The 138238-nt window shown below is 40.8% G+C and overlaps 5 protein-coding genes across 10 annotated transcripts; 2 read left to right on the forward strand and 3 right to left on the reverse strand.

Moving 5' to 3' along the window:
* The first annotated feature begins 2095 nt into the window (after positions 1-2095).
* On the forward strand, positions 2096-16167 carry hmgcll1 (3-hydroxymethyl-3-methylglutaryl-CoA lyase-like 1). Its single transcript, XM_040001909.1, has 9 exons — positions 2096-2509; positions 4843-4920; positions 5400-5507; positions 5881-5976; positions 6176-6324; positions 6927-6990; positions 7745-7933; positions 14212-14337; positions 14717-16167. Exons 1-9 carry the CDS (start codon positions 2414-2416, stop codon positions 14834-14836), a joined length of 1026 nt encoding a protein of 341 aa, XP_039857843.1. The 5' UTR covers positions 2096-2413; the 3' UTR covers positions 14837-16167.
* A 3090-nt stretch (positions 16168-19257) lies between these two features.
* Positions 19258-30331, reverse strand: gfral (GDNF family receptor alpha like). 3 transcript variants are annotated; one of them, XM_040001899.1, is made up of 10 exons: positions 30279-30331; positions 23680-23862; positions 23258-23371; positions 22664-22819; positions 22444-22500; positions 22028-22343; positions 20582-20841; positions 20409-20489; positions 20217-20295; positions 19258-20134 (listed from the first exon to the last, which is right to left on the reverse strand). In XM_040001899.1, exons 2-10 carry the CDS (start codon positions 23714-23716, stop codon positions 20065-20067), a joined length of 1170 nt encoding a protein of 389 aa, XP_039857833.1. In that variant the 5' UTR covers positions 23717-23862; positions 30279-30331; the 3' UTR covers positions 19258-20064. The 3 variants fall into 3 exon arrangements, with proteins under 3 accessions (XP_039857833.1, XP_039857830.1, XP_039857832.1); XM_040001896.1 differs by having other exon boundaries at positions 22444-22503; XM_040001898.1 differs by lacking the exon at positions 30279-30331 and having other exon boundaries at positions 22444-22503; positions 23680-24006.
* Positions 30332-32280: 1949 nt separating this feature from the next.
* On the reverse strand, positions 32281-62293 carry hcrtr2 (hypocretin (orexin) receptor 2). The gene is made up of 7 exons (XM_040001895.1): positions 61484-62293; positions 37887-38065; positions 35961-36204; positions 34347-34462; positions 34030-34250; positions 33750-33871; positions 32281-33461 (listed from the first exon to the last, which is right to left on the reverse strand). Exons 1-7 carry the CDS (start codon positions 61698-61700, stop codon positions 33292-33294), a joined length of 1269 nt encoding a protein of 422 aa, XP_039857829.1. The 5' UTR covers positions 61701-62293; the 3' UTR covers positions 32281-33291.
* Positions 62294-96069: 33776 nt separating this feature from the next.
* On the forward strand, positions 96070-98607 carry LOC120715109. Its single transcript, XM_040001931.1, has 3 exons — positions 96070-96284; positions 96429-96711; positions 96839-98607. Exons 1-3 carry the CDS (start codon positions 96193-96195, stop codon positions 97232-97234), a joined length of 771 nt encoding a protein of 256 aa, XP_039857865.1. The 5' UTR covers positions 96070-96192; the 3' UTR covers positions 97235-98607.
* Positions 98608-103078: 4471 nt separating this feature from the next.
* fam83b (family with sequence similarity 83 member B) lies at positions 103079-111809 on the reverse strand. 4 transcript variants are annotated; one of them, XM_040001834.1, is made up of 6 exons: positions 111680-111807; positions 108908-109009; positions 107859-108332; positions 106534-106698; positions 105925-106049; positions 103079-105518 (listed from the first exon to the last, which is right to left on the reverse strand). In XM_040001834.1, exons 3-6 carry the CDS (start codon positions 108306-108308, stop codon positions 103622-103624), a joined length of 2637 nt encoding a protein of 878 aa, XP_039857768.1. In that variant the 5' UTR covers positions 108309-108332; positions 108908-109009; positions 111680-111807; the 3' UTR covers positions 103079-103621. The 4 variants fall into 4 exon arrangements, with proteins under 4 accessions (XP_039857768.1, XP_039857767.1, XP_039857769.1 ...); XM_040001833.1 differs by lacking the exon at positions 111680-111807 and adding an exon at positions 109840-110021; XM_040001835.1 differs by lacking the exon at positions 108908-109009 and having other exon boundaries at positions 111680-111809.
* Positions 111810-138238: the final 26429 nt, after the last annotated feature.

Genomic DNA, 138238 nt, shown 5'->3' on the forward strand with positions numbered 1-138238 from the left:
TATATATATATATATATATATATATATATAAATGTACATTCTTCTTTGCTTTTCTGTGCAGCATATGTAATGCATGATTCAGTTTCAGTTATATGCATCAAGTGATCTGGGGGTGTATATCCAACAAACCTTTTCATCTTCTCTGTATATGAAAGACCATGTCATTATTATTACTTCCACGGTGATGATGATGTGCTATTCGCTCAGCACCAGAACTCTCTTGTTGTTACAGTTCAGTTACATTCATGATGTAGAAATTGAAGACGGATGGAGGATGAAAATTGATTTGTTCTGGTTCCTGTTTTTTTTCCCCTTCCACTTTGTTTTGAGTGTGTATCTAAGAGTTTAAAACTTCTTTCATGCCATGCCGAAACCTGTACTCCATGAAGTACAGTTTTTCACATCTGTTTCTACCTCTGTAAAGAGAGAGAGAGATACAGAGAGAGGGAGGAAGAGAGAGAGCAACAGAGTCTAGTCTTGTTCTTTTTTTAATGGAATTTGTTTCCAAGTTCATAAACATGGTGTGACAATGTTTGAATTTTATTTAATATGTTGAGGCATTCATCTTCTGCCTGGTCTCCAGAATCCTCATGTGCAAAATATATTGTTCTCAGGAGGAGCTAACAAACTAGCACAGAGACATCCCCTTTCCTGTCAGGGCATATCTGTTTGCCTAATCTACACAAACTTGGAGACTATGTTTCTTTACAGAGTTTAATCTTCTTAGAAGACATCTTAAGGCTGTGCAGTTGTTTCACTGTGTTGGTGACCTGCTAATTCGAATGCACTATCAATTTCTTTCGCTTCTTTATTCTACTTTAGTTTGAATTGCTGAACAAAGCAGATATCAATCATTTTTTAATTTTGCAGTCACACAGATTTATTGATGCCATTATACAACAATCCACTATTTGATTATAGTGGACTCTAATTCACATTTTGAGAAATTCGGTAGCTCATATCTAAAAAACTGAAATTATATGTGAACATTGAGACTAAATTTTGATCATTTGTTCTAGTTTTATACCATTTAAATGTCAAATGTGTAAGCCTGGACATACAGTTTTCCTTGTTGGATGAACTGTGTTCTGGTGATAGTGTTTAAACTCACCTGCATTATATTGATTCCTTAGATGGGGAAAACCCCTCAAGGCCAGTTCTTTAAAGTGACCTTCCCCAGCTGGTTTTTGTCAAGAAGATAAACCATAGATGCTGAGTTTCCTTGAAAGCTGAAATGTCAAATGGCTGGTTCGGTTTAAGCGGTTGATGCAGTTATCAAAATTATACACTAAAAAGGCCTTTTTTCCCCTCAGGAGTCTAATCATTGCCCTGAAAACAGACGTCAAGTACAGATTTAGATGAGCTGCAGTTTCGGATTCACAATCATCTGAAAAGAATTTCAAGCCCAACAAACCACGAGCACCATTAATATGAATTAAAGTTTATCTGGTGGCAAATATAATTTAACAAATACTAATTTGTAGAAATGCACTGCAATCAAAACCAGATTTAGATTTAGTTTTAGTTTAAACCTTTAGAATAATGCTGCTCTGCTTTTATTTCATTTTTGTACCCAAGAGGAGCCTTTAAAAGTCATTAGAGGCAATACACTCTTTAGATTAAAACATTTAGGGTGACAACTGACAGTCATCAAATTTTAGGTCTGCTACAAAAAAACGTCTTTCCCAAGGCTGATCGCACGAGTCGCCCTCCTCCCCTAGGAGATTGAGGTACAGGTCTCTCATCACAGGGCAGTTCAGCTTGGTGAGATGGTTGAATGCGAGGACTTCATTAAGCCCCTCTATTGTTAACATCTGGGTTCAGAATGCCTGTTTTCTCTGGTAAATGTTGCCTTGGCTTAATGGGGGATTTTATTACAATATGCAGTTGACATTGGCAGCAGTGGCACGCCTGGCAATGGAAACTGTTCCGCCGGTTCAGGTCACAGGAGATCAATCAAAGCAGGCTGTTACACTGAAACCTTCAATTCTCAGCAGTACAGGGAGGTGAATGTGTATGTGAACTTGTTGAATCAATTAAGAAGAAAAAAAAATCACCAGCTTTCAAGCTGAAGGAAGCACCTTTTCCTGGCTTTTATTATTTTTATAATTCATTCATTTATTTTCCTTAAAAATAAAGGAAAATACTCCTCTGTGCTTAATTTCCTCTCTCGCTCTCTGGCCTCCTTCCCCCACTTTAGGAGATGTGGTTGTCATGACAACCGCTGAGTCATCCTCTACTGTAAGTAGCCATCCTCATATTTAATCTCTGCATGCAGCGAGGCCCTCCGCCATCCAGGCCTGCACTAGCACACGGATGCGACACATTAATTTGCTCTGGGTAGTTCCCGCGATCTGCGAAGGTTATTCCCGGAGAACACGGAGCTGCAGCGGGCTGAGCAGCAGCCACACGGATGGGTAACGTGCCCACCACAGTGAAGCACTGCCTGAGCTATGAGCAACTCATCGAGGACTACCCGTGGCTGAGACGCTGGCTGCAGGAGGACAAGGTGGGCGTCGGTTTTCCTTGTTTTTAATCAGCTGCACATGTTCGGCCACATGACTTCCTCATGACAGAGCAGGAGCACAACACAAGGCCACCTATGACAGCGCAGATGCTGCTGTAACTAAGGTGGTTAAAAGAAGAAGAAGAAGAACATGCGAGTACCTTTTTCTCAATAAGAGTATTACGTTAGTATTATGTATGTTTGGGGTAATAAAATACACTCAATAGAATATGAATAGAATAAAATACAACAGAATACGAGCTGCCCCAGGCTTCATTTTCAGTTGTAATGTAGCCTATCAGAGGTAAAAGTAGTGTAAGTGAAAGAGTCCGCTCGATTTTATTCCTGCATTTTCGAATTTATTTTCACTTTTACTTTATAACGTTTTTGTAATCCAAAGTATGAGTATATTTTACAAATAGTTCATGCCTATCTGTAAAAAACGTACATTTCACTCATAACAGTTAAAGATATTGCAAGCTAAACCACATGCAGTACTGTGCAAAAGTCTTCAGTCAACTTTTGTTTCTGTATATGTGGTTTCCAAGTCTTTTATGTAATTTTTTAACTTCTGGGTTGCTTTTTCACTCATTTTCAGTTCAGTCCTTATACATGACCATTTTCAGAGGAATGTGTTTTGTTTGTTTGTTACACCACTTAACACTGAGCCATGCATTAAAAGACAGACAACTTAGTAAAGATCGAATTTTAGCTTAAAACTCTGCATGGTGTGTAGTGTAGCCTTAAAAAAATTGAGGAAACTAGTCAAGTGGATAAAAGAGGAAATGTCACGCCTAGAAAAACTATCTATGGTAGTTAAACAGTATCTGTTCCTCTTATCTAATTAGTCAGGATAAAATGTGGAAAAGAACTGACACAGGAACTGAGAGATACATCTGCCTCTATACTTAATCTATCTACTGTTCACTGAAGTCTCAGTGGAAGAGTGGCTGTACAACAGTCTGTTGTACCTGTCTCCTGTCTCCTGTCTCCTGTCCAGCTATCTGTAAAACACGATGGATCCTCTGTCATAGTTTGGGACTGGATTTCGGCCAATGGTGTTTGGGATCTTGTCAAAATTGAATTATGAACCCAGAAAAGTACCATCAGATTTTAATCCACCTTGCATTACCACCTAGAAAGGGTCTGATTCGGGAATATGTTCATTTTTCAAAATGACAATCATCCCAAATACACTGCCAGTGCAGTGAAAGCATACCTGCATAGAAAAACACACAGTGGAACACTATCAACCATGGATTGGCCTCCCCAGAGCCGAGACCTCAACATTATTGAAGCAGTTAAAGCAGTGTGGGATAATCTTGATAGAGAATCAAACAAAAGGCAGCCAACATCCAAAGAAGGGTCTTGAATGTCCTTCAAGAAGCTTGGAGAACTATTCCTGAAGACTAAAATAAATTACAAGAAAGCTTGTCTAAAAGAGTTAAAGCTGTGTTGAAGAATAAAGGTGTTCAAATCAAACATTCACATTCAAGCTTGTTAGAATTGCACAAACACTGTTGTCATGTAATACACTGTTTCCATGTATGTTTGCACGCGTTTCAGCAAACAACTGCATCTATTTTCCATTTTTCTAGTAAAATATAAAGAAACAAGGGGTAGCTAGACACTTTTGCACAGTACTGTGTATTTCTGAGCACAGTACTGTGTGCTCAGTTTGTTCTGAATAAATATTTGATATCTATCTTCCATATATAACACATTAGCTCTTTACCCCTTGAAAATTTACAAAGAATAGACTAAAAATTTAAACTGAGTGGATTCTTTCACATTTCAGGCCTGCTTGTAGAAGAGTTAAGCTGGGATATTGGTTAGCTTTCTTTGTTTTACTGCTCCCCACTGGAAAAAACTTAAATAGATATTTTTGACGGCTATAGTCAGATATGTGGTCTTCACATTCTGCTTAAATATCACTGTTGCTAGGTTCATATTGTAATCTTTAAGGTCTGTTGAGGTTTTGCATTTAGTTCAACAAGGGTCTTTTTCTTTTAAAATTATAAGGTTGAGATCAGGAAAAAAAATACCTTGATCCTCAGAATATTCCTTGCGGTTTTAGTGGAGTTACTCTAACCCTTCTTCCCAGCCTTTCCTCTGTGTCACATCTCATGAGTTTGCATCTTAATAACATAGCAAGCTTATATTTGGGTTCTAAAGTTTCAGCTGGGTTGAGGTTGAAAGTTATTCATGTTAGAAATAACATGACCTGGAGCATCCCACGGTAAAAGGATGGCTGACTTCTCCGTGTTCTGTGTCTTGTTGAGCGGTGTTTCTCTTTTTATTTATTTATCCCCCCCCCCCATTTGATATTTTCCCAGACAATTACAGGACATGCCTATCCAGAGTTTGTTAAAATTGTTGAAGTTGGGCCAAGAGATGGACTTCAAAATGAAAAGGTATACTCTGCAATTACAATCACAAACCTTATTTATATTTATGGGTACCTTTGTTTTCTAATACTATACACAATCCTCCCTGGAAACTCCCATTTTTTCTATACATATAACAATTCATAACATATGGGTTTTGTGCCATAATTGCTAAAAGCATATGTTTCACATTTTCTTTGAAATTGAATAGGAAAGATGACACAGCTTCTGGCTGAGTTCACTCTCTTTACCTACCATTTAGAGATTATACTGGATGGGGGGAAGTAATTTTATTTCTACAACATATTATCTGAAATTTGGCATATAGCGAAGCTATCTCAGAGTTTTCAGCAAGTGCAAGATCGATCATGTCAAATATGGCTATCTGTATAAATAACACGCAGCACAGCAAAATAATAAGCCATATATCTGCTTGTTACATCTTCAACTGTATCATGAGAGGACTCAAATACAGAATAAGCTATTTCAATTTCATTGTTCCCCAGGAGATTGTTCCAACTGGGGTGAAAATCCAATTGATAGATATGCTCTCAGGAACAGGCCTGTCTGTGATCGAGGCCACCAGCTTTGTCTCTTCAAAGTGGGTCCCACAGGTAAGAATTCTTCTTTTTGAACTGCAGTTGAATGTTGAGTGATTTATTAGGCCCTCTTTCTTGCTCCTCTAGCATCCTTGTTGGAGCTGCAGATGGTTCTGGAGAAAGTATTTTATTCGTTGTCTCCTTCTCAATCAAATTGTACCCCTATTTACTACTTGGATACAAAGTCAGACGTTAACACGTGTCTCCTTTTGTACTGAGAAAAATGATAATTAATTTGATCTTTAATGCTGCCTTCAAACGTGTGAAAGCATTTGTGAATTCCCAGGAACATGTTAATATGTTATTATGTTATTACCTTACCCATGTTATTGCCTGTTATGTTATTACCTTTAACATCTAATTAATATATCTTCCTCCCTTTATTTAGATGGCAGACCACACTGATGTACTCAGAGGAATCCAGAAAGCATCTAATGTTCAGTATCCTGTTTTGACACCTAACTTGCAAGGCTTTCAGGATGCTGTAAGCATGAATTTTCACTTCAGCGTAATGACCTGTGCTACATACCTTTACTCATATAATTCATCATGTTTACTCAAGCTTGTCAGTTTGAGTTAACTGTTGGCACTACATTGTTTTTATTAAAATAGTTCCTGCACTTACGTTAGCGTGACTCACAGTGAACACGGTTTTACAAGTTTGTTTTCTCTGGCGATTTAAGGTTGCAGCTGGTGCTACTGAAGTGGCTGTGTTTGGGTCAGCATCTGAAACCTTCAGTAAAAAAAATATTAACTGTTCTGTTGATGAAAGTATGCTGAGGTTTGAGGAAGTCATTAACGCTGCCAAAAAGCGACAAATTCCAGTTCGAGGGTTAGTATTCTGGCTATTAATTCTCTGCTACAAAAATGAAAACACATTTCAGATTTCCCTTGATTTCTGAGCTTCACACAGATTTTCACTTTTCCCCATAGGAAAACAGGGCATTTGAACATACTGCAGTTTTTATATAGAAGAAAACACACAGTTCAGTAATGATACTGTTATAGCAAAGTTCCAGATGTTCACCAGGACTATATCTATGCATTAGTAAACCACGAGGCCAGATGAAGTAAACCAAACAGGCTAACTTTTACTAATGTGGGCCTTTTATCATATCATGGAAATGTATATATATATATACACATTTCCATGAGAATATGTATAATATATATATATATATATATATATATATATATATATATGTATATAGTGAGAGAGAGATATTTTATTTTATTTTTTAAATTATACGAACTGCTTTGCCCATAAAGGACACCAAAACACTAATAGGCTTCTGGACACATTGGACCCTATTCTTTTTTATTTGAAGAGCACACTATAGTATAGAAAATGTTCAACAGCTTTTGACGTATTTTTTTTTTTGTCAGTTGCTGAAACTGACAAAATAATGATACTTGTTAACTTTATCTTCTCAGGTATGTTTCTTGTGCCCTTGGGTGTCCCCATGAGGGACACATTGAACCTTCCAAAGTGGCAGAGGTAGGATTATTCTTTACACTTACAGGTCTTTTAAAACCTGTCTGTTCATTTATTTAAATTATCTAAACTAAACTGAATCGTTTCTTGAGATGTTGTTCTGGTTTTGTTTTTCGGGCGATTGTGGCTCAAGAGTTGGGAGTTCGCCTTGTAATCGGAAGGTTGCTGGTTCGAGCCCCGGCTTGGACAGTCTCGGTCGTTGTGTCCTTGGGCAAGACACTTCACCTGTTGCCTACTGGTGGTGGTCAGAGGGCCCGGTGGCGCCAGTGTCCGGCAGTCTCGCCTCTGTCAGTGCGCCCCAGGGTGGCTGTGGCTACAATGTAGCTTGCCATCACCAGTGTGTGAATGTATGGGTGGATGACTGGATATGTAAAGCGCTTTGGGGTCCTTAGGGACTAGTAAAAGCGCTATATAAATACAGGCCATTTACCATTCTGTTTTTTTTTTGGTTTTTTTTAACTTGTTTTTCCTGGAATTAATTAATTTTGTGGATGTCAGTGCTTTTCGATATATATGTCAAAACTCAAAGCTAATTATTGTCAGTTCATTGCTATATGTAAAATCACAATAAATGTTCATATTCTTTCCGTAAGCACAGATTGAATTAACTGAAGAAATGTAAAATATAGCATTTATATTCTCTTCCATTTCACTGCCTAACCAAACATAACATGGTACTTATATTAAAAAAAAAAAGTTCTTTTACTATGTAATCCTCTTATAAAGAGAGCATTTTCTATATTTTTATTATTTTTAGGTGGCAAAGAGATTATATGAAATGGGCTGCTATGAGATTTCCTTGGGAGACACCATTGGTATTGGTACTCCAGGATCTATGCTTAAGATGCTGCAGAGGGTGATGAAGGACGTGCCCATCAATGCGCTTGCAGTTCACTGCCATGACACCTATGGGCAAGCACTGCCCAACATCCTTACTGCACTCCAGGTAAGAACACGGGTATTGTGCGGCCAATAGTCTCAAAAGTACTTATGCTTCTACCTATGATGATTTGGTTTCTTACGTTATTGTTTATATTATTATTATTGTTACTATAATTAAGATCTCCAAGAAAACAAGAAGTTTTGACGGTTCATTGCCATGACACCTATGGGCAAGCACTGCCAACATTCTTAGTGCACTCCAGATAAGAACCCCTAAGATGTGGTACTGCCAGTAATCTCAGAACCATCCGAGAAATTGCTAATGATCTAATGATGATTAGATTTATTATTCATTGTTATTTATAGTTATTGCTATTACTGCAGTTGTTAATATTATGAGTACTGTAGCGACAGAAAGAGCTCTTAAGTCGAAAGTACAGCAAAGTCTTTGTCAAAGCAGTTAGCTTGACAAACAAAGAGAGCAGATGGAAATCTGAAAAGAAATCAAATAGACAGTCTAGTGTGTTTAACTAGAGAACTATTAGATGATAAAAGCAACAGATGACACCTGTTGAGGATCAGCTTGTGACACCAGAACGTTTCCAAGCTTCATTACAGTCCTTAATTCTCCATCTGTCATGAAGTACATGACAGGATTATCTTATTTAATGCCCTACATCTGTCTTGTAAACCAGCTTTTGTGCAGCTATTTCATAAGTCTAAGATTAGACATAAAATACATTAATAATGACAGCAAACAGTCAAAAACTTAAAAACAAACATAGTAAATGAAGTTAGTTTGTTAACGGAAGTCAATAAAAGAAGGAGACTAGCTCCAGGACTATTGAAAGGTGGATAGGGTGGGAACTGTGAATTTTGGAAAAATTCTCTGAACCTAACAGGCAGCCGAGAGGGATCTTTAAAAACAGAGGCAATCAGACACAGTTCAGCTAATTTGTTGGTGTGATTGGAGGGTATGGAGGTCTCTGAATAAGCAGAAAGGTAAAACAGTTCAAAGATCCAAATGAATAAAGGGATAATATAAAGCCTGACAACTCTGGGAGGACAGATGTGCCCATACCTCTGTTGTGAGACAAAAACCTTCTGATTCTTGTGGGAGAGACATAAAAGGTGCTAACACTTTTAAGTGGAGAGGTCTAGTTAAGCGTACAAATGCTGGTAAAGTTAGAAGAGGAAGCCCTCTTGCCGTAGTTTGTAGTGTAGATTCTCCTTTTGGACAAGCACAAGACAGCAATGCATCATCCTCTTGATCCCCATATCCTCTCATGTTAAATTGTCTGACAGCTTTACTTTCTGCTTTCCCAGTGGATTTGGGGTACCTTTGCCTTCACATGCACATTCCTCCACCTGTGATGAATATGAATGTTCTCGTGGAGAACCACAGACCGATTATGGATAAATGCCCAGCCTTTGCATAAATCAATGTAGTTACTCATGATGACATGAAGAGGAGCAACCAGATGTGGAGGCAAAATAGAGGTGGTGATTCTTGTTCCAGGATATCATTCAACTTTCTGCCAGCATCATAGAGATCACAGGTTTTTGTTTTTTTTAGGTTGATTTAAATCATTATCCCTGCTGGGAAGCATCATTTGTTAAACTTCTCCCAATCCATCTTTTTAGACACTTTTCAGCTCACATGCTACAGTCCATTGAAATACAGTGTCCTTTCTTTGCAACGAGAAAAAGAAAAATTGTTTTTATTTTCCGCTGGAGTCAGGAAAAAGGAAGCCAAATAATGTAATATATCAATAAGACTGATGTATAGTTATTTTGGCCATATATGCCACTTTAAAATGATGTAAAACTTTTTATTGCAAACTTTTATATTAGAGTATTTCAGAGCTTAAAGTTTTTTTTGTTTTTTTTTACTTTTTAAAAAGCGCACATATGTGCCTGAGCTTTAATGACAGTCTGTCAGTCTATGGCATGATGAATGTGTTCTCTGTTATGTATGTGTGGGCTACAATGGGACACACAGAGAACCAGAAACCATCAGTCAACGAGGAAAATCGGCATTAAGAAACATGATCTAAGCTTCCCCACAAAGCAAGATGATTCACAAACTGCCTTCAAAAAGAAAAAAAAATCCCAGAATCTTAATGAACTTAACAATATGTATTGTACAGTTAAAGGTATACACTCTATAAGTGCATTTGTGTTGTGAATCTTTGTGAAGGAGCTGTCGTGGGGGCATTTGTCACCACTTTGCCTGTTGCGAGCCAGTAAACCTGACATATATCCAAACATAAAACAGAGGCAATGCAGGCAGGGCTGTATCAGTTTTACTGGAGCGCATTGTCACCACAGAGGAGGAAGCACACTGGGGGCTGGGTGGGTCAACAGATGTGAGGGGGTCAGCACAAAGGCTCACCTATTCAGTGTCTATTGGACAAAGCGACTGAGAGCTAGGTGGATCGAAGGGCCCTGGGGGGGTGGGGGGGCTTCTAGCTCGTCTGCCGCTTGGCTGTTGAACTTTCTGACAATGGTGTGCTTAAAGGCCAGTGGAAAATGATCCTTTCATTTGCTCTACGGTGAGCATGTGATGAATGGTGCTGCAGCTGCAGACGCAGCTCTAGAAACGTCTACTCAAGTACTTTATTTTACTCGACTGTAAACGTTAGTATAGTATTTATGCTTCAGTTTGCACAAATCACTGTATGACTGCAAATGTAATGTGTAAATGAAATCATTCATTCATTCACTAATGTTACACATCCACTTAATCTAATATTGTACTTCTCTGGTACAATTTATGGTCAAACATTGTTCGGAAAGGCAGCTGATCCATGTCATGTAAAGAAGCAAATATTTTTAAGGTTAAATCTGATTCTGAATGGTTTGAAAAAGAAAACGTACAGAGAGATGGTGAAATTCCTGCGTGGATCATATTTACAATGATTCATCGCAGCTGCCCCATGGCCACAAGAAATAATAGCAGCCAGGGATATTTAGCTCACCATTTGCTCACCCATAAACAAGTAGGAAATTAAAGATTTTATCATAGTTTTTCATTACTGTGTGCCAGAACTCCACACCACCAACTGGGAGAGAAATGAATTCCCCCAGTGCTGTCAGCCCTGAGTCACCTCTTTTGTTCCCGATAAAGACATTCCTTAGTCTTTGTACCTTTTTTCAGGAGGTCTAGGGGGGCTTTGTTACAAACCTACCCTGGCAGGTCACACAATGACAATGTATGTACTTAGATTTCACAGGCTTGGCAAGGAAAATTATTTAATCTTACCTGCAATTTTGGTGTATTGTGTACTACTGCAGCTGGGGAATACAGTATAACCTGTCTGGGCTCACACTAGAGATCTCTACTGACAATAACATCCATCTGCAGTATTTTCTTTTGTCTCCATACATGAGACTCTGTTCAGCCTTAGTTTACTAACATATTTTACTAACATCCAGTTACCTAGCAGCTGTGTTGAGCAGTGTGTTGATAACTTTAGTGCAACTTTATGTTGGCTTCTTTGACTGAATGGTAGAAGTTATAATGGATAGTTATAAAGGATCATTTTATCTTGTGACTGGTGATTTGCTATTTCAAAGAGTGAAATCCGCTCTGAATCAAAGCCACCGATGATACTTTCTGTTGAGTAAACAAGTAAAATCAATTTCAGCTAAACTAGAAAATATTTATTATAGATTATTAACTTTTTTTAAAATGAGCGCTTGTGACATACTGGAATATATATTTAAAAGACAACCGTAAAACCCACATAAAAACCACAAAAGGACAAAATAACAGTAAAAGAACATTTCTTTTTCTTTTTTCTGTATTCTTAGGCTTTATTTTACTTTTTTTTTTAAAAAAAAACTATTTTTTTTAAAAAAAAAAAAAATGCTTTTAACATGTATGTAAAGGAAGCAACACTGATGTAATAAATGTGTCAAAAAGCTCATTTTCATCTGCAGCCCCTGGGACGATTGCTGTTATACAAAATAAATAAAAACAGATGAAGAGCTGAAATATAAATGTTTATTATTCAAAATCAATAAATAATTTAATTAGCAAGTAAATAAATTCCTAGAAAAATGGATTATCTGTGAATTTATTTTCTTATATTTTTCTTCAATTCCAACCAAATTCATGTTTTAAGGTGATAAATATGTTATAGTATTATTATTATTATTAGTAGTAGTATTTTTAGTATCCATTTACATTATATTAAAAATAGGATTGCATATTAAAGTTGAATAACTTTATATTTGTCACATCACATTAGTCAAACTTTATTTTCTTTTGGAAATGATAAAGTAAAATGTGATTTATTTATTCTTTAAGTGCTTGTTTGCCTTTTGCTATCCGGGGTTCGCTCCCTTATTTAACGGGCTCCTCGAAAGAAGTGATATAAGTGTCAGCACGGGATCCGTGACAGTTTCTGTCAGCCTTTCGGTTTATGTAGTCGTGGGTGAAGCATCACTGCTTCGTGTCCTTCGCTGAATGCACACTCTTTCTTTCGCTTGCTCTGTGACGCAGTTATAAAACCAAAATGGGAGCTTGTCCATCTTCAGCCTCGTCCACTCAGAGCGCAGAATGTAAACAAGCTTATCCCAAATCATGCAAGTTTGAAAATGTTCTGTGTCTTTACCCAGGAATGCATTGTTTTTATATAGCCGCAGCTCACTCAGTATGGCTTTTTAACACTGAGCACACATCTGGTTTCTGGGTAGTGTGAACCTAACTGAGCATTGGCAAGCCCGAGCTGCTGACCACCAGTTCCTGCGTGATTAGTGTCCAGGGGTACGGGGCACGCTGCTGAAAGGGTTTGTTCTGTTCCTCTCGGAAACAGTATGCTGAAGACCTGTGACCTTATAGCTAGAAGCGAGAGGATTGGCATGGCAGATTACAACTCTGTGTTTATACTACAAAAAATTCTGCCTAGTACAATATCCTGCTCTGGCTTTAACCAAGGTCTGGAAATCTCGTGCACTGCACACACCGGAGTAGATCTCCTCCTCCTTCTACCCACCTCCTCCTCTTCCCTTGCCAACATAAACAGCAATTACAGCTGGCTCAGACAGCCCCCTGAAAGAAGTAGGTTCTTGTCTGGAGGAAAAGCAACCAATTAGCATCATTGTTCCAAAAAAGCAATAGAGATTCTTTTAATTTAACTTGCTTGGTCCTGCTCTGTGGGGTACCAGTCCTTCATGACCCAGTGCCACTGAAAGGATCAGTGTGTTAATTTTGTCTCACTGTAGGATCCTCTGACATCTGGTTCTACCGCGGAAGCTGGAAAACATCTTTAATATTCTCATGATAATCCCAGGGACATGTGGAAAACATCCCAAGACCTTAGTCCATAATGACTCTGAAAACTGAAGGCCTGTCTTGGTGTGAAAACAAAGGTTTTATTCATGACTGGGTCGCGCACGTCCATGGCAAGAACTGTGACTGTGTGTCTTTGAGTAATATGTGCATTCAGAGAAAGAGTAAAATGTGCTTCTGTAAATTTCAATGTCAACATCGAGCTGCAACAAAAGCACCGGGGTACTGTTTCCTGGGCAGCCTTTTATAATGTTGGGTAAGCTGTCCAACAAAAGCAACGGATTGAGAAGAACAACTGAAAACGCATCATTAATTTTCATATGGAGGCCAGGCGCTCGCTATCGTCGGCAGTAAAAAAAGGAAAAACTTTCCCACAAATTTCAGCAGTAATGTTTGTCGTGAGCGCTGGTGAGCCAAAAAAAAAAAAAACGCAGTAGAGTACACAACTTGAATTTTATCTCTTGTATATTCTTACATTCGTGTAAACAAAGAGGCCCTTAGAAAGCAGAAACATTTGTAATCAAGGAGATCAGCGAAATAGTTTGCCATTAATGATTTTTTTTGTAGCACATGTCCATTTGTGTACAAATGCATTAAGTTTATTGGCACAGTTTGATTGGACACTAAGCGGCCAAGGGAAAAAAATGTCTTCTCGATGTGGCAAGAAAGTGAATCCCTATGGTGAAGAGCAGAGTCGTGCTGTAAAAACATGAGTAACCAGGACAATCAGAAACATATGAAATGTTCTGCTCAGCCTTTATAATATTCCTGTCATATGAACAAGGCCATAATTATGTGGTGCTGGTGGTTTGAGCTGACAAAGAGGATGACTAAGCCATACTGCGGGACATTCTGTGCCCACTCATCTTCAAGCCTTAAGCCCACGGTTCTCAGAAACAGCTGTAAAACACAACCACAGGCCTGGCAAGGTGCGCGGCACCAGGCAGAACAACCCAATAGAACAAAGATCTTTGTTCCTGGATTTTACCTGACATGAAGTCTTTCATGGATTTGCCGAATGCCTCTGTTGTTTGTCCTTGCAGATGGGGGTCTCTGTGGTGGATTCTGCAGTAGCTGGCCTGGGAGGATGCCCTTACGCTCAGGGTTCATCTGGCAATGTTTCCACTGAGGATGTTCTCTACATGCTTCATGGCATGGGCATTGAAACAGTAAGTATGACTTCACTGTCTGGTGTGTATGTACACTTGTGTCTAATCTCAACAAAACCAAAGTTATATAATCTTTCAGAGCTCATTCACATAAACACATCGTTCTGCAAACATACTGCCCTGTAACAGTTTATTTGATCATATTAGTGGTTCTACATAACTTGTGCAAGACTGTGGTGTTGCACACACTTCTTAGGAACAATTTATTTAACAATTCCTACCCCTGCTGGTAGAAAAGATTCACTGCGGGTTAATTTTCTGTCACCTGTTACACGTCTTCTTTTAATTTCAGTGAGAAAACCTTAAACTTGCCATTTCTTGTTTATCTTGCGCTTATTATATTAATTGCACTTTTACTGATGCTGGGATGTTTTTGCAGGGTGTGAACATTGCCAAAGTCATAGAGGCTGGTTCCTTCATCTGCAGTGCTTTATCCCGCAAGACAAACTCCAAGGTTGCCCAAGCAAGAAGCACGGCCTGCTGTGATGCGTCTCTGTAATGGAACGTCTTTAAATATTTTAGTCTGTTCCCTTTAAAGTGCTTCCCCATTGTTGCTGCCTTCAGATTTGTTGCCTATCTGTCTGTATTTGAACTACATTGTTCCATGTATCTCTTGCATGTCATCTAAATAATATTGAAAACGATCTCATTTTTATTATTTTTTTACTTTATTGTTCATTTCCGGTCTATATTTGCCGTCTGAGTACCTTTATAATCTGCTGAACACGTGCATCTTTCTTGGCTTAGTTTTTGCTCTACACAATTTTTGATGTAACAAAAGCAAGCGTCGACCACACTGAATGGAAAGTGACAGGAAGCTGGTAATTATCAAGGGGAGTATTCATTTGTGATTGAGGTTTGTGTTGACGGCTCGATAATTTATGATCTTATGATTTTATTCGTTTGCATTGATCAGTGGCCTTATAAAATTATGTAACAGCGTATTATAATCCTACGTGTATGAGTGCCTCCATATGCACCTTGCTTCTCTGAAGACCTTTTGTGATTTCCTGTGAACTTGTATAAATAATTCAAAATAAGACAACTCTCAAATTACCACAAAGATAGCATTTTAAAGGAGGCACAGAGGAGTTTTTGCCATCAGGTTTGCCAAAGATCCCTTAAAAAGTTCCTCTGTATAGTCTTTTTTTTTGTATTTCAGAATTTTACCATGACATAAACTACTTTCGGAGACAATTGTCTCTGTAAAGTCAAATGTCCTTTCATTTTTTGTCATGTTTACACCCTGCTGTGCAATCTGTAAATCAGAAAGTAAAGAATAAAAAAAATCTGTTGTTAGCTCTTCTGTCCTGTTCCTCTGGCTTTCTTTCCTACGGCTTAATTGCATTCACCTTACATCCCTATTTTCAAAAATCAGACTAATTAGGATGCCAGCTTGATGCCAACTGGGAAAGAAAAGCACTCCACACTAATGAATAGATGTTAGATTTGCATAAGCGTATTAAATTGTGATAATTGTCTGCCCATGGCGGTCCATCTTAATCACGTAACAAAAAAGAAAATTATGCATTCATGTGCAGTTGCACACAGACTCAGTCCTGACCTGTCTCCACCCCCAAGCAAAATTTCCACCTGTGAACCACATTTAGTCACACCTGATACCCAGTGCTCCCACTACAGCCTCGTTAAAACAGTTTCCATCTCTAAGAAATGACCGATGTTCATACAAACAATATTTATTGACAATAGATATTTTTTTCCAATATTAATATTAAACCTGGCTTACATGGATAGTTGACTGTGCATTCATATTCCCCAGTATACCCAGGAAACAGTAGCCAGTGTCCATAGAGATTTGGTATCTACAGTTTTTATTTGTGTAAATGCATTTTAACAGAGCTGTGCCTTATAAACACAGTAAACACTTATTAAAGGCACTTATTAAATGTATTTGACTCTCACTTTTATGAGCCAAAAACTCACAGAACATAGTCGTGGTAGTAGCTACAAGCGAGCCAAGAAGTTATGCTACTAACACAGTAGTACCTAAAAATAGCACCACAAGTTTACCCTCTATGCTGTTCTCGCCCTTGTGAGTGTTTTTTGTTTGTTTGTTTACTTTATGTTATCTTTTAATGGCAAACAACAACTTTAGTGAGACATTTTACACCCTTTTGGGGCCCTCTACTGGCCACATGGCTCCAAAGAGGCTCTTAGTTCTGACCTTTGTTTTCCTAGATCTATCAGTCATGTGCAGTGATGTGTCTTGGGGAAAATACATAGAAAGAGGGGAATCAGATAGCTTCAATCCCATAATTATCAACTGTGTAAGTGAAATTTTGTAAGATCATATAAAATCTTTTGAAAGATGAAAGGCTTAAACAGCCAATAATTTGGGTCAGTTTTTGTCATGCAAAGCAAAAGGTGGAAGATGAGAAATAAAAAATAAATTACTGTCATGGTCCCAGAGTTTTTGTAGATATAAATTGTGAATTCTTAGATTTGATTGTTGTAGTGTTTGATGTTTTGGATTCCTGATTTGATCTCTTTATTATTCTAATAGTGGCTTTGATGTTTTGTGATATTGTTGAGTCTTTGATTTCTACGACTACTTCATGTTTTTTCTAGTCTTGCAAGCCTGTGTTTTGGTTCATGTTTCCATTATTCTAGTTGGCTGAGCTTTAGTTTTACTATGATGGGGTTCTTTTCTAGTTTTCATTGAATTGTGGACACCTGTTTAGACGAGGCTCTGATTCTTGCTATTTATTTTCCACTCATTGTTTGAGTTTATCAATTGTTTTTAGCTCCCTTATGCTTTGAACCTCATGTCATTATTGATATCATAATAAAATAACACCAATATAAAGGAATACAATCTTTAAATTAAATTCCAATTCTAATTTTAATCCAATTCCTCTCTGCTGTTATGTAGCACAAACATGAAGAAAACTTTGGCTCCACACCTAAACAGAAAAAATGGGTAAGTCCGGGGGGGGGGGGGGGGGACGACGACGACTCTAAGACCAGCTGAAGTGAATAGAAGTAGCTAGCTGAAGTAGTTTCTGGTATCAGCACAAATAGATTTTAATCACATGGTATGTGCTGCTTCCTCTCTTTGTGGATTTACACAGCCTAATTCAAGAAGATGTAAGCAGATGTTACATGAACTATCACAGCTAATGCCCACCACTAGTCTGTATAAAGCTAATATAAATGTGAAAGTCAGTACAGAGTAAAGTCATAGTACAGCATACTCTGGTGAACTAACCCTGCATTAAACTGCCAGATATTTTCATGTGATCAATATCTGTTTGATAAACTATAAAATGAACCAAACCTTTAAAATGTAAGCTTTACATTTCCAGTATATCAAATGTCACCGAGAAGTCCTCAGCTTTAAAAATAACCTCTTTTTCTTCCTATCCTTCCTTATCCTTTCTCCATCTCTGAGTGAAGTTATCTCCCACGTTTTCTCTCCCTGGGAAATAGAGCAGCTGTGCCTTTAGCTAGCAACACACTGTGTGACAAACTGTGCAGAAACAGTTTGTCTGTTTGCTAATATTTGTTGAGGTGTTGGAAACGTAGCATTTAAAACCACCTGCCACATCAAAACTCAGTCTAAAACCTGAGCATAGTCCTAGAAATGATGGCTAGATGATGTGTTTTTCTGTCTTCCATCCCAGATAAGATACAGATAAGCACATGCGATAGACACACACCAACAGAATTGTCTTTTATGTTATTTTCCCCTCGATTTAGGTTCAAATTGTTTTGATGTTTGAAAGCAAGCAGTGACAGAAATAATCCCTGTCCCCATTTTGAAAATGTAAGAATTAAAAAGTAAAGATTTGTACAAAAACATCAAAATTTAAAGTAAAATACAGACGCCTGAAAGTTCTATGTAAGTACGGTAGTGAAGGTTTTGTACTTTATTATCTCCTACATCTGAAATTAGGCCTAAGTATATAAATAGTCCCACCAATCCAGTGTTTGCCTGTCAATGAACATGTTTAGCTCACTGTTTAGTGTTTAGTTCCCTTTTGTCCTGTTTTCCTGAAAAAAGCCTTCTTTACCTCCCAATCAACTCTTCCTGTCCAACAAAAATCCCTGCCTTCAAACCAGCTGGGAACTTTTTAGCATGTGTTTGGATTTATCTCTGTATCTACTTACTGTTGCATCCTTTCAAATATATAGATTTCCAGACATGGTTGTTCATTTTCCTCACAGACACAGAGCCCTCCACACAAAAGATCAGACTGTATGTTGTGTGTGCTTAACATGATAGAAAAAAAAATTAAATCATGGGTTAAAACATCAATCATATTTATCCACACTGACCTTTAATTTGACTTTAAATAGACTATTGGACAGAACTTCAAATCTTTCCCGAGTCCAGAAATACTCACCTATAGCTCAATCGTATAAAACAGAGCAGATCAGTGAATCAGGGTTAGATCAGCTCCAGTGACAAAAACAATTTGGTGTCTTTGGCCCAATTAAAGTGAAGCAAATCCACTCATCTTGATTGCTGCAATTGCTTCTCTTTTGCCACCACTCAGACCTCGTTACCCTGTCTTCAAATAGCTCAAAATCCTAAACTAAGTGTGTTTACAGGTCAATACAGATAACTCCCATCAGTGCCTCTCCCCTGCTGTTTGTGCACAAAGGGGTGAATAGGGTTGTCCTCCCTTTCTACTTCTCCTGTTTTTATATCAGACATCACCTGACCAAAGGCTCCACTCTGTCCCTGATTCCAGGACTAAGTGGACTATGCTGACAGGGCTTTCTCGATAGCTGTCTATGAACTAATAAAAGAAAAACAAATCTTTTTGTGTTCACTGCTTCAGGTTGAAGATCTTTCTTGGGGGGCTTTTACGCACACTGACCGGAACTATAAAAAAAAATGACAAATGATCTAAATTCTGATTTTGAAGTTTTTCTTTAAAAGCTCCTTTTAAAGGAATCGTCACGTAAAATGTAGCATTTTGAACAAACTGTGGGGCTTTAAGGCTTTCAGTGGGAAGTTTATTATCAGATACAGAGGAACACAGCACAAGAGTGAGCAGAGCACAAATAAATCACCACACTTGAAGTTATAACTTAAAGCAATCTTAAACTTGTCAGATCTGTTGTTTTTTTCTATAATAAGTCTCGGTGTGAAAGATTAACAACAAAATCTTGTCAATTAACTTTAAACATAAAGGTTGTATCTACAAATATACAATATGTTCTTTAATAAAGCCGCACAAGATCACTGTTTGCAACAACACAAAGATTAAGGATGCACTACAGAAGAACTAAACAATGCTACTTCACAAGATTGTGCAAAAGCTTCTTATAGTCTTATCAATCAAGTAACACCACTGTGTGACAAGTGCTTCAAACATACAGCAACTCTAGACCTAGAGCTACTGAACTACAGCAAGAAGAACAATCAGTCCTTGTACAGATTGTATGACTCCCACAGAGCCCTCATGTCAAACTCATCAATCACCTACCAAGTACTTTGAAAAACAAAGTGTGCTTTGGAGACCTTTGCAAAGGACGATTACAACAATATTCATTTAGCTATTGATGACAGTGTTTTAAAGCATTCTCAATTTAGTTATTTTCTTAATAAACTCTATCACCTATTACAGCAAAGAAATATGAGATGACTGCATGTGCAGCAAACTCAAAGGAACCCCACGAATCTATTCAGCTGTGATCTTGAGTTAAAAGAGAAAAAATGATGATTATTTTATTCAGTGGGAAGAGGAATAAACATCAGAGAATAACGACACAGTTGCTTTTCTGTGGATGGTGAAATTTTGTTTTATCTCTCTTTCTCGAGATCCTACAAGGAAACAGAAATAAAAGTAAATTATACATAATATTTTGATAAAGCGACTTAACATTGATTCAACATCAATGCTTACCATTTTTTACTGACAATAACCAGAGGCATTAATATGACACCAGCAAGCAGGATGGCTGCAACAACGTACAGAAGATAATCTGGAAAGACAAAATATTCCATCTCGAAAACCCACTCAAAAATTGTTTTGATAATTTAAATTCATGTGAATCATACTGCGATTAGCATAAAGAGTTTACAAATTTCAATTTACCTTGCAACCAAGCATAAGCATGATCTGATTCAATGGTCTGAGGAGGTTTAGAGGGGCGAATGATTGTTTCTGAAGATGCCACTGAAATACAAATAAAAAGAATTTACAATCTTTCCAGGAAAAATGATTGTTACATTTAAAAATGCCTGGTTAGAAAAAAAAAAGATACTCACTGAAGCGTGATCTATTGCGAAGCACGTCGTGAATCATGCTGCATGTAAGAAGATCGTCATTGTAGAGTCTTTTACATGTACAAGGATGGTGAAGCACTGTGCCTAAAGTAGCCACGAAGGCCCTTTTGCATTCAGCGTCTGCACCAAGGATGAGCTCTGGATCCATCTGGGTGAAGCATTCATCTCTTGGGAGGTCACTGTCAATGCACTGGGCTTCTTCAGGACTCCAACAATTGGCTTGAAAATTTTCTAATAAGCCCCTGTTAATACAGAGAAAATGTGTGTTATGTGGAATGAGTGGGTGCTGCGATTTATAGATGTTTATGTGTTACGGTAGATTGTACATATTACTTCATGATCATTTCACATATATTTCTGGAATTACATTAAAAATGGCAGCGGGAAAAGTGCACCAATCACACAGGTGGAATTTGGATTATAAAAGGCTGCAGTCTACGTGTAAAGTGGTTTCTGAAAAATTTTATTAGATAGTAATTGGAGATGTGGTCTTAAAAAATGGCCATTTAAAAAAAAAAAAGAAACAGCATTGGATTTGATGGAACTATAACCTGAAAATCTAGGTTTCCATAATGAAATCAGCTTGAGAATGGACAAGTGAGGAGGTCATCCACTTGAAGAAGACACTGAACCACAAATTTCGCCTTGAGGCGACTTTTGTTGTTATTTGGCGCTATATAAATAAAATTGAATTGAATTGAAATTGCTCGTAATGGCTGGACCAGCACTTGGCACTCTCTATGAAAGCTTGCTGCCATGTATGTGTTAAAAGGACAAACAGGACAATGTAAAAAGGATTTCGGTTAGGAGTGCTACTGTACACTAATGCGGCCCTATACTGGACTACCTCAGCTTGAGTTCTTCCTCATTGTTCACTTAAAGGTTGAGAATTCACATTTTGTTATTTCTGTGTCTGGCTCAGTGTTGGTAGTTACGTATTCAACTATCTGCAGACTTCTTCTTTTCTGTTACTAGCAGTGAGCTGGCATTATTTTAAAAAATGTTATTTTATACACTCATTTCCAGTATGACTCACTCGTTCACTTTTTAAGGCTGGAAAGGACTCTCGAATGATGAACGCTCTTTTTCCTGCTCCAATTTAGTGATTGTTAGTTTGTTGACTGAATCCCTTCCTTGCATTTTAAAGTGCTTTCCTTCCTGCTGCACAGCCTATACACAAGACACCTTTTTTCTCCTCCCCGCATGCCTCGCACAACCAATGTTCCTGCCAGCTTTTGTTGTTTCCCTCCAGCAATCTCATCCGCCAGATGCTGCTCATACATTTCATCATTGTGCAAACAATGAATTTGCATCTGATTTGGTGGTTTCATCCCCGAGCGTGCATTTAATAATAATAGTATTTGTACAACAATCCTGAAAAAAACAACAACAAAAAAAACAAAAACATCTGAGGACAGAACAGCATACCTGCAGTTACTGTCCTCAGTGCACTGGTTAAGTACACGCTGACAGACCCAGATCTCATCTCCACAGGTGCCACTGTGCAATTCGGTTTTCATGCTCAGACAGCTCTGATCTGAAGCTTCACACTCGCACATGACCAGCATCTCTGCAACATTTTGGGGTACGTTCCTGTAGAACCGCAGAGTTTCCTGCTGACACCCTTCATCATTGCACTGGCCTGACTTACAGGCTTGGAGCATAGGTGCCAGGTACCTGTTGCAAACTGAATCGCTGAGACAAGCCCTAAATTGATCCAAGCATGATCCGGCACCATCATATACTAAAAAACAAAGAGAGAGAAAGGTAGTGAATGGGTTTCACCAATTTTGACTCATCTTCACTAGATTTTATCTGAGATTAGCGTAATAAAACATAATTACCGTAGTTTAATAAAGTGCTTGACTGCCAATCCATTACTGCACTCCTCATGAGCTGAACTGCTGTTCAAATAATCAACATGATTATCTCTCCCACCAACAAAGGCACATTAAAGATCCTCTTAACAGTCATTTTGTAGTGCAATAATTGTCCACCTTTGGCAAACAAAAACGTAATTTCACATATAAATGCTTATCGTAGAGACTTCTGAGAATACCGCACCTGGCTTTTGGTGACATTGTGTGGCCAGCACTTGTATAGAATCACAAAGCTCCTCCTCCCAGGCACACACGCACCCTGGCAGAGAAGGAAATTGGTGCAGTATTGTCTGGATGGTCATGTTACAGACCTCTGAGCCTTTTATTTGGCACCCTCCATCTTGAATGACAGAAACATAAGAGGAAGGTGGAAAAACAGGATTTCCCATAAGCGAGAAAGGTCTTGTTTGAGCAACAGGTGTTTTCTATGTGCCTGCTGCTCTGACAGTTTTCCTTGTAATGTCTGGTTATGTATCCCGATATAGGCTGGTATATCAAATTCAGTGTAATAATGGAGGATTTCGATGTCAAAACAGACATACTGTGTGCATTAAAGGCATTAGAAAAGTGATTTATTGTCACTTTATTTTGTTATGTACATTTTGCTTCGGGCTGTTTCCTCACTTATTACATTTTAGCCATTTTCCATGAAAAGCAATTCAGTCGAACAGTCTCATTTGCTGACCTTCCTGAGGAAATGCAATCGCTTTACGTAATACTTATGTGTCTCAACCCTTGGTAATATTAACAATATAATGGAAATGTTTGTTCTTTTTACCTTCACAGATGCCGTCATAAAATGCCTGTTCACGCTTGCATAAATCTGACATGCAGATTTTCACAGCAGCCAAACACTCAGAAGCCAGCGATGAAATCTGAGGAGCAATAATCACTGAAATACAAGCAGACTTTAAGAATTTATTTACTTTATCATTGGTTTTTATATGGATTTATTTCACGGAGATCATTTTTGTCTTGAGGTTTTATATGAAAAGGGACATTCAAAAATTAAATGTTAATGTCTCACATGACTAACTGTAGCTACGCTTTGACTATACATGTGGTACAAACTACAAGACATGAAACACTTCTAGTAATGCTAATTTTATAGCACAAAAACATACAATAACACTAATCAACTTGTTTGTTTTTTCTATCAGAAATCTGTAATTTTATGGTAATGGTTCGGCTTAAACTCACCAAATATGACTGCAGCTTCCAGTCGTCTCAGTTGCATGATAGCTGTTGCAAAGCTTTGAGCAGACAAATGAAGCTCTCACCAGCAGCTGATGTGTCCCTCTTGTTGGTGTCAGCATTTAAGCTGGGATACACCACCCGCTGTCAGGAGGATGTAACACATTTACTGGAGGCTGTACCCTGCACCTTAGAATAAAGATGACAAATGCAATGAAACAGAGCTGCAACAAAAAAGGTAAAAAAATTAGTGCATATAGTATTTTAATATTGTCATTATTATATTTTGTGGGCTTAAGTAATAATATTATCTCTTAGGAGTAGTGCGATATTACTTCAGAGATAGGAAATAAAAAACAGTTGATCCCTGGTCTGATCTGCTGATTTAAATTTGTGTCAGATTGTTTTCACTTGATTTCTTTTTCCAACAATAACTAAGAGGAAAGTAAACATATTTAAGCAGCACATTTCAGACAAAATGCATTTGGACGTGCTCTAAATAATCAAAAAACAAACAAACAAGCAAACCAAAGACTTTTTTATTATTTAATATTTTAATGGCTTGAGGCTTCAACGTTGCTCAAGTTCTTGGGAGACCAATCCATGACTGAAGTGTTGCATTGTGTCTTTTCCTGCCAGGTATGATTTTACTGCTGTTGCCAGTCGACATGCCCTTACATACTGAAAATGATTTGAACCAAAGACCAAAACAAAGACATACTACACTGTCAAAATTAATCCCTTACCCATCCAAATAGCTGAATTTGGGTATTCCAATCACTTTAATAAAGACAGGTGTATAAACTCAAACATCTGTGTCCCTTCTCCAAACATTTGTGAAAGAATGGGTCGCTCTGCAACAAGTGCAGCCCTGGAATTTCCTCACTAAATATTCCACAGTCAGTGGAACCTTGTGGAAAGCCTTCCCAGAAGAGTTGAAGGTGTTTTATTACATTTTATTATATTTTATATGGATTTAGAATGGGCTGTAATTCAAGTTCACATGTGTGTGAAGGAAGGAGTGTGAATACTTTTAGGAATATGGCATAATTTCTTAGAGCTACCACTTCTTCTTTTATCCTCTGCTTTTGTTCTGCCTTCATCCTCAAATTTTTTAAGGACAAATTGCACACCATGCCAAATTTTAAGCTAATAGCATTTTGATCATTTCTTTGTTGGAGAAAAAAAAACAAACTATTTTATGGTTGTCAAACTGTGTCATTTTGCCATTTTTCATATATTCAACTAAAGGCAATGGGACAAACTATATAGTTTTTCAATAGACCAGTGACAAAGTACAATAATACAAGAAAAATGTAAAATATTTAAAAGAGTTTATTCAATAAGTTGTTCTGTTACGAATCAACACAACACTGCCTTAGGTACCAAAAAGCATATGTATATGTATACATGTGTTTACTGATAAACAAACAGTATTCACCCTCAGCTGTAAGTAATGTTACAGCACAGTCATTTACAAGATGGATGGCTTTGCTAACAACTCCACCCAATTTGAAGTCAGCAACCTTCTCTTTTTAGCTCATTTCTGCTGCTCCCTAGTGGCTAGAAGTCAACAGTGATTAACTCTCATAAAGCCTCCAATCAAGATGATTTATTTATCAAGCAAAAAAAAAAAAAGTCAACAAATACTGATCAAAGTGTTGCACAATGAAGTATGAAACATTGGAAGGCAAAAAGGCTTAAAGTGCACTGGAAAAAGTTACAACATACATTATATATTTTTTTAAAAAGTGATGCAAAAAGAAGAGACTTTAATTCGACAGCTTCATGTCTATTCAGAAGTTGTTAAAGGCAATTGTATGCACTGTTTTACTCTGAACAGCATTCAAGACCTGGGCCCTGTTTCAGGAAGCCGGTTTAGAAAACTCAGAGTGAAAAACGATACTCAGGGTTGAGTAACCCCGAACTGTCCAACTCGGAATATTCGGTTTCAGAAAGGCTGATAACAATTAGTTCAGTCAACGCGGAGTTGCTTTAACCCCAAGTTAAGCTCGCGCACGAGGATACATAAAGCCCTGATCAGTGGAGCACAGATTAAGCGAGTCACCATGGAGACGGAGGGAAAGAAGGCGCGGTCAATGTATTTTACAGCGCTTGACGCCGAAATTCTGATGGCAGCATATGCCGATAACATGCAAATTTTGCAGAAAAAAAAGTAACACAGCCCCAGCTGCAAAAGAAAGGGAGCATGCATGGCAAAACATAGCCGACAGAGTCAATGCATGAGTGTTAATTTAAACATTGATCTAGGGATTTCCACCCATTTAACACGTTATTTATTATATTTTATTTTTTATTTTATACATTTTATTTTGTGACGTGATGTGAGCGCAGGTGCAACCCAACAGGCCCCAAACGTGCCTGGCAGCAAGTAAAAATGAAATATAAAAATATAGTCCAAACAGGTGAGGTGTAATTGTATTATGGGCCATAGTGCTTGGTCTGTTTGTCCCATGTAAATCAACTGCAGTTAGAGGCTACATTAATTTTCTTTCTGTAAGCACTTATTGAAATTATCTGAGCACATTACAAGTACATATTTGCTTACTCTGTATGCTCAAATGTGACCCGTTATAGCCAACAGAAAAAAAGCGGAGGCCCGAAAAACAGGTGAGGGTCCTCCACCACCACCACTCACAGAGGCTGAGCAGTTGGCCCTCAGCCAAAACAGTGGGCGCCCTGTGGCTGAAGGCATCTCTGCGGGGACATCCTCTGAGTCAATAACCCTGCAAGACACAAGTGCCTACATAGGGGGTACATTCAAAATAAGACATGATGTGCATACATCCTTTCTTCACAGTCACCTTTGCAGTGCTACTCATTCATTTGATAAACTCTTTACCATAATGGATTATTTTGTAGTGAAGTTATTTTCCTACTGATTTTGCCTTCCCTCAGTCTTGGTTGTCTTTGAGAGCAATATGACAATGAAGTGTAAGGTGATTGGTATGTTTGTTAATTGCCATTTGGTCCCTTGTAAGTTATAAGTGACCTGTATAAACCTCATATACTATCAGTTGATGGTGGTGGTGTACTGCATCTGGTGCAGCCTCCTGTTGAGCCAGACCAACATGCAGTTGTGAGTAATACTCCACAGATTACATGAGTTTACAGTAGAACAGCAATGTTGTTTATTTCTTTACTACAGGAAAATAATGAAGAAACATTGACAGCTGTTACAGAGGAGGAAGCAACAGAGACACCTTATGAGGTTTACATCTTTTAATACTTTGTGTACAGGAAACACAGGCGACCAATAAAGCCAGTTGAACACAAAATCTGTTTATTCTTCTTTCAACATGTTGAGGTGATGGGTCAAAAGAAATGATTGTGACATATGGTGTCTCTGACTGCGCTTCCATCTTGTATGTCCGTGGGAGGGTCAGGATGTTCATGCTGATCACTGCTGATGTTTGGTTCAGAAGGACAGTGTTCTCCTCTAATTGTGGCAATGTTGTGAAGAATCACACATGCCACAATAATGTCACATGCCCTTTCTGGGGTGACCCTGAGTCTTTGCAGGCACTGGAACCGGGCCTTAAGCATTCCGATAGTCATTTCAATTCTGGCTCTTGTCCTGCAATTAGCCAGATTATATCGCTGCTGTGGGCCCGGTTCAGGGTCAGGTTAAGGGGTAAGCAAATAGGGTAAACATGGATACCCCCTATCACCAAGCAAGTAGCCAGTGAACTCTCCTAAGACAGAAGGATACACTTCAGTTCAAATGTCCCTGAAGCAATTGGTCTTTATATATTTTAAAGTATTCTCAACTCACCATGTCCAAATTTTGTGCTCAGTGTACATTCACGGAATATTTGTGAGTCATGGACAGAGCCTGGCCACTTGGCTTCCACATTTGTGATAATGTTGGCAGCATCATATATGATCTTCACAGTGCAGAGAACACAAATTAGCATCCATTACTATAATGAAATAATATGTTAGTTTGAAATGCTACAGGGAACTATGTACCTGTACATTGATGCTGTGGAAAGACTTCCTGTTCACATAGTCTCCTTCATTTACTGAAGGAGCAATGATTGGAATGTGAGTGCCATCTGTACAGCCAATCACGCCTGGGAACCCTGAAAATAAATGTAAAATTTAAGTAGTAGTCCAAGTATCACCACATCATAAATTAAGTTTTGGTCATCCTGATACCTGCAATTTTGTGGAATCCCTCTTTGATAAATCTTGTGGGTCTGTGACCGGGGAACACCACAAACGAGTACAGGAGACGTTTCAGTGCAACTGTAACATTCCTGACTGCCCGACAGACGGTAGCCTTGGAAACGTGCTCAGCGTCACCAATATTATACAGAAAGCTCCCGTTTGCAAAAAACCGAAGTGCAATACAAATAATATGTAATGAACTGAGAGCATGTCCGCGATGTGTCACATGCGTAATATATGGCCTGAGGATGTTATCCAAATAACTTATAGATTGTGCTGAGAAACGGTAACGTTCGCACAGAAAATCATCAGGAAATGATAAAATGTCCAAACGCGCTCTAATCACTCTCTCCCGGCGGAGAGCTCTGCAGAGAATTCGGGCTTCACGATCTACTGGCTCTTCAAGGCAGGGGCACGCCATGTCCGACACTTCCTACTGTCAGGTTTCCGACAAAGGGGCGGAGACAGTCAGGGTTAGTTGTAGTAAACCTGCTAGGGGGCAGGTTAGCTTCACGGAGTGTGTCGTCATGGTGACTCACTGAGGCTTCATCTGAACTCGCTTTGTGAAACCGAAAACCCAGAGTTTTCGTTAACTCAGGGTATACTTACTCAGTTTTTCCACTAAACCGGCTTCCTGAAACAGGGCCCAGGGCTGAGAAGTGTTTTCTAAATACTTTATGTGGGGATGCAAACATTTCACATTTAGTTCAAAATGAAGAAATTCTTGTGAAAAACGTCCCACATGTGTCATTGTTGTGCCATAGTCGTGGTTTAAAGTCTATAAAATTTTAACATAATTAGTAAATCAAATCTATGCTCACAAACAATTTCCCCACATTAAACACATCAAGCTGAACTGAACAATCAAACCTAGATTAATTACAATCATGCTGCCCTGGCAGGGATTGTTTTCCTCTCTGTTTCCTGTTATTGGTTTTATTTCTGTCATTCTTTCATATTATGCCTTTTTCCAGATTGCCTTTTTTTAGTTTCCACGTCCTCCTTGTTTATTCATTTTTGTCCTTTGCATCCAAACTATAGCACTTTGACTCAAGGATTTTCTCTACTGCTGATTACACTGAAGATTAATATTTGCTTTGTGTTTCTGAATGCAAACTTTGTTGTGCTGTATGTTTGAGGATGTGGATTCTCTGAGTTTCCAGTGTGCTGCAGTGTACAGTTATAAATATCTTTGCAAATACTCTTTAAAGAAATTTTCTGCTTTTATCTTCTTCCAGTAATGTGCAAGTAGCTAAAATGAATGGCTTCAGCCGCTTACTCATGTTCACTGGGTGAGGGGTTCTCAAGAAAGATGGAAGCTACTCTTGAAGGGACATCGGTTTAATCAGGGTGCTCTCTGCATAAAGAGTTGTGTGCATGTCTTTGTGTTCTGCACAACCATTACTCTGATCCACTTCACCCTAGGCAAATGCTGCGGTTTTAAGGAAGTCATATCTGATGCTGTTTGGATGAGGGATCTGACAAAAAGTCAGCACTGCTTGTGAACAGGGTTAACCATATGTGTATTTGTGTGTGTAGACTTCATTCACTGACATAAAATCAAACTCGCAAGCAACTAATAAAAATAGCCCTGCACATTAGCGTTAACATTTCGGCACACATACAAACAGTTGTGCACAGTTTAGGGAACCCTTTTTAAAAATGATGTGGGCATTAACTGTGCTTCTCAGGCTGACACACGGGGCAAGCTGCAGCAATTGTCTTTAAATGCTAGCTCATGCATATAAAATCATTTAAGATATCACCAAATACTATATGCCCGACTGACTGCTGTTCTAAACCAATGCTGTTGAACCACCACAGCAAAGTGTTGACAATCCAAATCAGCTGCTACGAATGACTGCAATTACTGAGTCAGGCTGCAAGTTGCTCATCTGAATGAGGCACGTTTGAAATGGGAAATTCACTGTTGTGGTTAGAAATGGGAGGAAGACTTCATACACACGGTCTCTGCAGCAGCAAGTAATTTTTGGTGGGGAACATGAAAAAGCATGTTTGTAATTGCCTCATTTTCACCACTGAGATGCCCTTGATCAAAGCCTTTGACCTCCCAGATGCTCTATCAGAGATGCTCAAAGGCAACTTCTAAGTGTGTCATCAACAGAGATGGGCAGTAACGCGTTACTGTAATCTGATTACTTTTTTCAGGTAACGAGTAAAATAAGGGATTACTATTGCAAAAACGGTAATTAGATTACCGTTACTTTCCCGTAGTAACGCTGTGTTACTGCGTTACTAAAACCGTGATTTTTTTGCAAGAATGTCTCATGACAGTGACATAAGCGAGTGCCCCGTTAGTGACAACAGCTGTGTGCAGATCAACAATGGATCACATATTGATTGTGGGAGAGAGTATGAGCGTGCAGCGTTTAAAGCATGGAAGTACTGACCTTACTTTGACTCCATAAAAAGTGACAAAAACATTAGTGTCCATCGTGCGTGGGAAGAAAACTTCTTTTTACAGCGAAAAAAACCCCTAAACTTCCAAGCAAGCACCAAGTGCGCAACGACATAATGGGAAACTCACAGAGAAACTCCCGGATTCTTCAACTGACCACGGCACACTTGCACCAGGGTAAACCTCCGCCTACCGTAGTCCTGCTTTACAGGTGAAGATAGAGCAACAGGACCGCTGAGTCTTTGACTTTATTTATTTTCTGCTGTGTTTTACTTGCATCTATTTGAAAGAGTGAGTGTAAACACAAAAAATATTTAATTTTATGTGCTGGAATGTGCAGAAAATAGGTTTAAATGTTAAACTAATTTATTCAAGTCAGAGAATGTTGTATATAATTAAATTTTTGCTTGATGCATAAAGTTAAAAGATTAAAACTGATAAAACAAGTTTCAAAAAGAGACTTTTCCATTTGATTACATTTTGTATGATGGATTATGTAGAAAAAGTAGAATTGGACTGAAAGATCTATCGCTTTATCACCTCTTCAGGTTGTAAATCGTGTTTTTAAAAAGTAACTAAGTAACTAAGTAATTAATTACTTTTGAAAAAGTAATCAGTAATTAGTTACTGATTACTTTTTTCAAGTAACTTGACCAACACTGGTCATCAAGTACGAGTAGGCCAATCCTGCAAAAGAAACAATGATGTATACGGAAGAAGAAGAAAAACACTACGCATTGCAGCTGTCAGTACAATCATTTCTTATCAAGAAAAGGTCAAAACATTGATACCAAGAGTTCTGGAGCAGAAAAATGTCCTGATGAATCAGAGATCAAGATTTGGATTGTTTTCTGATACTGATACATAAATCTATTACAACAAATATTTACTTACACTTTAAATAAAAAATTTAAAATTATTTTACAAAATACATTTTTCAGCGTATCAAATTCAAAATCGAATTCAAATCAAATTCAAATTTTATTCGTCATACACACAACCATGCACAGTATGACATGAGGTGAAATGCTTGTAGCTGTGCAATGCAATGCCTGACCATTAAATGACAGTGGTTTTACAGTATTTACAGGTTATTACAAAATTTACAGATTTAACTTAGAAATTTACAGTAAAAATGTGCAAATAGCAGAAAGAGATTATAAATTATAGGAAGTGTGCATGAAGAAAAACCAGAGTGCGTGTGGTGATGTGATGTGTGTGGGAGAGTCCAGTCCTACACCTGGTTCAGGGCCCGAATAGCCTGGGGGAAGAAGCTCCTCCTCATTCTCTCTGTTTTGGCCTTAAGGGAGCGGAAGCGCTTCCCAGACCTCAACAGTGAGAAGAGTCCATTGTTGGGATGGGAGAGGTCCATCATAATCTTCCTAGCTTTGGTCTTGCACCGCTTGGTGTAGATGGACAGCAGGTCAGGGAGCTCTGATTGAATGATGCGTTTGGCTGAGCGCACCACTCTTTGCAGATCTCGTCTGTCCTGCTTGGTGCTGTTCCCAAACCAGGTGCAGATGTTTCCCGTCAGGATGCTCTCGATGGTGCAGGAGTAAAAGTTCTTGAGCACCTTCAGTGGCAGATGGAAGTCTCTAAGTCTTCTGAGGAAGAAGAGACGCTGACGGGCTTTCTTAACCAGGGTATTGATGTGACAAGACCATGACAGGTCCTGAGTGATGTGGACACCCAGGTATCGGAAACTGTCCACACTCTCCACTGGCGTGCCACTGATGATGAGGGGTTTGTAATTCCTCGCCTGCTTTGTAGTGAAGTCCACGATCAGCTCCTTAGTCTTGCTGATGTTTAGGAGGAGGTTATTCTCCTGGCACCAGGTCTCCAGGTTCCTAATCTCCTCCAGGTAGGCCGTCTCGATGTTGTCGGAGATCAGGCCCACAACAACAGTGTCGTCAGCAAACTTGACAATGGAGGTGGTGTCGGATGTGGCTACACAGTCATAAGTGTACAGTGAGTACAGCAGGGGGCTTAAAACACAGCCCTGAGGCGCTCCAGTGCTGAGTGAGATGGAGGGGGAGACTTGTTTTCCCACCCTCACTGATTGGGGTTTGTCTGTGAGGAAGTTGAGGATCCACTGACGCAGTGATAGTTTTTTCATCTGTGCAAACAGTTTCAAATCTTGCCATAATTCACTTTTTTCTGACCCAGTAATAACTTAAAACAGCAGATAATTAAGTAATAACAGATAATCAGCAAAATATGTGGGCAACACAGTTATTATTCATACATGCTTGCAGACTACTGCCACAAAAGAAAATGGAAAGCACATCCAGGACATGTTTCTTGTTTTTACATTTAGCATCAGTATAAAAAACAACCCACCATAGAGTCGCCTGTAAAAGTGACTGTGAGCAGCTCTTACCCACAGCCGAAAAATTCAACCACAATGATTATTTTGTAACGTATATTTTGCTGGAAAATGTCCGCTTTGCTGATGCTATCCAAACACAAACTTGGAGTGTTTCAAATGAAAGAAACAGGCTTCACATTGCGGTCACGTTCATGCAGAGGTCACATTGAATATTCTGTACTTTGATGAATTGAGCTGGCTTCATTAACATACTCAGTGCACAGGAACATACATTTCTGGGCATTTACACTGAGGACTTGAGATGAACATGTGACCGACTGCACCTTTAAAGCTTCAAATCCCTTAAACCAGTTATATCAAAGGTGATGCTACTACTTAATTAGATGTAATTAGACAAACCAAAACAAAAATACATACAAAATTTACAGAAACTACACATGAAAGAGAGATATAAAACACTGAACATTACAAACCGTGTCTTTCATAATTAATCAACATTTTCTTGCATAACAAAAGAGAGAAAGTCTGTCCTTTTCAAATCAACCAAACAGAAAACATTAAATACAATTCTTTTCCCTTTAAATGTCATCCAAAAATAATGAGATCTGCACATTATCACATGTCTAACTTAAAGATCACCGTGTCCTTCAGGTGCCCCGGCTGGAGTATAAGACGACTACACCATCTGATCTGATATGCGTGACACGTTGTCCACATTGTGAACTTGAGTGGAGAGGGATTTTCGACTGTCTGTACGCGTTCTGGTCCTTATCCTCCTTGTTTCATTTTCATGCTGGCCACAACAATGACAAGAAAAGGCTGATTTGAACTCCTCGCGGAACTTCCCTTAAGAAAAAAACGACAACAAAATCTTTATAAAGTCCACCTTCTTTAAAAACCATCTACAAGCTTGCATTAAAAATAGCTTCAATTTTTTGTAAAATCATTCTAAGAGCTTTTTTTTCATAAATGCATGAATTAAAAACTTGCTGCTTTCTCAGAATTAACTTTAGCTCGCATTTACATTTTTCTGTTTTCAGGTTATTAGCAGATAAAGCTGTGAATTGTGTTGTTGTTGCCAGTTTGTTCACTAGAGGGCAGTAATGAATCCTTAGAGGAGAGTTCAAAACTTACCACTTAGGAAATTGTAGATGATTGGATTTGCAGCACTGTTGGCATATATGAGCCAGTGTGAGAAAGTGAACCACGCATACACTGTCTCTCTGTCGTTTGTCTTCTTGAATGTCCCAAAGACTCTGGAGGTAAAAAACATGGTATCATTTTGTTCATTCTTTTTTTTTGCATGCATTTTAATCACAAACCTGTCAGGGGGGAAAAACTATACAAAATATGGCTTACAGCAAGCTCTACTGTAGATCCGGGATGCAGCAGAGCTTCCTTGAGAGATTATTACCTTTTCAGGACATTGAGCACACTGATTGGCAGGTAGCACAGGGCGAAAACAAAGAGCACCACCATCAGCATGCGAGCTGTCTTCCTCCGGGCTCTGACTTGTTTGATCTCAGCACAAACCGTGCTGGTTCTAACCCTCACCGACTCCCCCGGTCCTGGAGTTGGAGCTGAGCATTTGATAGACTTCCACTTCCTCTGCAGCACTGATGTGCTTCCAGGAATCTGTTGAATGAATACATTAAAGTGGATACACGCGCACATCAGACCCTGGAAGCCCATTGGGAAATTTAGATTTATAGCAAATGGCGGAATACGCACCTGTTGACACCACAGCTTGTGACAAATCTGAATGTATGCCAAGACCATGAGACACAGTGGTGCGAAGTATGTGACAATGAAGAAACAGGTGTGGTACACCTTTGGGTAGATCTCAGCTGTTGAAGGATTTAAAAGGAAACACTTAACAATATTGTAGAGAAAACTTGAGTAGTTACTTAGTAGTTAAAGACTAAAAAGCAGATAATGATGAGCGTCTAGAGAACAAACATGTCCACTGACCACTTTTTCATAAGCGGCTTATTATTAACTGAACCTTCTGCTGAGTGGCACAAACTAATGGCTTAACGATTGAGAGCGGGTAAAGTTTAATGCTTTTTTTATATACTACATGTTCTGCAACACTACTCATAAAATTCCAAATTCAGGAGATTCCACAAATATAGTCAGTTTCCCCTTTAAGTTTCCCCCAGTTTACCATGTGGCTGGTGTTTTTGTTTCCTGAAAGGCCTGACAACTTTCACTTTGGGGCCATTTGCCAGTGCAGACATCCAGCAAACATCCACTTTTTTGCCAAGCAGATCTGCCTCTTAGTCAGCCAAATAGATGCTTTCAAAAGAAGAATCTTCAGCGTCCAAACCCAAAGGTGGCACAATAAGTAAGGGGTTCAACTTCTTGCTCATAATTATTCTTCTGTTGACAGAGCACTGTGAATTCATGCCACAATATCAGACAACCTGAACTGTGGTGCATACCACTGTGTCATCCTGCCATCTTGCATCAGCACACGGAAGAATTCCTCAGTCATATTTATCATTTTATCTTGTTTTTTAACTACTTTGATAACTTTTTAGAATGAAAATGAAGTTGAGGGGTTGCCGTTTTGACATGCTACAGGAAATCAAGTTTTGCACAAACGTTTCAAGAAAAAACAGCATCTGTGAAAGGTTGTTGGAGTGCTGCTGAAGGCGACGAAATTAGAGGTGAGTTAGGCCAAATGCAAATTTGATAAGGCTGTTGATTGTTTTCATGGGCGGAGTCTCTGAACTTTGTGTTCCATCCTTGTATAGTTCTTCGATCAGAGTCATTCATGAGATACTGACTGACTGCCATTTAAATATCTAGTCATTACTGATTCATTTACCTCTCATCAACTTCTGACATTTTTGTGTACTTTATGTAACAAAAAACATAATTTTCCTCTTATTACTGCTCTGCCTGTCAGTCTTGCACTGCACGCTTTCAATGATGACTGCAAGCTTATTAAAGAAAGCAATCTACGTTTCAAAGGTAGTCATTAAAGGTACCCATCATTACTGTAATATAATGAATGTGAGTAGATGAAAAGCTTCCTCTCTTTGTAAGGTTTTCCTCTTTTGACTTCTTCAATCACACAGGCACCCTGAGCGACTTCATCTGAGCAAAGCAAAATCCACCCATCCCGCTTAGGTGCTCACGCTTTATGGATAAAAAGTGGTATGACACGTGATCAACCCATCTATACTGGGGGTGGAAAAGCCCAATAAATGTCACTGCAGTTGTTGTTTAAGTAATTTAGTGAGTCATTCAGTTAAAGTTGAAACTGTGCTTCTAGCAGCGAGGGAGACATATATTTTGATAATGTGTTCATTTAGTTTGTGAACTGTGAAAACTAACCTCCCCAGTGCTCATCACACACCGTGAACAGACTGGTCTTATTTGTGAGTTCAGGCAGCAGGCTGCTACACTCCATCACGATGGCCTGGGGGATCATGATGATACATGACACAACCCAGATGACAACAATACTCTTGCGCGCCCTCTTGGCTGTACTCTTGAACAACAGTGGGTGACAGATCGCATACCAACGGTCCTGGGCGATGCAGCTCAGCGTTAGGACTGATACAGAAACAGAGATGGTCTGCGAAGAATGAAAAAAAAACCTTTTAACTAGATACACAAAGATGTTCACCATTTAATATTGATACAGTTTGCAGTTGTTACAGAAAATACTAAATGCTCATGAGGAAAATAATTTCAGAACATGCATTTGTAGACTTGAATCATAGATTGGCAAACACTGATGCATGGGACACCTCCTATGCTGGAGATGCTCTTATCTCTGTGTTGCAGATGAGTCTGTTCACTTCAGAGCAGCGGCACAAATTTCACGTGCAGGTTTAAAAGCAGTGGGTGGTCAATTTTTCTTGGAAATGAAAGGCGGATGTTCATTGTTTTTGTAAAGGGTTAGCTTATGATGCCAGGCACATTAAAATAAATCTCGCTGCCTAATTTAAAAATGTTCATTTAAACGATCTTAAAAAAGAAAGGAAAGATTGCACCTTAGGCAGAGCAGGGCACATCCTCATTGCCCTTCAACTGACAGAAAGTCAATTGTTCATTGAGTTTGGATGTTTTTGAGTTTGGATGCATCCTGGATGGTTACAGGTTAAGTATGCTGAATATGAAACATATGTAAACACTGAAACCAGTGAGAGAAACCTTGAGGGAAGTGAATCATTGTTTGCAAGACAACAGGAACCGTCTGTGACATTTAAATGCTTTGAAATGTATATTTTAAAAAGACGTTCCCACGCACACAAAACAACCTGCTGCATTTAGGCCAAAACAGCATTTCCACCACACTGCTCATTGTAAATTGCAATGATCATTTTTCAATTGCTTGCACATTACACTGGGGAATCATGGATGGGTTTAATCTGGACACCAGCTGCAAGCTGAAATATGGACCCCCTTTTTAAAATATTATACAATGTGCTGCATTTGGCTTCTGTTGCACCCTGCTGTGAACCTATTCAAGGTATTATAGACCCCCAGCATACAATGTAGAACAGTAGAATAGGAATCATACCAAAATGTTACATAAAATGAATCACCAAAGGGGAATTAGAGTTGATGCTCCTGGATTTAAAAAGAAAGCAGCGGGAGATGGCCCTCAAGCAAATACTGCAGCGGCAGTTTATGATACAAAGCTCAACAGTAAACGGGGTGAATGTCACTATGAAAACCTTCAAAGAGATTGCTAATTAAATGCCATGAGGTGCAGCATGTTTGCTAAACTTGCTCCTGACACACAAGAATTCACATTATGTTAGAATTTCTTTGCTTTACAGCTGCATCCCTGCAGAACATATAGTCAAAGTCGTGCCACCATGAGGCTAGAATTGACTTTGCTGTGCATAAACAATATAATATAACACAGTCTGTTAAGAGTATGAGATATATAATCTGTGCAGAGTAGTTTGGGACTTTGGTACATGCTCTCGATACATATCATTGTGATCAACAACATTAAATAAGATTGTCTTTTTTGCATACATATTGCCAGAGTGGTGCTAAAGCAGTGTTGCCTGAGGCATTAAATCACTTTAGAGTAACATCAAAGGTCTCACTCAGTGCACATCCTGGGGGATATGAAAAAGAGGATTTTTTTTTTACCCTCATGAATACCATGAAGAAAAATGGTAGAATAACAGAAATATGGGTCTTGGCTTGCATCCACGGACCTTGTGAATTGTTTCTGAAAAGGTCAAAGATTCCAATATCCTGTTTGAAAAGCAGATGTCAGGGTTCAAGGCTTACCTGCAGGTAAGGGACAATTTTGCACAGAGTGTTTCCAAAGAACCACGTCTCTGTGATGTCCACCACAAGACTCGCAGGCAGGCAGATGATGGTGACCAGCACATCAGCCAGGGAAAGATTCACTATGAAATAGTTTGTCACGGTGCGCATGTGACGGTTCTTCCATACTGCAAAACAAACTGAAAGTGATGCACAATCAATGATTGTCCAAAGAAAGGCAAACATTTATCACATCAGTGCATGTGAAATCTATTTGAGCCACCAGTGTCTTGATACTCTGTGTATGCTATCATACACAGAGTCTGAACTAAAATTTAACTGCAGCATTGTTTCAGTTGCCTAAATCAGGAAATAATTATAAAACTTTCAGACATTAAAAGACAAAAAAAGCTCATGTACAGTATTGTGCAAAAATCTTGAGTCTCCTGTTTACTTGAGCCTTTCTTAAAATTTTGCCAGGAAAACAGCTGCAGTGATTTATTTAGTCATGTACAAAACATACATGGAATTACAGAATTCAAGGCAAAACTCCGTTTGTACAATTCTAACAAGCTTTAAAGTGAATATTTGGTCACTTTTACATGGCTGTAGACACTCATTGTTGTGCCTCTCTCCTGACCTCCTCCGTACATGTTGACAACAATTTCAGTTAAAAAAATTCAGGTTTGGATTTCTCCGTAAGACCTGTTGCCACTGACTTTCAGTTTAGTTCTTACGTAAACTGGCATAGCAAAGCCTTTTCTCCCTGTTTCTCCCTCTTAATCTCCGTGGAGATCGAGATGATGGACTCATATACGTACCTGGGTGTTCAACTGACTAATAAATGGAACCCGGAAACTAACAAGAAGAATGGCAATCTTGGAAAGGAACAGAGGCAGGCTTGTATCGACACAGACATACAGGCACACACAGACACACACATCCATTCCCACCCTCATGCTCTCATATGCACTTACTCCACACTCAACCAACGTGGAGACAGACATAAAGAGACGCTGTACACACGATCACACTCCCCAAGCGTACTCTACGAACCAGGTCTAGGTACCCTTGCCCCTGGAGGGGGGAACTGCACCCAGACCCAGGTGGTTTACCCTTTTCCCTGCGGTGGGGAGAGGCAGACCGCCCCGACTCCGCAGCAGCAGGGAGGCCCCACACTCCAGACCGCAGTCGGACGGCCAACTCCTCCTAGCCCCCCCGCTCCAGCAGGCCGCAGAGAACGGGGGTGAGAGAAGACTCCAAACCTCCCTCCACCCGCTCATTGTAGTGTTGATGCATGTGTGTTCTAAGGTGCAATTAAAACCCAGGAGGGCATGGAGCTACCTGCCAGAGAGCAGCAGGTAAGCGCATAGTCCCTCCTGCTAGCCCTCAATGTCTACGTGTATTCAGTGGTGGTTAACTGTCATCCGTATGGGTAACTTCATCCTAGAGAACACATCCAATCTCACGCAGGTCGCTCTGACAGCACTGAGCATCTCCTTCAGTGACAGGTTGCTGCACCCACGGCGTGCCAAGCTGTTTTTCCTTCCATCTGCTGTCAGAGTCAACAGCAGTAAATGTATGACAGCAGTAATTGTACACATATGAACACACACATGCACACTCTGTGGTCTGTACATATTTCAAAGTTCAACACTCAATGCCTGCTATGCCACTATGAAGTATCCTGGTTTGCTGCTAGGCATCTAATCTTCTTCCACCTTATATTGTTTACATTTTCTTTTATTGCTTCCATATAGCATTATCAGTTGTGCTGCATCTATTTATTTCTGCCACGTCCACTTTGCTTTTTTAATAATGTGAATTTTCCTACCTGTTGGACTAATAAAGGGTATTTTATCACATCTATCTTATCTTAAAAATGGCTTCTTGTCTCCCTGAGTCACAAAGTGAAGGTCTACAGTCTTTGACTACACATGTTTATTCCGTATGCAAAGCACCAATTTAAAACACTATAGAACACTTTTTCTTGCTTGTTACCCTGAAAACACTTCACTTCTTGAAAGCTCTTGTTTGAAGAACTCTGAAAGTTCAAGTTCATTATTTAGCATGTTAGCACTCCTCTTTCTGTCATACCCATTGCACAAAAAGTAAACAGTAAGTGACACGTAGAATGTGCCCAAGTGGAGTGAATAACCAAAACCAAAAACGTAGCCAAATTAGACTTCAGTAAACAGTAGAAGGGCCTGATGTATCCATTGGGTCCTGTGTCATGTCTTTACTGGATTTCTTCATATTTATTAAGGACACGACTTTCAGATACTGCTCATCTGCTGTAGATATTATTTTAGGTTTGCTATTTCTTCTTTTGTTCTATTTGGGAATCACCATGTTGGTGCAAAAACGCTTTTTTCTCTTATCTCTGGGATTTTTCATAGACTCCACTTAATAGAGTTGCAGTAGGCACGTTTTTTCATGCTTGAATGACTCAATTGTTTGGTTCTTTTGGCTTAACAACCAAAAAAAACAACCATTCCTCTAATAACGGCCATGTAGAGGCTAAACCTACATTTGAAGCCACTGAGGTGTTCGTTGGTGACGCGATGCCAATGTTATGCATGAAACTTCAGTCCAGTAACTCCAGCCGTACTTATTGTGTCTTGTCCCATCTTTAATGCACTTCCATCAGTAATTGTTGAACAGTTCTCTTTATCCAACGTCATTTATCACAACAACGCAGCGGTCACAAACTGTTTGCTTCTTTCGACCAATAACACCTGGCGCTAATTACATGTTTCTACAAAAGGTGACCCCTGGCGGCACACATAAGGTAACAACACAAAAAATGACTCCTACAGGTCAGGTTCAAGGACTGGACTGAAAATCTGTGAAAAGCGGTCCAAATGAGAAAAAAAAAGTCTAAAGAGCTGTCCTGTAAGAAACTAAAAAATAAAAAATTAGAAGAAAGTACCTTTGAAAGTAAAATATAAAGAAATGTGGGGTGGCTCAAGATATTTGCACGGTACTGTGGGTTCAAACATTGCCTTTTTTGTTTTCTTCATGCACAGCTGAAATCAGTGGTGTCACATGTCAAGGTAATAAAATTCATTCTCTCTTCTTTTCATGCCACATTAGTGCATAGTCACAGTATATTCTGTGTATCTGGGAGGCAGCTGTTGCTTCTGAAATAGCTTTTAGTATTCATTCCTGTGCAGGGAAATTATAACCTAGAAAATGAAAAGATTTGGAAGGTTGGTAGAGAAAAAAATAATATCTCTGAAGTGGAAGAAATGCATTTTTTGTCACAAAATATATTTTTCCAGAAGGAAAGAAAACAAACAAAAACAAATTAGACAGCACTCCTGAAAGTAACCGTTTGAATCAGGGAATGCAATGCACACATTTGCCAAAGGTTGTCTAACTCCTTTAATGATTCAAGGTGAGAGGTTTTCAAATGCAAATGAAGCTTTAATGTACACTTTTTTTAAACTTTAAAAGTCATTTCCCAAATGGATTCTGATTTATTCGACAACACGGTGACTGACAAATACGCAAAAAAACTCCCGCTGTAGCTTTGCCTTCCCTCATTTCATGTGCTGCCGTTCCAACATTTTGTTTCTAGCGAGGATAAGAATTATAGGTTAGATGGTATTGCCGCAGAGAATTGATTCACTCCAAGAAGAGCTCCTGGAAAAAGGCTGACAAGAAAATGCAACACTGCACAACTAAAAACAATAGAGCGGAAAATTACCTCACAGACAGAGACCAGGGTGGACGTCAGGTACAATCTATTATCTTTTAGTGACAGTATGTATCAGATTTATACCCCTGCATGTTTCATAATATACACCAATGGGCCAAGACATTATATCCACTCACGGATGAAAGGGATGATGCTAAGATTTAGGATTTATGTGGACCAACTTTTGGAAAGACCACATGATGAAGGTTTTGATGACTGGCTTGGATCATTTCCAAATCACAGAGGTTTGCAGGGGTTTTCTGGTCAGCAACGGTGACTGCTGACCAACAACAAGGTGTTGGTGGATCTGCTAGATAAAAAATATGTTCAGAGGAACCTCCGTCTCACAACTTGAAGGACTTAAATGATCTGTTGCTAACATCTTGTTGCCAGATAGCATAGGGCAACTTCAGAGGGATAGCACACTGGCCTTTTTCGCACCAGACATTTTCAGTTGTCATAGCAGGAAAAGCACAGGTGCTGGTGTTAGTGATAACACATGACAAGCAAAATGTAGCAAACCGCTGAATTTACTTAATATGCATATGCTTTTTTCCACTCTGACATGCAGATGTTACAGAAGCTTGTAATTTTGCATCAGAATGACCCTACAGGAGGTGAGCAAAGTCTTCACTAGGCTTGGATTCACTTTAGAATGAATAAGAAACAGAAATTCCTCTTAGTACACTTTTCCATTAGCTCACACAAGTAAACATACCAGAAATAACGAAAAAGAAAGAAGTTTTCCTTAGCATCATCCTTAACAGCTGGAAAATTCCAATCAAAATCTCAATGCATACCCATGTAGATCAGACTGCAGCTTTCTGGCTCTTCAGTTTGCTCCTCAATCCATTCAGTACCCTGTAGCTTCAATTATGACTGCGGTAAGATATGTGTATAAAGAGGGCTCATATATTTACTTTTGCCTCAGGCCTGTATATGTGCTGTGATGGTGCAGACCTGGGGTGGATTATATAAGGAGGATAAAAGGTCTAGACTGTAACTGAACTACACACAACATCAAAGAGAAGATACAGTCAACTTAAATTATCTTCTTGTGCATATCTGATCAGTGCTTTGAATATGAAAAGTTGCTACAATGCTGTGAATAAATCAGAGGATCTAGAATAGAGTAATACTGACGTCAACACACGCGTTTGGTTTGACTGAATTAGTGTTTGATCTTTTTGCAGTGAAACACGCTGTTCAAATATAAACTAATATTCTCCTTGCCCTTTGTTCTATTGTATGTTAACATGCAGTGTGAGCTACTGTTGGAGGATTCATATCTTTTCTGCTGAGGGAAAGTTGTCTGTACGCTGCTTTTCTTTCTAATGCCTGCATCACTGACGACCATTGCATCACTGCAAAAAGTTAGACATTCAAACCAGAGAGAGGCCTTTCTCTGCGGAGTCTGCATGTTCTCCACGTGCTAGCAGGAGATTCCTGTAGGAACTCTGGTTGGTCTCACTGTCAAAATCATGATAGGTAAACTCTCCTTCAAGCTCCTAGCCTGTTTGGCGCCCTGGGCGAACACTCCCTCTTCACACAACCCAGGATTCAAATCATGAATACATAATGGACTTGGATTTACAACATTATAAATGAAATGTGCTCTATTTGGAAGCAGCAGCCCCCCCCCCCTTTCGACAGCTTGTGTATGAGACTTTAAATCATCAAACTGTAAATTTTAAATTTTAAATTGTTATTGATCCCTTTACCCCGAGTATATATATTGTTTGTTTACTTGCACTGCTATAACTGGAGCCTTGTCGTCTCGTCTCTATATATACTGGACTGTATGTAGCGGAGATGACAATAAAGTTTACTTTGACTTCGGCAGCAAGCAGGCGCACCGAGGGCTCTCGCGCTCACATTTCGTGTATAGAATTTCGAAAAAACATCGGTGCAAATTATAAGTCTGTATCATAATGTCTGGTGTTTTCGTGTTTGTTGGTTTGTTTTTATTTTGTTTTACTTTGATGGTTATGATGGTTATCAAACGTTGCTCTGGCCGGTCAGAAAATCCCCCGCCGCCCCGCCCTCTCCTCTCTGCGCCGCAAGCAGCAGGCGCACCTGCAAACGAAGGGCGCCCTTACTCCCAGCAAATGGGCGATAGAAAACACTACAGGCACTGTGTGAAACTGAAACAATACATTAAAGCTACTTTCAGCTGGCTCTTATTCATGAGGGGTTGCCACAGCGGGTAGCTCCGCATGTTTGATATGGCAGATTTTCTAAACTGGCTGTCCTTCCTGACAAAACCCACCTCCACCTCCACCACCTGTGTCTCCTCCTGAGATCGTTCTAGCGATTTTTCGCTTGTTAGGCAAATACGCAAACTACTTTACTTGCATTAAAGCTGCAATGCTGGGGATGAATTTATCTTCAATAATATGGAAAACAGAAGTATTAACATCCAATTTATATTTTCTTTAGCTTTATACTTTATATACCATGAACAGATTCAAGAAAGAGCCACACAGATCTTTAGAAGAAATGACCTCCTGTGACAGAAAACAGCAAGATTTTGCCTACCCATATTCAATTAGTCTCTTACACATGTGCTATTCATTGATCAGTTAAATTGTAAAAAAAAAAAAAAAAAAAAAAAAAAGGATAAGCGGAAGCGAATGGATGGATGGATGGATGGAAGAAAAAAAAAAGCGAAACCCTATAAGGCCAGCGCTACAAGCATATAGTAATTTGATTAGCAACGTGCAGGGACAAAAGATGAAAGGAGAGCACATCTCTTCCACAAACAGCAGGAAATGAAGGAATCTTTGTAGTCATCTTTGTTCATCTGGTTGTTGACCTCTTTAATCAAATCCGTTTAAGTGTGGATTTCTTTCTCTGTCATTTTTCAGATACCGTCTGAAAGAAAATACAGTCTCAAAGTCATGTCATTTCGGATCAGAGGCAAGCAAATCACAACAAACTTTAGGGAAGCTGCATAAAAGTCCATATCACGTGTCAGTCTATGTCAGGCAAAGTCACTTTGAATTGGCAGCGCCTGATATAAAATCTTCAGTTAGATAAAAAAAAAAAAAACAGATTCAAACTTATCTGTATCTGGGTCTCTGTCTAATTTATATCTAATTAAAATCCATCTAGGTGCACAGCAAACAATTTCATGCTCTTAAGCAAAGAAATTTATACTTACAATATGTTCTTCTACAAATGTTCACAGTGTAAACAAACTCAAAAGAGAGTGAAAAGCAACCCTGATTACAAGCTCCATATTCTGAGAAATGATTTCTCCAATATTAAGGAAAAACATATGTCTGCTTATGTGTTGCTTTATTTTCATACATCTTTCCATTTTTATTCCCTCTTCTTCAGCCACACAAGGATTTGAATTGGGCTCATCAGGGAGACAGATATGTTGATTTAGGTAATCTATGAATAATTTTTAATCAAAATTGAGATACCTTTTGCACAACACAGCTCTGTTGGCATTTAAGCTTCAGTAGGCAATGTTATTTTTCATATTGTATCAAATGAGTTCTGAAAATGCTGTTTATCCACTTGATTTCACTGAAGAGCTTTTTGTGTATCGATCAAGAACCTTATGTGTAAAGTCAAGTGATGCACATGAATACGTGACTGGTTTTTCAGTATCAGGAGTCCTAATACATGAAAAAAAAAAAATTACATTAATGTACAATGTCAGTTAACTGTTGGCTTTAAGATGGCAGCATCCTTTTCTTTCTTTCTCTCTAAGTGACAGCAAGTTTTGAACAAGCAAAGCGAATATATGACAGCTGTTCTGAAGCACTTTGATCTTCAGAATAAACGGTTGAACGTAGGCTGTGTCAGAGTGAAATGGTATATAAGCACTCGACTGGCAGAGTCTGCACAGGCATGTGAATGCTAACCTGCAAGGAATGAAGGCATCTGAGTTCAGCACTGCTCACTTGAGCCATACTAGAAAGAAACTGTCACGCATCTCAGCACCATTTGAAATATGACTTGATTATCCTAGAATGCGATGTGGTTCAGATCTTGCAAGCATCTAAAAATCTTTGTCCATAAAGCTGTGCTATCAGAGTTTTTTTTCTCAATTTAATTAACATTTAGACTAAAAACTACGAACTTTCAGTAAGTTCTTAAAAATTACTTGCTTAGATCCAACGATTTTCACAAACAAACGAGATGCTAGATGGGAAAGGGAACTCGAGCTGCATCAAACACTGAATCACTGCAATCAACAAGTAACAAGAGACTGACATTTTGACACAGAATAGGGGTCACCACCTCTGCCATTTAACGCTCACGCTCACAGACAGAGCCAATGATGCTGACCTGTTGTGCATACAAGTGAGATCTGAACTCGGAAAAGACTTTAAGCACCCGTCAACACACTGTTGACACTTTATGTGCCCAAAATGTAAAGACAAGATGCTAAAATCAAGAAACAGATTGCAGAGACTAAGATATTAAAGTAAAAAAAAAAAAACCCAAAAAGCTATATTGAGATGAAGAGATGAAGATCATCTGATGACACCAAGGTTTTTTAAGTGTGCTGGAACGATTTGGGACAGCACCTTCCTTCGTGAAGGATAATTGAATCTGATCAGCAGGTTGATGCATATTTGATTGTGTGCTGCAGCCTGATGTTGCTTGCATTGATAGCAAGGTGACACTTGCACAGTAATGACAAAATAATGACATCCGTCAGCCCTGTTTTTCTTCTCACCTGGTTGTGCATTTATGGTGCAAAGTAAATATAGCTGCAGTCATGGCACTTGGTACAAGTGAGCATAAACCAAATTTTTAAAGGAAGATCATTTAAAATGCAGCTTTTCAAACAGTTTGACAAATATCACCAAACACACAAAGTTTTCCGTACACTTTGACACAAACTCTGTCTGCTAGCTTCATAAATACACAGTTGTTATATTTCCCAGGGAGAGAAAAAAAGATGCAAGAAAGTTTGAGAGATTTTCACAAGTACGGACTGCTCAATTATGCCCTTAGTGATGGCTTAATACATTTTTAGTTTTTAGATCCGATGGATCTATGTGCAGCGTGTTGTTGAATTATGTTTCTGTAAAACATCTTGCATAACAAATAAAGTATACTAACTGTGGCGGGATGTGGTCTGCGGTTCCGCTGCAGAGGGGTGGTGCAATGGGTAATGGTGCAATGGTGCCGGGCTGGCTGATGGGGCAGCTGAGCCCAATATACAAATCATGCTCTCCTTCAGTGATGCCGAGACCACGAGCTAGGCAGTGTGTGCGTGTGTGTGTAGGGGGGGGGGATTATTTGAGCAGCTTTGAGAGCAAATCATCAGAAGTTTCACTGGCAATACTAAATGCTCTGACTACACTAACATTGTTATTCAAATACTATATCAGGCAGTTTGACGTACTGTTGTAAGGTTTACAGTAATGGTGCAGGGCAGGCTGTGGCGTTCAATGTTAGATTACATCAAGGCTAGAAAACATCCGCTTATGTTTAAAGTGATGATGCTGAATAGATTCACTTACTGAATTCCACTTTTCATACTACCTTATGTCTAGGGGTTAGAAATCAGCCATGATAGCTTGTGAAACATCTGCTCACATTTTGTTGATTTCAGTTAAATCCAAAAACAGGAGTGAGTATCGGGGAAGCAGCTGACATGATACAAATTGTGATTGAGTAAGCTCATTGCTTACTGGTTTCTGAAGTCAGGCTTTAAAGGTAAATGACTGCATTTTTCCTGCTGTCATACTGTCTCTTACTGTTTTTGGAGCCAGAAGTGAACTACAAATAAAGAAACTGCAATTTTCAGTGCCAACTCTGATGACAAGTCCAATTTTTATTTCTTTATAAAAAGTATGATTAATAGATCATTTTTAGAACTTTGCTTACACTGAAATGTCTGTTTATGGCCACGATAGAAGACTAACATTCAATATCATAATTTTTAAGAAAATGTTGACAGATTACAGGCCTTCCTATTACTCTCTGGTCTAAACCCAAAATAAAATGCTAAAATCAGTTTAAAATTATATGCAGTATCTCCCACTTTATCTGTAATGTTTTGTAAATGAAATATTTGAACAATTACTGTTACTGCACCACAAAATAAGAGTTTAAAAATGAAGAAATGGAAGATCCTACAGTTTTAGTGTTTACATTATGAGGAAGCAAAATGAAATAAAATATTATCTTTTACTATACAGGAGAAATATCCTTGTGAAAATCAATCTATGTTTGTAGTAGTTGCAAATAATCTTCTTATGGCCTCTGACACTAAATTCAGCTTAAATTACATACCTATAGACTCCGTTTATTACTTCTAGGCTGACTTATTGTAATTTATTATTATCAGGATGTCCTAAAAACTCCCCAAAAAGCCATCAGCTGTTCCAAAATGCTGCAGTGAGAGTACAGACAGGAACTAAACAGAGAGCCAAATCAATGACGGAACCAATGAAGAGAAGCCATATTGAATTCTCTTCATTGGCTCCTTGTTAAACACAGAATTTAATTTAAAATCCTCTCCCTCACATACAATATCTTAAATAATCATTCCCCATCTTATCTTAAAGAAATTATCGTACAGTATCACCCCAAGAGACCACTTAACTCTTGAACTGCAGACTTACTTACTCCTACTCCTAAGACTCTTAAGATACTTAAAAGTAGAATGGTAGGCAGAGCCTTCTGCTTCCAGGCACCTCTCCTGTGAACCAGCTCCCAGTTTGGATTCAGGAGACAAATACGCTCCCCACTTTTAATATCAGGCTTAAAATTTTCCTTTCGGATAAAGCTTATAGTTAGGTCTGTGACTCTGAAACCTTCCTTAGTTACACTGCAATCGGGCTTGGCCTCTTGTAGCTTATGAAGTCAAAGGTCAAAAGTTAGTTCATGGTCATAGGTGAAGGTAGGAACGTAGTTCAACCGTCAGATCTACTGTATTGCCTACACGCTTAGCTTTCTCTTCAGCACAACAGATCAGCACACCATCCACCATCACTGCAGACACCGCACCACTTGATCTGTCAGTCTCCTGCTACAGTTTCTTAAAATATGTTAACTCCTCCTCAAAAAGCACTCATCAGTGAGTCAGCCCTGAAAAAGAATAGAGTCCAGTGTGCACTCTATTCTTTTTCACCCGAGAACCACGGCCTTGGACTCGGAAGTGCTAATTCTCATTCCTTGCATTTCACACTCAGCTGTGAACCACTGAGTGAGGTCAATGCCCAATAAAACCAAAGGATATCTTCTACAAAAAGCAGAGATAAGACTGATGTGGAGATGCTCCATCACCTGGATATGCACAGAATTTCTGTCCATAGAAATTAATATTATACTGATACTGATGAGGAGCTGAAGATGAGCTCATAGAGGTGAGTGATTACAAAAATGGAAAACAATCATTAAAATAATTCAAAACTATGCTACTGCCTAAATAATTGTAGTAGAAAATATGTGAGCCACTGCTTTCCTATTTCATTTTTCAGTGGTCATAAGTAGCCCTGCAAAAAAATAACCCAAAGAAAATTCACGGCTTTGGGTTTCCTCCTGATCTGATTCACCAGCTGCAACATATCACAAAGCATAATAAAATAACAGAGACAGTGAGGGTGATTTACGAAGCTCATTATGTTTATTGTCACCAATTTTCCTGTTGACTCCTGGGGGAGCATAGGTCCGCAACAACACCACGCCAACGGACTCTGTTCTGGGCTGCTCTCTTTAGCTGGGTCCACGTCACTCCGACGGCCTTCACTTCGCTCTCGACAGATCTTCTCCACGTCTGTTTGGGTCTCCCCACTTTCCTTTTCCCTTGTGGGTTCCAGTCCAGTGCTTGCCTTGCGATGTTGTCGAGTGGTTTTTGAAGTGTGTGGCCTATCCAGCCCCATTTTCTCTTTTTGATGTCTTGACCGACCGGGCTCTGGCTGGTTCTCTTCCACAGGTCTGTGTTTGAGATCTTCTCAGGCCATCTGATGTTGAGGATGTGTCACAAGCACTTGTTGATGAAAATCTGTATCTTGCTGGTAGTGGTCTTGGTCACCTGCCACGTCTCGGACCCATATAGAAGGACTGCTTTCACATTGCTGTTGAAGATGCAGATCTTGCTGTGCTGAGATAAGGCTTTGGAGTTCCAGATGGGTTGCAGGGTGTTGAATGCAAGCCTTGCTTTGTTGATCCGGCTCCTAACATCTTCATCTGCGCCGCCGTCGCTGTTGACTATGCTTCCTAGGTAGACGAAGCGGTTGGTTTCCACCAAGTCTTCTCCCTGTAGCTGCAGCGGATGTTCTTGTCGGTTGTTCAACCGCATCACCTCTGTTTTTCTGACATTGATCTTCAGGCCGATCTTTTCTGCCTCCTCAGCGAGCCGGGTAAGCTTGGACGGTGCATGTTGCTGCTTATGGGACAGAAGGCTGACGTCGTCTGCAAAATCCAGGTCCTCCAGCTGTTTGGTGAGGGTCGACTGGATACCGGTGTTGCTGCCCTCTGTGGTTCTTCTCATGATCCAGTCCATGACGATCAGGAAGATTGTCGGTGACAACATGCAGCCTTGCCTCACTCCGGTTTTCACTGCGAAGGGGTTGGTCAGTTTTCCATTGTGGATGATCTGGCAGGACGAGGATTCATAAAGCTGTTGGATGATGTTGATGAGCTTCTGCGGGATTCCGTAGTGCTGCATCAGTTTCCACATGGTCTCCCTGTCGACGCTGTCGAAGGCTTTTTTTTATTGTCACCAGTCCATGCTAAAAATAAGCCAATTCTGGTCCCAGGCCAGTCAATCAGTGCATTTCTACAAAACAAAAACCTTTTTATGGGGTTTGTGAGCGATGGCTGAGTGAGTGGTGGAGGCAAAAATAAAAGGCTCTTTCAGTGGTCCAATCTTCTTTTGTATTCCCCTTTTCTTCAGAGCAGTTGGTTGGTGTACCCTATTTACTGCATTTGGACAAAATAAAAAAAAAAACCAAAGCTAAGAAAATGAATTGAAGTTGTGGAAAAATACATGTAGAATTTATTTAGAATCTCCATCTAAAAGATGATAAAAACTAAAAACTGAGGAAACAGCTTTGCACCAGGCTTTCCCCCATTTCAGGAGCACCCCTGTCAATATACCTACTATGGCCTGCTCAATAAACAACCTAATATAAAATGACTCGAGAGGCGCTAAAACTCATGTCTGCATAGTCAGAAGCACCTCCCAATTCAGGAAATTAAATACTGAGCACAAAATTAACTTACAGCAGAGCTCAATCCATCATTCAAAAGACAATAATAAAGAAACAGTGGTAAAACAAATTTATTTTCATTAAGAGAGTGGGCCTGCTTTACATTTGCTTACAATCAAAACGTCCTTCAAACATCAGACAAAACTCCCCCTGACATCCCCCAGGACCACGACGATAAAAAGAGTCCTAAAGGACCGGGACCTGGTTTGGGATTTGCTGGATTCAAACTAGACTGGAGCCGAGGAGAGGTAAGAAATAAATAAACTACAAACAACAGATCAAAAACAAATCCTAAAACTATTATTTAGTTTAGCTGCAACACAGCAAGGTTACAAGAACTGAGTGTTGTGTTGAGAAGTCTCAGGCTTCCCTTTGATGAGGTTAAACAACAATAACCTGAACTGTGGATTATTTGGGATTCTTTTTATATTTAGAATGAGAACAAATGATCCAGTTGACAGACCAATTAAGGTTTTTTTTTAAATCAAAATTAACATAGCACTATAATGCTGTGATGCCTAGAAACTATAAAAAGGACTAATGCACATTATACCATAGATTTATAAATATCAATATAACCCAAACAGCTGATAATGTTTGTCCTGAAAACTCCCAGTAACCTACTTGCAGAAACTCACATGTAGATAATAAGTGCATGGAAGCTGAAGCAAAGACAATGAGGGGCTTTAATAAAAATATATATAGCTACATTTAGCAAGCCAGAATCACTCAGGTGGAACTGGAACCAATGTACTGCTAAAAGCTATTAAGTAATGGACAAGAGGTGATCAGAAAAACACTCGAGCTGGATAATATTTCCTTGTTTCAGCTGGATAGCTGTGCACAGTGTACGATTATTGAGTTGAATTGTTGCAGGCTCTGTGTGCTAATTAGTTAGTTAGTTCAAACAGTTTCTACTGTTGTTACAGTAAAAAAAATAGTATGGACGACTGCTTTTTTTTTTTTAAAGAGCTTGTGATCAATTATTCTTAAACAAAAAAGACATAAATGTCAAATAGTCCTGTAAAATTTAACATGCATGTTTAAATTCTTGTTTGAACTTTCGCCAAGCATTTACTGATTAGAGCATCACACAGGAGATAGTACTGTTTCACAGGACATTTGCTGCTCTACTTTTTACATAACAGTATGATTTATTATACAAGTACACAGATTTGTGTGGTTCAAGTTAATGTATAAAATATGCTGATTGATTTTCCAAAGAAGGTTATCTCTTTAGTCAGCAAGTCAGATCTGAGATGTTGGCGCGCGCGCGCACACACACACACACCCGCAGAAAAAAGAATGAACCTACTGTAGGTCCAGAGATGAACCCAGCTGAGGAAATAACTAGTAATTTCAGAAGGTATGCTAAATAGCCAATGGACTGGGTGCTTTTCTACTGTAACTGTGCACTTGTTCAGCCACTCACACACATATTTATACAGCACTTTTATTCTTTGTCTAACATTTACACACACACACACACACACACACACACACACACACACACACACACACACACACACACACACACACACACACTGCAGTGGATCAGCATCAAGGGAAACTTGGGTTTCAGCATCTTGCCCAAGGATCCTTCAACATGCATTCTACAGGATCCGGGGATTGAATCACCAACCTTCCGATTAGTAGACGACCCACTCTACCTCCCACGGCCACCCCTGCAGCTGCCTGTGGGTGTCTTCCACAGCAGCAGATGTGCATGCCTACTTCAAAGATCTCTCCTCTCAATGCAGTCATAATAAGTTTATATATAAGTTTATCATTAAAGGCAAAAAAAGGGCCCGCATCTGCTTCTGATATACGTTGCTGGCGGATGGCAAATAATATACCTGCTGCCCTTTATAGGGCACATTGCCAAAAAAATGAAAACAAGTAGAGTGCGTTTAAAAGAAAATCTAATCTCTAAAAATGTGTTTTCAGCAGACATTTAAAAACAGACTATTGATTTTGTTGACCTAATGAGTGAGGAAGTGCCATTCCAAAGTTTATGCACTAAATGTTAAAAAGCTTCATCATCTGTGGATTTAAAGAAAAAGCGTGGACCAGTTAAGACCCGGGTTGGACTGGGACAAAAATCGGCCTGGGCATTTTGACTAGAGACCCACCAGGTATTACAGGAAAAGCCATAAAGCCTTTGAATGAAAACAGACACTGTTGTGACAGTGATGTACACTGTCTTGTTGGTATATGTATGATTTCTATACATTTTACATCAGATAAAAACTTTGGTTGTCAGATTCAGATAATTATTTATTAAAAGCTAGACATTTTAAATGAGAATAAGAAAGAAAAGTATTTCTTTGTGCCCCCCTTTCCCTGTTAATGCCCTACCTGGCCCCCTGGGAAAACTTTGCTAGACCCGCCCCTGCACAGTTACCAGCTTTCAGCTACTACAGTTCATAACTCCCCTTCAACTCATTCATGTCACCTAAAAGGTAAACCTGTTTCTCCATCACCTGTTCAGCTCTGATGATCCAGTAAGGACATCTCCTGGTTTCATCTTCATGTTTCCCTCTCACCAGATAACCAAACCAATATCAAGACCAGCAGCTTTTACAGCTGTGGCTCCAGCAAACATCAGCTGATACTAGAAATTAATATTAAATAAATTCTAACAACAGCTGATCAAGCTTAAACATGCTGCCGTTGTTTAGCGCGACATCCGCTGGTTTCCTCTTTCTGGCGCAAAGTGGGAGACAAACAAACAAGAGAGCAATCCCGATCAGCTGATCATTGATCAGTTTCATGATTAAAGTAGCAACAGGCGAGAGAGGGGGAGAGAATGAGAGAAGAAGAGCCAGCTGACAGCGTAACGACACAATAACTTTCTCTGAATGAGGGACCATTCCATTTTTTTAAGGAGCAGTTGGCAACTCTACTAACTAACCTTATGAATAAAATAAAGTTCACTATCAGTAACATCATAGCACCCGCCCAGCTGTATAGAAACTCAGTCATGTTGGCTACTATGCAGTACGAGTTATTGTAACTTACTGTAAAAAATCAGCACAGCGAAAATAAACTCCACCTAAACTTGGTTTACATCCGACCCAGACAGACTGCAGGTCATAACTTCTTACCTGATGTTCAGTTCACCTGACACTCGGACCGCCGCCTCGGGTCTCTCCTCCTCCTGCCTCCCCTTTCCCTCATCCACCTGCTGGCCTCTGTGAAAGCTCCACCATAGAAACCACCACCAAACAACTGAGTTATTTTTACACATCGGTCAGCATCGGGCCCGCCCACCGATGGCCAGTCCAGCTATGGTTAAAACCAACTGAAGTTTGCAATGAAATAAAGAGACAATTAAAGTGTGATTAACTGGCTGTATCACTAGTTACCTACTCTACACTCACTTGATGCTTTGTTAGGAAGACCTTGGTAGTTTTGGAGTTTTAGAGAACGGTCTTATTTCTTCATTGAATACATTTAACAAGGTGATGGAAACATTTCTCAGAGATTTTGGTCCATATTGACATGGTTACATTACAGTTACTGCAGATTCTTTGGCCTCACATCCATGCTGTGAAGAGCTCCTTCCATCATATACCTAAGGCAGTGTTTCCCAACCACTGTGCAGTGGAACATAGGTGTGCTGTGAGAAATGATCAGGTGTGCCTCGGAAGATTATCTGGTTCCACCTGATTGGTACTCTAAGCAATTGACTATGTGCACGTTAGCATATGCTACTTCCGGTGTGGAAACTCCTGTGGGGAGCTTTGTTTCCGGTGTCCTATTCACGCCCTGTTTACGGTCCAAAACAAGTTAAGCAAATGAATGAATCAAGTGGCGATTTACATTTCTATAGATGTCTTGGGCATTTACCCAATATATCTGTAAATGATGTTCATCGACTTGTCGATAGTTTTTTCCCCCGCGCCTCAGAGCAAAAGAGAAAAGGGATTCAAATATTATATTTCTCAGCTGTCTCTCGTTTATCGCGGGTGTTATGTTCTAAAAATAACCAGCGATAGGTGAAATCAAGTAGCCAATTTAATTTTTTGACGGTGCAAAACATTTCGTGGACATCGTGGACATACAGTACTGCACTTCAGAGTCACACTGCTAGCGATCGATGCAGCGATTCTGTACTGTACATGACAGACATCACGGAGGAGATCGTCTGCAGCGATCAGGACGCAGGACACAATGTGACGTAAAAAAAACGTGCAAACTTGCACTAAAAAAATCTGTGAAACAGCGAGGTGAAAGGTGAACCGCGTTATTAGCGAGGGACCACTGTAATTTTGAAGGTAAGTCACAACATACCCTTCGTAAATACTAATGTATAGAAACCCTTACCAACAATCATTCATTTTTTGTGTGGCTTTTTTCACGGTTTGTTAACATGCTGTGTAGGTGTGTACTTGACTAGCTGATATCGACATAACGGAGGAAACATCTGGTTTGACTATTCTTCACCTGTAGTTTGAATGCTGAACATTTGCCTGTTTAAATCATAAGACCAGTCACTATACAGAGATGTGCTTCTGAATGTGGACGATGTGTCTTCTGCTGCAGTAATGCAGTTCTGCTTGTGTTGAGTGATGTAAACAACTGATCGATCTAAACTCTTTAAACGTCAGAATTGATCATTAGATTTTTTATGACACAACAGTGGTGAGTGTTCCCACCTTCTGCTCTTTGTAACTTAACGCGATCTTTCCGTTTTCGAGTTTTGGACATGATTTTGGAGTATATTTTCGCAGTAGCGATTGACCGCAAAGTAAAGCTACCGGAAATGTACAACCCCACATCCGGTCTCAAACCAGGAAGTTAGCATTTTAACGTGCACAGGGTCAATTAGCGTGAGTAACATGCAGAACAATTACATTCTCTTCCACTAGAGGGCAGTACAACTGCCTGCTCTAATTACAGTTTTTTACAGACGCTAGGACACATTTCTCAATACTTAGGTCACGTTTGCAAAACTCCTCACACAGTGAGCACAACAGAAGTCTATGTGGGCTAAACTGAGGACCAGTTATCATTGTTTTGGCACAAAATGCATTCAATGACTACATCTCTCAAATTTCATGAATTATCTTCTCACTCAGACACAACAACTGCCAAAAATCTTTGTACGGACAGGACATTTTGCATGTGCTTACATATTGTTTTCAAAACTGTTAAACTTATGGCCAAAACAATAACACAATGCAAAACTTAAAAAGACAGCAAAATGCAACAGCAATATTTTATTGAAACATATTTTAAATCTAAAAATGCAGTTTAACCAGCCACAGCTTATTCTCATTGTAGATGAACATCTACACAGGTGTTACTCCTTCAATTTTTCAACTCCTTCAATTCTGGCATGCCAGAAGATTCTTTCCTAGGTGTGTTGCCCTAGATGACATAAGATGTGATGTGGATGAGAACCTGTGGCCAAATGGAGAAGACCGAGTAGAATAGCATTACTATTGTATGTGTATCAGTGGATGGTGTGCATACAAATTCTTGTATTTTGGGATTACTTAGTGCAAAAAAATAAAAATACATAAACAAATATTAACAAATTCTGCATGATGTCTGATTCATTCCAGTAACATATATTGAAATTATAAACAGAGATGTGTCCTTGTTTTACACAAGAAAACACTGTGTAATGCTACATGTTGTTAGTGTTTTTTAGGTTATTGTTTTGTGGGTGACAAAGTGTGTTTGTCGGCTGTCAACCTTTGCTAGTGTTCTGGAAGAATGAGTTTATTTGAGACCTGAATGAAGTGTTTTGGTAGTTGTAGTGCATTTTGAATGTGAAATGAACTGCTTTGCCAAGCTGACGGTCAGTTAGGTGGATTGTGTGAAGTGTTTTGCAAAAGTGACCTAAGTATTGGGAAATGTGTCCTAGCGTCTGTAAAAAACTGTAAATGGACTGCCAACTGCCACTAAAACAGAAGAAGGCAAAGAAGAAAGCACATCGTGTAAAAGCAATAGAAAAATATTTGAAAAGAAAATTAGTCAATCTGACCTGGTTCCTGGAGAAATTCCGACCCATATTAAGACCCTAGCGTGAGTAGTGGTCAGAAGAAGAAAAAACGTGTACTGTGGACAAACTGAGCCAATTCTGCTATACCTGATGTACAGGTAAAAATGATCAATATGCTTTTTGTGATATTTTTGTTTTGTGTGCCGTGTGATTTTTCTAATGTGAAATATGGTTTTCACATTAGAGAACCATATTTCAGTGAAACACTGCCCTAAGGTGCTCTGTTGGATTGAGCTCGGGTGACTGTGGAGGCCATTTGAGTACAGTGAGCTCACTGTCATGTTTAAGAAACCAGTTTGAGTGGGATTTGAGCTTTGTGGCAATGTACTTTATCCTGCTGGAAGCAGCCATTAAAAGATGGGTATACTGAGGTCATAACAATGCTCAAGAAGGCTGTGGTGTTTAAACTACACTCATAAGGGGACCAAAGCGAGTCACGATAATATCCCTCACACAAGTACAACACCAGTAGCCTGATCCAGTGATTCAAGACAGGATCATGTTGTTTCATGTTGCTCATGCTAAATTCTCACCATACGAATGTTGCAGCAGAAATTATGACTCATCAGAGCAGGCAACATTTTTCCAGTCTTCTATTGTCTAATCTAGATGAGCCTGTGTGAATCACAGCCTCAGTTTCCCGTTCCTTGCTGACAGGAGTGGCGTCCAGTGTGGAATTTGGCTGCTGTAGCCCAGCACCAGAATTCAAGGTTTGAGATCTTATGTGTTTAGTGATCCAGATTGGTACACCTTAGTTCTAAAGAATGGTTATTCGAGTTTATGTTACCTTTCTATCATCTCAAGGCAGTCTGGTCATTTTCCTCTGACCTCTGAATGAATAACGCAACCAGAGGGATGGTTTTCTGCCCAGTAGATCAGCAGTTTCTGAAATATTCAAACCAGTCCTTCTGGCAAAAACAACCATGTGTCACATTCAAAGCCACTTAAATTACCCTTCTTCCCCATTCTGATGCTCAGTTTGAACTTCAGTAGGTCGTCTTGACCGTGTCAACATGAGGAGGAGCGCACTGAGTTGCTGCCATATGTCTGCCTCATTGTATTGTTGTGTTACAGTTTTTTACAGACGCTAGGACACATTTCCCAATACTTAGGTCACTTTTGCAAAACACTTCACACAATCCTCCTAACTGACCGTTAGCTTGGCAAAGCAGTTCATTTCACATTCAAAATGCACTACAACTACCAAAACACTTCATTCAGGTCTCAAATAAACTCATTCTTCCAGAACACTAGCAAAGGTTGACAGCCGACAAACACACTTTGTCACCCACAAAACAATGACCTAAAAAACACTAACAACGTGTAGCATTACACAGTGTTTTCTTGTGTAAAACAAGGACACATCTCTGTTTATAATTTCAATATATGTTACTGGAATGAATCAGACATCATGCAGAATTCGTTAATATTTGTTTATGTATTTTTATTTTTTTGCACTAAGTAATCCCAAAGTACAAGAATTTGTATACACACCATCCACTGATACACATACAATAGTAATGCTAATCTACTCGGTCTTCTCCATTTGGCCACAGGTTCTCATCCACATCACATCTTATGTCATCTAGGGCAACACACCTAGGAAAGAATCTTCTGGCATGCCAGAATTGAAGGAGTTGAAAAATTGAAGGAGTAACACCTGTGTATATGTTCATCTACAATGAGAATAAGCTGTGGCTGGTTAAACTGCATTTTTAGATTTAAAATATGTTTCAATAAAATATTGCTGTTGCATTTTGCTGTCTTTTTAAGTTTTGCATTGTGTTATTGTTTTGGCCATAAGTTTAACAGTTTTGAAAACAATATGTAAGCACATGCAAAATGTCCTGTCCGTACAAAGATTTTTGGCAGTTGTTGTGTCTGAGTGAGAAGATAATTCATGAAATTTGAGAGATGTAGTCATTGGATGCATTTTGTGCCAAAACAATGATAACTGGTCCTCAGTTTAGCCCACATAGACTTCTGTTGTGCTCACTGTGTGAGGAGTTTTGCAAACGTGACCTAAGTATTGAGAAATGTGTCCTAGCGTCTGTAAAAAACTGTAACAAGAAGTTGAGCAGGGTAAGTAGCCCTAATGCAGGGGTGTCAAATTCAAATACACAGTGGGCCAAAATTCAAAACTGGAACAAAGTTGCGGGCTAACGTTAATATTTATTGAAATATATTTATTCCTCCAGATATAAGAATGAATCTTTTCTTATGGACTCAAACACGTTTTGCTGAAAAACTGAATATGGAACAAGCAAAGCTTAATACTAAAATATATATATATATATATATATATATTAGCTGTATAATACCAGTAGGCCAACTCTAATAGTAATTTGGTATGGCTTCACGGGCCAAATGTAGTTAGGCTGCAGGCCAAATTTGGCCCATGGGCCAGAGTTTGACACCTATGCCCTAATGTTTCTGATGATCTAATGACAATTGCCCGCCCATTATTAGTTGGAATTTTAGCTAATGTTTCAGTGCCTATGGGGTAAAATGTTGGCATGGGAAGGGGAGAGCCTTGAACACAAAGTGTACACACTGTGTCCAAGGTTTAAAAGCATAATAATGTTGCAAACATTTTAGCAAAAAGCTTCTTGTAGTTACACATCCATCACATACAGAGCAGATTTATTAGTGGTTTCTCTTTACTTTTTACTCCAAGTTCAGTCTCTGCCAACTCTCTGAGGGAAATATCTGGTGCTTTAGTTGCTTAATGTTATGCTCGCCAGGTGGTCGCTAACATCGTCAGTGAACAGTGAAGTTAATATAGGCAGCAATTTGATGAATCAAAATTTGTACTTACAGCAGCAGGAAAGAAATGCTAAAGAGGATTACACTGAAAGACCCTCTACGAAAAGGAAGACTAAAGTTTTAAATTGAGTACCTACTGTACAATGTGTGCCTGAATCCATTACAGCAGCAAGGCCATTTACTATGAGAACAAATACTTTCAGCTCTAGCAAAAATTCCACTGGATTCCTTTTCCCTTATAGGAATAAAAAATGCAACCGTAAATGCTGATTTTATGATTTTTTTTTCTTTTTACTTCTGTCTATGGAAGAGATTCTCCAGGCAGGGGTGACACCTTTGTTGTCACTTCCTGCTGTTCATAGCAGGTAAAACTGCAGCAAGAGAAAACAGCACACAGTGCAGGAAACAAAGAAAGAGAAGCTGCGATGATTTAAAAGATTTGCGCTGTGCTTCCTCATCTAACACTGACAGTTATAATGAGAACCTGTCATCTCTGGCTTTGAAACTCATGGCCATACTGATTAAACACACATGGACCCCTCCAATGTCCTTGATTGCTCTGTTCGGCAAAGAAATGCAAATTTTGCTCATAAACAAAATGACTAATTTGTTTCCTAAATGACTTCCTGCTCTTGAAGTATTTACTAAAACATTGATTACATCAGCAACCAGATATTGTTAGTAAACCAGTACTATAAAGCACATATTTTTGTAATCTGAGCTTTAAAAAGCAAATGATAACCCTGCTTATTTTGCTTAACATGTTTAATATGAAACTGTTGAACATTAGACTGTGAATAGCTGGCCTGTCTGATCGTAACTTATCCACTCATGTATCATTTTCAGAGTGTCTGTTCATTCCATTGTGAGACTAAAAGCATAAAAGGGGAAGTAGACTGCACAAGGGTGGAAAGCTGTTTTCTGAAAGCATCTACAAAATTCTCTTGGACAGCATTTCCAGTGGCCCATTTCAAAATGTCATCCACTGTCTGGGGAGTGGGTGTTGCATTAAGGATAATGAAGATGGCAAGAGGGTGAATGCTGTCTTCCTCGCTGAAATACCATACAAATGATTAGATTGATAAATGCTGCCTAAAATGACAGGTAATGTGGCACACCTTCAGCCTTCCAAGCTGGAGTGCAATTCTGCAGTGCACAGCTGCATCTATGCGGGGGGGCCCTTTTCCTTGTTACCAAAAAAAGTCTAAAAATAGCTAGTGGGAACCCTGAGATGAGGCATAGAACACAAGCCTGCACAAAGACAGCTTTCAAAGTTGAAATAGATCAAAGTGCAAGCGGGAAAAGAGCAGGTTATTTTAGTGACTGTGACAATCAAGCTTCAGTAGAGCATAACTAAGACTCCCACACTGACACAAAGAAGGAGGTTCTCAAATGTGTGGTAGCAGCCCCATAAGAAATTTCACAATAAAAAATAACAGAGCTACAGGTCAGTCTGACTTCTCTTTGCTAAATAGTAAAACTGCCCCTGCTGCTAAACCATTGAGAAAATACACCAGCAACAAAGCAGTCCAATAATGGAATTTCGCAGACAATAGGTCTGCAAAACTTGCAAGTTACGCAAATGCACGGTGTGAAATAATTTTTTTTTACTCGATGTATCTTCAAAGAAATCAAAAGGTTACCGATTTTCCAAAATTAACCTCGCTTTCCTGGACTGATTGACGGTTTCTCCTCCTCATTGATGCTTCCACATCAGCAGAGGCGCGACTGCGATTAGTGAACATCACAGAGGGGGGGAATGCGCTTCTAGTTATTGATCGCTCTTGATTTGGATTTTTCTCATACTTCAAGTAATATTTGCGCTGATATTATGGAGAGGTGGGAAAAGTTGCTCGAAGTGTGCTTTTGCTTTATGATTTTTGCAAGTTGTTAAGATGAATGGAGAGAGAGAGAAATGAATGCATTTAAAGGTACGACTCACCAAGCGAGTTCCCAATGAGTGAAACGAAGAATACAATAATGTAAGCCACAATGAGAACCCATTCATACTGCTTGGGGTGTAAATACTCTCTCCAAATGTATCTCAGAAGTTCCTCGTCGTCATCCAAGGTGGGATGCACATGTAACTCCGTGCTGTTGGGTAGATGTCCAGAAGATAAGCACTCCTCGCAGTCCACGTTCCCAGTGATGCCAGACATGCTTCCAGGTGTTTTGTGTGCCCGATGAACTGCAGCTGTTGCTTGTGCGTCTGCAGTGACCGCAGGTTGTTTGAGCACACTGCAAACGCGATTCTAAATGGCTCCGCATGGACCACTCGTCAGAATGACGCTGGTCTCCCTTCTGTCTCCATTCAAAGCCACTGCAGGGTCAAACACCAACACAGCAGATTGCAGCGAGCAACGAGCTCTGAGCTGCAACCCGAATGCCCACTCGCGTAAAAATAGAGAGAAACGGGGTGTTCGGGCATTTCTGCGGGGAGGGGTGCATGAACAAGGTTTGGAAATGAATGGGGTGATTTGAAATGCATCAGCTTAATCTGCTTTTAATTCTGTGCGAAATTCAATTACAAGCATATAAAGGAGGGCACACTGGACGGACTGCTTGAGACCAATTCACGGACACGGTTAACCCCCTTAATCCAACAGTGCACTTGTTTTAAACTAATTGGTTTAACTGGCTCCTGTAGTGCTTGAGCAAATTGTTGTGACTGTGTGAAGGTAATGACTGAATGGTGGGACAAGCCTCAGACTGTGTACCAATTTATTGGGGACATGTTTTCGAATTTTATTTAAAAAACAAAACGAAACAATGACAACAATATAAACTGCTGTTTTTATGTCATTAAGACTCCTTATTTGTATTTATTTAGTCTTATTTCTCTTTGTCATAAGCTGTGAACAGCTCTGGTGTAAACAAATCATAAATCTGAACATCATTTCAGCATCTTGTTTTTTGGGGGCATATACTGCATACTGTCGCTGGGTTTGTTTTGTTTTGTGGCTGCACTTCTGAGCAAAATATGGTGTTATGATGACGGTATGGAAATCACGATTCCATTCAAAATGAATAGACCAGATTAAATCTGCAAGGCAGTCAAAGCACAACTACACGAACTCCTGCTGAGAAGTTAAAAATGAATTAAATGGTACATTTGAATTAAAGATGTGAATCTCATGGTGGAGAAGTGCTTAACAAGGCTGCCTTACAGGAAGCTTCAGTACCCTTGATAACATAAGACATATACATCAAGTGAGGGTCCTTTAAAAAGCCTCTGTATTTTTTATTTTATTTTTTATTTGAATCCTCTTCCTCGTGGTTTATGTTGACATCATAATACATTTGAATCCAGGATTAGGTTTTGTAAATTGTGCTTTATGTATCTATATGTGCATGCACGTATACATTGTACTGGGCTACTGTGCCTGTGAAGCAAACTGTCCCAAGGGGGCATTGCTACACCACTCTACCCACTACTGAGTTCTGGTTGGCTCCTTGTATGATCTCTCTTTCCCTATTTTGTTTCCCTGTCAGAGTGATCTGTTTTTTTTCTTGCAGTTTAAAATCTAATCTAAGATTAATTTAAACTTAGCTTTAAGTGTGCGTGAATATAACGGTTATCTGTCTGTCCATTAGCCACGTAAACTGTCAGCCTGTCCATTTTATATTCTTCTCAGCCAGTGTCAGCTGAGAGTCTCGGTGGATAAGCGGTTGTGAAAATTGTTCAGCCATCCACTGTAGTATGAAATCATTAGTGTCTAGTTATTTTACAGTTTTTTCTGATTGCTTAAGCACATTTTTTGTAACTATTGGCTAATTTTGCAAAACTCTTCACACAAATAAGAAAACCTGTCACCCAATCATCAAAACATTGTAGTTCTCTTGCAAAAGCGAACACAGCTGGATTAACTCTTCACACCTTCGTAAAAATGGTGTTTCCGTATCAAACAGTACACACAAGCCATCATCTACTAAGCACACAATGCACCAACTGCACACTGATGGTATGAATACAAAACACATCTGGCTTTTGCTTTCTCTGTGCACAAGGTAGGCTATGTCAGTTTGAGCTCATACTTCTGTCATAGATCCATAAGCATAGAGGGATCCAAACTTCAAGTACTGGTGTTTATTCAAACACATCAAAACAAACACAAGTGTTTATTTCCAAGTATAGGATTATTTGCAATCGCCATAATGACTATATGGGTTACTTGGTCTGCAGTGAACATGCTTCCTCTGCCCCCAGCATCTGGTCATCTAGCAATTCTGTAAAGTAACAATTTCAGTATTTTTACATCAATGGTATTGGTGTGTTTCTCATTGGCATATGGCAGTGCTACAAATCTTTGTGCGAAGAGACTGTACTAACCATTTCTCATTTCAAGATGTCCTTATGGTACTTGCTACAGTGTAGCGGCTCGAGTTAGGCTGGACCCGTTGGCCAGCTACCCTCAGGGTCATTCCACGGTTGATTGCATGGTCCACTATTGTAGCTCTGATGTGATCAGCAATTCTATTTCTTACTCTTCCTACCCTTCCTATCCCCCTCCTCATCCTCCTCTCCCCCCTCCTCGTCCTCCTCTCCCCCCTCCTCGTCCTCCTCTTGGTCCTCCTTGTCCTTGTCGTCCTCTTCATCCTACTTCTTCACCTCCATGTCCTCTTCCTCGGCCTCCTCTACTTCTCACTCTTTCTGCTCCCTCCATTGTACTCCACACACAGAGCTTACCTGTATTATAATGCTTAGGCTGATTGCAAAGTGAACTAATTATCTAAAAAAGTTTTCACATGTGACAGTGTGCCAGACAGTTGGCAAAGTAGTGTAAATAATGGCCATAAATGTGTATAGTTTTGCTAGGAGTGCGTTGATCATTTGGAAATTGAGTGTAAAGCAGTGAGTTGTGTTTACAGTTCTGCAAAAAGAGTGCTGTGCAGTGGATTGTAGCTACAGGTTTGCAAAGTGTGTGTTACAAAATGGCAAACTGAGTGCAAAGCAGTGTTTGTGCTTTTAGTTTTGCAAACTCAGTGAGTGGTTTTGCTATAAGTATCAATAGTTTTAGAAATTGTGCTATAAGAATCACCGTTAGGGTTTAAGCATTCAGAAAAAACTGTAAGTCCCTCAATGTACCTCAAAAGTGTCATTGATTGAGGTACTGCTAATAATTGTATTAATGTTTTCTTGACATTAATTTGAAGGTGGCTCATGAAATAATAAATTTTTAATTGTTGTTGCAGTCAATGTTATTGCTAAAACCGTTTAGGAGACATCGGTCTGTTCAGCAACATGAGTCATCGATATTTATTGTAGCAAATTGATTAATATTTGTTTTTACCCCAGTCATTGTCATTGTCCATTAGCTTTCCCACAGAGCATCCAGGTATTGACCTTTCTGACTGTGATTTTATTATTAGGGGACAGCAGGGTTTATTTTCTTTACGCTGAAATTTGCCTTGTTTACTGCATTATATAATAGTTTCTTGTATGTCAGAGAAGACTTGTGTTATATATGCCTCATTAGTCGTTTTTACTGCATTAATGTGACACAAAGTGGAGATTTATCAAAGAGTTTTTTATTTAGTGCAGCCATGAACTGAGTCATTACAACTATGCCTCCTTATCCTGAAGGTCAGACACTTATGTGTCCTTTCTCAAGACTTCACTCTTGATAACATAAAGTAATGCAAAAAGAACATGTTTAGGCAAGAGGAAGGACAAACAAGTGCTCAGCTATAATCGTTAGAAGTGGCAGACTAGTTGTCACCCCACACCATGTTTCCTGTCTTACAGTTTTTTTCAGTCGCTAACAAGCGTTTGTCCAAACAGTTGTCACATTTGCAAAACTCTAAACACAATCAGCACAGCATCGGTCTGTTGTGGCCATACCATTCACACATTTCATGTCGTGTTCACCCAATATGCAGTCAGTGAACACATTTCCACAATGCTTACATTTTCTTAACAGACAAGCTATACCTCCCAACAAAATTATGGACTGTTTTTGTAGTATCTACGAATGTTAACACACAACATCCCACAATAGCAAAAACAATATTCCAAACCTTAGATACAGTATAAAAACCTCTGCTTCTGCAATGATATCAGTACAAAAACAATATCAATATCAAAAATATATCTCAGCTGATAATAAACAAACAATTGAATAATTGACACACAGCTGATTTATGTTGGGTAAATTGGGCCAACCACAGCTTCTTCCATTCTGGCTTAGACTCAGTGGGGTTTATAAGGCAAGACCTTGAGGAGTGATGTGTTTGGAAACAAAAAAAAGACAAACACTGTAATGTCTGGTCGAGGAAGAGTAAGAGCAAGGGGCCCAGGGAGAAGAGCAGGCCCAAGGAGAGGGCAAGGTAGAGGTGTAAGAATGCGTGGTGGTGGCATTCCAAGGGCTGCAAGAACAGTAGTCAGTGATGAAATTCGTGCCACTATCATTGACCATGTAATCAACCATGGTCTTTCACTAAGAGAGGCTGGTGAAAGAGTGCAGCCCAATTTGAGGCGGTCAACGGTTGCCTCCATTATACGCATCTTTCAACAAACCAACAGGTAAGTATTGCATTTTACATGGATTGTTTCTATTCTCACTTGACATGTCAATATGGTCATACAGTAATGCATATGTTGAATTTTTGTCTTTCTAAAGAATGCAACGTCTTCCACCCTCTGGGGGAAGAGGAAAGCTCCTCAGTAATGATCAGGAGCTTGCCATTGTAGAAATGGTTACTGCAAATAATGCAATAAAACTGCGTGAAATTCAAACTAGAATTGTGGCGGACCATGAGATATTTGACAATATCGATAGAATCAGCCTCACAACCATTACGCGGACATTGTCCAAACACAGAGTGCGGATGAAGCAGCTCTACACTGTTCCCTTTGAGAGGAACAGTGAGAGGGTCAAGGAGCTATGACGACAATATGTCCAGGTATAGTGTATATTCAATCCAATGTCCAGTTCTATAAGCTTTGCACTTTGCAAGTAGGTAACCTACACAATACTAGGTTACAGTACAGTATGGTATACAGTAATAACATGACTTACATAAACTTTGTTTCAGAGAGTTATGGAATTGGAGGCCAACCAGGCCCCTCATGAATTCATATACATCGATGAGGCAGGATTCAATCTGGCCAAAAGGCGTCGACGTGGACGAAATGTAATTGGAAAAAGGGCCACAGTTGATGTGCCAGGACAGAGAGGGGCAAACATTACCATGTGTGCAGCAATTGCAAATGCAGGATTACTCCTTCACAGATGTCAGGTTGGACCCTATAATACAGAGCGCTTGCTTGCCTTTCTCAATGATCTCCACCAGCGCCTGGTTCCAGAGCAGGGTCAGGAGGGTGAAAACATGAGGACCTTTGTAATTACCTGGGACAATGTGGCTTTCCATCACTCGCAAGCAATAACAACATGGTTTGAAGTCCACCCAAGACTGGTAAGTCTCTTCCTTCCACCCTATTCACCTTTCCTCAACCCCATAGAGGAGTTCTTTTCTGCATGGAGGTGGAAGGTTTATGACCATCAGCCACATGACCAGATGTCCCTCCTTGAAGCCATGGATGCTGGCTCCAGGGACATCACAGTTGACGATTGCCAAGGGTGGATCCGACATACCAGGCGGTTTTATCCCAGGTGCATCGACTTGGATAACATCAGATGTGATGTTGATGAAAACATGTGGCCTAACCCTGAAGATCGCAGAGATTAGATGCAAATTTTGCCTTTTTTTAGCCCCCCTCCCCCCCTTTTTATCTTGGCTTTTTGCTGTTGTTTTTTTGTTCAGAATGCTCTTGTGTGTTTCATGGATATTTTGTTCACTGTAAGCAATACTGTAAAACTTTCTCTGTCCTATCATACCGTGTTTCTACTGTACCTCCTGTAGTAAACAGTAAAGAAACAAAAACTTGTTTGCTTTTTACTGGAATGCTTTTGAATGTGAACATTACTGTACATGTGGACATACAGTTACCAACCAAGACATTTCTGGTGTCAAAATGGTGAATTGCATGTTTCGCATGCAAATACCTGTAAAACTGAAACATAAAAGTCTATGCAGTTTTTGTAATGTCAATAATAGCCAGTATTTTGAAACCTGGTGTACTTTGATTGACTGCATGTACCTTGTGAAGTGAAAACAAGTGTTATTCTTTGACAGACTAATTTCATTTTGAGTCAGATTTATAGTGTTTTTGTACAGTTAGTGCGTGCAGAGAAAGATGTGTTCTATTTTGAAATGAAGAGTTAGTATATATTTAACAAAATGTATTTTTGAGAAGAAAATTATCCATTTGGCCAATTGTGTTTTGTAGGTGTGAGTCTGTGTTAAGAGTTTAGAAAAAGTATCTGAAGTATGGGTAGGCGCTTGTTAGCGATTGAAAAAAACTGTAATGCTAGACTAACTGACTGCTCACTATAGCTTACACCTATTTACCTGCCTGTTAAAACCACTATCTAATGAGCCAATTACATGGCAGAAACTCTGTGTATTTAGTACATAGACATAAGTGATGGGTCAGTCGCGAAGAAATGGCTCTTAGAGCCGGCTTGTTGAAGTGAACGATGCGAGCCGACTCCTTATTGGGAGCCGTGGGATTTTTTTTGTCTCTCACTTTTTTTCGCAGGTCAGCCTTTTGTTTGCGCTGAGCAGAGACAGGAGGAAACAAACAGACCCTTGCGTTTGCACCCCGCCTCCTCTGCTCAGCTGGTAGTTACACTCGCACACGAAAAGAGCAGGAGGTTAAAGAAAGAGAGCTGGGTTTTCTGACAAACCATCCTACTTTGGCAAAATGTCCTACCCTAAGTAGTTAATGCACATTTCTGCTGTCACAGAGTAATACCAGCACAAATTTAAGTAGGTATGATGGTTTGCCACTTAAATTCGCCCATCAGAGTAGGCTTGTAGCTCATAAAGCCAGGACGGTTTGCCACTTAATTTTACCCGTTAAAGCTCTTATTAATAAAGGTATGATGATTTTCCACTTAATTTTAGCTGTTAAAGTATGCTTCTAGCTCAGTTTCACAAAGTTAGGACTGTTCACCATTTAACTTCGTGTTGTGCGCATGCGCAGAAACAACGGGTAGGATGGATTCCCAGAACACCGGGAGCAACAACAAGTGACAACATCGTCACATTAGAAAGGTATGGTAAAGAAAATTGAGTGACACCAAGAAAAGAAGCAAAATCTGGAACCATTTCAATTTTATTGACAATACAAAGGCAGAGTGTAGAGTCTGCAAGAAAAGACTATCATATAGAGGTGGCTCCACAAATAAAATGCACAGGCACCTGAGAACTGTCCACCCATCAGCGCAATGGGAAGATAAAACACAGTGAGTTGATTTTGATATTAATATTTCTAAATGCCAACCTATATATGTATATATATAGTTTATATAATAAACATATATAAATCTTAAAAAACCACATTTTTTTACATTAGTAGTTCATTTTGTGCATAACTTTAAATTGCTGTTGATAATAAATTAATTAAAGCAACAAAACAACCTGAAGAGCCGCTTCGTAGCCGAAAGAGCCGGCTCTCTATAGCGAGGCGAGCCGAAAGAGTCGGTTCTCTAAAAAGAGCCGGAATTCCCATCACTAAGACATGTGTGGCAGGTATGTGGTCTCTGGCCTGCTGCAGTGTAGGCGTCGAGGTGACAGAGGAGACAAGTGTACGTGCAGGTGACTGATGACGCGCGCTCTCTCTCTCCCCCATATCTAGAGTGACATCGGAGACAAGTGTGAGTGGAGTAGGTGTTATGTTGGGCTCTTGAATAAAACTCCCGCTCAAGCAATAACGTGGAGCAACAACAATCTTTCTTTAATACAGCTTACTCTCGTGCTGTTTTACATGCCCCTATTTCCTGCTTAGTGGGTAAGTACTGCTGCCTAGTGGCGCATGATGTACATCAATATAGATTACACCACATCCCCCTTACTGAAGTTAGGCTGGTAGTACATTCTTTTGCTCTTCAAACAAAACACAACTGCATATAATTTTTTTTTTCAAGACAGACATACCCCAGCATTTCAGGAAACAAACTTTGGTATTTTCATAAACACCTTCTCTTACACTCTTAACACAAGTTAAACCTTCTTGTCCTTTTAAATATGCTATTCTCAAAAACAAAACTTAGCATTTCGAAATACAACTTTTCCCTTTCCAAAAAATTAGCTTCACAGATCAAGTCTTTTTGGTTTAATCACTTCCCTACCACACCGGGTTCTAACCACACCTGGTGTATGGGGTGCGCTTGGCTCAGAAACAGTCTCTATAGGGGTGGACTGGATCTGTTTTGCTTCGGTTTGAGTCTCTGTTTGTGGGATCAGCACAAGATGACTGCGGTTCCTTCTGATTGTCCCTTGGGGTCCGCTGATGATGTACGATCGTGGAGTTGGGTGGACTGATGTCACTGTGCCTTGTGCTTTTGCATCCGTGATCCAGACTGGTTGCCCTGGCAACAATTTATCCAGTTCTCTTGTTCTATATCTTTTGTTAAAACATTCGGTTTGTCTCAGCCTTTTCTCTCTCTCAGAACGACAAATCTGCTGAAAATCAGGCAGACATGGCTCTAAGGTTTCAGGAAGCATTGGTAAAGTAGTACGAAGCCTGCGCCCCATGAGAAGTTGAGCCGGGCTGTAGCCATTCGCCAGTGCTGTTGTTCTGTATGCCAGCAATGCTTTGTATGGATCGCTGGCTTTCTTGAGGAGATTTTTGATGGTCTTGACGCCCCTCTCCGCCTCGCCGTTGCTCTGCGGGTACCTGGGACTACTGGTGACATGCTCAAAACAGTAGTCCTTTGCAAAGTCTTTCATTTCTTGACATGCAAATTGTGGGCCATTATCGGTAATCAATACTTCAGGTATTCCATGGCGTGCAAATATTGACTTTAAATGCACAATCACATTGGCTGAACGAGTTGGGCTGAGTATATCTCGAGAAATAATCTACTACCAACAGATAGTTTTTGTCTTTTAGTGTGAACAAATCAGCTCCTAAATTCTGCCATGGCCTCTCAGGTAAAGGTGTGGGCATAAGAGGTTCCCTCACATTAACTCTCTCCTGTATGCACAGCCTGCACTTAAGGACAAGTTCACTGATCTGATTACTTAAGCCTGGCCACCACACTGCTTGTCGGGCACGTTCTCGGCACTTAACTACCCCTTGGTGACCCTCGTGTATTTTGTCCAAAACTGCATTTCGCATGTTTGCAGGTATGACCAACCTTGTGCCTCGCAGTAGCAGTCTGTTGTGTACACTCAAAACTGCTCTTTCTGACCAGTAGTGTTTTACTACTCCCTGCAGCTGGTTCCTGTCAGGCCAGCCATCTGCACAGAACTTCATGACTTGGGAACAGACGCTGTCAGACTGTAGCTGCTCACGGAGATCTGCAAGGTATTTGCTGCTAGTAGGAAGGCCCTCCAGCACTGCGTCAACGTAAATATCGGTGTCCTTCATAAGATCATTGTCTCTGGGCATCACGCTGTCTGCCAGCAGTAACCGTGACAGCGTGTCGGCTGTGGTGAGGCTTTTGCCTGGAATGTGCCTTATACAGGGAGTGCAGAATTATTAGGCAAGTTGTACTTTTGAGGAATCATTTTATTATTGAACAACAACCATGTTCTCAATGAACCCAAAAAACTCATTAATATCAAAGCTGAATGTTTTTGGAAGTAGTTTTTAGTTTGTTTTTAGTTTTAGCTATTTTAGGGGGATATCTGTGTGTGCAGGTGACTATTACTGTGCATAATTATTAGGCAACTTAACAAAAAACAAATATATACCCATTTCAATTATTTATTTTTACCAGTGAAACCAATATAACATCTCCACATTCACAAATATACATTTCTGACATTCAAAAACAAAACAAAAACAAATCAAATCAAATCACTTTTATTGTCACATCACATGTGCAGGTACATTGGTACAGCACATGTGAGTGAAATTCTTGTGTGCGAGCTTCACAAGCAACAGAGTTGTGCAAAATACAATAATGTAAACAAGCAAAATACAAGAATGGCTACATCTGAAACTAATAAATATATGTACAATATATAATAGTATATGCATTTCTGGATGTGTATACTAAATATTCTTCTACGTGTGTGTGTGTGTGTGTGTGTGTGTGTGTGTACACATATTTTACAAATTAAATAGAGTAAACAATAAATAAAATATATAAAATAAATAAAATAAAATATACAGAGTGAGACATGTGCAAAACAGTGGCATTACTGTACAGTATGGAGTGCATAATGTTAAGTTCCAGTAGTGAAGGTGAGGTGTCTATGACGTGTTCAGCAGTCTGATGGCCTGGTGGAAGAAGCTGTCTCTCAGTCTGCTGGTTCGGGACCGGATGCTGCAGAACCTCCTTCCTGAGGGAAGTAGTCTGAACAGTTTATGGCTGGGGTGACTGGAGTCCTTGATGATCCTCCCCGCTTTCCTCAGGCAGCGCTTCCTGTAGATGTCTTGGAGGGAGGGAAGCTCACCTCCAATTATCCGTTCAGAGCACCGCACTACTCGCTGGAGAGCTTTGCAGTTGTAGGCGGTGCTGTTGCCATACCAGGTGGTGATGCATCCAGTGAGGATGCTCTCAATGGCACAGTGATAGAAGGTCCTGAGGATGCGGGGGCTCATGCCGAATCTTTTCAGTCTCCTGAGAAAGAAGAGGCGCTGCTGCGCCTTCTTCACTGTTTTGTTTGTGTGTACTGACCACGTAAGATCCTCAGCCAGGTGTACGCCAAGGAACCGGAAGCTGCTCACTCTCTCCAGAGCAGCGCCGCTGATGGTGATGGGGGTGTGTACTTCTCTGCACCTCCGGAAGTCCACTATCAACTCCTTTGTCTTTGCGACGTTGAGGGTGAGATGGTTGTCTTGACACCAGTGGGTCAGGGCTCTGACCTCCTCCCTGTAAGCCGTCTCATCACCATTGGTGATAAGACCCACCACTGTAGTGTCGTCCGCAAACTTCACAATGATGTTGGAGTTGTTAGTGGCTGTGCAGTCGTAGGTGTAGAGTGAGTATAGGAGAGGGCTCAGTACACACCCCTGTGGAGCACCAGTGTTCAGTGTGACGGGGGATGAGGTGATGCTGCCCAGTCTGACCACTTGGCGTCTGTCAGACAGGAAGCTAAGGATCCAGCTGCAGAGGGAGCTACTCAGTCCTAGATCCTGCAGTTTCCTGTCCAGCTTCGAGGGAACGATGGTATTGAATGCTGAGCTGTAATCTACAAACAGCATTCTCACATACGTGTCTCTCTTCTCCAGGTGTGACAGGGCAGTATGTAGTGTCAGGGCTATGGCATCATCAGTGGACCTGTTGTGGCGGTATGCGAACTGTAGAGGGTCCAGTGAGTCGGGTAGTGCAGAGCAGATGAAGTCCCTGACCAGCTTCTCGAAGCATTTGCTTACGATGGGGGTCAGGGCTACAGGTCGCCAGTCGTTCAATGAGGAGATGGTGGAGGATTCGGGTACAGGGACGATGGTGGCCATTTTGAAGCAGGCTGGGACTACAGACAGAGAGAGGGAAAGGTTGAAGATGTGCGTGAACACTCCAGCCAGCTGAGCCGCGCATGACTTGAGGACGCGGCCGGGAATCCCGTCCGGACCAGTAGCTTTGCGTGCGTTCACCTTCCTGAAGCACCTCCGCACATCCTCCTCAGACACAGTGTGCGCACTGACGTCATCCGCGGTGCGCACACTGTCCGGTCTCATGGTGTTCGCTGTGTCGAATCTAGCGTAGAATACGTTTAGATCCTCACACAGAGAGGCCGTGGTCTGCGGTGTGCTGGTTTTCCCTCTAAAGTCTGTGATCGTGTTTAGTCTCTGCCACATACTCCGAGGGTTGTCAAACTGTTGCTCCACCCTGTCCCTGTACTCACGTTTGGCTGCTTTGATCGTCTTCCGGAGTTGGTAATGTGCGTGTTTGTAGTCCGATGTGTTCGCGGAGGCAAAGGCGGTGCTCCGTGCCGCCAGTGCCGCGCGAACATCTCTGTTAATCCAGGGTTTTTGATTTGGGAAGGATTTAACTGTTCTGGATGGGACAACGTCTTCCACGCATTTCCTGATAAATCCGCAGACTGAGTCTGTGTATTCATCAATGTCCCTAGCAGCCACGTGAAACATTTCCCAGTCCGCATGATCAAAACAGTCCCGCAGCGCAGACTCCGATTGGTCCGTCCAACAGTGCACCGCCCTCCGGGTTGGAGCTTCCTGTTTCAGCTTCTGCCTGTAGGCGGGCAGGAGCAGGATGGAGCGGTGATCTGATTGGCCGAATGGGGCGCGGGGGAGGGCTTTGTACGCATCCCGGAAAGAGGTGTAGCAGTGGTCGAGTAGCCGATCTCCACGTGTGTTAAAATGGATGTGTTGGTGGAGTTTGGGTGAGACTTTCTTCAGGTTTCCCTTATTAAATCAGCGACCAATATAGCCACCTTTCTTTGCAAGGACACTCAAAAGCCTGCCATCCATGGATTCTGTCAGTGTTTTGATCTGTTCACCATCAACATTGCGTGCAGCAGCAACCACAGCCTCCCAGACACTGTTCAGAGAGGTGTACTGTTTTCCCTCCTTGTAAATCTCACATTTGATGATGGACCACGGGTTCTCAATGGGGTTCAGATCAGGTGAACAAGGTAAATGGTAAATGGTAAATGGCCTGTATTTATATAGCGCTTTACTAGTCCCTAAGGACCCCAAAGCGCTTTACATATCCAGTCATCCACCCATTCACGCACACATTCACACACTGGCCATGTCATTAGTTTTTCTTCTTTTATACCCTTTCTTGCCAGCCACGCTGTGGAGTACTTGGACGCGTGTGATGGAGCATTGTCCTGCATGAAAATCATGTTTTTCTTGAAGGATGCAGACTTCTTCCTGTACCACTGCTTGAAGAAGGTGTCTTCCAGAAACTGGCAGTAGGACTGGGAGTTGAGCTTGACTCCATCCTCAACCCAAAAAGGCCCCACAAGCTCATCTTTGATGATACCAGCCCAAACCAGTACTCCACCTCCACCTTGCTGGCATCTGAGTCGGACTGGAGCTCTCTGCCCTTTACCAATCCAGCCACGGGCCCATCCATCTGGCCCATCAAGACTCACTCTCATTTCATCAGTCCATAAAACCTTAGAAAAATCAGTCTTAAGATATTTCTTGGCCCAGTCTTGACGTTTCAGCTTGTGTGTCTTGTTCAGTGGTGGTCGTCTTTCAGCCTTTCTTACCTTGGCCATGTCTCTGAGTATTGCACACCTTGTGCTTTTGGGCACTCCAGTGATGTTGCAGCTCTGAAATATGGCCAAACTGGTGGCAAGTGGCATCTTGGCAGCTGCACGCTTGACTTTTCTCAGTTCATGGGCAGTTATTTTGTGCCTTGGTTTTTCCACACGCTTCTTGCGACCCTGTTGACTATTTTGAATGAAACGCTTGATTGTTCGATGATCACGCTTCAGAAGCTTTGCAATTTTGAGACTGCTGCATCCCCCTGCAAGATATCTCACTATTTTTGACTTTTCTGAGCCTGTCAAGTCCTTCTTTTGACCCATTTTGCCAAAGGGAAGGACGTTGCCTAATAATTATGCACACCTGATATAGGGTGTTGATGTCATTAGACCACACCCCTTCTCATTACAGAGATGCACATCATCTAATATGCTTAATTGGTAGTAGGCTTTCGAGCCTATACAGCTTGGAGTAGGACAACATGCATGAAGAGGATGATGTGGACAAAATACTCATTTGCCTAATAATTCTGCACTCCCTGTAGTGTAAGAATACCTCATTAGGCGCATGCGGAATCTCTGTATCCGCGGTGGAAGCAAATCCAAGGCTTGCCCTCCAAGTAGGCTCACAAGTGGCTTATGGTCGGTCTCAAGCTCAAAGTGTAGCCCTAGAATAAAGTCACTGAATCTTTCACAGGCCCAGGTGAGCGCCAGCGCTTCTTTTTCCAGCTGGGCATAGCGTGCTCTGTGGGTGTCAATGATCGTGAGGCATACGAGACTGGTGACCCACGTCATTGTCTTTCTGTAGCAAAACTGTCCCCAACCCGTATGAAGAGGCATCTGCTGAGATCTTTTGGGGTTTGTTTGGGTCGTAAAGCTGCAGTACTGGAGCGGATGACAGTTCTTCTTTTACAGTTTTTTCTGAATGCTTAAACCCTAACTGTGATTCTTATAGCACAATTTCTAAAACTATTGATACTTATAGCAAAACCACTCACTGAGTTTGCAAAACTAAAAGCACAAACACTGCTTTGCACTCAGTTTGCCATTTTGTAACACACACTTTGCAAACCTGTAGCTACAATCCACTGCACAGCACTCTTTTTGCAGAACTGTAAACACAACTCACTGCTTTACACTCAATTTCCAAATGATCAACGCACTCCTAGCAAAACTATACACATTTATGGCCATTATTTACACTATTTTGCCAACTGTCTGGCACACTGTCACATGTGAAAACTTTTTTAGATAATTAGTTCACTTTGCAATCAGCCTAAGCACTATAATACAGGTAAGCTCTGTGTGTGGAGTACAATGGAGGGAGCAGAAAGAGTGAGAAGTAGAGGAGGCCGAGGAAGAGGACATGGAGGTGAAGAAGTAGGATGAAGAGGACGACAAGGACAAGGAGGACCAAGAGGAGGACGAGGAGGGGGGAGAGGAGGATGAGGAGGGGGAAGAGGAGGATGAGGAGGGGGGAGAGGAAGGGTAAGAAGAGTAAGAAATAGAATTACTGATGACATCAGAGCTACAATAGTGGACCATGTAATCAACCGTGGAATGACCCTGAGGGTAGCTGGCCAACAGGTCCAGCCTAACTCGAGCCGCTACACTGTAGCAAGTACCATAAGGACATCTTGAAATGAGAATCGGTTAGTACAGTCACTTCGCACAAAGATTTGTAGCACTGCCATATGCCAATGAGAAACACACCAATACCATTGATGTAAAAATACTGAAATTGTTACTTTACAGAATTGCTAGATGACCAGATGCTGGGGGCAGAGGAAGCATGTTCACTGCAGACCAAGTAACCCATATAGTCATTATGGCGATTGCAAATAATCCTATACTTGGAAATAAACACTTGTGTTTGTTTTGATGTGTTTGAATAAACACCAGTACTTGAAGTTTGGATCCCTCTATGCTTATGGATCTATGACAGAAGTATGAGCTCAAACTGACATAGCCTACCTTGTGCACAGAGAAAGCAAAAGCCAGATGTGTTTTGTATTCATACCATCAGTGTGCAGTTGGTGCATTGTGTGCTTAGTAGATGATGGCTTGTGTGTACTGTTTGATACGGAAACACCATTTTTACGAAGGTGTGAAGAGTTAATCCAGCTGTGTTCACTTTTGCAAGAGAACTACAATGTTTTGATGATAGGGTGACAGGTTTTCTTATTTGTGTGAAGAGTTTTGCAAAATTAGCCAATAGTTACAAAAAATGTGCTTAAGCAATCAGAAAAAACTGTAAACTGCTAAACGCGTTTTGTTGCTCGTGCCCCCAGTACCACGTTTTTAGTTGAAAGCAAGTCTCTCAGTGGTTTGGGATGAATTTCCCCAGCTGATTCACTATTCCTAAGAAGCTCCTAAGCTCACTCACGGTGCTTGGCTCTTTCATATTCTGCACCGCACTAGTTTTGTCAGGGTCAGGACTCATGCCTTCAGATGACACAATGAATCCTAAAAATTTCACTGCTCTTTTGCCAAACTCACATTTTGACATGTTCAGGGTGACGCCCGCCTTCTCAGCGTGGAGTCTCATGTCGTGCTCCTCTTTCGTGGATCCCCAGACCAGGATGTCGTCCATGTGGCACACGACTCCCACTCACCATCATGTTCTGGAAATGCTCTGGTGCACTGGAAATACCAAATGGCAAACGATTGAAATGGTATCTACCAAATGGCGTAATAAATGTGGTGAGGAGAGCAGATTCTTTGGACAGCAGTATTTGCCAAAAGCCCATGTTAGCATCAAGCTTGGAGAAATACTGCGCACCTGTGAGCATGCCTACCGTTTGGTCTACAGAGGGGAGGATATATCTTTCACGACACACTGACTCATTTAAAGGTGTCATGTCCACACAGATGCGGACTTTCTCTTTGTCCTTTTTGGGGGTTACGACCATGCCGCAACACCAGTCTGTGGGCTCTTCCTCACGACTGATTACTCCCAACTGTTCCATCCTCTCCAGCTCTGTTTTGACTTTGCCCAGTAGTGACAGTGGAACACGCCTTGGCACTTTCAGTGAATAAGGTTTAGTGTCGGGCTTCAGCTTAATCGTGTATGGTTTTTGAACAAGCCCGAGCCCATCACATAGTTTCGGGTACACTTTCTTCACTGTCTCAAGGTCAACATTGTCCATTCGGGCAATTAGTTTCAGTCTCACAGAAGCTGTCCTGCTTAAGAGAGCTACACGCAGATTTCTGACTACATAGATTGTCTCTGTAGTGCCCCTGTCACTGTAGGAAATGTCCTCCTTTGTAGACCCAAGTACGATCAGTGCTGCACCTCCTGGTCCATACAGTGGCTTTTCAGCTTTTTGCAAATGTTCATTTAGCTCATTAGGAAAAGCAAATGAGTGTATTTCTGAAAATCCCAAACTGTTTCAAGACTTACCTCCTGGTATCCTTTAACAGCATGTTTGCCCCTGCCTTGTATAAAGCTAGGCTAATTGCTTGTTGGACGTGACCTTGCATTTAGCATGTGCACATTAAAGTGATCTACATTTCTCAAAATGTTGAGAGGTGTGTTGGCCTACTGTGAGGTCAATTTATTATAGTTGCTAATGTGCATAATTTGTTTATTGTGACAAAATGGGAAAGTATCAGTGTCACACCAATTTGCAGACCCTTTCATGTTTATCTTCCACTTTAATGCAATTATGGAGATGTAATGGCCGATACCCAAAGAATAATATAGAGGAAAAAAACATCTGATCCATAATAAACTCTCAGAAAAAATAGCAGCTGCTTGCTACAACTGTGTGGCACTGCAGGAGTACCCTGTGATGTAAAAAAAGAAAAAGAAAAAACAAACCCCAGCTCATTCAAATTACATATTTATTTCACAATATTCATTTGTTAACTTGGAAATTTACTTTTGCAGTCTTTTTCTCCACCCACAGCTAACAATCAGCAATTAACCTACATGTCCTTGGACCTTTGAAGGAGACTACCTGGAGAAAATGTTTCAGGCACAGAGAGAACAAAGGCTGCAGACATCTTCAGACCCAGCGCCTTCTTGATGTGAGGTGGCAGTGCTCTTCACCTTTAAATACATATATATAAGACAGACGGAGAATGACAGTTGTTTTTCATTTAATATAAATAAATCATAAAACCTTAACCTTGGCCAAAAACAAGCCGTTTTTTCACATTGCATCTTAAAGTCTGGAAGCCCAAGATTAGCCCCGGGGGGTGCATTCAAAAATATTGTACCTATAAAACCAGAAATAGAAATCCCAAATTTCTGAGCGTGTATGCTATGCATTCGGAAATAACTCCTGGGGTTCATGTCACTTTGAGTGGGTGTCAAGGTCTCTAACAGGGGAAGAGTATGCACTTTTTCAAAGCTGCCTTTTTCTATTAAATTAATGCTATATGTTTCAGGTGTCATCAGTGAAAGCAGATTGTTTTCTTTGAGCCCAAATTGACACTCAGAACATAGAAGCAGAACTCATTATTTTAGGAACCAAGCCTCCAGCAAAACAATGTCAAACACGATGCAGGTAAGCTTTTCTTCAGAGGGTTCACCTAAGACTGTAGACAAAATGATCGCAATTTGTTTTGCATCCCAAATATAAGAAGATTATTTGCAATAATGAGTAGGCATCAGCTATGAAATCCTGAGTCTGATCCATTAATTTTGTGTCATGTAGGAGTGAGCTGCTGTCATAGTCGGCTTTTATTTTCATACTTGAGAATAATAGATCCATCTTTTGTTTGTATCGATCTGCTCAGCTAGGTTTTTGTCTTCATTTAGACACCTGACAACACTGAGCTGTTTACAAAATCACAACTCTTTTATTCTTCCAATATGTGCAATATGAAACAAACTATCTGTGTCATTTGTTATTCTATTTATATACTGTATATAAAAATGCTTTATATGTATACTGGAGAGAGTGTACATATATATATTGGCAGGTTATTGAAAAAACAGCTACAAGCACCTTGGTATTCCAACGTCTAATGGGAACAAAGATGAAGTTGCAAAAGGTCAGCCATAGCCAGTTACTCCCACTTAGTGAAATGGGAGCTGAGAAGCCAAATCAACAGCATGAATAAGATTTAAGCAATCAATACATAGGCCTTACTGGTCATCAGATACCCAGCTGGAATAGCAAGAGGCCAAAGGAGGAAATCAATGCCATGGATGTCAAAACATGAGTTCCTCACAATGCATAGATGTTTGCATGGATGTTTCCACCCTGTGGCTCTCTGAGCCACAAAAAGTGGAAGAGGGGGACTAGTGGGTGTCAGAGCTATGAGAATACATTAGGGAGATGGCCCCTTTGAGAGGAGGTGCTACAAGAGTGCCTCAGGCAGCTGAAGACAGATGGTGAAAAGAAACAAAAGGAGGAAGTATGGTGCAAGACCAAGACCCTGCATTTAATGTGCTATTGACAGACAGAGGGAGTGGCTGATATTGAGAAATACTCCCAAATGCTAGAAAAGGCTGACCAAAAGGACAGGAAAGATGTTTTGATCGTGACAGCACAAGATCCTAAGCACCAAATCCACACAGGCAGAAATTTACCACAGCCATCAGGACTCAGGTTGATGGCAGTGCAAAGGTGCCCTGGATACAGCCCAGCTCATAGTAGCAGGATGGAAGAAGCAAGATGGGACAGCGTACACAGAGATGCACAACTAAGCAGCTGGGATAGTATACAGAAACATCTGTGCTGCATATGGATTAGAAGGCTGGGAGACAACAGCTAAGGTGATTGAAAACAAAGAGGCTAAGGTGCTGTGGGACCTCAACTTCCAGACAGACATGCAGCTCCTGGCTAACCAACCAGACACAGTGGTAGCTTGAAGATGTGGGAATCCTGGCTGAGAGCAAATCAGCCACACATCAGAGAAATTCCTTTTGATTTTCCATCAGCTGGGATTGCCGCATTTATCACATCATAAAGAAGACGCACGAGAAAACTGAGCAGTACCAGGGGATGAAAGATGTCAAAGTTAAAATCAATAGCAGTAACAGGAACATTAGAAGTTGTAACCCCCAAACCAGAAGAACGGCTCCAGCTGAATTCAGGCACAACATCAAATTACAATGGTGAAAAATTAGTCTTTCTTTGCTTAAAAAGCTGATGTGAGCAATTGTGAAATCGCGCATCTTTCAATACAAACATGCGTGAAACATGTAAAATACTGCTCAGTGATCATGTGTTGTTTCTTTAGCCCTGATGCATTTAAGCACACATGCATAGCTTCTTGTTGCCAGCAGGAGGCTTCTCAGTTTGTAAAGACATCTAGACCCTATTGCTCACTCTCTTATGGCTTCAGCAAACACTTTCCAAATGAGATATTGGTCTCAATCTCTAGTAAAAGGCCTTGTTTAATGAAACATTTTCATTTCTGTGTGTGGGTAACGAGTACCTAATGTTAATCCTCACACACTGTAATTGAAAAATGAGTGTAAAGTATCAGTCGAGTCAGTTTAAACAAAAATATTTCTAAGGTTCTCTTCTTTATTCTCGCTATGTTTTTTGAGTTTATATGTTGGTTGTTGCTCACCAAATATGTGACTGAAGCTCACGCTCATAAAATTTGTAACACCCAGGATCTATACTCATTCAGTATTGAGCCTTCTAAAGTATCCTAACTGTAAAGAAATAAAATATTAATCAGATATTCTGCCTTTGGTGCTCCGCTAATCAGATAAAGTCCAGCATTAAATAATAATCACAACTAAGCAGCATGTTATCCAATTTTTTTGTTGAAATGCCAACCTGAGGCTCTGAATCCCAATTCAGTTTGCCAAAAATCCCCAATGAGCAATACAATAATCCACTGTAGCCTGTTCTTTAATTGAAAATACAGAATCTAAGCATTTTTTTTTATTACATGACCTTAAATGTTTCTGATTTTTGTTATTATCTCCTTGCAGAGATACTAAAAACAATCCATAATCAGGATTTCAGTAAATACTGAGAAATGACATCAATGCAGAACTCATCGTCTGTTGTTTTTTAAAGTTTTTTTCCCCCTTATCATGATTTGCAGGTTTGGTTGGTTCTGATTATATCTGCCAAATCCCTTTCGCAACACTCAACTTTCTATGCATGTATGAGCATGTCTCAACGTCTGGGTACTCTTAGGGAAGAGATGGCAGAGATTAAAATTTAGACCTGTATTGAATTTTTCTGGGTGGATGTAAACTTTAGATTTACTACAATTTCTGCTAAACTCACCTTTCTTCTTTGACTCTAGGCTCTTTTGTTCTTGAATGATTCTTGGCATTATAAATGTCAATTATATACAATATATTCTAGTGACCTTTGACTAAACTCATTTCAGCAGGACCTTTATTCCTGTTGTGTTACTCTTAGTTACTTATGACCATTTCACATTACCTGGCCTGCTTTTCTCATTAATGTCACCACCTCATATAATGGCTGTGGGTGCAATAAATCCTCACTGTTGCTGATTAATGGCAGATATATGACACAGCCTATAGTCTCATTCACACTGAAAAAAAGGCCATGTTGGATTTACTTGATTCAATAGCGGACATTGGTTGCACAACTGAGTTTAATCAACACATCTTTTTCATATTCAATAAACGTGCATTTTGTGTTCATAAAACGCGATTGAAACATGTTTAGATGTTTAGTAAGTTGAGCTCTTGGAATATCTTAATCCTTCACAATTTTGTCATTTTATTCCAACATTATGCAATAACTTTTACCCCAATAGTACTTGGTCACTTAAATATTACATGTTGTCTTCATATTGCATAATGTTCAACAAAGTCTAGAGTCTGGTTACCATAAAAAGTGAATGGATCTACAACAACTACCATCCTCCTATCTTTATCCTGGTTGCAGGGGGGCTGGGAAATAACCCTGAAGTGATAGGTTATAAGGCAGGGTACAGCCTGGTCAGCTCACAAGTCTATCACAAACAACCATTTGCACTTACATTGACAGGTAATTTAGAATTACCAATTAACCTAACTAACAACTGCATGACTTTTTAACTGTGGGAAGAAACCAGAATACCAAGAGAGAACCCAGTGCAAACTAGCCGCACATGTTTTTGTCTCGCACACTTTGGATCATGGTTTGAGGAAGGCATCCATCTCAGTCAAGTCAAACAGCCACTTTTTTTGGTATACTGATTATAGGAAATTGGGTGGTTGTTACATTTTAAAAAGTCTAACTTCTAATTTGAATAAAATAATTTCAAGTAATTAAATCATGTTGGATCTGTATGAAATTCAAGGACAAATTTTATATTACTCTAGACTTCGTTAAACATTTGTAATATGAAGACAACATGTAGTATTTATGTGACCAAGTTGTATTGGGGTAAAAGTTATTGAACAGTGTTGGAATAACATGACAAAATTGTAAAGGATTAAAATATTCCAAGAGCTCACCTTACTTCATTTAGACATGTTTCAATCACGGTTTATCATCACAAAATTCACAGGTTTATTGAACATGAATAAGTTGTGTTGATTTAACTCAGTTGTTTAAGTTTTTGCCAAAGCAAAACAATTGTGCGCAACCAATTTCTGCTATTGAATTAAGTAAAACCAACATGCTCTTTTTTTTCAGTACCTGCAAATGCAATGTTATATTGTCCATTTGTGTTTGTTTCACATGTCACAGTCAACGTATATTACCAGTACAAACATACAATGGTCACCAAAATCTGTATCTAAGATGCAGTTTTGTTTGAGTCACCGCTAAACACAGAATTTTGAATTTCCAAAAAAATACAGCAGGTCTGACCTAGCAAAAAGTTTCATGTTAAGAAAGTTTGTCTTTTAAAATGATCAGGTGAAATGCAAAATTTTAACTGAAGTTTCTGACAGCTCATTAAAGATGCAGCTATTAAAATAACCATAATGGCTAATTCAAAAACAGTGAACAAAAAGTGTAGTATATGGTCCAGAAAGCAATTATAGAACCACATGGAGCCATTAGTCACAGGTCTGTGCTCACTGCTGGATCTCACTGTCTGACACCTATCTGTCTAGCAGCAATAACCTACTTAAAACTCCACCTACTGTAATCCATAATACATATGGGATACAGTACGTGTTCTGTGTTAAATGAGACTGTTCCTAAACGTCATGTTTAGAGCCTTTCATTCACAGTTTTGTTGAGTATTTTTGAAAAACCCAAAAGTCAGTTTATGTGTAGTGTATGTGTGCGTACGTCCATTCGTGTATGTGAAAATTGAAGACTAAAGCAATAGGCCGATAAAAAAGAGGTGAAGCTGTGAAACACAACAGTCAGAGTGAGAATTTCAACTCTAACTTCTCGTACATCATAAAATAAAATAATTGTTTCTGGGGTTTTTTGTTTGTTTGCCTCCTCCTACTGTGGACATCTCTTATCCACTCCCCTCCTCCCCTTTCTCTGTCTGTTATAATACAGGAGGAGCTTCAGGGGTTCTAATTATCCAATCACCTGCTGCAGCTCCAGCCTTATATACCACTCTTTTGCACCACTGCACAGCCAGATTGTAGAATCAGCCAACTGTTGCCTGCTGCCACCGCTGAGCTGCTCCTGCACTGGCTGAGCTTTGTTACATTTTGCCCTGGCGTTTCTTCAGCCAACAGTCTTCAAGTTTCTTTGCACCCTTCAGCTCGCTACACTCCCAGTCTCAACCACTAATCTTCAACTTTATGTCAGTAACCTCCCAACTGCTCAAACTCATTCTGTTGCTGGCTTCTTTCCCCTGAACAGTAATCATACCAGGATAATTCTCTAGTCTGTGGCTCTTTCCCCATGGACAATCTGAGGAGAGAGCCCCGCCATTCAGCCTAGCAGTCGTATTCTCTCTACTACATCTAACTGTATAAATAGACTTCTTATTAGTGATGGGATTTCCGGCTCTTTTTAGAGAACCGACTCTTTCGGCTCGGCTCGCTAAAAAGAGCCGGCTCTTTCGGCTCCGAACCAGCTCTTCAGGTTGTTTTGTTGCTTTAATTAATTTATTATTAACAATAATATAAAATTATGCACAAAAGGAATTACTAATGTAAAAAAAAGTGGTTTTATTTATATATGTTTATATATAAATATATGTGGTGGCCCCTAGAGACAAAGCACGCAGAAACTCCAAAAAGCACGTACAAACTCCAAAAAATGGTAAATGGCCTGTATTTGTATAGCACTTTTCTCATCCCTAAGGACCCCAAAGCGCTTTACACAACCTGTCATCCACCCATTCACACACTGGTGATGGCAAGCTACACTGTAGCCACAGCCACCCTGGGGCGCACTGACAGAGGCGAGGCTGCCAGACAATGGCGCCACCGGGCCCTCTGACAACCACCAGTAGACAACGGGTGAAGTGTCTTGCCCAAGGACACAACGACTGAGACTGCCCAAGCCGGGGCTCGAACCGGCAACCTTCCGATTACAAGACGAACTGCCAACTCTTGAGCCACGATCACCCCACGTACAAACGCCAAAGCACGTACAAACGCCAAAGCACGTACAAACTCCAAAGCACGTACAAACTCCAAAAAGCACGTACAAACTCCAAAAAGCACGTACAAACTCCAAAACACATTTCTAGCTTTAACTGAACTTCCAAAACAGAGCTACCTGGATCACTTAAATTACACAATTGAAAGCATATGTGTATGGTTTGTGTATTTATACACAAGCACTCATATATATTCAAATAATTTAAAAAAAAAAAGTTCATTTACCTGTTACTACGACACACCAAATTATTTGACGGAGACATCAGTTCTTGCCTAAGTGTGTTTTCCAGTTTTTTGAGGAGAATCCACAGTTTTTTCAAATGCATGGCATCCTTCATTGTTTACCTAATGTGAATGAATACCTGATGAAAATGAAGGAATTCTTTTTGATTAAATTAAAGTTAAATTAATGATTAACAAAGGCATAAATGATTAGCAACTTTTTAATATGATTGTCAATGTAGGAAGCACTACAGAGGCCCACTTTGTTTTTAACTCTGGCTAATGCAAGTTTATGTTCGCAAAGGTTGATTAATCATTAAAATCTTTTCCAATTATGTAAGCGCTGCTGAAAACATTTGTGACAATTAAAGAAGCAACATTTTTAATTAATGATGTATCAGCCTTTGTCAGTTTTAGAGTCTTAATGTGGCCTGGAAAAGAGAGCTTTCTTTTAAGAAAGGTATTTCAAAATTGACAAAGAAGATACAATTTTAATAGTCCCTTCACGCAAGAACACACACTGAACAACCAAAACAAAAAGAAAAGTGAGCAAGAGGTACATCAATGTGTTAAAACTGAAGAAAAAGCTAAGAGATAAAATAAATGGTACCTGTAAAGAAGCGTCAGCAAAGGCACAACACCTTAATGCTGACTTTCAAGGGTGTCAAACAAAGAGTCTTTTTGTCCTTCTTTGTCAAGCATCTATTCTTTTGCCCACCTTCTTTTCTATTCAATGATTCGGAGATGGCTTTTTTTTTATTGCAACTCTGTGCTGCTGTTGAATCAGCTTCTTTTATATGCTGCTGTGAAACATTTTGTGGAAACCTCTAAATATGACGTGTGCAGAATTTCAAAGAGTGAATCTTTGTGAAAAATGTGAAAACGTCATATCAGAGTGAAGTTCACATCCAAACTTCTGCAATCTATGCAGAATAATAGGAGCAGTCTATAGCATGTTTGTTTGAATAGTTTAACAGATTAAAAACTACTTAATCAAGATTATTTCACTGATCTTATTCCTAAATGGATTAATGGGACACAAATATATTCTTCTCTAAAGACTTGCAAGAAGACAATGCCTCTGTTATCTGGCCATTCAAAGCTAATCTCTAATGTAGACACAGCCGTCTGTTAAATTTTCCAAAATCTATAGTGTTCTGGACGCAATCGGGCTGTCAAGGGACCATGTAAGCAAGAGCCTCTCTTTCCCTCCCACACGGGGACAACAACAATGTAATCGGGTCATATCTATTCACTCCTGTGGCAAATTTTACAGCTGGAGGTGGACTGCATTACAATCAGATGGAAAGACATACCAACAGCATCACCGGGCTCAGAATAGGGAGGTGGAGAATATGCTTTTGTTGCTTGCTGTATCCAAACAGTTCAAAGTCTCACTACTCATGACTGCCATCAAAAGTTAGAGAATCTTTAGTGAATGGAGATGAGGAGGAGGAAGGGGAGAAGGATCTATTATTACTGTATTGCATCAGATATTGAGATTATTGTTACTGAATATATTGCTTGGGCTTTTTACATTAAGATAGAGAGGAAGGGACTTGCAGAATAAGATTTAATGGGTTATTTTAGAATATGATAGGATGGCACAGAGTAACGATTCTTCGGGAGTGGCAGGTTTCTGTATCAGAAAATCGCCTATGTGTAATAACTGCCTGTTTGTTACTTGCCAGCAGCAATTCTGTCACTCAGTCAGATTTGTCAGGGGAGTGAGGGTATCTGCTCATTTGCTGCAGTACGCTGCTGGTATATAACTCAGCTTTTCCTTCATTTTTGCTATAGCAGTGCTGTTGTTTGTGATGAAGGGTTTAGCTGCAGTCAGTTTTGTCAGTTTTGTCTGTTGTCAAATTAGAAAAAACACTAACTAGTGGGTCCAAATGAATAACTAATGTGCATGAAAATTATTATTTCTGATAACCAAGTCAGATATTTGTGTGCTTTTATTGCAAGAAGCCAGTTTTGTACACAAATTTAGATTTATATATATGAAAAAGAACGACTGAATACGATGGGACATGGTAGGATTGCGTTGAATCTGGATTTTGCACTGACAGGCTACATTTCTAAATCCAATCACAAAGACTTTACACGCCATAGAAAATAGACAGTGAAGCCTCTGCGATGTGATAATAGCAGCTGGTTACTGTACTGCCCTTTGAAGCCTGAAATTTTGCAACTTGTCTATCAGCTTATTTTCAGTTTTGTTTTTTTAAGACTAATATGAGTTGTGCTCTATGAAGCAAATTTAACATACCCAGGATCTCTTTCCTGATCTGGCTTCACGTACCCAAACTGGCAAACAGACAAAGTGGTAACACGAAGGTGGTTGTGATGGCCAAACCCGTGGCCACACTCTAAAGTCGGTAACTTTTGTATTTTCATTCTTCATTTGAACATAGTAATACATTTTAGTTGCCAATAACTTTATTGATTGGTTTGGATACATTTGTTCTATTTGTAAGCGCGCACATTTAGTTTACTTATGTATTCATACTACTTCATTTCTTTGCTTCCTGACTAACTTTTGTCTTTTTATTTCTTACCTGCCACCATCCCTGGGAGTTGCTGGACAAAAGATGGTAGCCAGGGTTTGAAACCATTAAATATGAAGGAAGATAATTGGACCATACCACCACTTCCTGCTGAAGGGGGAATGTGTTTTTTCTTTACTTTAAAAACAAAGTATTTGTATTTAATTAAATATTTTTTGATTTTCTTCTTTAGTGTTTAGTTTATTAACAAACTAGATTGTACTGCATCGTTTGTGATTTATGATTGTGTTTTGTTTGTTACCCCTCATGTGTCACAATGGTCTGATCAGCCATTATATATACCCTTGTATGTCATTTTATGTTTAGGTCAATTATGTTTGTTTGTAGCAGTCATTTGGTTTGTTAAGTTTGCAGTCTTTGCCTGAGTTCAGTTTTGTTTCTTTGACCTCTTTTATGAGCTCAACATTTATTACTTTTGTAAATATAATTTTTGGGGGTTAAATAAATGGAAACTATATTTTTCTAATAATTCCTGGGACTCCTCCTGTTTTTCAACTTGGTCCATCACAGTGGTTATCAACTTAATAACTCAATCTAGCAATGAGCTCATGCACATAAAAGGGGTGGCGTTGGTTGGATCAGACCAGAGTTAATAGATAAATCTATTGGAACCAGAGCGACTGATTTTACAAAAGAAGACAAAATTATAATATGAGAAAAATATGAAGCGGTTACACACGGAGGGTTACAAAGAGAATGAAAGCAACAGTTTCCAAAGCAGCAGCGTGGGTGTGTGGCAGGAAAAGCAGTGTAGTCTAAAAGTATACCGGTAAATTCTTCTAACAAGTCATATCCAACTAGTATAGATAGGTGTTCTGTTTTAAGATCATATACTAAGACATATAGAACAACAACGTTTGTATAAAATTGTTTCCATTCAACCAGAGGGGGAAAAAAATCTTTAATATCAAACATAATTCACTCTGAACAGGTAAAGGGCTGCAGCGTAACCATGGCAATGCACTCTCCAAAAGAAGAGAGGCACCTTTGTAACGCTGAAAACTAGTGGTGTGCGATACTGCAAATTGTGGTATCGATCGATACCAAGTAAACTGTGTGCAATATTGCTAATACTACTACTGATACAGATACTTTTAACCTATAAAGGGAGCTTATGTAGGGGAGAGCAGTGTGTGGATCATTGTACATTTGGTAAATTTTGAACACATTTTAATGAACACCAACACAATAGTGTTGTGGTTTTAACTGCCACAATATTTAATTAACACAGTTCAGTGGGAGACAGTGTGTTATGGCATGCATAGGTTCTTTCTCTTCAGCACCCTCTGCTGGTCATAATAGGAATTCTCACCTGCTTTTATTTTGGTGGGGTTTTTCTGTGTTCCTGTGGGTAGAGGAAACAGGAAGCTGGTCGCTTGTTAGCCTGCAGGATATGTTGTTGCTCTTTAAAACGTTTCTGCCTTGGAGAGTTATTGCTTGTGAGTATTAATGTATAACATGTTTACAAGTTTATTTGGTGCATTTCTATTACATAGATTTGTTTAGAAACCAGTTATTTCATGTGCTATGTTTATCTTTGAGGAAGCTAAACTCGCTAAGTTGTATTGTGATCAATACTGAGTCGCTGTTGATTACACATACTATATAACAGTATAGTTCATACCCTAGAAGTGTGTGTAAAGAGGAAAAGACATCTTGTGACATTTACTTTGTGTTTGTTTTTAGTTTTACGGGAAGAAAAGAATGTCAATCATTGAACTACTGACGAAGTAAAAAGCCTTAAACTTACTTCCGCCTCCAATGTTCATTGAAACCGTTAGCTGTCTGTCAAGTTGGGCAAAGGGACGCACAATAAGGACAGAACAGTAAAAAAGCAGCTTCTCAGCGAGCAGAGATAATCAAAGACAGCAACTTCGTCTGCCAGCACGTCTCATCTCTACTACTGCTTACGCTTGCCACACAGCAGCATTGTGGGATGGAGGACACACAAGCCACATCCCCTCAAGCGCTGCAGAGGGTTTCGCAATAAACCCATTGAGGAGCGTAAGACCTTCCTCAAGGACAATGGTATCTGTTTTAGATGCTGTTCTTCCACTAGTCACATGGCCAAGAACTGTAGCACAACAATCAAGTGTACAGAATGTGAAAGCAGGAATCATATCTCTGCCCTTCATCCAGGACCACCTCCTGCAACTCTCTTTGGTCATGGCGGGGAGGGCACAGAAGAGACAACTCAGCCTGCTATAACATCGACTTGTACCGAAGTATGTGGAGAAGCTCAGAGAGGAAGATCCTGTTCTAAGATCTGCTTGGTAAAGGTTTTCCCAAAAGCGCAGCCAGAGCGAGTGACAAAGGCTTATGTCGTGCTCGATGATCAGAGTAATCGGTCACTTGCCAGGTCAGAGTTTTTTGATGTTTATGGCATAGAGGGGTCAGAGTCTCCATTCACACTTCGTACATGTGCGGGAACAACAGAAATGATGGGTAGAAGAGCTACAGGCTTTGTAGTCGAGTCACTAGATGGAGCCACATCAGTCACGCTGCCAACAATAATTGAATGTAATAACATTCCGAGTAACAGAGCTGAGATACCTACCCCCGAGGTGGCAGCAGAACATGCTCATCTAAGGCCAATAGCCCATCTCATCCCACCACTCGATCACAAAGCTGAGATCCTCCTTTTACTTGGACGTGACCTACTTAGTGTCCACAAAGCGAGGCAGCATAGAAACGGTCCTCACAATGCCCCATATGCACAGAAACTGGACCTGGGATGGGTCATCATTGGTGATGTCTGTTTAGGTGATGCTCACAAGCCTGCAGCTGTGGATGCCTATCACACTAATGTGCTTGAGAACAATCGCCCATCCTATTTCAGACCATGTCCAAATATGGTTCATATCAAAGAGAATTATGGGTCCAAGTCTGAGCGTAAAGCCTTCCCTACCACCGAAACACCTATAGTTAAGGCATGCACTCTTGGAAGCACCATCTTTGATACATCCGAGGACGATAACAAAATCGGCCTTTCTATTGAAGACAAACTGTTCCTAGAGGTCATGAAGAGAGAGATGTTCATAGATGACAGTAACAGCTGGGTGGCTCCACTTCCATTTAAGGGACCTCGCCAGTGGCTGCCCAACAATCGCGACCAGGCCGTCAAACGCTTATCCTCTCTTCAGCGCACCCTTGAAAAAAGGCCTGAAATGAAGAGGCATTTCTTTGCTTTCATGCAGAACATATTTGATCGTGACCATGCTGAACTGGCTCCTCCACTTGAGGTGGACAAGGAGTGCTGGTACTTACCTACGTTTGGGGTGTACCATCCTCAGAAGCCGGATCAGATCAGGGTTGTGTTTGACTCAAGTGCAAAGTGCCATGGCGTCTCTCTCAATGATGTTCTCCTCTCTGGACCTGACCTCAATAATAGCTTATTGGGAGTATTGTTGAGGTTCAGACATGAAACTGTTGCAGTAACCGCTGACATTGAACAGATGTTTCACAGTTTCATTGTAAGAGAGGACCATCGAAACTATTTGCGCTTCCTCTGGCATGAAGACAACAATCCTGCCAATGACATCTGTGAGTATCAAATGAAGGTTCACGTGTTTGGCAACAGCCCCTCACCATCCGTAGCTATATACGGCCTTCGATGTGCAGCAGCTCATGGTGAAGAGGAATTCGGATCAGATGCACGACGCTTCATTGAGAGGGAGTTCTACGTTGATGATGCGCTTATGTCAAGGCCCACAGCCAGTGAAGCTATTGATCTAATGAAGAGAGCACAGGAAATGCTTGCCACATCTAACCTTCGCCTGCATAAAATAGCATCAAACAGCTCTGAGGTTCTTGATGCGTTTTCTCCAGATGACCGTGCAAAGGGGCTTAAAGAGCTAAATCTGGAGACTGATGTGACACCTACACAGCGAAGTCTTGGTCTGATATGGGACCTAAAGAAAGACGCCTTTACCTTTCGAGTAGCAGAGACAGTGAAACCCTTTACAAAGAGAGGTGTCTTAGCTACAATCAATGGTCTTTTTGATCCCTTAGGATTTGCTTCACCGGTTACAATCCAGGGAAAGATGCTGCTGAGAGAACTTTCAAGTGAGGCCCTAGACTGGGACACTCCACTGCCTAGAGAAAGGGAGGCCGAGTGGGATACATGGAAAGAATCTCTTGTCGATCTCAAGAATGTACATATTCCAAGGACCTACGCTTCTGCTACGATGTCAACAGCAATCAGAAAAGAGTTACACATCTTTTCAGATGCCTCCACTAAAGCCATTGCAGCAGTTGCTTTCCTAAAGACCACTGGCGAAAATCAGAACCATCAGGTGGGCTTCGTTCTAGGGAAAGGAAAATTGGCCCCACAATCTGCTCATACAATTCCAAGACTGGAATTGGGAGCTGCTGTTTTAGCTGCAGAGCTTGCTGAAGTCATCACAAGTGAACTGGACCTAAATCTTGAGGCAGTTGAATTCTACACAGACAGTCGTGTGGTTTTAGGCTATATAAGCAACCAGACGAAGAGGTTCTATGTATATGTTGGCAACAGGGTGCAGCGAATCAGGAGGATTTCAGAACCAAAACAATGGCACTATGTCCCTACGAGCTCTAACCCTGCTGACATAGGCACACGCTCGGTGCCTGCCGCCATGCTTGGTGACAGTGCCTGGCTTAAAGGACCTGCCTTCTTGTTACAAGCTAGTGTTACAAGAGAAGCTGAAACCTATGACCTTGTGGACCCCGAGTTGGATGATGAAATACGCAGCTTTGTTACTCACACGAGTAATGATGGGTCTCTGCTTGGATCGCAAAGGTTCAGACGTTTTTCCTCTTTGAAGAAACTCCTCAAGGCCCTTAGCTTGCTCATTCATATTGCAAAGGTCTTCAAGAGCAAAGATGAAGGTCCCTCTTGCAGTTCATGGCATCATTGCAAACAGTCTCGCACAGCAGAGGAACTGACAAAGGCTGAGATTGTCGTCATCAAAAGTGTGCAGAAGGAAATGTTTGAGGAGGAACTTGCCTGTATTGCTAATGGTAAAGACATACCAAAACACAGCTCTTTACAAAAACTCAGTCCCTACTGTGATGATGAAGGACTCTTGAGGATAGGTGGAAGGCTCAAACACGCCAACATCGACTACAAGGAGAAACATCCTCTCATTATTCCAGGTGGTAGCCATGTTGCCAAGTTGATAGTAGAACACCATCACCAGCGAGTAATGCATCAGGGACGGGTGTTCACAGAAGGTGCAGTCCGTACTGCTGGATATTGGATTACAGGAGCAAGGAGGCTAATCAAACAGATTATCCACAACTGTATCACCTGCAACAGACTTAGGAAGAAAGCAACTGAGCAAAGAATGGCAGATCTGCCTTCTGATCGTATCAGCACCGAACCTCCTTTCACCTTCGTGGGTTTGGATGTATTTGGCCCTTGGTCTGTGGTCACAAGGCGCACAAGAGGAGGCCAGGCAAATAGCAGAAGGTGGGCTGTTCTTTTTACGTGTCTTAGCACACGTGCTGTGCACATTGAACTGATTGAGTCGATGGACGCATCAAGTTTCATCAATTCCCTGCGTCGATTCTTCAGTTTGAGAGGGCCTGTTAAGCAGATTCGATCCGATTGTGGGACTAATTTCGTTGGTGCTTGCCGGGAGCTAGGTTTCACACTGACAGACCCCGACGTGTCAAGCATTAAAACATACCTGGGAGAAGAGGGATGCACCTGGGTCTTTAATCCACCTCACTCTTCTCATATGGGAGGAAGCTGGGAACGTATGATAGGATTGTCCCGACGTATCCTGGATGCAATGCTTCTCCAAACCCCGCACTCTCACTTGACGCATGAGGTGCTTTCTACTCTAATGGCAGAGGTAACAGCCATCATTAATGCTAGACCTTTGTCTCCTATCACAACAGATCCTGACACACCCTTCCTGTTGACACCTTCCATGCTTCTCACTCAGAAGGTGTGCACTCCTCTTCCCCCTCCGGGAAGTTTTATTGAGAAGGATCTCCATCGACAGCAGTGGAGGCAAGTTCAACACCTTGCAAACACATTTTGGACCAGATGGAGACGGGAGTACTTAGGGACACTGCAAAGCCGGAACAAGTGGCAACGTAACCATGCAAACCTCAAGGTGGGAGATTTGGTGCTCATCAAAGATGCACAAGCGAGGCGCAATGAATGGCCAATGGGACTTGTCAACCAGATCTTCCCGGATAAGGATGGCAGGGTCAGGAAGATTGAAGTGAGGGTCTTGAGAAATGGAACTATTAATACTTACCTGAGACCTGTGTCAGAGACAGTGTTATTGATGTCCCCAAAAGACTGAGAAGTATGTGTGTCATGATGGTAAACATTGTATTCAGATATAATCTGTAAAATCTTGCAGTTTATGATGTTTCAGTTGGTTCATAATGGTATTTTACAATACCAGACGGGGAGTGTTATGGCATGCATAGGTTCTTTCTCTTCAGCACCCTCTGCTGGTCATAATGGGAATTCTCACCTGCTTTTATTTTGGTGGGGTTTTTCTGTGTTCCTGTGGGTAGAGGAAACAGGAAGCTGGTCGCTTGTTAGCCTGCAGGATATGTTGTTGCTCTTTAAAACGTTTCTGCCTTGGAGAGTTATTGCTTGTGAGTATTAATGTATAACATGTTTACAAGTTTATTTGGTGCATTTCTATTACATAGATTTGTTTAGAAACCAGTTATTTCATGTGCTATGTTTATCTTTGAGGAAGCTAAACTCGCTAAGTTGTATTGTGATCAATACTGAGTCGCTGTTGATTACACATACTATATAACAGTATAGTTCATACCCTAGAAGTGTGTGTAAAGAGGAAAAGACATCTTGTGACATTTACTTTGTGTTTGTTTTTAGTTTTACGGGAAGAAAAGAATGTCAATCATTGAACTACTGACGAAGTAAAAAGCCTTAAACTTACTTCCGCCTCCAATGTTCATTGAAACCGTTAGCTGTCTGTCAAGTTGGGCAAAGGGACGCACAATAAGGACAGAACACAGTGGGTTTAGGTTTACTGGTGGTTCTAAATTGCCCATAGGTGTGAATGTGAGTGTGAATAATTGGCTGTCTCTCTGTGTTAGCCCTACTGGTGACCAGTCTGCCTCTCGCCCTAAGACAGGTGTGATAAGCTCCAGCCCCCCCTCCTCACATACTAGACTTTGAGGACAGAAACAAAGTATCGATCCAGTTGCGTTAGTATCGATCTGACACTGATACCAGTATTGGTTTCAATACAATTGATATTTGGATTGATCTGCCCACCTCTATTGATAACCCAGGGTTAACGCTGAAGTTACTTGGATAGGTTCAAATCCTGCTTTGTAGTACATGGCTCTGGGGTGATGTCAGCTAGTGCAGCTAGCTAGGTTTAGTGGAAATCTGAGAACTGAAGAAAAGCAAATCCGGAATGTTTAGCTAGCATCTGATTCTTCCACTGACTAATTTGAGGAGGAATGGGGACAATTACATATGGAATGGTAAGTTGGAAAGGTAAACAGACTTAAGACAAAATGTACTTACCTCAGAAACTGAACAGCTCCTAAGAATGCATTTTGTAGCTTATGAGCTAAGAATAGAAAAGAACGCGTCAGTTAATTCACATGAACACTCCCGCATAATACTTACAGTTTTTCTCGATTGCTTAAACACTATAACCAGGCCTCTAAACTAAAATTTCAAAACCGTAACGCTATTGTTCAAAAAGCTCACCCATTTCCCTGAACTATAAACACTATTCCCTGCTTTGACACATGACTCAAATTTGGTGAACTGTTACTGCAAAACTCTACACACAAATCCCTACATTTTACAGTGCTTATACCATGTAGTCATTTAGAAAGCACTAGCATGCAATAATGTTAACTGAAGTCAGCATAGCTTGAGCTCAATTAGCACACAATTAACCAGGTGGAAACACTAGGAGTCAAAATTTAGCACACACCAATCAGAACCTGCGATGGATAGATAAAAGGGCCAAAGTCAGCTCATTCAGGTTTGAAACAATGGATCCAAAGAGATGCAAAGGAAGAGGACGTGGTGGAGAAAGAGGACGTGGTGAAAGAGGAGGACGTGGTGAAGGAGGTGGAGGTGGAGAACGACGGCGACAAGGAAGGGGAAGAGCAAGGGCAAGAAGACAGTCAGTCTCGGATGAAATTCGAGCCACTTTAGTTGACCATGTCCTTGTCCATGGGATGACTATGAGGGAGGCTGGGCAACGAGTACAACCAAATTTGAGTCGCTTCACTGTTGCCTCCATCATCAGAACCTTCAGGGAGGAAAACAGGTAGGTGTACTTGCAGTAAGACTGCTTTGTACAGTAACATTTAAGTTACTGAACTTATGTGTCTTGAGTTTCAGTATGTTTCCATTATTTGCCTGTAAAATGAATGTGTGACAGTTACAGTAATGAGTGCTTCTATTTTTGTAGGACACAGAGACGACCACCTGGTGGAGGCAGGTTAAGGCTTTTGTCGGAGGAGCAAGAGAGGGAACTTGTAAACATGGTAATTGCAAATAATGTAATCCGCCTGCAAGAGATTCAAAGGAGAGTGATTGAGGATGATCATCTTTTTCGAGGCATAAATGCCATCAGCCTCTCCACAATTGACCGCATCCTCCGAAAGAATCAATTCCGGATGAAACAGGCATACCGAGTCCCTTTCGAACGAAACTCTGACAGAGTGAAAAACCAACGTGTGGAATATGTTCAGGTATGAGTTTTGATACTGTATAAAGTATTGTGTACCATCACAGCATGGCAGTTTATGCTGCCATTTCAGCACTCTTGAACTGTGGTTCAGGGTACTGATTGACTCCACTGTGTTATGTGTTTTGCAGAGAATCTTTGAGATTGAAGGACGGCCTGTTCCCCATGAAATAATCTTTGTGGATGAGGCAGGTTTTAACCTGACCAAAAGAAGGAAAAGGGGGAGGAACATAATTGGCCATCGGGCTATTGTAAATGTCCCTGGTCAGCGTGGGGGGAATGTCACTATGTGCGCAGCCATCAGCCAACGAGGGGTACTCCACCGCCATGCCGTACTAGGACCCTATAACACTATGCTTCTCCTTGCTTTTCTTGATGGTTTACAGTTTTTTTCAGTCGCTAACAAGCGTTTGTCCAAACAGTTGTCACATTTGCAAAACTCTAAACACAATCAGCACAGCATCGGTCTGTTGTGGCCATACCATTCACACATTTCATGTCGTGTTCACCCAATATGCAGTCAGTGAACACATTTCCACAATGCTTACATTTTCTTAACAGACAAGCTATACCTCCCAACAAAATTATGGACTGTTTTTGTAGTATCTACGAATGTTAACACACAACATCCCACAATAGCAAAAACAATATTCCAAACCTTAGATACAGTATAAAAACCTCTGCTTCTGCAATGATATCAGTACAAAAACAATATCAATATCAAAAATATATCTCAGCTGATAATAAACAAACAATTGAATAATTGACACACAGCTGATTTATGTTGGGTAAATTGGGCCAACCACAGCTTCTTCCATTCTGGCTTAGACTCAGTGGGGTTTATAAGGCAAGACCTTGAGGAGTGATGTTTTTGGAAACAAAAAAAAGACAAACACTGTAATGTCTGGTCGAGGAAGAGTAAGAGCAAGGGGCCCAGGGAGAAGAGCAGGCCCAAGGAGAGGGCAAGGTAGAGGTGTAAGAATGCGTGGTGGTGGCATTCCAAGGGCTGCAAGAACAGTAGTCAGTGATGAAATTCGTGCCACTATCATTGACCATGTAATCAACCATGGTCTTTCACTAAGAGAGGCTGGTGAAAGAGTGCAGCCCAATTTGAGGCGGTCAACGGTTGCCTCCATTATACGCATCTTTCAACAAACCAACAGGTAAGTATTGCATTTTACATGGATTGTTTCTATTCTCACTTGACATGTCAATATGGTCATACAGTAATGCATATGTTGAATTTTTTGTCTTTCTAAAGAATGCAACGTCTTCCACCCTCTGGGGGAAGAGGAAAGCTCCTCAGTAATGATCAGGAGCTTGCCATTGTAGAAATGGTTACTGCAAATAATGCAATTAAACTGCGTGAAATTCAAACTAGAATTGTGGCGGACCATGAGATATTTGACAATATCGATAGAATCAGCCTCACAACCATTACGCGGACATTGTCCAAACACAGAGTGCGGATGAAGCAGCTCTACACTGTTCCCTTTGAGAGGAACAGTGAGAGGGTCAAGGAGCTATGACGACAATATGTCCAGGTATAGTGTATATTCAATCCAATGTCCAGTTCTATAAGCTTTGCACTTTGCAAGTAGGTAACCTACACAATACTAGGTTACAGTACAGTATGGTATACAGTAATAACATGACTTACATAAACTTTGTTTCAGAGAGTTATGGAATTGGAGGCCAACCAGGCCCCTCATGAATTCATATACATCGATGAGGCAGGATTCAATCTGGCCAAAAGGCGTCGACGTGGACGAAATGTAATTGGAAAAAGGGCCACAGTTGATGTGCCAGGACAGAGAGGGGCAAACATTACCATGTGTGCAGCAATTGCAAATGCAGGATTACTCCTTCACAGATGTCAGGTTGGACCCTATAATACAGAGCGCTTACTTGCCTTTCTCAATGATCTCCACCAGCGCCTGGTTCCAGAGCAGGGTCAGGAGGGTGAAAACATGAGGACCTTTGTAATTACCTGGGACAATGTGGCTTTCCATCACTCGCAAGCAATAACAACATGGTTTGAAGTCCACCCAAGACTGGTAAGTCTCTTCCTTCCACCCTATTCACCTTTCCTCAACCCCATAGAGGAGTTCTTTTCTGCATGGAGGTGGAAGTTTTATGACCATCAGCCACATGACCAGATGTCCCTCCTTGAAGCCATGGATGCTGGCTCCAGGGACATCACAGTTGACGATTGCCAAGGGTGGATCCGACATACCAGGCGGTTTTATCCCAGGTGCATCGACTTGGATAACATCAGATGTGATGTTGATGAAAACATGTGGCCTAACCCTGAAGATCGCAGAGATTAGATGCAAATTTTTTGCCTTTTTTTAGCCCCCCTCCCCCTCCCCCCCTTTTTATCTTGGCTTTTTGCTGTTGTTTTTTTGTTCAGAATGCTCTTGTGTGTTTCATGGATATTTTGTTCACTGTAAGCAATACTGTAAAACTTTCTCTGTCCTATCATACCGTGTTTCTACTGTACCTCCTGTAGTAAACAGTAAAGAAACAAGAACTTGTTTGCTTTTTACTGGAATGCTTTTGAATGTGAACATTACTGTACATGTGGACATACAGTTACCAACCAAGACATTTCTGGTGTCAAAATGGTGGGTTGCATGTTTCGCATGCAAATACCTGTAAAACTGAAACATAAAAGTCTATGCAGTTTTTGTAATGTCAATAATAGCCAGTATTTTGAAACCTGGTGTACTTTGATTGACTGCATGTACCCTGTGAAGTGAAAACAAGTGTTATTCTTTGACAGACTACTTTCATTTTGAGTCAGATTTATAGTGTTTTTGTACAGTTAGTGTGTGCAGAGAAAGATGTGTTCTATTTTGAAATGAAGGGTTAGTATATATTTAACAAAATGTATTTTTGAGAAGAAAATTATCCATTTGGCCAATTGTGTTTTGTAGGTGTGAGTCTGTGTTAAGAGTTTAGAAAAAGTATCTGGAGTTAGCGATTGGAAAAAACTGTAAAAAAAATAATTTCAGGAATACTGCAAATAAACAAAGCTTCACAGCTGGCAAGTTCAGCATATTGAATTATTTTTCAAATACTCCTGTGCAGTGAGCTTGTCACTGTATTCTCAGTTGTGATATTAACTGTATAGAAATAATACTTGAATAATGAAAACGAGAGATGAATTGCTGCATGTTACATGCATTTACACTGGAGGCAAAGTGTAAATGCATGTGCACTGGATGCTTTACCATTATTTCCTGGGTGCTTGTTTTGAATAACATATCTATTACAGTTTTTTCTGAATGCTTAAACCCTAACGGTGATTCTTATAGCACAATTTCTAAAACTATTGATACTTATAGCAAAACCACTCACTGAGTTTGCAAAACTAAAAGCACAAACACTGCTTTGCACTCAGTTTGCCATTTTGTAACACACACTTTGCAAACCTGTAGCTACAATCCACTGCACAGCACTCTTTTTGCAGAACTGTAAACACAACTCACTGCTTTACACTCAATTTCCAAATGATCAATGCACTCCTAGCAAAACTATACACATTTATGGCCATTATTTACACTATTTTGCCAACTGTCTGGCACACTGTCACATGTGAAAACTTTTTAGATAATTAGTTCGCTTTGCAATCAGCCTAAGCACTATAATACAGGTAAGCTGTGTGTGTGGAGTACAATGGAGGGAGCAGAAAGAGTGAGAAGTAGAGGAGGCCGAGGAAGAGGACATGGAGGTGAAGAAGTAGGATGAAGAGGATGACAAGGACAAGGAGGACCAAGAGGAGGACGAGGAGGGGTAGAGGAGGACGAGGAGGGGGGAGAGGAGGATGAGGAGGGGGGATAGGAAGGGTAAGAAGAGTAAGAAATAGAATTACTGATGACATCAGAGCTACAATAGTGGACCATGTAATCAACCGTGGAATGACCCTGAGGGTAGCTGGCCAACGGGTCCAGCCTAACTCGAGCCGCTACACTGTAGCAAGTATCATAAGGACATTTTGAAATGAGAATCGGTTAGTACAGTCACTTCGCACAAAGATTTGTAGCACTGCCATATGCCAATGAGAAACACACTAATACCATTGATGTAAAAATACTGAAATTGTTACTTTACAGAATTGCTAGATGACCAGATGCTGGGGGCAGAGGAAGCATGTTCACTGCAGACCAAGTAACCCATATAGTCATTATGGCGATTGCAAATAATCCTATACTTGGAAATAAACACTTGTGTTTGTTTTGATGTGTTTGAATAAACACCAGTACTTGAAGTTTGGATCCCTCTATGCTTATGGATCTATGACAGAAGTATGAGCTCAAACTGACATAGCCTACCTTGTGCACAGAGAAAGCAAAAGCCAGATGTGTTTTGTATTCATACCATCAGTGTGCAGTTGGCGCATTGTGTGCTTAGTAGATGATGGCTTGTGTGTACTGTTTGATACGGAAACACCATTTTTACGAAGGTGTGAAGAGTTAATCTAGCTGTGTTCACTTTTGCAAGAGAACTCCAATGTTTTGATGATTGGGTGACAGGTTTTCTTATTTGTGTGTAGAGTTTTGCAAAATTAGCCAATAGTTACAAAAAATGTGCTTAAGCAATCAGAAAAAACTGTAAGATCTCTGAATCTATGCTATGCATGAATTTAATTATTATACCTGACAGGTCACAAAAATGCTGTTGTTGTTGTTGTCATATCATTAAAAATATTTACTGCTTTTCCTAAAGAGAATAAAATAAGAGCAAATATTTTGCCACTTGGTTAAAAGATTGTGGTCTGATTGAATACACAATAACTCATGTGGTGTGCTCCCCACCAGCCCGAGGCACTCATAGCATAGAGTACAGCCAGTGTTTGTGTGTCAACACAATCAAATTAGGAAATCAATGTAGTAATATACGAACATACGAACAACGGTCTGGATGACCAGCATTACCATACCCATATGGAAGAACAAAGGGGATGTAGCTGAATACTTAAATTACTGTCCTATCCGCCTACTATGTCACATGACGAAAATATTCGAAAGAGTCATCGATGCACATCTTCGGGAAATTGTCAACGTCACCCCCAACCAATGCGGTTTCGTAAAGGGATTTGGAACAACTGACGCCATACACGCCGCCCGACTCCTGCTGGAGAAGCACAGGGGAAAAGAACAAGACGGTACATATTGCCTTCCTAGACCTTGAAAAGGCTTTCGACAGGGTACCCCATGACCTCATATGGCACTCCCTAAAATCGCATGGTGTCCCTGAGGCGTACATCAAATGGATACAGCTCCTCTACGACAACGCCACCAGTTCAGTCCGATGCGCCACTGGACTATCACCTCCCTTCCCAGTTAGAGTTGGGGTCCACCAAGGGTCAGCTCTGTCACCCCTCCTCTTCATTCTATGTATGGATACCATCACGGCCGAGCTCCAGTTACCTCGTCCATGGTCTCTCCTCTTTGCCGATGACGTATTCCTCACCAGCAAAGACAGAGAAGAGACCCAAACGACGACACAACTCTGGAAGACCCAGCTCGATGAATACGGTATGCGGCTCAATACGAAAAAGACCAAATACCTGGAAGGAGGCCCCCAAACTGATGGCACCATCATAATTGACAACGAAGAGTTGAAGAAGACCGCTACTTGGGCTCAGTCATCAGCTACGATGGAAATATAACCTCCGATGTCTGAGCATGAATAAATGCAGCCTGGTTAAAATGGCGACAGGTCACTGGTGTCCTTTGCAACAGAAGAATGCCAGATCGACTCAAGGGAAAAATCTACAAAGCGGTGGTCCGCTCAGTAGCCCTGTATGGTTCCGCATGTTGGCCCGCATTGACCACACATGAACAGGCCCTAAACACCATGGAGATGCGCATGCTCCGATGGAGCTTGGGAATTACAAGACGGGACCGTGTTACAAACAAAGACATACGGAAGCGACTAGGTGTAGCCCCAATTAAGGAAAAGATGTTTGAGTCCCGCCTGAGGTGGTATGGACACGTGATTCGAAGCGATGAGAACTCTGTAGCAAAAACGGCAATGATGGTCGACCCAGAAGGATGCCGGCCTCGAGGCAGACCGAAGAAACGGTGGATGGACAAAATTAAGGAGGACCATCAACGCATCACCTGAGGACGCCTTGGACAGAACCAAATGGAGAAACCTTTGCCGAAGAGTGGACCCTGCACCAGCGGGAACAACGCCAGGATGAAGAATATACGAACATATTGCCTAGAGACAGGCTTGCACCTTGAGTCAAGTGTGGGACATTGACTTAAGGCACAAAACCCATGAATTAAAACAAACTCTTATGATGAATCTCTTAAAAGCAATGAGTTAATAAAGAAAGTGTTCTTCATTTTCCTGAATACAATATATTAAAAGTGATGCAAATTTTTATTAAGAAAATACAGCACGTTTTACAGAAGTATTGCACCCTCCCAGCATTCGGCAAAACCTGTCTGACACAGGATGTGTTCCATCATATCTTATCTTGGACACCTGTAGCATTTGCAATGTTTATTCTGTAACTTACCCGTCAACATTCATGTGGCTTTGGCAGTAGTAACAGCACCTTGGCATGTGTATGCACTTGCAGCAATACATTTTATACTGTTGTGACATTTTGAAACAACAAAAAGGTACACATCCCCAAACACATTCTGACAGTGAATTTGTTAGGAAGTTCAAGTAGAAGAAAGACACAAAAGCAGCTTGACAATTGTATTTCCAGATTGCCAATATATGGCATCCATCAGTGCACCTATAAACCAGTAAAGACGTAAACTCTGTTTGCCAAAACATTTTCTTAACGCAGCAAAGTGCAAAGCTACATGTATAAACATTACCAATCACATGTGCATTAGTAGTTATTGACCTGTGAAGAGTGTGCGTAATGTTAAGACACGTCACTACTTGTTCTTGTGTATAAAATTTCCCACTCTTTGAAAGAATTTCTCCAGCTTGTTTTCATGATGTCCACGGGCAGCCTGAGTGCTGTTGAGTTCAATAGCTGCCTCGCCTTTTGGAAGGCTTTTGGACTTCTCCTGGGACGGTTTGATTCTGAAGCTGTGCGGAGTGCGTAGAGAGGTTTTCTTTTCCAATGAGCCGAAAGGCTCAAATCTGCTCGACAGGCGATTCTCAGCTCCTCTGTCTTTGCTCCAGCTGCTTGAGTGAAATCCAGGCCTTGTGTTTTTGTCAAAAATGCTGGGTTTCTTCTGTGTGGTGGTTTTGGAGAGAGCGCTCTGCGGAGGTTGTTGTTCTTTCTCAGTTTGGAATCGCGATTTTAAAGATTTTATGCCCTCCACGTTGTTCCTCTGGCGCTCTGAGGAGTAACTGAGAGAAATGCTTCTGCTTGGGAGATGTTTTTGTTCTATAACTGATGTTTTCTCCTCATCCTCAGCAGTCAGAGTGTCCGAGCTGTCCGCTGACTTGAGACTTGGTGTTTTTGAGTTCCTAATTGAATTCTCTTTTTTCTCTTGTATGTTCAGCAAAGATGTGATTTTCTTAGCGCCCGTGCGGTTAGATTTATCAGTCAAATCCTTGCTTTTCACATCCAGGGCTGCTGCTGACAAAGCCCGGGCCGGTGGCTCCTGCCAAATGGGGCCACTCGGACTCTTTGTGCTTGTCATGCTCTTGACATCATAATGGGAGACAGATCTCTGATCTTCATTTAGATTTGACCCATGTCCTCCATTCAGTGCAGTCATTGCTGCTTCACTTTGGCCTTCTTGCATCCTTACAAAAGCATTGTACATGTGATTTGATGATTCATGTGTGCTTGATCTCGGATCTGCCACACTGTGCCTTTTGACCCAGTTGTCACTGAAAATGTTAGGGTTTGTGATTATTTGCCTGTCTTTAGCTCGGCTCAGGTTGGCATGTGAATGATAAGGGTTTCTACCTGTATCATAGCCTGCTCCTGTTGGAGTCCATTGCATGGATGAGTAGTGTAAATGACTGTTTTTTGTGGGGCTAAGACTACTAGAAGTATGTAGATATCTGTTTGCCTCCATTTGTTCTTGTACGGTTGGCCTGAGAGCAAGAGAGGACCTCATCCCTCCCTGCATGAACGGGCTAGCTTTGTCCAGTTGTTCAAACTGGTCTAAATAGTCACAAGAGTCCCCAAATGGGACATCAGGATTATTAAGATATGACTCGATCCTCAATGTACGCATATAGGACTTGGACATATTCTCCAATGTTGGCATGTTCTGCTGCTTGGATAGAACTCGTTTGTCATTTCCGTTGTAAGACTGCAAATTGTGACTTCTGTGCATCTGTGGCACTTGTAAATAATTATTCATAGCATAGTTGTTTGCTCCATCTCTAGAGATATTCCAGTTGCTCCCTCTAGGCTTGATGTTCTGTGGGATGGATTCGTGTCCATCTTGCCTCTCTCCAGCATAGCTGTGCCTTTTGAAGAAGTTCATCTCCTCCACCGATTGAAATTCCTGAACACCAATGCCATTTTCCATCAAGGGTCTAAGTTTGTAATCTTCCTCTTCAAACAGCCTCTCTTCATAATCTCTTGGACCGAGGTTCCTCTCACGAGTCTTCCGATAGACTGTGTCCAGACTTTGCCTCAACATGTCCCTCCGCTGAAGATTTGGAGCAGAATGACAGTTTGGTAAAATCTGTTGCCCAAGTGACCCGTTTCGTTGGAGCAAACCCTCTGGAGGACACAGTTCAGGTGGCACGATCGATCGGGCATAGAGGGTTCGAAACTCCTCATCGTAGGACTTCACCAGATGTCCTGTGATGATCTGAACCATGCTCAGATTGATCTTCTCAAATGACCAGGTGAAACTGTAAACAAACAGGAAAATACTTGTATAAAAAACTGTATTTTGATTTGTTTCCCTTGGTTTACAGCTTAGATTTGTTATCCTCAAATAGTTGTTAGTCTCAAACTGAAAGGCTTTCACTTTAAATGAAAACCTTTCACTTAAAGGTTTGCACTTACAGACTCTAAGTACACTAGTAAAATAGATTTACAACACCTGGAATACTGAAACTTTTTTTTCACTATAAGTGCAGTCACATTTTCTACAAGCTTTTCACATTAATAAACAGCAAAAAGCTGAAACAAATAATAAATACTAACTGTGACAGAAATTTTGTAAAGAGCCAGAACAAATATAGTGCTGAAAGCTTTTTGTATGCACCTCAGTGGTCTCAACCACAGCTCCGGTTGTATTGCAGTTTTGTTTACCTGTATGAGCCATAAATTGCCGTGTGACAGTCAGCTAAAAGAAACTTCTGCTCCATTGCACCGTGAAATTTAGCTCCTGATCGACAGCGGTAATCCTGACCTTTCACGGTGCGCACCCTCATGTTCTGCAATCAGAGCAATGAAAGGAGAGTGTCAGAACATATGTATGACTGTCACATTTTACAAGTGGTAATAATATGTCAAAGAGGAAATTAATATGTGATACAGGCATGCATATTGTACAGAATCATTCCGATTATTTGTTGAATCATCGAGTTGTTGTTGTTGCTGTTGGCATGTAATTTCTATTTAAAAGGAACTTTGTAGGTGTGTTTGAGTCGTTGTAATCTCTCTCCAGTAATTACAACTCCACCCAAAAACAGGATTAACCAGATTTACTAATAATTTAACGCTTTAAAGTTAAGGTTTATTTTTTTTAAAAAAGGTCATTTGTTACTTTGCATATGGCAATAAACACAATTTTTTGAAAACTATCTTCTTAATTACTGTGAACTTTAAAAACATTTTAAGCCTGGGAAGATAATATTTACATGTAAGAATGCATGCACAGCCAAAACATCAAATAAATCCATTCCATCCTAAACTTACTCTCAGTTGTTGGAGTTTCACATCTTGGTTTTCAGCCATTGTCAGGAAACTTTTCAAATGGTAATCATCCAAAAGCACATAAACCGGGACTCCCCGTATTGAAGCGTCGACGGCTTCTTTGAATATATCCACATCAGTAAACACGTCCATTACAATGGCAATGACCTGCAAGGACAAATCAACGGTGAATAGTAAATCAATCTGACATCTGCAAGCTCATAAATGGTAAATTGCCATAAATGAGACTCTGAAAAATCACTTATGAAGAAAGTCTCCAACATGATTCCATGCTGAAGAAAAAGGGACACGATAAACGGCGACATGTGCTTATCTATAATCAATACATTTAAATGTTTGGAGCACTCAAAGCACTTTTTACCACAAGTCTTGTTTACCCAATCACATGCACATTCACACAGGCACTTTTTCTATACCTAAGCACTTTGTCTAACAGGCATGCACACACTCACACTCCAATGGATGCATCAGGGGCAACTTGGGATTCAGTATCTCCTGAGCCACAGCCACCCCCCTGAGCCACTGCCATCCATTGATCTCAAATCCATTTCGGTCACTCCTGGAACATTTTTGTGAGTGGGACCAAACTAGAGCCCTTTTGCTTCGTTCTTTGATTTCACTTCAGGTTCAGTAAGTGTACATAAAAGGTTCCTAATGATAATGCAGACGGTGAAAATCCTGGACGCTTTGAAAATAGCACTATCACACTGTGTTACTGCAGGATGTAATGAACCTATGTGTGACTTTACTGAGTGTTATTTTAATACATATTGTGCCTGGACTGTGTGTGATCTCCAATGCACTTTCATATATGCACTATTTAAAAATTTAAAGTTGCTGTCTGGACAGGCTTGAGACAGTGCAGCTGCTCTGTTTCATTAAAGATTTATTCCAGTTCCGTTTTCTTTACACTTCACGAGCATGAGAACTGAGGGGGTGGTTTCTTTAGCGCTTTGTGAGCTTTAGGAAACAGTCTGATGCACTTATGTTGAAACTTTCCTACCATTTTCTGGTGAACATGCTGCTTTAATTAACAGTCAGCTCAGACTTTTAAAAAAGCAATCGTTCACTACACAAAACTGACACAGGCTGTTTACTGAGGTGTAAACTGCTTCTTATAATGCAGTAATCGAAATTACTATAAAAATAGTTCACACACTCATTTCTCATGATGGTGAGTTGCAGAACCAGATTTTGGCCCAGGCAGACACTCCTTTTCCCTGAAGGAGAAAGGTGCTTCTGACATGCTTTTGTGATCAATGCGTGCCCGCATATCTCAGTCCATTGTTGCTGGTAGCTCTGATTACCTGTCTTGCATCCTGAATGTGCTTCCGGATGACTTCTTTAATTGTTGGGCTGTTTAGTCTCGGTGGATGAAAGAGCAGATCTATATTAGTCTGTAACATTTCATGCAAAACCTCCGGCCACCCTAAGTCCAGATTTGGCGTTTCCACATCTGAGTGCATGGGCCAATATGTCCCAGAGGATGATTTGGTATCCGAGGGATCTTTGATTTCCTCGGTCTGGGTTTGAGGTGGGAGCTGTTCTGCATTTCCAGTGATGAAGAGGATCTCATCTTCGGAGAGAAAGCTCCCGAGCCGTTCTCCTTTTAAGAACTCCTGGTAACTGTCTCTGCCGCCATTCACCAAGCGATCAATTGCCAGCCGATACGACTCCTTATAGTGAGGCTGAATGAAATCCTCTGATTTAAATTCACCTCGCAAGGAGGACAACAGGGAAAACTCTGGAGACTCCATGGCTCCAGAGTTTTTCAGTAGGACCTGTAATAGAAAATGAAAATCAATGACATAATGTTAGAGGATCAGAGAGCAAACAGTGCAACAGGGTGGAACATGTTGACTCATGGCAACCCTAACGAGGAAAGGTAAACTGTAATGCAGTATGCGGAAAGTTGTTAGTATTAAACTATACTACAGTTTGCATTGAAAGGTCAAAGAGTACATTAAAGGCAGTGTTCTTATATAAAGCAGTAAATTATTTAATGTTCTAGATAGTTTATGAGGTGATGAAGATATTAAAAGGCATGTTTAAAGATGTATTTTAGGCATTTTCCAGGCCTTATTACATAACATATTACAGACAGGAAAGCAGACTCTAACCCGAGCCTCTGATGGAGGCCTCAGCATATGGATCGCCTTCTCAACCAGGTGAGCTATAGTCCTGGTCAACACATGGTTTGTTTTAATGGCGTGTACAGGCCTAATCGGCGAAAGTATATCAGTTTGCCTCAACAACATATAATCAGTTTTTTACGGCGCTGTTTCGAAACCTGAAAGACTTAAAAATTCACATCAAGGAATTTCCACTGTACAGTTGAAATGTAAATAAAACCAACCTGTTTTCACTTCTGTCACTTTTATCAACGTGAAGACCCAGCATGGTTGGATGGTTAGAAAAGTGTAGTTGTTTTTCACCTGACGTTAAGGTGTGTTCACCACTATATAAGAAATCAGGGGCTGTACAAAGAGCTGTTTACTGATTAGCTAACCAGCATTTCCTCAGTAACACTCAATAATAAGATATGATAAATTACTTGAGAAGAGGGTGGTAAATATCTCATGCTTCAGCATGCCCATGTTATATAAATAACACAAAATAAAATTGCTAAACCAGGAACTACTTGATAATTTGCTGTCAGTAGATTTATATTTTAAGTGGTTTTTAATGTACTCTGGTAAATCTGGTCTGTGTTTTACACTTGTTTTGGTTTTGAAAGCTGTTTTGAAATACTGAACTGAAGTGTAGAGAGCGTAGAGTCAAATTTGCACTCGCCCTTTTCGCTTTTACTTTCCTCTATGGGAAAGTGTGAGTGGAAATTTTACTTTCACTGCCGACTTTGCTGCAGAGCATGAACCATTGCCAACATACAGATCACCTTATGTACAGCTGTTTCTTATACCTGTTTTCAGGTACCTTTTCAGCTTTCTTGTACATTCTGATTTTATACATGCGCAGTTATTTACATTTTGAGTTAGATCTCAGTTATCAAAGCTCCTTCAAGTGTGCGGCTTGGTTGTGCTGCTTTTCTGGTAAACAGAAATGTCAAAAGGCTGAGCAGCTGTTATCGCAACGCGTTTAATCATAGGACACACACCTCATAACAACGGCTTCTGTTTACATTTATTCATAAATCTCCCAGTGCTCATTCATTTGAAAGCGAGGCATTTGATATTCTTACAGCCGCTCGCTGAATGTCTCTCAGCGGCTTCAAAAGCTTAGTGAGCTAGTCACAACAATGTTATCTTATACTCAATAACAGTGACTTACATTTAGATTCCTGACTCTGTGAAAATCCTCTTGACTGCTCCCAGAATATCCCGCTTACATTTACATACTTTCAACTTATGTTCAATGTTTAGAGACTCATGTGTGCCTACTGAAAAAGACAAAGAAGCAGAGGTGTCTCAACATGATAAGCAGTCTGCAGGTTGAGGGTGTGGATTCCAGTTCTAACATGCAAATTATCAGACTCGAAACTCGCTCACAGGGAGTCATAAACCTGTTTCAGACCTAAAGCCACTCCCCTTCTGTATTTGGGTACAAAGTTCAGAATGACGAAAATCGAGCATATTGACGGACACAAAGAGGTTTTGTTAATGCATCGGGAATAGTGGCACAGCACTCCTCAAAGACAATACATTTTAATTTTAGAGTGTGACTCTATTTATTGTTATGTATGGCAAGGAATGTTGGTTTAAAATCAAATAAAACATTTGCAGTGTCTTCACACAGATGACTCCTACAAACCCATGTGAACTCAAACCAGAAAGATTACTCATTATCTCAACCCCTGTGGCTGAAATGTCAGGGTGGAGCTACCCAAACTTATTTTGCTGACACAAGTCACATCCTTTGTCCTTTTTGGTCAGCACTCAATTGGTAATGAAAAAGGGGCTATTAGGTAACAAAGCCGCAATCACTAAAGCATTTTACCTGACGCGAACGAGTCTAAAGGACAACAACTCAAACAGCCAGTTTAACTTTGTTCAAGGGCTGGGTGACTGCGAAATAATGTGTCTAACATAAACAAGACATTCATAAAAGATGTTTGTTACACAAACATTTACATTTACAGAACCCAAGTGTGTGTCAGACTGAGACAAATGTATTCTTTGTTGCACGTCTGTTTACAGTATACAGTGTGTTATCATGGATTAGGGACGACCTGAATTTCAGTTTAATTACTTTATTTGCTGACTATTAAACTGAAATGACCAAGTGTGACAAGAACAGTGTTCTAACCTCCCTGTCTCGGTGTATCCAAATGCCATTAGCCTCAAAGCACTCAAAGCATTTTTCAGGCCAGTTCAGGTTTATATATCATGCTGAGGACTTTAACAACAATTGATTAACTAACACCACAGGACACCCGCTGAAATAACCATAAAGCCTGTGCCTAGAGAAACAGACTCCCCTCCAGTCCACTCCCTGCAGCCTCAGTTTGAAAAGATGTCTGTTTAATCTCTGGGAAAGTTTAAAAAAAAAAAACAGTCTGACATTTTAGGAGGTATCCATTTAACCGACAGTCAAAAGATAGCTTGAATTATCCTTGCAACAGCACGAAGACTGGAAATGGGAGAAAATGGCTCATCCAAAGATGAGCTGCCTACCAGCACTCCTAAAACCTATCAGCATCCTAAATGGATTTTTTTTTCTCTTAGATGCAAAATAATTATTAACCACAAACACTATTACTGGTCCAGCAGAGTGAAACGATTTAAGCGACTGCTTATTCTGTTTTCAATTAACTATCAATTAACTTTCACAGTGTGCTAAAGCACCTTCAGTCGCAACTAGTTAAGACTACCATGGCTTATCAGTTTGCCTAGTTCTTTTTCTTCTGTGCATCACATTCTTTTAATCAGTACATAAATTCTGTCTTAAGTAACCTGTTCCTAATAATATGACCAAGATATGAAAATCAAGTTCTTTTACATATATGTGTCTCACTGAGCTAATGCTGAGAAATTAAAGCAATAATATGATGATTATTTAAGAGGGACTTGATCAAAAAAGCTCCTGTCTCATTACATTATTCCAAATTACTTGTCTCTGGTCAAAGATTCATGGGAATGTTTGCTCATGAAAAAATGGCATTGTTACATACAGTGTCGACACTCTGCTCCTGGGTCAGGGCTCACACACCTCGGGTAGTTCTCCAGTATTTCGCTTGAAAAGTAAAACCACAACGGACAAAATCTCTGCACCATTGTTCTGTCTTGAGTCTGGGTGTGTGTGGATTAAGTAACGTATGGAGGGAGTTTCTTTTCCTCAATCGGCCTCCCTGTGAGTCACCTTTTGTGACACCCAATCCCTGTAGTCATGGTCAGTTCCTCAGGCTGTTCTCAGCTCCTGCCGGCAAGTCTGAGCAAGTGGTGTGTTGTTATGTCGCTGTGCAGCGCCTGTAATCAGTTAACTACAGCTCTGACGTCTTGATAAACATCAGTGCTGAAGCAAGAAACTTGTCACTGAGTACGCTCAAAATAAAGAAGGAACTTATTAGTCTTAGAAGCATTTAAAACTCATGCTGCATTCCTATAGCTTTTTGCTCTTTTTGTATTTGAGAGTAAAAAAAAAATGTTTTGACTAGTTTTCCATATTGAGAAATCTCTAGAGACTAAGCAGCAGGCTTAGTAGACAACTACTTAAATCTTAAATCATTCCTCTTGCAACATTTAAATGAATGGTTTACAGTGTAATCAGTATAGAAGTATGCTCACATACAAGGTGAAATCAAAGGTTTCAGCTGTTGTAAATTACAGGTGTAATTATGCATGCTGGATTTGTATCTGTTAAACACGGGAGGAAGTGTTATATCACTGCTTCGGTACAGAAGCTTGATCACACCTTGTTTAGTGGTTTGGATTTTTAGTTAATAGCCCACACAAATCAAACATTGCTGCCAGGCTAACCACAACTTTAAGTAACAAATGGAAAAACACGAATGCCGGAAATGCATCCAGACAAACAGTAGTCAGGTTCTTTATGGTCACTCATTATCTGCTGTGGTGGGTAAATACATACTTTCCTGTCCTGACTTGATGGTTCAGCAGTCAGCCAAGGATGTGGATAGGTGGTTCACCCTCCAGCTTTTTATCAAGCCAGCTCAAGATAACATATTAAAAATTCAATTTTGAAGTTACACTGATACTCATTTCTGGTGCCCTAGCAGAAGCTAACCGATCGTCCACTTCATCCATGAACCAAGCTCTCAAACAGTAAGACAGTCTACTAAAGTGGACTGTATATGAAAAATGGGAATTCAAGATTCAGAGACTGAAAAGTGGAGCCATTGTAACCTAACATTTTTTTTCTGTTGGCCAGTAGGGGAAGACATATTTGATTTTTTTAAAAGCGCCCAGGGGTGGGATTCTATTGGTGCTGCGAGGCTGTAACTCAGGATGTGGGTCAGGTCCTCTACTAATCAGAAGATAGGTGGTTCAGTCGCTGCCAAAGTATCCCTGGGGCAAGATACTGAACCCCAAGTTCCTCTCCAATGTGTTTATCACAGTGTGAATGCTAGATAGAAAACACTTAGGTAAAGCAAAAAGTGTGTGTGTGGTTGGGTAAATGAGGCATGTTATATAATGTGCACTGAGAGATTCTCAAGGCAGCCGAGAGATGCAATCTCTCCAGGGAGTCCTGGGTGTGCCCTGGGGCCTCCTCCTAGTAGAACATACCCAAAATGCCTTATCTAAAAGGCATCCTACACAGATGCCCAAATCCTATCAACTGGCGTCTTTTGAAGTGTGAGATCATCTTGTGAGACAATGGAACAAAGTGCAGCCAGCGTCCAAAGAAGAGCTTTGAATGTCCTTTAAAAAGACTGGTGAAATATTCCTAAAATAGTTCAGTTGGTTATACAGACTTTCAAGTTCATTAGACTTGTACAAACTCTGTCTTTGCCTGTGCTGTATTTCCATTTCTGTTTGCATGTCTTAATAAATGGTTTCACTTAATTCTCATTTACCTAGTGAAATATAAAGAAATGAGGGGTTGCTCAAGACTTGCACAGTACAGCACCTTCCAGATATTGTATCTATACACTTTCTAGTCATATATGGCAAAACATAGATTTATAAAATTGTGATATTTTCTTAATTTAAAAAAAAAACCTTTGCTTTTATATCCCGCCCATCAATGAACGGGAGGGCAAAGGGGTCGATATGCTGAAGCTTTTACTGACAACAGAAATTGAGAGAAACTAATGGGGAGAGATGTGGGAAGCTAAGACTTACATATTATGTGCATTTTTCTGTAGTCTAAAAAAGAAAAACATATTCAAACAGTGTAGTTGAATTTGATGGAAATTGAAGACTATTTTTTAATTTAAAGGCACTCTACAGCACACAAATCAGTGCCAATTAGTTTCATAAAATGAGAATCCAACATGTTTTCCACTCAAGTACATTTTAAAGTTAAAGACGATGTCAGCTGATGGCACTTATTTTAAAACTTTTTTCTTGTGTTTTTTTTTGTTTATTGTTTCCGAATCACTGAATCACATACCCTTCCCCATCCCGAACCCACCTAGCCCTAACCTCCCACAGTAATGAAGGAAAAACTTCTCATTTGTGGTTTTCCCTTCTTCAAAACAATGTCTTCACACTGTGTCTAACTCAAACAGAATGCATTGATCTTCAGCTTGTTAGATAGCACTGAATCACCCGCAGTTCCTAATTTTTTCCCCCCGTTGTGTTCACATTCAGTGCATGGTCATGTCTGCACTGCAGCTTTCTCTTTTCACTTTCAGTGAGTTTATCGTTAAAAAGTAAAAGTAAAATTAAGTACATGACTCCATGTCAGTGCCCAGCCTTTAACATGGGCTGAAAAACTGCCCCTGGTGGTGTCGTTACAGTGAATCATAGAAAAGCAATATGGCTGCATTCTTACTAGAAATAGCAGTGCTTGAAAAACAAAGCATTCCCTTTTTTGAACATTAAAGTACTCATTAGCATTCGTGCATAAAGTCTAACAAAAGATTTTCCACTGTCATCTCAAAATGGTCTGACATCTGTGCCAAATACTTAAGATATAAACTGTTTCCTGGAAACAAGTACAAACACAGAGCCGCCCTCAGCGCTATTTCAGAGGAATTAAGTAAAGCTAAGGTGCTGAAAGGAACTATAGAAACTTTTGTACCTTAGAAGTGCACAGTGTGCCATTTGACCATGCTGTATATGACAGCTGTTTTGGTTTGAGGTTGAAAACGATCATCACCTTCTTTATTTTCTGCTACCCACAAAAGTATGAAGAGGACAGAATCTCAGTGAACTTAAATTTTAGTATCCATTTATTAGCTAACAACAAATAGCTAACAACACAGCTATTTTTGTTAGCTATTTCATGGATCGTGGTGTGGAGGTATGTAATAACGACAGGAGAGGTCTCTGTGTCTCACTCCAACTTTATTAACTGACTCTCAGAACTTCACATATATTGAGCGCCAAAATCTCCACCCCAACACTTCCCTTCAACTTGGGTGTGAGTGGAGCCACCTGGTGGTCCGCCACACATACCCCCCCCTGAACACACAGTTAGGTCTCTATTCAGTCCAGGACCCTGGGTCTAAGCAAACGACCCGAACGACTGAACCTGGGAGGGAGAGAACAGGCAGAGGAAGGTCCATCCTGTGAACGAGGCTGGTGAAGGCGAGCAGGAAAGGCAGGAGGAGGCTCAAACGCCAGTGGTCCGGGGGTAGTCCTGGGGGGAAAACCAGAGCCTGTCAACCCCATCGAAGGAGGGCGGCCACGGCGAGGGGCCTGGGCCGGCACTACATTACTGTCCGGAAGAACATGTGCAGGTTTAAGTCTGTCAACACACACAGTCTCCCTTCGACCCCCAAAATCCAAAACAAAATGTTTCTGGCCCGGTTCAATAACCCTGAATGGGCCGTCATACAGCGGCCGCAGCGGTGTCCTGTGGGCATCGTACCTGACAAAAACAAACTTAGCAGTCTCTAAAGTCTTTGGAACAAAGGTGTCAGGCACGCAATGGTGCACCGGACCAGGAACCCGAAGCGAGTGCAAAAGCGGGTTGAGAGATAGCATCGATGGATCGAAGCAGGGAGGAGGATTTTCGGGCAAGAATTCTCCAGGCACGCGGAGGGGCTGACCAAACACTAGCTCAGCTGGGGAAGCTCCGAGATCCTCCTTAACCGCAGAGCGCAGCCCAAGCAAAACCCACGGGAGGCGGTCAACCCAATTGCCATCCTTTAAGGAGGCGCGAAAAGCAGCCTTAAGCGACCAGTGGAACCGTTCACACATCCCATTAGCTTGCGGGTTGTATGCGGTTGTGCGGTGGACTTTAGCCCCCAGTCCATCAGCCATGGCCGACCAAAGCTCGGAAATGAACTGGGGGCCTCTGTCTGACGTAATGTCCACGGGTGGGCCGAAACGCGAGACCCAGGTTGACAAAAACGCCTTGGCCACCACTGCTGCGGTAGTGGACGCCAGGGGGACCGCCTCCGGCCACCTGGTGGTCCGGTCAACAACAGTCAAAAGGTGCGTAAAACCTTGTGACTGCGGCAGAGGACCCACCAGATCGACATGCACATGATCGAAACGTTTGCCGGGTATGAAGAACGGCTCCAGGGGCGCCTTGGTGTGTTTATGAACCTTCGCACGCTGGCAGGGAATGCACGCCGACGCCCATTCCTTAACAGATTTGCGAAGGCCTGGCCAAACAAATTTAGAGCTGACCAGTTTAACAGAGGCCCGGACCCCTGGATGAGAGAGAGCATGTACCGAGTCAAAAACTTGACGACGCCAGGAAGCGGGAACCACTGGGCGAGGGCGGCCGGTGGAAACGTCACAGACGAGGAGGGGACCACCATCCTGCACGGGTCTGTCCTCTAGTATGAGGCCCGTCTGGGTGGATTTAAGCGCGAGGATGTCCGGGTCACCGCTCTGATCGGCAGCCATGGCGGAGTAGTCTATGCCGAGAAAGACGGGAGAAAACCAGCGCACGGGACAAACAGTCAGCCACATGATTGGATTTACCAGCCACGTGCCGAATGTCCGTGGTAAACTCAGAAATGGCTGCCAACTGGCGCTGCTGGCGTGCACTCCATGGATCAGAAACCTGGCAAACGTCAAGGGTTTGTGGTCCACGTATGCGGTAAAGTGACGACCCTCGAGAAAAAAACGGAAATGACGAGTCGCCAGGTGGAGCGCCAGTAGCTCCCTGTCAAAAACGCTGTAATTGCGTTCGCTGTCACGTAGCGTACGGCTGAAAAAGGCAAGCGGTTGCCAGACACCCGAGATTCGCTGTTCCAGCACCGCACCCACCGCTATGTCCGACGCATCGGTGGTCAACGCAATCGGCGCTGAGGGGGATGGGTGGGCCAGAAGGGCAGCATTAGCTAACACTGACTTAGCATCAGAAAACGCTTGGATGCTTTCCGGAAACCAGTCAACGGAGTCATTAGCTTTCTTACCTTTTAACGCCCCATAAAGGGGCTTCAGCAGATGTGCCGCTCTGGGGAGAAAACGGTTGTAAAAATTCACCATCCCCAAAAATTCCTGCAGTGCCTTAACATTCGTGGGACGCGGAAATTCCGAAACAGCTCGGACTTTGTCAGGCAACGGAACCGCGCCCTCGGCGGAAATACGGTGCCCAAGAAAATCGAGAACGGGCAACCCAAACTGGCATTTAGATGGATTAATAATCAGTCCATGCTCCGCCAAACGCTGAAAAACCTGCCGCAGATGGAACATGTGCTGCTCCTTCGAGCTGCTGGCCACCAGTATATCATCAAGATATACAAAAACAAAGGGCAGCCCGCGCAAGACCGAGTCCATCAACCGCTGGAAGGTTTGGGCGGCACCTTTCAGGCCAAACGGCATGCGCAGAAACTCGAAAAGGCCGAAAGGTGTAATTACGGCGGTTTTGGGGACATCCTCCGCGCGCATGGGAACCTGGTGATATCCCCGTACCAAATCGATCTTCGAAAAAACCGAGGTCCCCGCAAGATGGGCGGAAAAATCTTGGATGTGGGGAATGGGATAACGATCGTTCTCTGTGACATTACTAAGACGGCGGAAATCCCCACAAGGTCGCCACCGACCATCAGATTTAGGCACCATGTGTAACGGAGAAGCCCAGGCACTGTTCGAACGCTGCACGATGCCCAGACGCTCCATGGTGGCAAATTCTTCCCGAGCGACAGCCAGTTTGGCAGGGTCGAGGCGGCGCGCGCGCGCGAACACCGGGGGCCCTACTGTAGTTATGTAATGCTCCACCCCATGCTTCGTCACAGTGCTCGAGAAAGTGGGGACAGAGAGTGAGGGAAACTCAGAAAGCAAACACTGAAAAACGTCACCCGAATCTACTGAGTTAGCATGCACCACGGGCTGAGCACCCCGAGTCAAACAGGGTAATGAGGAAAATGACACAGCATCAATTAAACGTCTGTTAGCAACATCAACCAGCAGTCCGTGAGCACAAAGAAAATCAGTGCCTATTATAGGCACAGAGCTAGCAGCAACAACAAAGTTCCACTGAAAGTCACGGTCGTGAAAGCAAACAGTCACCAACCTTTCACCGAAGGTTTTGATGGGAGAGCCATTAGCCGCTGTTAGCAATGGCCCGCAGCCCTCAGCTAGCCTGTCCGAGCCAGCCGGGGGAAGAAGGCTCTTCTGTGAGCCGGAGTCCACCAGGAAACGCCTCCCGAGCGTGAGTCCTCTAAGAAAAGCAGCCTTTCCTTGTTGCCAGCGGTCGCGGCTGCTACAGAGCGCTGACATGCCCGTTTCCCTGGGTCTGGAAACTGCAAGGCGGGAGACAGCGCCATGCCTTCGCTCCAAAACGCTGGTGATAAAAACAAAGCCCCTTTCCGCGGTGCCGCCGTGCCGCCGTGCAGCGATTCCGGCCACCGTGGACGAGTCGGAGGGCCCCTGGAGCATAGGTGAGGGGGCGGGGGAAAACGCTGGTGAGTCCTGAACAATCGCCTGGACGCCGAAAGTCCTGGTAGCCAGGAGGATGCAATCCGCCTCTTCCGCAAGGGAGCGGTAATCCTTCGTGGCCAATAGCGGGGAGTTGGCAAGGCCAGCGCGCACTGGAGCCGGCAGCTGTCGGAGAAAGAGGTGGGTGAAGAGAAATCCTCCGTCATCCGCGCCCAGCAAGGACAGCATGCTCTCCATGAGCTCGAGAGCGGTGCCGTCGCCCAGGCCCGCGAGGGAAAGGAGTTTCTCGGCTCGCTCAGCATCAGAGAGGGAGTAACGCCGCAGCAGCAGCGCCTTGAGGGCGGTGTACTTGCCTTGGGCTGGGGGATCCTGGAGGAGAGTCATCACGCGGCAGGTTGACAGCAGGTCAAGTGAGGCCACCACATGGTGGTATTTAGTATCGTCGGCTGAAACTCCACGAAGAGCAAACTGAGCTTCTACGTGCACGAACCATGAAGGAGGATCGTGAAGCCAAAAATCCGGCAATTTAAGCGCCACAGCAAACGCAGCCATCGGCGGAGGTGAAAGTCCGGCGGCAGCCGATGCTTCCAGGCCGGAGCTGGCTTCGTCGTCGAGCCTTAGCATGTTCGCTACAGGGGTCACCAATGTGGAGGTATGTAATAACGACAGGAGAGGTCTCTGTGTCTCACTCCAACTTTATTAACTGACTCTCAGAACTTCACATATATTGAGCGCCAAAATCTCCACCCCAACACTTCCCTTCAACTTGGGTGTGAGTGGAGCCACCTGGTGGTCTGCCACAGTGGGACATTTAATATTGCTGACTTTTATAAGACTGTAGCAAACCACATCTTCATTTCTGATGGTCCAATGTCAAATATGTAGAGCATTTTTGAACGGAGTTTTGTGATTACTGAAGAAACTCCAGAGAAATTGTCAGAGGTGGGACCAAGTCATTGTTTTGCAAGTCTCAAGTAAGTCTCAAGTCTTTATCCTCAAGTCTCAAGTCAAGTCTCAAGTAATGTCAGGCAAGTCAGAGTCGAGTCTCAAGTCACTGGTGTAAAAGTCCGAGTAAAGTCACAAGTCTGAAATTTTGAATTTCAAGTCCTTTTGAGTCTTTAAAAAAAAACAAAACGAAAAAAGCATGTTGCAGTTATGCTAAATGTAAATATTAGACCATGTAATTTTTAAATCTGTGTTTTTCTCAACACATGACAAAATAGTGAACTTAGAAAATATACACAAATTGTGAAATTGCACCTCTATAAAATGCAGCTCAATTAAACTTAGCTCCAAGAATAATTTTCACCGACAGTTCTGAGATAAGCTGCATGTTATTCTTGGATGCGGTTGTAGGACCGGCTTTAAAATCGCATGACAAAAATATCATACACATTAAAAAAAACTGCATCACCAACGTAGCCTGGAAAACATTTGCTAGTTAGATGAAGTCAGCTATCTCATCTTAGCATATTTATATGCATATTTATAATCATACGGTTCTTGGAGTGAGTGCATACACTCATGAAGTTTAGTAGCTTCAGGTCACTGCAACAAGCCCAGGTACAGTTTACCGACGGATGGGTACAGGACCTTGAAATGCACCGTGTAGAACGAAAGACCATCGTACCTATCATAAGTTTACCAGTCTCACAAATTGTCTTCATAAATACACATTCGTTAACCGTTTATTAATAGGACCTTTGAGCTCAACGGTAATTAATTAGCAGTGGAAATAATTTCTGGTAGCATCACAGAAATGTAGCAGTGACAATAATATTGTTTGCTGTAATCGTACTGGGCAATTAGTGATACAAAAAAAACCTGTTTTATCCTGTGAATAAAAGTATATGTTTTTGTCAGTGTACCATAAGAAACGCAATATTGTGTCAGGACAATTCACTATTTATGCACAATAAACAAAGGAGCATAGCGCGACAATTTCTGTTCAGCGCCGGACTTGCTTGTAACCTATATCACCAATTATGTTATGAAAATGACGTGTTAACTACTAAAAAACACTGACCTTCGTGTAAATGCTTGGAGCAGACTAACCTGTGAGCTGGAGTGTTCTGGGACGTTATATTTGATCTTTGAATGGCTGCAATCCAGGCCATCCGTCGCGTCTTTGTTACTTCGGAAACATGGCTAGAACAATTTCTCTTCAACGACGTAATCCGATAACAACCGATCTCTTTACCCGTCTGCTTCCCGTGGCTGTCATGCGACCGGCTATTGCAGTTAATAATACAACAGCTTCTTGACATTTTTGTGTTTCTTTTTATCGCTGTGTGACTGATTTCAATTGAAAGCCTGCGTGCGCTAGTACCGCTTGCCACGAGTTCCCAGAATCCTTTGCGGTTTTACCCCTGAATTACGTCACATTTTCAATCTCTATATAATATGCGTGTTAAATTTTATATTTGGGGTAAAATATCAAGTCTTTTCAAGTAAACCGGTTCAAGTCCAATTCAAGTCCCAAGTCATTGGTGTAAAAGTCCAAGTCAAGTCACAAGTCTTAGAACATTTTTTCAAGTCAAGTCTAAAGTCATAAAATTAATGACTCGAGTCTGACTCGAGTCCAAGTCATGTGACTCGAGTCCACACCTCTGGAAATTGTTGCTGCTGGTGCAACTGGTCGGTCGCAATGACTGGTGGGGGGTGGAGTTGAAAATGTGTAATTTTTAAAAAAACATACTTGTCCCATGTATACAGAATGAAAAGCACAGACAGTGGCTTCAGTGTGGCTCTGTTTTGATTTTGCTCTTCTTAATGTTTAAACTTCACTCTTCTTTACAAGTGACTGCCACACTAACAACAGCAGAACAAGAGTAGCCCACAGACCAGTTGCCTTTATCTGGCAACAGACAGATGCTCTCTGCAGGTAGACAGTCCCTACTGTCATCACGCTGTCAATGGAAACCCATTTTCAGCCCATCACTGTCCAGGGTCTTTGTTCTGTCTGCTGAAATTTATCTTATGCTGGTTTCTCAACACTTGTAACTCAAAAGGCTGACTAAACTCACCGAAGTGACAAAGCATTTGACAGGTTTAAAAAAGATTCAAAAAGCTAAATAGAATGTTTTCATCTTGAAAATCTGACAGCTTAAAGCATGCAAGTAAATTTCCATAAGTGAAGACTTTAATTCAAAATTCAGTGATCTTTTTTAATGAACACACAGTTTTTATTTTTAAAAACATTAAAACATCTTGAAAATGTGAAATATGTAACTGGAGGATTTATTTAAGTTCCCATAACTATCCTGGGGCTTTTATTTTGAAAATCACACTACAAAATAACTGTAGCTGTATGTGCAAACTGAGAAGTTGTACTTTGAGAAGTCCATACATTTTAAATCACACTGGTCTCCCGATCAACCAATGGCTTTTATTTTGAAAATACAACACACCTGGTTCTTCCTGTTAGCTACTAACAGGGTCTGGGACTGTTGCCTGTTGTACATCAGTATGTGTCATGAGAAAGCAGAAGACAGCTTTAAAATTGTGTGCGCGTCTGTGTTTTACTTTACTACTGCCAGCAGGGCGCTGTAGGCTGAAGTCAAACACAAGGTGATCATTTAATGCTGATAAGACCAGAGATTAACAAAGTTCAAAATCCAAAGATTAACAAAGACCAACGCTAGGTATACAAATCTATGACGCACAGGAAACTACTTCAAGAGAACAAGCAGCTTCATGGAAAATGTGACAAAGGTGAGACAAACAAATCTCTACCGAAATAAAACAGGAAATAAAAAAAAACTGAACAGGGGATAACAAGTCGACACAGGGAGGACAGACAGGCAGGGTAACACAAATGAAACTGAAGGAAAAGAATGAAAACAACTCTTATGAATAACAAGCTAAGGACTAACCAAAACTTACAGAACCCCAAACAAAGAAAATCTAAAATAAAAGACTTGAACAATAAGCTAAATATATACAGGAGCCGCTCGTAAATATAATACATGAAACATATATACATAAAAGTATAAACAACACTGGTAGTCTAATTTTTCAAAAGAAACAAAGGGCAAACCCAAACATGAATCATACACAAAAAGAACAAAGAACTCTCAAAAACATTTAAAAAAGACCCAGGACCATGACAGAACGGCAGCTTACATACTGTACTTACCTACATACATACATGCTGTTACAATTTGTCTTAAAACAGAGTTTAAATTATATCATTGACTCAAAACATGTGTTTGTATTTTCTGTACTTTCATTGCCAAAGGAGACGGTCACAGACTGTCAGCGACACCACAGATATAACAGATGGCTAGATAGCTTTAAATACACTGAAATGTGTATAATTTCAAACATGGCCTCATAATCAGACTCAAGCATTTGCCTGGGACACAGACAGGTATTTGGTGTGATTGCACATGACAAATATCAGCCAATCACAGGGTTGATATTTGGGCGAGAAAGGATATTGAAATTAACCATTTAGATGGAAATATTCAACTGAATCAATTTTTCAGCCGTCCATTGCTTATATCTGGAATGCAGCCCAGGGCTAAGGGTACAAATCATCTAGAATTAAGTGGAGTTTCCAAAGCATTTTATTTGAAATTACAATGTAATTATATTTACTTGAAAATGTGTAGATACATATTTGTATCCTTTTGGGGGGGGATAACAGCCTGTAGTTGTTTGCTATAGTTTTCAACAAGTCTCACTCATGTCTCCTGAGCAATCCTGGCCCATTTTTCTCCTCCAGATTTGATGGTTTTCTGACATGGACCTTGGTCTTCAGTTCACCCCACAGATTTTCAGTGGGATCAATCGAGTCAGGACTGTGTGCAGGCCAGTCAGTAAGGTTCACTTTGGTCTTATTCTCTTCTTCCTGAGAAAATGTTGACAAAACAAATTTCATAGGGGTCTCATAATTTTGTACTCTACACTAGACTAATGGAGTAATAATTCATTTTATCGCAGGAAAGTAGAAATACCTAAACTGTAAGTCATCTTATACGCAGAGCCTCTGTGTTATTTAGTTATTTCCCCATTTTACACTGTAAATATGTTGTAATTGTATTATGTAGCTTAAACCTTGCCTTTTAAACATTTTGATTATGAGTTATATTGCCATGCAACATTGCTGTTTCACTATTCAGTTGTGCTGCTATTTTTAGCACTTTGCACTAAAAAAAACTTTTCCACATTAAAAATGTGTGATTCTGTTCTCTAGGCATATGAGCAGCCAGTCTGTGTATGGTGGACAGATAAAGAGATACTATTTGTAAGCATGGAAACATGCCTGGCTTGTTATGAGTAAAGTGGTTCATCGGCAGCTGACTACCCAATTTGTATCTGTAGCTGGTGGAGGTCACAACTACTCCATGGTAACTTGATGAATAAAAATAACAAAATCTTGTCTACTCCAAATCCTGCTTCTTCTCCAATGTTTGTTGCCTAGCTCCTCAATGGTGTTATTCCAACAGTTTTGGACTGTGCAATAATGACCGTGGTTGGAAAATCATCTAAAAGAAGAAAGCAAAAATAAGAGACTAAACTGAACAAAAAATAGATAAACATATTCATAATTAATAAGAACACTGCATTGTTATTTGTGTTGTGGCAAATATATACCTTACACCCAGCACGCCCCTGCGGGCGGTTTATCCTTCAAGCTCGGGTCCTCTACCAGAGGCCTGGGAGCTTGAGGGTCCTGCGCAGTATCTTAGCTGTTCCCAGGACTGCGCTCTTCTGGATGGAGATCTCCGATGTTATTCCCGGGATCTGCTGGAGCCACTCGCCTAGCTTGGGAGTCACCGCACCTAGTGCTCCGATTACCACGGGGACCACCGTTACCTTCACCCTCCACATCCTCTCGAGCTCTTCTCTGAGCCCTTGGTATTTCTCCAGCTTCTCGTGTTCCTTCTTCCTGATATTGCTGTCATTCGGAACTGCTACATCGATCACTACGGCCGTCTTCTTCTGTTTGTCTACCACCACTATGTCCGGTTGGTTAGCCACCACCATTTTGTCCGTCTGTATCTGGAAGTCCCACAGGATCTTAGCTCGGTCATTCTCCACCACCCTTGGGGGCATCTCCCATTTTGACCTCGGGACTTCCAGGTTATACTCGGCACAGATGTTCCTGTACACTATGCCAGCCACTTGGTTATGGTATTCCATGTATGCCTTGCCTGCTAGCATCTTGCACCCTGCTGTTATGTGCTGGATTGTCTCTGGGGCATCTTTACACAGCCTGCACCTGGGGTCTTGCCTGGTGTGATAGACCCCAGCCTCTATGGATCTTGTACTCAGAGCTTGTTCTTGTGCTGCCATGATTAGTGCCTCTGTGCTGTCTTTCAGTCCAGCTTTGTCCAGCCACTGGTAGGATTTCTGGATATCAGCCACCTCCTCTATCTGCCGGTGGTACATACCGTGCAGGGCCCTGTCCTTCCATGATGGTTCCTCGTCTCCCTCCTCTTTCTTGGGTTTCTGCTGCCTGAGGTATTCACTGAGCACTCGGTCAGTTGGGGCCATCTTCCCAATGTATTCTTGGATGTTCGTTGTCTCATCCTGGACTGTGGTGCTGACACTCACCAGTCCCCGGCCCCCTTCCTTCCGCTTAGCGTATAGCCTGTATATATATATATATATATATATATATATATGCATATGCCTTCTGGTAGTTCAATCCCCTCAGTTCTGACTACCTTCCCTCTCTTTGTTACCATTCGACTACACTTCTCCAGTCCGAACGACATTCCAATGTCATTGCTGTATAGCCTGGTAGTGTGGATCAGTGAATCGATGTCTCGTTCACTCTTGGCATACAGCTTGATGTCATCCATGTACAACTGCTGCTCCATTCCGTAGTCGGTATCCGTAGCCAGTCTTGTTAATGATCTCACTGAGGGGGTTCAGGCCTATGCAGAACAGCAGTGGGGACAGAAGGATTGAACTACCAGAAGGCAACATTGCAGACATAGAGGACAGTTACAAGTACCTGGGGATCCCGCAGGCAAATGGGAACCATGAAGAGGCCGCTAGAAAAGCTGCAACCACAAAGTACCTGCTGTGAGTGTCAACACCACAGTCCAGGATGAAACAACGAACATCCAAGAATACATTGGGAAGATGGCCCCAACTGACCGAGTGCTCAGTGAATACCTCAGGCAGCAGAAACCCAAGAAAGAGGAGGGAGACGAGGAACCATCATGGAAGGACAGGGCCCTGCACGGTATGTACCACCGGCAGATAGAGGAGGTGGCTGATATCCAGAAATCCTACCAGTGGCTGGACAAAGCTGGACTGAAAGACAGCACAGAGGCACTAATCATGGCAGCACAAGAACAAGCTCTGAGTACAAGATCCATAGAGGCTGGGGTCTATCACACCAGGCAAGACCCCAGGTGCAGGCTGTGTAAAGATGCCCCAGAGACAATCCAGCACATAACAGCAGGGTGCAAGATGCTAGCAGGCAAGGCATACATGGAGCGCCATAATCAAGTGGCCGGCATAGTGTACAGGAACATCTGTGCCGAGTATAACCTGGAAGTCCCGAGGTCAAAATGGGAGATGCCCCCAAGGGTGGTGGAGAATGACCGAGCTAAGATCCTGTGGGACTTCCAGATACAGACGGACAAAATGGTGGTGGCTAACCAACCGGACATAGTGGTGGTAGACAAACAGAAGAAGACGGCCGTAGTGATCGATGTAGCGGTTCCGAATGACAGCAATATCAGGAAGAAGGAACACGAGAAGCTGGAGAAATACCAAGGGCTCAGAGAAGAGCTCGAGAGGATGTGGAGGGTGAAGGTAACGGTGGTCCCCGTGGTAATCGGAGCACTAGGTGCGGTGACTCCCAAGCTAGGCGAGTGGCTCCAGCAGATCCCGGGAACAACATCGGAGATCTCTGTCCAGAAGAGCGCAGTCCTGGGAACAGCTAAGATACTGCGCAGGACCCTCAAGCTCCCAGGCCTCTGGTAGAGGACCCGAGCTTGAAGGATAAACCGCCCGCAGGGGCGTGCTGGGTGTTTTTTTATACATATATTCTGTTGGAGTCTTTCTTCAAAAAAGTCAATTTGTTTGTAGTTTACTTGCAGTCATTTTTATTTTTGGTTGATGGCTGAACAGTGTTTGTGAAAGAAAAGATCTAGTTAGACTTAGCTCTATCTTTATAAGAGTCACAGTTGGCAGCATGGTGGCACAGTGGATAGCGCTGTTGCCTCACGGCACCTCCATCATCAGTCCAGGCTCTTTCTGAATGGCGTTCACATGTTTGTGTGGGCTCGCACCAGGTACTCCAGCTTCCCCACACAGTCTAAAAACATGTAGTTACCTGGGTTAATCTAACCGGTGATTCTAAATTGCCCATACGTGTGAATGTGAGCGTAAATGATTCTCTGCCTCTCTGTGTTAGCCCTGTGTGGCACACCCCAAGGTGCACCCTGCCTCCAGCCCTGTGGTGGCTGGGATAGGCTCCAACATATCCCAGGGATCTGAAATTATGGTCTTACTAATAGATTTTTTTTCTGCTTTTCCCACTCTGTTGGTTAATTCATCCACTCTGACCCCGCCTTTCACTTGAATGAGTATTGATGGAGATTATTCAGATTTTTGCAACAAATTATGAAATGATTTGTAAAAAGTAATTAAACCAAAGTGCTAGCAGTCATAACACTGCCAAGCCATGTGTAGGAGGCTCCAAGGAAGAAAAATAATAATAAAAAAAAAAAAGGAGTTCAGTTGATCATAATATTGTCATAGCTTCTGCTAAGGCCATGCTAAAGATTCATTGGCAGGACACGCTGGAAGAAAGTTGAAGGATTTTAATGATTTTAATGAACACTTCAAATTTATAAAGAGTAAGTATTTATCCTTATTCAGAAATCTCTGTTCCTTTGCAAGATTAAGTCTTGTTACCATCAAGTGGTTTGACAGATGAGTGTGTTTCTATTTCCAAGCTGGTTGCTGGTTCAAGTAGTTATTGCTTTTACAGTGGAGGTTACAGGCGAGTCTTTGGGTGGCACAAGCACAGAAACAGGTAAGAATACTGTTTCTGATGAGTTTGAGCTCAGATAAGTATTTTCTTGTGGGTGGGAGTGGAACACAAGTTTCTCCAGAAGCAGGTGGCTACAGCAGGACAAGATCTGTGACAAAAGAAGACAGGTCTGGTAAGTGCATTGAACGGATTAACAGGTAAGCAAACAAAGCATCAGAGCTGTGGGTTCTGTGGTAGTGAATTACAATAACACAATGTATACCAGCAGTCCAACAAGGAACACAGAGGACAAAGATAGAGAACGCGAGCATGGCAAACATATACAGGGTGGGCCACTTATATGGATACACCATAATAACATGGGAATGGTTGGTGATATTAAAGTCCTGTTTGTGGCACATTAGTATATGTGAGGGGGCAAACTCCTCAAGATGGGTGGTGAGTGACCATGGTGGCCATTTAGAAGTCAGCCATCTTGGATACAACTTTTGTTTTTTCAATAGGAAGAGGGTCATGTGACACATCAAACTTATTGGTAATGTCACAAGAAAAACAATGGTGTGTTTGGTTTCAACGTAACTTTATTCTTTCATTGTTTCATTGCTTTCACTTCCATTGTTTGCAACAATCTAACCAGGGGTTTTTAAATTTCATTCATCTATTAATTTTATATCCATATATTGCTTTTCTGTAGCCAACTCTGAGCATTAAAGGTGATTGATCTAAATATCCATAGTATCCATCCTAACACTGGTATTGATATCCAACCAATACTAGCTTTATAGCACTGATATCTTAATTCTCGCCTATAAGTTCAGAATGTAGACCAATGAATTGTGTTACTTTTACATACACTATGGAAGTGTCTGTAGAATGTGTTCAGAAATGATTAATCTCATAAATTATGACACACTGCTCTCCCCTACTTAGGCTGCTTTTATAGGTTAAAAGTATCAGTATTGGTATGGATACAGGTATTGGTGTGAAAATTTGCAGTACTGCACAACACTGCTGAGCATCAGTATTATGGGAAGTATCATGCTGTCAGCAGATGTCTTTATCTCACAGCCTTGTTTTTTTCTGTCAAAACTATTTTTTAATCTAGTCACATTTTACCACGTGTTTAAAAAAAACCTATGCTTCTGAAATAGAGAAAAAACACTGGTGCTTATGTGTGCTTATCATATTGATAAGACAACTTTAGATCTCATAATGTTTGCTATTTGAGCACACAAAAGAGTTTTGTTTTGTTTTTTTGTCACAGAGGAAGCATCAATAGATGCTCTTTTTGTCATTTGCAGCTTCATTGCCTGTTCATCTTGTGGTAATTTTCTTTTGGCGAGAACAGTCACATCCCTTTTTACTCACTTAATTAAGTTTAGAGAATAACATCCACTTGCTGTGACATTTGTGTTCACCCTCACATCATCTATCTCTAGTGAATGAAAAAGGAGAAAATATAGGATGACGCTGATGTATTTGCAGGACTATAGCACACAATATAGCCATAGTTTATATTCATGGGAGAAAATGAAGATTTAATGATGTATCAAAAGAATAAAAGGTGACAGATGTCTCAGCCTCTGGCTGATGACACTAGTGATATTTCAGGGACACCTCAAGATTCCTCATGCTCTGCTGTTATCGTTTGGGTTTTTTAAAGAATTGCCCTCAAGTGATTGCTAGCAGATGAATTTGTATTGAATTTTTGTGCACCTGAAATGCATTGACCTGGTGGTGACACCCCAAAAGAAAACAAATAAACATTTTATTCTTCAGCATTAATATTTTATAAGTTGTCCTGTTTGATCGGTATATTAAACCCATTAAAGGATTTTTTTTTGTTCTATTAACAAGTTCTCCTCTCAGGAAAAGCAACTTATAGTCTGACCTGAGTGATTTGCTTTGACATTTACAGAGGCTACTGTGTCCAGGCCACCATACTTTCTGCTGCAGTTTTCTTCGCTCTGTTCTTCATGGATGCTGGAGATAAATTTAATCTTCCTAGTCACGAGTTCATTATTTGCTCACAGTGATATTATTTCTGTTTTTACAGTATAATAACATTTGTGTAAACATTGTGAATACCAACACAAGGGAGGATATGTAGTTTTACTGCTGGAATAAAACCAGCAGGAAGTAAACAAGCTTTCTGGGGGGCACGCAAAAAGGCAAACAGTAATGTTTTATAGATATTCTTGGCTATCCCTTTGACAGCACATCAAAACATACAGCTCTCCACACATGACACATATCAAGGCTCTCTGAAATAATTTATGAGACCTTCTTCACTGATGCTACCCACACTTGCACAACAGCAACTGAGATCTACAAACCAAATCAAACTTTTATTGAGTTTTGGCTGCACCCTGCATTTCTGGATCAGCAAACAATACATGAGATGGATAAACTTCCAAGCCCTCGTGTGAAGGTGATATGTTAAAAGTAGCTCTTTATATTTTGAATCCATAAGGCAATTTATAATTCCACAGAATTGTGAGAATATAATAATGTAATAGACACATTTTTATATATCATCTTGGACTCTATACTTTGGTTTTATATTTTAATTGCACATGTATGTAGTTTTGTGTCAATGGACTTTGCAGTATATTTTCACATTGTTAAAGCAGGTAAAAAAAAGCTCAATATGAAGTGTGTTTTTTAAGGTTTGGGGCCACCATGGGTGGTCAGACTCAACTAAAGTTCAGCTGTAATTGATTCTGAACTGTGTGGAGCACCATTCTTGCCAAAGATACCCCCTCATTTAATTTTATCATAATTATTCATATCATTTTAATTCTCATTAAGTTGTTCAGTGACCAATCATAATTGCTGGATGGGGGCACTATTATCCAGCAGGACAGAAGCACTCAGAAGAACTTTTGTATTGATTTTCTTTGACATTGTCTCTGTAATGGGAGAAGTGAACCAAAACCATGTCAGAAAAAGGCTTCCACATCATAAAGCAGCTACTGGATTCATTCTCGCTGTAGGGGTCAAGGTTTTCCTCCCTAAATATGCAATGCACTGAGCCTGTATTCTCACAGTCTATTGTTTCTCTGCGCTCCATTTTTGTAAAGCAAGCAGAAGTTGTCATGTTAGAGCAAGTGTCAATATTGTCAGCTGACCTGAATGAAACTGTGTTGTGCCCATGATGGATGGCGTTCCTCTGTAGCTCAGCAGGGAATAATGACATACATTAGCAGGCAGTAACAGTAGTACACGGAGACCAATTTTCTTCTAATTGGACATAATTGGATCTAAAGCTTAATTTTGCCTCTACACTACAGTGGTCTTAGTCACAAACCAGAAATTTCCCCCCACCTCCCCACACACCTTTTTTCTTTCTTTTTTTTTTAAATAAATCAAGATGAAATCAATGTGATGATCAGTTTCGATGTAAAGAATATGAAGCATCTTAAGGAACATCTTCATTACACAAGAGAACAGCTAGGATCAGACTGAAAGGACACGTGTCTGTGTCCACAATGGCTGTCTAATAAATAAGTATTTAACATATAAAGGTTTCACTGGAGTCAGTCAAGCTGTGTGGGCAGGAAGTTAAATTTCAGTCTATTGCACTTCTCCACTGTCCACCACCATAGCCAAAGCTAATCTTCCTCTCTGAAAAGTCAAATGGATGCTTTTATATATGAAAGCACATTTTTGTAAAAAGCACCCACCTTTTTCTTTATGTGGGTAGGTCACCACTACCTTTCTGTCTGGCTGTCTGCAGAGCATTCGTCCACAGCTTTCAAAGATGTCTTTTACATTTGCAACCCTCATTGCATCCCTTTCTATTTACAGGAATAAATGTAGCTGCACATATTTAGTCATTTCTTCTTCTGCCAACATGTGTGTCTCATTTTAAATATTCATATTTTTTAGTCACACTGGTGGTGCCTCCACGCCCGATAAATATCTCATAGAATACATTTCTAGACAAGATAAATCAGTGACCTTTAAAGAATCCAAGTTATGATTTAGGAGTGTGGGAATTTAAATCAGTTAGCAAGTCAACTAAAAACTCTTAGTGCCAGGACTTGACCTTAATGTGAGAAGAAGTTATTTGTTTACAGTGAATAGAATAAAGTGCACTGTGTGGTTTGTAAGATTATTCAAAGTGCTATATAAAAGCCTGCCTATTCCATAGTTTGCATATGTGCTGTCAGTAAGTGTGCAGTAAGAGCTCAAACATGTTCTGTTCAGTGTAATTGCACACCTTTTTTCCTGGTTATATTGTAGCCATGGGTTATTGGCATAAATAATTCATAATGTTATTCTAACACATTTATAGTCTTGATTACAGTACAGCTATTTGCAGATGATTGAACCTCCCGTTTAATGCGGAAATCTCTGAAGCAGCTGTTTAAAATTAATTTCTAGTTATCATAGTACAATATTCTCTTATTACCACATGTACAGTGTGCCGTCTGAATGAAAATGCTTTCAGGTCAGTATGTGGGAATCCATCTGGTTTCCGTAAAATTAAATAGGTGTGATATCTGACAACGAGACATGTATGTGTAGCGGAATGAATATTATGTTTCAGTATTCCATTATTAATGACCGTTATTAGTCAATCACATTATATGGTGCTACTATAAATCGTAGCTGCTATCTGAGTATCTTCCACTAACTCACTTGTTGCTGTGCGGCCTTCCATAACTGTTACAGGTGGGTGTCGCGCACATGTTGCTGCTGCCTCAGACTCAGTTGGCTTCATTTTTGTTGTTTGGTGCTACTCAAGTTTCTGTAGAGATCACCTGCAGATTATTTCCTTTGAAGCCTTCCAGCACTGTGAAGTTATCTGATAGTTAGCTGTTACTCAGCTGGTAGGAGGCCCTTTTTCTAGCTGATGATCACCAGTGTGTTTCTGCAGTCAGGTTAACCATAGAGGGTGCATTTGATTTTTGTTTTGGATACATTAACAACTTGTGTTTCTCTTTTATTTAGAAGCAGAAGGCCTAAAGTGGAGGTGACTGGGTGCCTTGGTGGTGGGGCCTTCTGTGTGCTGTGCTCTGTGCAACACAGAGCACCTGTATAAAAAAGCCCAAAGCCGACTGTACTTCCTCAGGAGGCTGAGGTCTTTTAACATCTGCAGGAAGCTCCTGAGGATGTTTTACCAGTCGGTGGTTGCTGGAGTACTTTTCTATGCTGTGGTGTGCTGGGGGAGCAGCACAGCAAAGAAGGACTCATCCAGGCTGGAGAAACTGATCAGGAAGGCTGGCTCTGTGGTCGGCATGAAGCTGGACACTCTGGTGACAGTGGCAGAGAAAAGGACATTAAAGAAACTGATGGACATTATGGACAATGCTGGGCATCCTCTGCACACGGCCATTAACAACCAGAAGAGTCTGTTCAGTGACAGGTTGCTTCTCCCCAAGACAAGAACTAACAGACTTAAAAACTCCTTTGTCCCACACGCCATCAAACTGTTTAACTCCTCTCTGGAGGGGAGAGGGAGGGGAAACAGGAGGACAAAGGAGGGGGGAACAACTAAGCTGTAGTGCCTCTTCACCTCACTGTACAATACCTTTGTGCAATACTTTTTGTAAATAGTCAACAGTGCAATAGACCTCAATACTTGAAATGTGCAATTCACTTGTATTTTTATTCCTATTTATTCTATTTATCCCCTTCGTATATTTTATTTATATTGTCTCTGTATTTATATATGTGTGTGTGTGTATATATATATATATATATATATATAACATTCTGTAACTGTAACTTCTGTCGGTGCTGTGCTTTTTTGGAAATCGAATTTCCCAGAGGAACCCACCCGAGGGATTAATAAAGTTCTATCTTATCTTATCTTATCTTATCTTATCTTATTTATGCACCGTTGGTTCAAGCTGCACCATAGTGTGAGTAGATGAGTTGCACGTAACATAAGTTGGTGATTTTCTGGACCTGACCTCATCTGGCATCCCATTCACCCAGTGGTAAGCAACTGCTTTACAGTACATGTAGAATCGATTCCTGAGCTCTTTTATGTGATACATTTGAGATAAATAGATGTCAATAAATAGTTTTTACACTGAACCACATCTCTCTCTCTCAAGTATAACTGACCTAATGGACCGATGGTTAAAAGGCTGGTTCTGTCCTGGGTGTCAGACTGGAGAACTTGGTGGAGGGGTCTGAGAGGAGAATGCTAAAAAGCTTCTCAATATCATGAACAACCCTTCTGATCCCATGCATGCGTCCATTTATGGTCCATCTGAGCACACACAGCAAAAGACTGATCGCCGCTATTCTCCCATTATATGCTGCTACTCTATTTTTATTCTTTGCACCGACATTATGTCATTTGTATTGATATTATGTTATTTTATTTTATTCTATTCTTGTGTACTTTTTTCCTCTTGCCGCATTGAGCATGTTTAAGACAAAAGAATTTCCCTCGGGATAAATAAAGTTCTTATCTCATCTTATCTTATCTAAGAGCCTTCTTGATAATTAGCATATGTTCAAACTAATTATTCTCTGGGTGACATTCCCAGAGTGGCGTTGTTGGGTTTTGAAAATAATTGTAAAGGCTTTTGAGCTGCCAATTGCTGCAGTCCTAGTGTGTTTGTGACATCACTGGTTACTTGCTCTTCTACTCATTACCATCCACCACCTTGTGATGCCACACATGATTTCACCATTATGACTGGGGTAAAATTTTTGTTTTTTAAAAGCCCATAGCATTTTTTTCATTATGTACATATACACGGACATGGTTGCTCTTCAAGATGTGCATGAATTCAACTGCAAAACACCTTCCAAGAAATAGTCCCCGTTTCTGCTCTCCACAGAAGGATTAAGACTGGGCTTTGAGACTATATTTCCAGATGTTTCATGATCAGCTCCAGATCTCAAACAAGTCAAACATTTAAGTAGGTTTTGTGTCCTCTGTGTATTATTGATGCAGCAGCAAGAGTGAGTGAGAGGTGAGAGTGAGAGGTTATATTGGCATCTTGTGTTAGCTTGACTATAGATATAAACAGTCTTTATAAATATTTAGATACAGACAAATGGGTGCAGACAAGTGATGTCAAGTACCTGTTAAGGTTCAGATGTGTGGAAGGTAAGTTTTGGACCCAAACCCAGGACTCCAAAAGCACAAAGTAACACTCAAAAACAACTTTATTGTTGACTCTCTCAGAACACAAGGAAGACAGGTTAGGATAAAATAGTCCAAGGACGCAGCCATGAGGGACGACGCAACAAAGAACAAAAGGAGACTCAGACAATATATACACACACCAGGTAATTAGGGACATGAGAAACTCTACATGGAACACAGCTGAATGAAATCAGACTAAGGAGACAAGCTTTAGCTAGCTGGCTAGTCTAGCTAGTTTTCAAACTACAGTTTATTTCTCCAAAGCATGTATACAAATTGTAATGTATAAAACATGTTTTCTCCTCAGATGGGTAGCCACAGCGACAAGGAAGCTACACAGAGAAAAGTGTTTAAGTAAAGCACATTTTCTCACATCTAATATTCATTTATTAGTTTCAGGTTGGCCATTCTTGTATTTTGCTAGTTTGTGTTGTTGTGTTTGCACATCTCTGTTGCTTGTGGGGCTCGCACACAAGAATTTCACTCGCATGTGCTGTGCCAGTGTGCCTGCACATGTGATGTGACAATAAAAGTGATTTGATTTGATTTGATTTAACTTTGAATTCATTTGAAATTTGGCCATCTGAAGATTTCTCTGCTGAACTCAGTCCCTTATGCCCAATTGTCTGCAAATAGGTCTGTGACCCTAACCTAAACATAATCCCCGTTTGTGCAGTCTTATAGAGCCACATGCACATGAATAAATAAAGAAAAGTAGCGTCTGTGTAAGTCTTGGTGGACTTACACAGAATGTGGGGAATGTGGAGAACTTCAGAAAGTTGTTAAAGGACTACATTTAAAAAAAACTGTTATTATCCATTTTTAATAGATGTGGGATTCACTTTCATTGTATTTCTGTTTAACAGTTTAAATAGCAGCGAAATCTGTGTGGACTCATAATAGGTAAAGAATAATACTTTGTACAGTATGGGCCTCGGTGCCTCGAGTAAGGCCCTACTCATGAGCTGGATCACAGGCAAGATTTAGTTTGGGATTTTTTTTTAGCTCATCTCTGACCATCTTTGAAATTGTAATTGCCACTTTTAATGACCATATGTCAGTTATTTTTATGGTTGCTGAAATAATGATCAAAACCAGTGCCCCTATTTGAAGAGCACATCCTTTCACATCAATTACTACTGACCAGTTTGCTATGGCTTTCAAAGACCATGCGCTGAACTGTCACACAGATGAGATCATAATTATTTTAATGTCACATGGCTATTGTTGCCTCATTAAGGTCATACATCTCTGAAGTAAAACTCCAACCACCGCTGAACAAGCCTATTTGTTTTTCACTCCAGATCATGTCCTTTATGTAAAGACCAGGCGAGAAGAGAGGCAGTTTCAGTCCAGCAGCCCATCAGTGGAGTATATGTTTTTGAAAGGGACGGTCCAATCTTCTGTAACTTGTCCTCTCTGACTCTTCAGTCACAGAGTCAAAGCTCCACACCCACAGTGTTGCTGGCCTTGCAGGTCAGTTTATTCAGTCTGTTGGTGTCCACTGTCCTCATTATGCTGCCCCAGCACAGTACAACATAGCAGTGTCCACTGTTCACTGGCTACCAGAGATTCAGCAATTACAAATTTGTGTCCGGTCACAGGTTCAGTCTCTCCACGTTTTAAGCATGCAGCTGTGCTCTTCTTGTAAAGATAAAGAAAACCACTCTTGATCCAAATGATCAATCAAACTCTAGACTAATCTCTAGCTTGCCATTTCTGTCTAAACTTCTGGAGAAAGCTGTCTTTTAAAGCTGCAATCATTTTGAAGTTTGATTGACACTGATTGGATTTTTCAGTCTAGTTTTAAATTACAGCAAAAAGCACTGAATGTGCACTTTTAGGAGCTTCTAATGATCTTTTATGTATTGCAGATGCTGGTGACTGTGCTCTGCTTGTATTCCTTAATCTCATTACTGCATTCGCACATGAAAAATTGATTTCCTGTCTAGAGAAATAGATTGGTATTAGCGGCACAATACTAAATTGATTCAAGTCATATCTGACTACAAAATCTGCTGAATGAATGTAATTTTATTCCCACCATGTCTCTTTAAAGGACTCAGGCACCTGTCTGTCTCAAAGTTAGCCCAAAAAGTTGACTATGTTCATCTGGACTTGATCAATGACCACTGATTAATGGCCATTCACAGAGAGTTGGGGAATAGCTGCAATCACAGCATTGTAAGATGGTGAAAGGTATGCCCGGAGGACCATAGGAACAAGACATAGTGGGGAGACAAAGGGAGGAGACACAAAGAGGGAAACATGTAAACTGTTAAGGGAGATACAAGGACATGACTACCACCTGGAGAGTGAGGGAGTGAGGGTCACATAGATGAAGACAAAGACACAAAGGGAACCTAATAGACAAGAGAACAAACCAGAAATGACCAACAAATTCAGGGGCATGAAAAGTATTAAACTCAATATTAAATTGCAGAAAACTAAATCATTACAACTCAAAGAATCACAAAAACACAATAAACTCAAAGTACTGGGTCAAATGACCCAGATCCATGACACATTTCCCAGCTCTCTGTCGATGGTACTCATGGCCATTGATCAGTAAATGGTAAAATGGTAAATGGCCTGCATTTGTATAGCGCTTTACTCAGTCCCTAAGGACCCCAAAGCGCTTTACACTACATTCAGTCATTCACCCATTCACACACTGGCAACAGCAAGCTACATTGTAGCCACAGCTGCCCTGGGGCGCACTGACAGAGGCGAGGCTGCCGGACACTGGCGCCACCGGGCCCTCTGACCACCACCAGTAGGCAAACATGGGGTTAGTATCTTGCCCAAGGATATTTGGCATGCAGCCAGGTGGCAGCCTGGGATCAAACCACCGACCTTCTGATTAGTGGCTGACCTGCTCTGCCACCTGAGCTACAGCCACCCAGATCAGTGGCCGCTGTTCAATGGTCATGACAATTTGCATATTAATGATCAAAAAACTGACCTCACAGCCCCATTGTTCGTCAGTGGTGCTTGTTTAAGTTAAGCTTCATTCAAATACTTGAGTAAAACAAACTTGTTGCCGTGTTGTAAGATGTACTGTACTGTATAACTTGTGCCAGTCTTTAAATTATAGTTAATTTAATCCAGCTCTTCTGAATTTACAGGGGGGAAATGTCAACACCGTGCTTGTGGCAGTAATTGGATGAGAATGTGAGACACTGCAAGTTAATTACTATAAGTTGTCAATATGAATATTACAATTAAATGACACTAATATAGTACATTTTGTTTTAATTTGGGAAAAAGTTCACCAATTTCTTCCAGAAAGCCATGTCTAAGTCTAGGAATAGGATATGTTGTGGAGTAGAGGAGTAGTAGGATACATAGTAGTGGGAGATATAGAATACTTACTAAACTTAAATGTTCAATACTCAGATAATGTCACGGCTGGGGCAGCAGTCGTGTTGTAGATGAATGAGGACCCAAAATGCAAGCAAGCGACTGATGAAGAGTGTGACATTTATTTACAAGTGGCAGTGGCAGAAACAGACAATGAAGCATGAGAAATACTAACGGGAACCTAAACTGGGAAAAACTAAATAACAAACCTGAGAGCATACGAAAAGGGCTGCGGGGCAGAGACACAGAGACGGGAACAAAGCCCCATGAAACGCCGCGATACACGGATGAACTCAGACCGACACCCACTAA

This window comes from Simochromis diagramma, unplaced genomic scaffold (genome assembly GCF_900408965.1).
Source record: "Simochromis diagramma unplaced genomic scaffold, fSimDia1.1 OVJJ01000421.1, whole genome shotgun sequence".
Taxonomy (NCBI): domain Eukaryota; kingdom Metazoa; phylum Chordata; class Actinopteri; order Cichliformes; family Cichlidae; genus Simochromis; species Simochromis diagramma.

What these genes read in the sequence shown, in the direction of transcription:
- hmgcll1 (XM_040001909.1), top strand. Translation starts at nt 2,414, where the DNA reads ATGGGTAACGTGCCCACCACAGTGAAGCACTGCCTGAGCTATGAGCAA. An exon ending in CGACAAATTCCAGTTCGAGG is followed by an intron (nt 6,325 to 6,926) that starts GTTAGTATTCTG and finishes TTATCTTCTCAG; the next exon opens with GTATGTTTCTTGTGCCCTTG. An exon ending in ACATCCTTACTGCACTCCAG is followed by an intron (nt 7,934 to 14,211) that starts GTAAGAACACGG and finishes TTGTCCTTGCAG; the next exon opens with ATGGGGGTCTCTGTGGTGGA.
- gfral (XM_040001896.1), bottom strand. Translation starts at nt 23,716, where the DNA reads ATGCAACTGAGACGACTGGAAGCTGCAGTCATATTTG. An exon ending in TGCTTATGCTTGGTTGCAAG is followed by an intron (nt 20,296 to 20,408) that starts GTAAATTGAAAT and finishes TTGTCTTTCCAG; the next exon opens with ATTATCTTCTGTACGTTGTT. An exon ending in GTTATTGTCAGTAAAAAATG is followed by an intron (nt 20,135 to 20,216) that starts GTAAGCATTGAT and finishes GTTTCCTTGTAG; the next exon opens with GATCTCGAGAAAGAGAGATA.
- hcrtr2 (XM_040001895.1), bottom strand. Translation starts at nt 61,700, where the DNA reads ATGTCTGGCATCACTGGGAACGTGGACTGCGAGGAGTGCTTATCTTCT. An exon ending in GTGTGATGAGCACTGGGGAG is followed by an intron (nt 34,463 to 35,960) that starts GTTAGTTTTCAC and finishes ATCCTTCAACAG; the next exon opens with CTGAGATCTACCCAAAGGTG. An exon ending in GTGCTCAATGTCCTGAAAAG is followed by an intron (nt 33,872 to 34,029) that starts GTAATAATCTCT and finishes TTTTACCTCCAG; the next exon opens with AGTCTTTGGGACATTCAAGA.
- LOC120715109 (XM_040001931.1), top strand. Translation starts at nt 96,193, where the DNA reads ATGACTATGAGGGAGGCTGGGCAACGAGTACAACCAAATTTGAGTCGC. An exon ending in ACCTTCAGGGAGGAAAACAG is followed by an intron (nt 96,285 to 96,428) that starts GTAGGTGTACTT and finishes CTATTTTTGTAG; the next exon opens with GACACAGAGACGACCACCTG. An exon ending in AACGTGTGGAATATGTTCAG is followed by an intron (nt 96,712 to 96,838) that starts GTATGAGTTTTG and finishes TGTGTTTTGCAG; the next exon opens with AGAATCTTTGAGATTGAAGG.
- fam83b (XM_040001835.1), bottom strand. Translation starts at nt 108,308, where the DNA reads ATGGAGTCTCCAGAGTTTTCCCTGTTGTCCTCCTTGCGAGGTGAATTT. An exon ending in TGAAACTCCAACAACTGAGA is followed by an intron (nt 106,050 to 106,533) that starts GTAAGTTTAGGA and finishes CTCTGATTGCAG; the next exon opens with AACATGAGGGTGCGCACCGT. An exon ending in GCAATTTATGGCTCATACAG is followed by an intron (nt 105,519 to 105,924) that starts GTAAACAAAACT and finishes GTTTGTTTACAG; the next exon opens with TTTCACCTGGTCATTTGAGA.